Source organism: Eutrigla gurnardus (genome assembly GCF_963514095.1).
Source record: "Eutrigla gurnardus genome assembly, chromosome: 24".
In the NCBI taxonomy this organism is placed as follows: domain Eukaryota; kingdom Metazoa; phylum Chordata; class Actinopteri; order Perciformes; family Triglidae; genus Eutrigla; species Eutrigla gurnardus.
In genome coordinates, this window is record NC_139935.1 from 4337418 (window position 1) to 4457233 (window position 119816).

The window sequence follows — 119816 nt, forward strand, 5'->3', positions numbered from 1 at the left end:
ATTCAAGATTTCAAAAAAAAAATGTCCCATTTGTGTGAGTGAGATCACATTATTCTGAAGAGTGTGTGTGTGTGTGTGTGTGTGACATGTCGGGCCTTAATTGAAGCAGGGTGCTGTGCCAGACTCACCATTATGGGGCTGAATCTTGATCTAATCCGCAGAGTTAGTGGCCTTAAATAGATAATGCTCCTGTACTGGGGTCCAGTCACTAGGGGAGGCTGAACTAGTCCATGTGTGTGTGTGTGTGTGTGTGTGTGTGTGGACATGTACAGGAGCAGACAGCTGAAACCGAGCCAAAGGCAGAACGGCATGCCTGTAGCATGAGCAGCAAACTTTCCAGAGTAACTGGACCCCCAGCTGGTCTCGGCGGAGCGGTGTAACTTTAACGCCGCTCCGCTCCGCTAACATGAGCTGACACCCCGGATCCAAGCGCAGGAAGGCCTGGGTAGGACCTGAGGAAGATGAAAATAGAGATAGTGATGGGGAAAGGGTTGGGGGGGGGGGGGGATTGACAGCCGAACAGACTGAGAAAACACGGCGGCCGACAGATGAAAACAAAACAAGTGTGAGAAATGCCAAGTGCTCAGAAGGAAAAGAGAAAATCAAATGTAGGGGAAAATAGTACCTAGGCTTGTCAATCAGGAGCCCCCCCGACGCGCTCCGAGCACACACACACACACACACACACACACACACACACACACACAGACGAGTCAATTACAGGCCGGCGAGGCAGAATGTCACGGCCGCCCGGACACTAAACCGACGGCTTAACCTCCTCACACCGCATCAATATGCCTCACCGGAGAGGAAGGGGGGGGGGGGGGGGGGGGGGGGGCTGCAGACTGAGAGCACATCAACAGTCACATTATGCATGTGTGTACCTGTGTTCCTGTGTTCCTCTGTTCCTCTGTTCCTGTTTCTGTGGTTTTTGGCCTCAAAATAGAGGAAACTTGCATTCTGAGCGGTTTAATTTCAGCCCGGGTTTCATTACCTCGCCGTTTCCAACATGGCGATGCCTTCGGTGTCAAGATTTCATCACTTACTTCACTGCAAGACGCCGGGAATGCACACACACACACACACACACACACACACACACACACACACACACACACACACACACACACACACACACACAGACACACACACACACACACACACACACACACACACACACACACACACACACACACAGTGTTATCGCCGGGAACTTAATTAAAACTGGCCCTGGAGTCACCTGACTGATGCTCTGTTGGATGAGATCTCCAAATACTCTGTTTGCTGTTTCTTCTGCTTGTTTCAACTCGTGTGTGTGTGTGTGTGTGTGTGTGTGTGTGTGTGTGACCTTGTCGTTACTACACATTATTTACTCAACATCAGCAGTTCTCTCTATTGTGCCAACAACTGGAGAAAAACCGGACAGGCAGCCGAGTCCAAGCGAGGCGTGGCGGTTTGAAGCTCCTCGCTGGCGGCTTGCAGACAGACGTCATGTGACCAGTGGCTGTGGTGCGGTCACGCTACGTTACCCCACTCACTGGCAGCTCCACCATGCCGGATACCAGTAATATTCACACGGATACAATGGACGTCGGTGTGAAAGGTCATCACCATTCATATTCTGTCCAATGACACCGACGCTCCACCTCATCTGGGAGGTTTTTTGCAGAATCATCCAACATCAATGTTTTGTTTGGCGAGCGGCTCGTCTGGGACATTAGGAGTCCGGCGGCGAGCGGGGAGGAAGTGTGAGCTGTTTATCACGGTGACCCTGAACAGCTGCTTTGGAGAGCTCGCCGCGGGGGAAACCTGGGCCACACGGACGCCTCAAGCTTCAAACGTGGGCGAGGGATGTTCCTGTGGGCAGGGAAGTGCGAATGGCGCCCAATGCTATGCGCGGCGGGTTTCTCCGTCTGCAGAGTTGCTAACTTAAGAACAGTGTGAATAAAAAGGGCTCAGAGTCGACCGCAGAGCCCTCCGACACTTGCCAATTTCACAGCGGGGCTGAGCCCCGGCGGACTTAACGGGGGGCCGCGGCAAAGTCAGCGAGTCGCAGAAATACAGGTTTGTATCTCGTCCACACACACTGGGTGGTTGTCACGTGACTTCCCCTCGCGGACGCCGCCTGGCCTTCACCCCTCCAGGGTGTGTGTGTGTGTCACTTATCAGAAATGACTCACACACTGATGCAACAGCAGCTACTCATGAAAAATGGGTTGAGCCTGCATGCATGTGTGTGTAGGAATTAAGAAAACACACAGGGAATCCCCCACCCCGTCTCTCCCTCTGAAGTGGGGCGGGCCGAGATAAGGCGTGCTGTGAAAACAGTCTCTCTCTCTCGGAGGGTGGTCAGAGCGACGGGTCACGGATGTTTCCGGGGGGGGGGAATCCGTGATGCGAGCGGGTACGAGCATGCTGCAGTTAGTGAGCGGTTTACAGGGGAAAGGTTGTGGGTCAGTGAAGGCGGCGGTACACTGTGAGCAGGAGGCGGAGCCAGGGAATGTGCTTCTAAATAAGGGGAGAGGTCACACAAGTGCATCGGGGCAACAAGGACAAAGTCAGGACGGAGAGCAGCGGCACAAATAACACAAATGCTTTTAACCCCCCCCCCATAAAAATCCCTTTGCATGCTTTTATCTGGGGAGTTTTTAATCAAAGCGTGTGCATGCATGTCACTCTCATTTCCTCCCTATCACAGAGCTTATCTGTGGACTGCAAAGAATTGTGGGGGGGGGTGACAGAATGGAAAGAGGAGACGGAGGAGTGCGGCGGAGAGACAGACGGAGATGGAAAGTCAAGCCGTGGAGTGAGAAGGGCAGGCAGTTGTCGTGTTGTGTTTTGCGAGCGAGGGTGGAGCTGCTCCGCTGTTATGTCTAGAACGGCGTAATGAAGGGGAGGCGCAGCGAAATGACTCAGTGGAACTCAGTGAAAGCCATTAGGCCCTTTTCTTTGTGCGTCGCACAACAGCAGCCTGCAGCGGCAGCAGCTCAAATTGTCTCTGCAAACGGCAAAAACACTTATAATAAATAAACAATTACGTGCACACAAAAAAAAAAAAGAAGTGTCTTGTTGTTGCTCATGGGAAACTTTCCTTTGCATCTCAAAAGAAACGGGGAGAACTTCTCCCGGGGTTTTCAGCCTGCAGCTCCGTCGGCGAAAAAGAACTAAAAAAACTGGTCAAAATGCAGATTTTTTGTGGGGAGGCTGGAATAAGGGATGCAGCGAGCTTCTCAATTAGGCACTAATTGCCTCGCCTTAACGAGCAGGACATTTCTTAGCACTAATGAAGCCGGTGGCAGGCGCAGTGTGTGTGTGTGTGTTTGTGTTTTTTGAAAGACAGAAAGCCGAGAGATCTAATGGAGTCGGGTCGGCAGCTCATTTCCAGCGAGCTGTTTGGCATTCTCTGGAAAGAATGCGTGGATGGATTACACTGCTGGCCGCTACACAGACTTTCCAATGAGGCTCCACTTTGTCTTCAGCCTTATCTCCGCCGCGCTGCAGCGGCCGGCTCTGCAGAACCACAACCAGGCCCCAGAAACCAAACCAGGGGGGGGGACAGGTTCTGAATGATACAATACAAATATTGATGCATCATCAGCAGGCTTCCAGACCAGGATGTCCGCATCATCATGGAGGACGTTAAAGGGCCCGCCCACTTTCCCCCGGCCAAGACATAGTAATGTAATGTGTTAATACGTGAGCTTTAAAAAGGTGCTGCTCGGTAGATCTGGTCAGCTGTTTCCAGTCTGTGTGTTAAGCTTCATATTTATCACACAAACATGTCAGCGGTTGTGTAACGGTTGTGTAACGGTTGTGTAACACCGTCATCCAACTCTCTGCAGCAGCAGTGAATACTGTGAAAATGTGGAACTGTTCCTTTAAGATTAAATATAGAGCGGCCAAAGGGAACGTCACCTTCCTCGCTGGTGTTTGTCCGACGTGCTCGCGGACAAAACGGTGTCGGGTCAAAACACAGCCAGAAGTCTTCACCTTTGACCTTTTGGACACAGCAGAGCGAACAGCGCATGTTTGTTTAAAACCAGCAAGCCACGCCGTCACGATGTCGGACGTCTCTGTGTTTCTGTACGAGCTACGAGGAGACTTTATGTCACGCAGGGGTTTCAAGCAGGTAGGGAAACTAAAGCACCGGGACACACACCACACACACACCACACACACCACACACGGCGTCCTCTCCCTGCCGCTCACAGCAACCCAACACCCCCGACACCAGCTCGCCCCCAGCACCCCGACTGCCAAACAAAACACCTGGCATCTGTACGAGAAGGGCGCCAATTTCACAGCGACTGCCAGGCGGTCAGCTGAGCCTCCTCCACACACACACACACACACACACACACACACACACACAGTTAAAACACAACTAAGCGTGTGCATGACGGACAGCTCAGTCTGGACACAAACACACCCCACAGGAAGCGTTTAGTGCGACCACACGGCCGCGTGTGGACTCCATTTGTCCCGAGTGCACGTCGAGTGCCGGACAGAGTCTACGTTTATAAGGTTCCAGTGTCTCTCTGACATTGATGCGTTTGCCGGTTGCGTGCTCCCATTCCTTGGCGGCGGGTTTGTGCGTGTCAGAGGCCAGGGCTGGTGCTGAAAGCCTGATGGATGGGGTCCAGGGGTCACGGACTTCAGCTGTTGCTGGCTGCATCACAGCCCCGCTGAACCACACCGCTAGCCTTGCAGCAGAGGGTCCGGGAGATACGGTAAGAGAGGGTTTTGGAGGGTCTGGCGTGGGCGTAGGAGGGTCCAGAGAGGAATCCGCCTCAGCACAGGAAGTAAACACGGCGTTGGGGTTGGGCTCGTGTTGCATCCAGACTCCATGTTTTTGTAGCGTGTAGCTTAGTGAAAACTAACAGCAGCTTACCACACTGAGCTGAATGTAATGCAGATGGCATTCCAGCTACACCCCCCCCCCCCCCATCCATACAGCACGACGGAGAACAAAGGGACGTAGCTGCATTTAATGAAACAATGTGCAGAATATGAGGTTGACTCAGCGGCCGCGCCCAAACAGAAAAATATATCCTCCTTTTCATCATAAAGGGGAGATATTTTCATTGTGGCCCCGACGATGTCATCAGCTCTGAAAGGAGGCAGGATCCGGCCACGTTGCCATGGCGACATCGGTGTCAAAGTTGGTGGTTGGTGGCGTGCGGGCCAAAAAACACAGCGTTTGTTGTAAAAACGGTGGAAAGTGAACGGAAAAGCGTGACAGGAAAGAAGGCGGAGAAACAAAAAAGACATTAAGTCAAAAGAATGGATGTCTTAAATACAGCACAAGGTGAAACCGAGCACGAATATTGCGCTGGATATGAAATTATTTCCAATATCAGCCCGAGTGTGGAAATTCAATTTCACAGCTCGTGAACAATATCAAACAAACACGCCGGCTGAAAGAGCACACACTCCAGCCTGAGTGATACTGAATCAAAAAGGCTACACGGCGGACGGAAACCCCAACGAGGTGGGTGAAGGGCGGGGCTAACGGTTACCATAATCCATAACTCCGACAATCTCCATATTCAAGCCCCTTAAACTGCACATTAGCTACCAGCGAGTCCCATGGCCGCCTCAGACATGAAGCCCCCCCCTGCTTCTAATGAACTGTATAATTAAATAAGCAGCTCCGCTCAGACTACTCTGCCTTAACGAGGGCCGGATTGAAATGAATGGCAGCAGGTGAAGGACGGAAGGACAAGTGGGCTAATGCGGCGGAATGTGCCTTTAATGAAGAGGATGAGAGTAGGGATGGTGGGGGGAGGCTGGGGTCACCGGTACCCTTCCACTCTACGGTAGATCCTCTCTATCTGCGGTGTGTTTTTGGGGGCTGTCTGTGTGCGGAGAGATAACCGTTCCAGCTCCTCCACTTTGCCCTCGCCGAGAGCGCCGCGTTTGATTGACACATGCTAACAAGCCGAGGTGTCGGACGGGGGGGGGCGCCGGCAGAATGGCTAATGCTAAGAGACCCTAACGGGGGAATCTCTCCCACAACCCCGCGCTTCACGATAAGCGACCGGGGGGAACAGCCTGTGCTTTTTTTTTTTTGCTCCTCATTTTTACATTTCAGGAACTGCGACTGCTTATGAGGTGTCAAATTAATTCTCTCCAAAACCAGAAAGAAGAAAAGTGTTGGTGAAGGAGCCTTAACGAGGGATAGCTCGTTACAGAGTCGACATCAAGCAGCATGTGAGCTAAAGAACGTCTTCTATAAAGCAGGAGGCCTCAGCGTTGCGGCCGAGCTCTCTTCACGACGGTCAAAGCTTTTGTTTAATGGACATGAAATGCGATTAATGTAAAGACGTTGTTGTTTATGGCCTTTGGCAGCGGAGCGACCGCGAGCACTCGGAGGCCGTTTACGTTCCTCCTTTAAAGTGAATGGACGGTTTAAGTGCTGCGCGTCGAGTGAGCGACGCGTTTACATGAAAGCATGGAAATAAACCCCAAAGCGGAGTGTGAAGCCGAAGGACGGGCTGTCCATCATTTACGGTGTTGACCTTGAACCCTGAACTCAAGGTCAACTCGCCAGGATTGTGTTTTTTTTTACGTTTTCATCAGCTGACAGTCGGACGCTGGAATGCACATGAAAATCCACATTTTGAAGGGTTTCATCATCACAGGATGGTCAGCCGCTGTGCTTTTTTCCTCCCATTGTTGCTCCAGCTTGCATCCATTCTGGTACATTAAGGGAAATGTGTTATTATATGCATCGTGTATGCCACACAGCTGCATGCGCCGACTGGTTTGAAAGCGTTTTCCAGAGGAGACGGAGCAGACGAGGCCCGGTCCTCGTCGGCCGTGACGCTAATTAAACTCTAACTGATAGAAAAAGCCTCCTCCACACTCTAATTATTCCCCTTTTAACGTCTAATTTCACCAATCACTGCCATCTTCATTTCTGGGAGCAGATTGGGCAGTAATCGTTTTCTCGTGGCGATCTCCCCCCGCCTCTAATTGTTGAATATGATTTAGTCATTATCAGAACGCCGGCTACTCTTATCAGTCATCTCGCAGGGCCAATTCATCCCGAGATTGTGCTCCGAGAAACGAAGCTAAATGTTTTTAATGAATTTTTAAAGCGAGGGCTCACAGTGTTGTCTTAGTTTTAACTGGATGTTTTAAATATGCAGAGTCGGGATAATCGGTTAAACGGAACAGACATTTGGAGGAAATGATTTGGTGCGGCTCAGAAAAAGAGTGGTTCAAAAATATTTAATGCAAAATGTTTGTGTATAAAAAAAAGAACTCAATCCTGTTATTTGACATCATGTTTTAATCTAATCAGTGCGTTGAAGCGTTGATGTTAAAAGATACTTTACTTTCCTATCAGCGCGAGGTTCAACATTTAGACATTTTTATTAGAAACACCACACAAATGGCACAAGAAAACTGCAATGCATTTGCACTTTTTAACAAATGTACAGTAAAATGTCTCCAATTCAATTCATCAAAGGCAAAAACAAAAAAAAAGCACATATCAAAGTGTGAGAGCAGGATGTAAAGGAAGTCCAGGAGACAAAACATCAAGGACAAGAGGACCTTTCAGGCCCGCTACTTCCTCTTCCTGTTTGTCGACTTCAACTTCCTGTGTCTCCTCGTCCATCTGGCAGCAGCATCCCCGTTTATTTCCTTCAGTTTGATCAGCTTGTGCAAAACACTGGAATCTCTCCCTCTATCTATATATATATATATATATATATATATATATCTGTGTAATTAATGTAATCACCCTTAATTTACTTTCAAATCCACCTAATAAATCTGTCAGAATAACATCCTGTTGATATAAACACACACACACACACACACACACACACACGCTTGTTAAATCTGTCTTGGCCTGTGGAGAGAGTTATGACCAGATGCTTCTGGAAATGATCCTCATTTTAGCCTCCCAGCTTGTCACGTATTGCTTTCAGGGTTCCTGATCAGATACGTTAATATGGCAAAACCTCACATATCCACACCGGCAGCCCAGACGATGTTACACAGATCTGGAAAACCCGTGATTGTGGAGTTGTTTTTATGTTGTGTTGCTCCAGAGTACCTCGTCACACCGCTCCTATCATCGGGTTCTTCTGCCTCGGGTCGGCCTGCCTCTCGTCTGCGTAGCCGTAGCGCTCGGGGCTGGTGTAGCGCCCCCTGCTGTCGGCGTACCTCTCAGCGCTGGCCTGCCGGTATCCGTCCCCTCGCCCTCCGACGGCTTCGTAGTAGAGGCGCCCTCTGCGGCCTGCGGGGGGCGACGGGGGGACGTCCTGCCTGCCCGCGGCGCGCTGCTGCTGCTGCTGTCCGGCGCGGGGAGACGACGGGTAGTAGCGCGGGTTGCTGGCCGACGGGGGGAGCTGCACCCGGGTGGGCGCTGGGGGGTCGTGGTAGTTGCCCGGGTAGGGGGCTGGTTCTCTTGGTCTGGAGTGGGTGGGGTAATCATATGGATCCCTCCTGAAAGAGAATAATCAGAAGACGTGATCACACACACAAATATAGCCTGTATGTGCAGATATGTAGTACTGGTTTAAACTAGCTGGGAGGAGGATTCAGAGATCTGGACCCCCTCCCTCGCCGTAAGCCTCCTGCTGTTATTCAGTTTACGTGGCGAGGCTGTGGCCTTGGCAGGATCGAGTGGTGGTGGGGGGGGGGGGGGGGGGGGGACGTGGATGGAGAGATGCCAAGAGATAACGGCAAATGCCTTGGTAAGCATATATGAGGCCGTGTGTGTGTGTTTAGCTGGAGTGTGTAGGAATGTGTGTGTCCCAGGGGTCTGCAGTAACGAGGCAGCCAGCTGGAAGTCTCCGGTTCCCCTCCCACCAGCTCTGGGTGATTAGGGGCTAAACCCCCCTGGGTAAGGCGACCCGGGCCTCGGGGGACGGAGGGAGACGAGAACGAGAGATCTGGAAAGAAGGTAAGAGAGGGAGAGAGAGGGGGCTGCTCACCTTTCACAGGCCCATTCAAATGTTTTCCATCTTATGTGCTGTTTCCAGTGACACACACACGTCTCACCGAGCAAATCGGAAAGTCAGGTCTCCTATTTTTAGTGGTGATCTAGGATGAGCTGGGCCGTCGTATCGGAGTCAGGTACCATCATACAGGCTTACATTAAAATCACACTGTCACACTGCCATGTGCAGAGAACATCTATGCATGTATACTATTAAATAAAAATCCATATACTAAAGTGTATTGATGTTTCCTTACACTCCTATTGTGCAGCCTGGTTATCTATCTCTGCTCCCCGATCACCATTACAGATACCAGGCTTCTGGTAAAAATATCGCCCTGGTAATCTGAGCGCATGTAAACGCAGCTTTCCTGAGAGTCTATTGTCGGCCTGAACGGCTCAAATTATTACCCCCCATCAATCAGAGACGCAGCGCGGCCCGAGCCGATTTTCCACGTTTGCTTCCCACCGCTCGACAACGGTAGTCGTTATTACACAGAAGCCTCGAGCTTAGCCTCTCCCTTGTTCTGCGATCACATCCCCGTCTCCGCTGTCCGGTCCCCCGAGCCGGCTCAGCACCTGTTGACTGGCCAATTAGAATGACTCACTCAGCGCAGATTAGGGCGCACACAGCTTGTGTGTCTGCGCCTGTGCATGGGAGGACTTCCCTCGAGGATATTCATGGTCCGCAGTGACGTGGGCTTCTATATGTGTGTGTGTGTGTGTGTGTCCCGCATATCAGTGGGGTGTGTTTTCTGCCTGACCACCCAAACGGAGGACAGGATGCACAGGTGGTCCACAAGAATGAACAGCGCCGCCTTGTCAGTCAGCAAGACTGGAGCCGCACACACACACACACACACACACACACACACACACACACACACACACACACACACACACACACATGCACCGTCGAGGCTAGAGATAAGGCAAGGAAGCATAAAAAAAAGATCACAAAGAGGGAGAAAGGTTTCCATCTGAAGTCATGATGTGAGGAGACAGAAGCAGATGGGAGGGATTGTGGGTAAAAACAAGCCGGCGTGTGAAGCTCGGCGCTGAGTGGGAGAGAGGGAGACGAAGGTCAACCTCCTCATTAATCGGGATGAAATGGTGAAGGCCACCAGGGGAGGCAGAGAGGACAGGAAAGAACGCATGGAGGGGTATAGGGGTAGAGGAGGGGCAACACCTGGGTCCTCCACCCGACTCAGGGCCACCCAGACAGGAACCTCCGCCCGGCTTCCCCATTCTTCCCTCATCGCCGCTCGCCATATTTTCCCTCTGCGATCTTCAATTTCCACATCTACCCCCCCCTACTTATATATATTCATGTTCCTCTCCTCTCCATATCACCTCTGCGACCCCCCCCCCCTCCTTCACGCTGCTATTTTAAGCCTCTCCAAGGCAATAACGAGGGCAAGGCTGTGAAACGGAGCAACAGGAAATCCAACGTGGAATCCTGCCCACGAATGTGAGACGCAGGTTTCAGGGAGGGGAATAAACTCCATTCATTAGTTACATGAATGTAACTTTCAATCACTGGCAGACTCGTCTGCTTCAATTAATTCATTAATCAATGAATCACAGAGAAATTAATTGAACCGGAACGCACCAGATTATGTTTAAAAAGGTGTGAAACAAGCCTTAAATGTGTTCTTTGTCCAACGACTGTGAGGTAAATGAAGTGGGATACATTCCTGTAAGGACGTGGTAAACAGGGCTGCTTGACCTTTGACCCAGAGCTAGAGGCTGTGCATAGGTTGCCTCTTGTCTGCTCATATGGGAGTCATTTTGTTTCCGTGAGTACGTTTTTTTGTCTGACAGTGATTGAACCTCATTTCATCAGAACGTATAATATGTGATATTATTGTGAAACCACTGGATAAAAGCCAACATAGGGGAAGCAGCTGGGGGATTAGGGGGTCCACGGGCCCCAGTGACCCACGGAGAGGTCCTCATCCCCGGGTCACACAGCTGGCTTCAGCCGTTCTTATTGAGCTTCATGTAAAATATCTTCTCCCCGTCGGCCATCACTAACGCAGCTCAGGAGGTACGGTTTACAGAGCGTTTGATTTACAAAAGAAAACATGCCAAACATGGCAGATTCCTGCCCAAATAAAGGCTTGGTTGCCGTGGGTAACGCCAATGAAAGGAGCTCCGCTAATCGAGCTTGAAAGGAGATTATGACAACGAGAGAGAGACGTGCAGACTTTCGTTCAGCACTGCCACGCGACTTTGATGCCACACTTTTGAAATGTCAAAATAAAACTACAAAATGTGAAACTTCGGAAATGTCAAAATTCAAAACGACAAAAAATTAGATATTTTCCACGAGAAAGGATGAAAGAAACAAACGGGGTTGGAAAAGGACAACGGGTTGGTCGTGATGGAGCCAGAAAAGCCAGAAAAACGGAGACGGGGACCGATGTGAACTCGTCGGTCCTCTGAGGTCTACATGGAGCCGGGTGTGATGGGACCGCGGGGAGCGACTTGAGTGGAAAGCTGTAATGACACGCGTGTAAAACATCGAGTCACTTTGGGAACATCAGCCCTGTATCACGCCTGTACATGTGTGTGTGTGTGTGTGTGATTACGGCGTGTCAGTGTGCATCTGGGAGAGTGTGTGTTAGTATTGAGGAACAGCTTCCGCCCCGTGACGGGGAAGAATGTGTGTGTATGATGGCAGCATGGGGGAATGGACGGGGGGTTTACCTCGCACCTGCCCCTCGGAAACGGAAGGAGGAAATTACTATCGCCCCCCCCCCTGCTTATTAGACCCCCACTCTCCCCATCCTGGTCCCCCGCATACCGCCAGCCTTGAACAGCTGGAACACAACCATGTGTCTCTGCCCATCTGACCATTATATTTGACTTTTAAGGTCACGGATCCATTTGATTTAAAAAGTCTGTCTGATAAATCATCATTTACTCTTCTTGTGTGGAGTTTTGGTTGCGAGTGAGTGACATTTTTAATATCTTGAGGCTTGAGATGCCGTGGTTTGGATGCATGTATGTAAGTTCACACGCATGCATCAGAAATGTGTGCAAACGCTTAAACATCCAAAATGACATTTGCACACTGTATCCATTAACGTGAGGACATACAGACGCATGTGCGAGCACATCTGCCAGCGATGTGCTCACCTGTTAGCCGACTGACGAGCAACAGACACACGATGCGTGCAAAATGCATTAATTACTCTGCAGGAAAAAGAAAAAAAAACAGCTGCTGCACTTCACTGCCAAACCCTCCCACACACACACATTCATATGCATATCCACACACACTTTTCTGGGGGAAATGTGCCCAAATGTGCAGAGATTAAAAAAAAAAAAAAAATACAATAAAGTAGCTGGAACTCGTTTATTTAGATGAAAACCACGTTTCAAAACACGGCCATCAATTATTGTGAAAACTGTTTATTTAAAGGATGTAACACGGTATGTTTAGCAAGGTGACATATTATCATTAGTGTGTGATGCAGTCTCCAGATTCACACACACACACACACACACACACACACACAGAATCACAGCGCTAATGGCCGTGCTAGCTGAGTGCTACAGACACAGAGCAGGCCCGGCTGGCTCGGCAGCGGAGGAAACCATTAGCCACTCTGGCCGCGGCCCGCCGAGGCAGGTCCGCTAATCAAACCAGGCTATGTCAACAACAGCGGTGGAAATTGGCTCTCACCTCGACGCACGCGTGTTTACACTCGCCGCTACTTTAGACCCAGCAATGACAAGGAATGTGCAGCGTATCGCTGGCAGGTAGCGCCGGCGTCCGGCGGCGACGCGGGAAGCTCTCGGTTGGAAATGAGAAGGCGAGGAGAGACGGGAGGCGCCGTGGCAACCGGCCTGTATGTAAACCAAGAACGGCCATTTAATGACTCATTCATCGTGGTGGTGATGTCACGCCATCAATACTCTGTTTCATCCGAGGCTAACGAGTCCGGAGTGATTTTAAATGATTCAAGAGTGCAACAAAAAAAATAAAAAAGAGTGTACGTTCCCCGGACCACCAAAAAAAAGTACACGCTGCCATTACCGAGGAGGTCAAAGGTCAGGTTTTCTCCTTGGAAAGTACTCCAAGAGGGAGAGTAATCATGTAATAGAGACGTGCTGGGGAGCGCTAACGGTTAATGACAGAAACAGATGGGAAATGCAAAAAAGGAAAAAAAAACTTGCCACAACTCATATTCAATTTCTCAGATTCAACGCAGTTCAACCCAAGTTCACCGCGTTCCCTTTTCTGTTCTAAACGTTTAACATTCATGCATCTCCTCCACAGACCGTCCAGCGACGAGGCCTGGAAGTCTGTTTCTTTTGTTTGATTTAGAGAACTTCCCTGCACACACACACACACACACACACACAGACACACACACACACACACACACGGTTACTGTAAACAGGTAGAGCCTCCGTCCTGCATGAGGCTGAAGCTCCGACCGCTGATTCCATTACGTCGTCCTGCGTCTGAGCACAAACACCGTTAGCCGGACAAACGCGGGGCCCCTTCCTTCATAAAAAGGGGCCCCGCGAATAAGAAAAAAGGGGTCAGGGCGGCTCTCGGGAAATCACCGGCTTCAGATGCTCTCAGGTTCGCCGGTTTCACAATAAAAGAGGAGGCTTTTTAAAGCAATCACGCGGCAGACATCAGCAGCTGTTATCGGGCAAATGTGGAAAAACGACGGTGAAGGAAGGACTCGGAGAAATGAAGTGAGTTACGGACACAATAACTCTAACCGAGTTGGTGAGTTTTAAAGTGCGCGGCCCGACAGCTGGGCGGCGGCGGGGAAACACTTATCACTTATGAAACTGGTCGTGGTTTCTAATAAAGACGAGGCGAGTGCAGCGAAAACAGCATTTCTCTCCCCCCCCGACCTTGAAAAAACCCACCCAGATTGGCATTACTGCGCCAAAATAATAAAGGACATTTGCAATAAAAGCAACCGTCCAAGCGTGAGAGTTCTCTTCCCAAATAAATGAAAAGAATGAGAATATTGGGTTTTTCATTTTTAATATTCCACTTTCCTTATTTATTCTTCCTATTCACTCAGAGAGGAGCTGACTCATTTAATATCTCCTGCCTTGCTGTAGGTGTCCGGTCTGGGCTCGGCTCATTAGGGTCTTAGCAGACAAGGCCCAGGGTCAAAGGGCTCATGTGAGACCTGGTGGAGAACGCTGAGTAGCTGGGCAGCGCGTGGATGAGCGTGCGACATCAGGAAGGTCAGACGAGAGTCCTTAAAGGGACCGACACTCGACATGAGGACAATCAGCATGTGGCCCTCTGGGCTGTAAGCGGGGCCCGAGGGCGGCTGATGAGAGCCCCGAGTGCTCGGTCACTCCACAGACGACGACAGGCTCGAGAGGCTCAAAGATGCACTTGCTGGAGGTCTTGGGAGTCTGAAAGTGGTGGACTGACAGAGACCAGAGCCCAGGGATCAGGCCACTCAAAGGGAATTAATGAGCAGCCATGTTTCCACACCTCCACTTGGATATCACACGTACATCACTGGAGCTAATCTGGACCCGGCAGGACTCGGACCCCGTGTTGGGTCTCGGTTGCTAGGAACCAGACCTGTGTCCGTCCCGGTGGGCCCTCCATTGTCCACATGTGACAGGAGCCGCGTGAGGCCAGCGTGGCCCTCCGGTAGGAGCCCCACCATGATCCCCGACTCACAGCCCAGCGGCTCCACATCAATCAGCCAATTATCAGCCCCGGCCAGCGACGTCGCCGCGCCAACCCCCCGGCCCCGCTAATCCAATCACCTTGGGGGAGTGGATCAGCGGTTGCTCTGATTGGACGACCTGGGGCCGGGTCTCTGCGTCCGTGACCCGCTGCTTTGAATTGGTAATGACGTTAATATTCTCCATATGGCCGCGTGCGTCCCGCGAGCAGACGGCCTCTTGCCGCAGCCTGAGCTGCACCCCGGCGTTAATGGCCGACGGAGAGGCAGGCGAGAGCCAAAGTAGCACTATCACCCCCCCTGGGGCAAACCCACTTCCAGCCCTCTTTCCAAATCCTCTCTCCAGACTCCAGCTCCTCCAGTTGGCCGCCATGCAGCAGCTCTCAGCACTCAGTCCTGGCCGAGGTACTCTTCTGTCTTTACTTCATACTTCAGCATCTTCGGGTCCAAAGAAACTGATTTTGAGGGGGTGGGAAAGTTCCCGGTATAATAACATAAAAAGGCTGCAGGATTGGGATGAGAAATTAGCTTAAAAACACATTTAATAGAGCCCACTTGTTGCTGGATGAGCACGACAACACTTAGCACTGAAAGATACATATTTTAATAATATATAAATGTCTGTCTGCTTTGATTCCGCCTCAATTTCCTCCCCATCCCTCTGACTCGCCTCTCTCCGCTACTCTCTATTTGCTCCCATCTGTGAGGTGCTTTGCTACATCTCCTGTACTATCCACACACACACACACACACACACACACACACACACACACACACACACACACTCACCTCCTTCACTCCCACCCCTCCAGCTGCAGCCCCAGCCGGCTCCACACAAAGGCAGGCCAAATGTATGCTAATGAGAGCCAGGCCAATGGTGGAGCCGCACTCATTTTGAGAGGAAATGGCTTTCAATAATGGCGGCCCCCGGGGGGGTTTTGCACAAAGTTCAGCTCCACTTTGAAAAATGCATCCAATTCACCGCCGTGTCTGCTCTCTCGTTTTCTCCTGTTTTTTCTTCTCGATGAAAAAAATAATTCCCGGAATATATTTCGGTCTCCTCCTCTCGCCTCTGTGTTTATAAGAGGGGGAGTCGGCGGGAGGTTTCGGGGAGTCGGCGGGAGGTTTCGGGGACGGAGGAGTCGTGGTTTATCTTTACAGAAACATCAGAAACGGGAACACGAGTGGGAATAGTGGTGAGACTCCATCCGGAACGTTTCCTCTGCCTTTCTTTGCCTTCTGCTCCCAGAATGCATTTCAAACCAGCAGTTGTGCAACAGTTTAACAACAACCAGCAACTAGTGATTATTTTGTGTATTACAATGTAAAGATGTTCAGTTTAGAGTGACGTTAAGCACCCGTCTGATTGGCCGAGACAGAGAACGTCCTCGACTGAGGAATCATTCGAATGATTAATGTGATTGTCGACAAAATCAGTGCAGCAATAAAATGCGGGATGCACCTTTTTCATTTCTGCCAGTCTGAACGGCTCGGGAGGTTTTTCAATTTTCCGGACTGGCTTCCCAGATGATTATGGAGAAAGTTTGGATAAGTGGATGGCACGCCGCCTTCTCTTTTTACCGTACCCGAGTATGGTTTCAGCTCTGAAAGGTCGCAGGTCTCCCTAGGACTGTCTGTCTGCATTTAGGCTTTGTCTCCACGGTTACAGTTGGCCAGTCTCTCTGTCTCCCTGCTGCTTGGTCATGTCTCCCTCTCTCTCCCTCCCTCTCTCTCCCAGATCCTCCGTGAGTCCCGTCCCCCCAGAGCCGGTGCTGATGTCGGCGCTCCCTGGTGCCTGTCATATCAGGAGGGGCAATAACCCGTGAAATGACTGTTCTCTTTCTCTCACTCGCCTCCCTCCATCCCGGCTCCACGCTCCACTTAGCGGTCGGGCCCGCCGTTCCTCACAAAGATGGCGCTCGGGTGTGTTTTTGGACCGAGATGGGCATCGCAGGACCTTTAAACCTTTAAAGGAAGCCGCGCGGTTCCATTAAAGCCACACTAGCGGTAACACGTCCTTCATCATGGATGTGTGTGTGTGATCCTTTGCTCTCTGGAGAGCTGAACACTCCTATTCCTGGGATGAGTAGACACTCCCAAGGCAAACACTCCAGATTTAATTATAAGCTCCAAAGAGGATTAGTCTGTGTGTGTGTGTGTGTGTGTGTGTGTGTGTGTGTGTGTGTGTGTGTGTGTGAGATGGAGACACAAAGGGAGGGAGTGGCAAGAAGTTATCCATTCATTTCCTGCTCTGCTGACACACACACACACACACGGAGAGGGTCTCACCTGGCGTGGGCGGGGGGCTGCCGGTCCACCTCCTCGTAGCGGGGTGCGGGTCGAGACTCGGCTCCTCTGGGCGCCATCTGTGAGGAGACACGGGGCGAGGGAGCGTTAGGAAGCGGCGGCGTTGAACTCAGTCAGGTGGCAAACAAAACGAAGCGTGTTAAGCTGTGTGCTGACTCCAGGTCTGCTGGAGCGGAACACACACATCCGCAGGCTACATGTTTAACCTCGGTCATATTTCAAACTCGGCTCGGCCGACGTGCTTGAAGTGGTTTGTGGAGAAAATGCTCCACATGTGTTAGCGTAAACACGATCCGAGGAACGATGCAAATACGAAAGGTGGTGGGAGGAGAGTCGCGTTCAGGGAAGTGATCGAACGAAGCCACAAACTCACAGATGGAGTCTGGAAACGACACAATAACAAGTTTCAGGTCATCTCTCAGCTGAATCTCTTCTTCTCTTTCTGCTCGCAGGATTTTAATTTTTGTTGGCGTGAAAACGTGGATCGACGACTTCAGTGTAGAGGATGAAGACGTGGCGCCAAATTTAGTTGCGTAAGTGTTGAGTTACAGCATCGACACGGGTTTAAACCAGGAGAGGACAGAGAGAGAGCATGCAGTTTCAATTAGGTTGTGGGACGTGCAAACACAGGCTGTTTACATTACACCACACAAACACACACACACACACACACACACACACACACACACACACAAACAAGCGACGGCGGACACACGTGGGAATCAGAACAGATCAAAGCGACGCCCACGAACACAGAACGCAGCATCACAAGCGTACCGGCGGTCCAGCGGCGGGTTTCTGCATGTACGGATGAGCTCGAGCCCCCGTGTGCATGTCGACGCGGCCGCGGCGCATTACCAGACATCATTAGCATGGAGCTCTAATGTCTCTGAATGGGAGCCAGGAAGTGAAAGCACATCAGAGGCCGGGGCGAGCTCCCCCTCACTAAAGTGGCTTTGTGCCCACGTGTGTGCGTGTGTGTGTGTGTTTATGTTAATGTTGTGGCAGTCAGGGGGTTTAATATGATGTCGGGAAGCGAACGCTCCATCTTCGGATGGCGGTGTGTGTGCGTTAGGTCGGGGACATTATGCAAAGAGACGCATAATGTGAGGCAAAGGGGACATTAGAGGCTGGGACTCAGGTGGAAGACCTTCTGTGTGGAGAGGCTCCATGCATCTTCTGAGTCTGAGGCGAGGGTGTGTGTGTGTTTAGATAAATTCCTCATTGATTGTATTAACATAATAGCCTGCAGCCATAGGTCTGCTTGATCGGCTTATTAACTAACACATATTACGCGTGTCATACGGATGCTTTTCATGCGGAAGCCCATTTCCCCAAATGAGAGAGCCAGATGATGCACACACACACACACACACACACACACACACACACACACACACACACACACACACACACACACGCAAGTCAACAAACACACGAAACCAGCCTCACCATGGCAACTGGTAAACCAGCCAAATGAAATCCATCCAGGTGAGAGTGAGAGACTCGTGAGGAGTCACTCCTGCTGCTCCTCTCACGCCGCGATATGCACCTCCTCGCCCCGACCCGGGTGACATCATCACAGTGGAAGTGGTTATCAGCGGGGAAAGATAATGTCTTGTGCAGACGGTAGCCGAGAGGAGGCCAGACCACAACACACACACACACACACACACACACACACACACACACACACACACGAGAGGGATTTTCCTCTTTCTCATGTGGGAAATGTTAAAGCTGGAAGCGTTCGTTCACCTCGTATGTCATCTAAACCCGAGCCCGGCAATCAGGAGGATCTTCGGGCCGCTTTGAAGACCTCGACGTCGTCGGGGAACGCAAACGAGCTTAAAAAACATCGGGAGGAATCTTTTGGTACGAAGCGTGTAATTGTGTCGAGTCATTGCCGCAATTCAGCAGCTGACAAAACGCTCCACCAGTGTGTGTGTGTGTGTGTGAATGAGCACAAAGTCGCTTTTCCATTTTTCCAAATTAGAAAGCCACGCTTTGACAGTGCCAGATGATACGCACACACACACACACACACACACACACACGCAGCAATCAACTCCGGCAGCACAGCTGTCGCATTCATCATAAAGTATTGCCGGAGCTCAGGAAATGAATTTTCTCGGAGCACTTTTGGCTCCGCTGTAGATTTGCGATGCTCGTATATACAATAAACCTCAAATGAGCGTCCAAGTGCTTTGACACGTTGCCTGAGCGCCGCTTTCATCCTGTGACTGAGATGCTCACATTTTGGCTTTTTTTTCTCTCTCTACCGATTTCCACCGCTTCTCGCCAAACGGCGTAATTAGCCTCCTGTCCTGCCATCTTCTCCTCATCCATCCTTTTCTTCCTCCCTCCATCCATCTCCCATGCTAATTAAGCGCGGTGTCTCGGCGAAGGAGACAGAAGCAGAATTAGTGTAATGACGGTGAACATGTTGCCGCGGTTACTTCTTCTTTTTTCTTTATTAATTCAGTCTCATTGGACAAAAAAAATATGTTTTTTTATGGGTTTTTAATTTGTTTCTGTGGAGTTTGAATGTGTGATGTCGGTTAAATGTCGGTAGAGTGTATTTATTGATAATAAATTATGATAATTGTCCAAATGCTTGTTGATTTGACTATATTTTAGCTTAGCGTTTTTGTCCGGTGTGAAACGTCGAGCGTCTTTCTGAACCTGCGATGTTCCCGTAAAACAGATCGTCGGCACCGACTAATAACCGGCCGAATCTCGGGGTAAAAAAAAAAGGGTCAGAGCCTCTGTGGCGCTAAGCCGCTGGCACACCAGATTATGCTGCATTAGGAGGCTCTGTGTGCGCGGAGCTCAAACAGGAGGCTCGCTCGGCCCCCCAGTGTACACTAAACACTCCCACACCTGGACCCGGCTCACTCCGAGCTCGTTAGCAGCAGATGGCGCGCCACACACACCCACCCCACACACACACACACACACACGGTGACCAAAGGTTACACACACTCAGACTGGAATGCAGTCTATTTTGGTAATGGGCCAATCTTCTGGTAATTGCCTTCATTGTTAGTGTCTGTTTAGGCCCCAGCTCTTGACCTCAGAATGGCTTTCTGACATTTACATACACTTCGGACTTGGACCGTGTGTGTGTGTGTGTGTGTGTGTGTGTGTGCCCTTCACTCTCCCCATGCAACAGGTAACACTGCTGATGTCACCAAGTGGACAAACAGACCCACACGGATAAAAAAAACGATGTTTTGCAACCCAGAAGACTATCTGATTGGTTGTAAGAGGCTATTAGCCACAACTATGATGTAACCAGATGACTCATAGACCTCTGGAACGGCGTGACGCGGTCACGTCCCGCCGGTAAACAGAATATTAGGTTGCATGTTAATTAAACTACCAAACAAAATCAGAGACTTCTTTCTAAACTTCCTGCAAAGGTTAACCTGCATGTGTGGGCGTTGCGTCAGCGCATGAAGCTGCAATCAACATGCATGTTAAACCTGTTCCATGTGTGTGTGTGTGTGTGTGTGTGTGTGTGTGTGTGTGTGTGTGGGGCCTTGGCAGTGGCCATGGGGTGTTGTTTATTTACTGGAGCCGTGTCCCCCCCCCCCCCCCCCCACCTCTGTAGGGTTTGTTTGCCTCCCCACTGTTCACTGAAATAACATCCCGATGCCCCTGAGAGTGTGTGTGAGTGTGTGTGTGTGTGTGTGTGTGTGTGAAGGTTGGCTTCCTCCTCCCTCCCCAGGTTAGACGATGCCCTGAAAGCTTCGTCACAGAGGTTGTTTTTTTTTACCAAGCTGCGATACGACGGCCGTACAGATAATACGTTTATATTTGTCCTTGTTTTCACAGAAACACAAGGAAACACAAGATTTGAATTTGTCCATAAAACATGATTATCATAATCTAATTTAGATTATTATATGTTTTCAAGTAAGTCATTGGATTATTCAATTTGTGCCTTCGGTACATTGATCCCAATTAAGAGAATCAGAACCCTGAACGTCTTAGGAACTTCAGGACTTGTTTACTTTGCTGAGGTTTATTTAACAGTAGCTCACTCTGTTTGCACACAGGACACCTGCCTTTATATGGTGTTTAGGACGTGCTTCAAAGTGTAAACTAAGACGGGTTAGGAAAGTAAGTTACGCCCACATTTGTGTAATTATGCGTGTGGAATGACTCCCTTTAACTCCAACAGAAGACCGGTGACGGGCTTTGAAGTGAGCGGAGCAGAACGGGAGATTTCCATCAACGTGCAGACAGATGACACTCTGCAGTTTGCCTGTAGGCCAGAGACAAGCGGGGATAAAGACAGACACCGGTTCAGTCCCTGGAGGCCTCCGTCGGCCCAGATGGCGAGGAGGGGAGCGCGAGGCAGGGGAGAAATAAAAAGTTTAAAAAAAAGCCTCATTCGCTTGCTGTGCAGCATCGGAATGAAGTGACTTAAAACAAAAGAGCGAGGAGTGTGTTGAGCCTCGGGGATGAGAGAGGGGGGGAGGGCGTCCGTGGACGGAATCGCTCATTGTGACTTTGCAGAGAGGAAAGAGGGAGAAGGTGGCGGGCGAAGCTCTCGATAGCGGGTGGAAACATGACGGGGGTGAGACTCTTCCTCGTCTCCAGGGAGTGTGAGCCAGAGTTCAGCCGAAGGATCGGGGGCGACGTGGAAAACAATACCAGAGTTTCAAGCTATTTGACTTTGTTTGCATGATATTCATCAGATCCAGACAGTGTGTCGTGTTTTTGGGCGTGTGATGTGATGATACTGGGATGATGTAACACAGACTGTGTGTTTTATGCGGCGGGAGAGAAAAAATAGCCTTTTAAACGCTGCTTTGCTTGACAGCAGCCGGTCATGTGGTGATTTAGGACGCGCTTTGACTTTGTGTGCTCTGATAGATTCACAGGCTTGTGGAATAAAGTGATATATTTCAGCCGTATCGCCCTGAATGCAATGTTTAAAGGCATTAGTGCAGGAAACAATGAGAAACACGGATTAAACTCAACTCGCTGTGAAACGCTTAACCTGTAATTATCTCGCAAGACTGAGAATCAGACTTAATGGCACAGAAACTATTTCTGCTGCACTACTTTCATTTCATAATTATCACCTCAACAGCCTCCTGTAAGCTGCCGTATTCACCCTCTATCATTTCCCTCCTGTTTTTCCAGCAGCACGGTAGCGTGTTCGGGGGTTATTCTGGGGCCGCTGACTCGCGGTCGGGCCTGTTGTAATTATACGGGCCAGAATAGCAGCGAGTCCGTACCAGGGAGTCGGGCCTGCTTTGATCGTCACAAGCTTTAACTGCGGCGCAGGCCTGGAGGATCACGAGGAGACCCGGATCAGGAGGCTGCATTTCTTGTAATTACTGAATTACGAGATTTCCCTGAAAAAAGAGAAGCTGCCAGCGTGGATCTGACTGGAGAACTCTGAGAACAGCTTCAGTTGAGGTTTCCTTTTATGGTGGCGTGGAGTGTGTGTGTGTGTGTGCATGGTTGCTGGTGGATTGTGTATTTTTATGTGTTAGTGGTATGTTACCTCCTTAAAGCCTAACTTATAAAACGTGTGCTGAGCGGACGTCCATACTCCAGTGTGTTAGCTTGTGGTCGCGCTCGTTTCTACGCAGCGTGTTTGCATGATGACAAAAAGTGTCCTCACAAACATAGAAGTGACAGACAGACAGACAGACAGACAGAGAGACAGACAGAGGGATGTTGAGTGATGGTGTGTGTTATAGCCGAGCCATCCTTCTTTCTCTCCTCATTAAAATATGGCAGGTGCATGGGTAAAACCTCAAATCAACATGCACACACACACACACACACACACACACACACACACACACACACACACACACACACACACACACACACACACACACACACACACAGGGCATATGCTAACCTGATTAACACTAACATTAGGCTCACATTAGTGCAGCATCCTTCAGAGGAACGCCCCCGGACCAGCTGCTCTCCTCCCTCGCTTCCCTCCGTACGCGCGGCCCGCCGTCTCGGCCTCCCACTCTTCCTCCAACTCTCTACAAATCTACATTCTTAACACTTTCACTCGGAAAGCCACGTTTCTAATGAATTGGACGCTAATTAATATGCGGCGGTATCGTTTCCCCCTCTAGGCAGAGATTCAGCCTGCACGACCTTCCTCCCACCTGAAACGATCAGGTCGTTCTCCTCCTCCTCCACCCGTCTCTCCTCCGACCCGTCTCCCCCCTAAGGCGCCTCTTTAAGTCTTATTTGCTTCGACTCTGCTTTATTGCTTTGTCATGTTTTCTCCCCCCGTTTCTCATAAAACACACATCTCGTGTTCTTCTGCTCCGCCGCCGCCGCCGCCGACACTCCCCTTCCCTGGTTCCCCTTCCCCTCGTATCCTCGCCCCCGTTCCTCCCCCTTGGGTGCCCGACTCATCTTTATAAGCAGCGTTCTGCTGGGCTACAGTACGTGTGTGTGTGTGTGTGTGTGTGTGTGTGTGTGTGTGTACGCAGCAGGACTCGCCTGGATAGCAAAGAGGAAAAGCGGCGTTGGCGGCGGCGGCGAGTCACGCAGTGTGAGCCCACGCGTCTCATCAGTAAACAAACCTAAACATCAAAACGGGGACCAGAGAACGGGCCTCAGAGTGCGTTGCCATGACACCCGGGAAGTCCGCCGCCGATGACATCGTTCAGACTTTGTGTCTTTGAGATCACAGAAGGAACACGTGTGCATTCACGACGCTAAAACCTTCTGCCTACGGGCACGACGCGCCCCGCGCTGATCACCGTGTGTGTGTGTGTGTGTGTGTGTGTAGGCCATCTATCACGGTGACAGGCCGCTGCGTGTTTACTTAATGATGTGGGGGTTTATTTATGAAGTGATGGCCGACGTGAGGGAGGGGGGGGGAGTTTGAGACAGCCCGAGGATGTGACATTAAAATATCATCAAGGTGATGGATGTCCACACACACAACATTAGAGAGAAGCACAAAAAAAAACAGCTGCACATCGGATGACGAGTCCTATCTGGACTTTCTGTGCGTGTCTCTCCGTGTGTGTTTTATAATGACTCCGAGTGTGTGTGTGTGTGTGTGTGTGTGTGTGTGTGTGTGTGTGGGACTTCTGTGTCCATTAAGGTGCCACTGTTGTTTTACGATTCGCCGGGTAATGAGTTGGAGAGAAGATGCATGAGTTCATATCCACCCAGAGCGCCGCGCGTCTTTGTTGTTAAGACCGGCTGAAACAGGATGCCGGTTCGCCGTGGAGTCACGTGACACGCATCAAGTACACGGACATCATAATAACCGCGTCACGCAAACAAAGACGCATCATCCGACAATGACCACTAGGGGGGAAATGAAAAAAGACCCGATCTATAAGGGACCAGGACACTGAACCCAAATCTTTTCGACGTCACTCAAGAATCCCCGAACAACGTAACGGAGAATAATGGATTCTATATATAGTGGAGATCATTCCCCACTCATGGTATGGAAGAAAGAAGCCTGTTAAAAGAAAGTGCACTTTTGTGCCTTAATTGGCCATCAAAACATTACAGAGAGCCTATCATTAGCATATAGAGAAAAATAGACGGAGGGACGGGGACGGTGTGATTGTCATAATTACCAGTGTGACCTTTCCACAGACGGGGAACATGGGAGACGGGTCAAATTAGAGACTGAGAGATAGACAGGGACACGGCGAGGGGACACCGAGTCCTCTTTGAAGACCGGATTTAGCTGCACACACACTTTAAGGCGGCCTCGAGAAGAATAAACAGATACCGTAACCAGGCTTTTGTTTAGCTGAGCTTTGTTACCCAGAATCCTCCAGCTCAGGAGAGTAAAACGGAGACTGAATGGCGCTCCTGGCCTTGTGTGAAGAGCCTGAAAAAAAAAAGTGTTTTAACCATTCAAGGCTTCAGGAATGGCTGAGGATAAAAGAGCAGCGCTGCGCTGGTGGCGGCGTTAAAAGGCTGATCACACAAGGTCGAAGGCAGCGAGAGAGCGCCGAGCTCAAGTGGCCCGCATTCACGCTATTGTCGTCAACGTGAACGCGCTTCTATCAGGACGTGTTTCTTTATGACTCATCAGAGGAAACTCGGAGAAAATCTTATTTTTTTGGTGGATTTTTGGCTCACAGTCGAATAAAACAAAAATAAATCATATTGAAGCCATTTTTAACACAACAATCTATGTTGTTTTCTATCCAACATCACTTCCTGGGTGTTTGACTGTTTCTATTCTCGCCGTGTGTGTGTGTGTGTGTGTGTGTGTGTCTGAGTGGGGTGTTTCATTATCAGGCTCCTCGGGGAGGCCCCCCCCCCGCCTGCGTTCACCGTGGACACCGCTGGCTTTATTTTTAGAAGGAAAATAACAAATAAAATCAGAGGTGGCGCCTCGGGCTCGCTGCGCTTTAATTGCATCAGAGTTTCTGTAACAAAACAGAGTCACGACCAACCGGTGGCACGAACACGTGCTGCACGCCGCCGTATGACGAAGCGGCGAGGCCCCTTTGGGCCCGAAGAGGAAGCGGCGGCGGTGCGAGTCTGCGAGCGCCTAATGAAGACGGCTCCGCACAGCTTCACTGCTCAATAAACACGACAATCAGCGAGGAAACAAGCACAGCGGGGGCGCCAGGCGTGCCAGGTGATTGGGTATCGGCGACGCTGTCAGTAAATCCATCGCATATTTCCCAGATGCCTCTGCTCCTCTCTTCGCTCGGCTGTGTCATGAATGAAAGGAGGAATCGAGCTCTGGAGGGAAAAAAAAAACGCAAATTGCCGCGGCCGGATTCAGATCAAACTGTGATTTTCTGCATCCGCGGGCTCGCTATTAAAAAAAACCCCACTTTTTTAAAAATGGCTGATAAACGCCTATTGATTCGTGTGGCGAGTCCGCCGAGTCGGGGAGTGTACGGAGGTAAATGATACGATTCCTCAGGCCGGGTCGATACCGATTCAGGGACATTTAGAGCTGCAGCTCGGTCAGAGAGGACGACGAGGGAGAGAGAGAGAGAAGGTTGTGGTGCAGAGGGAAGAGAGCGAGGATGGAAATGTCACCGTCTAATAGATCGCTCCATAAAGTAAATGAGGGAGGAGAGCGGCGCCGCCTCGGTGGCACGCCGCACCTCCAAATGTTAACAAGAGCTGGAAATAACCTCCGAAAGGCAAAGAGACTGAAGGAGCAGATTCCTTCTTTCAACATCTCAATCTTTCAACCAGCCTGTGTGGCCGTCTCACCGTGGAGCACGCCATTCCGTGGCGTTCGGAAGGGGTGTTTTACGGCGAGGATCAAACAAACGTGTTTCCTGCCCGGAGGCGAGCACACTCACCCGGTGGGGGTCGTGATCCAGGACTCGGCGGCGTGCGGCATCCAGTTCGTCGTAGCCCGGAGCGGCTCGGGCCTGCTGGTACTCCCGGCGTAACCCCTGGAGACGCTGATCACTGCGGGGAGACGGAGAGAGGGAGGAGTTAAACATGGCGGGTAGCTTTTTACTTAAATCTCACAGCCTTCCAGCCAGTTGGTACATGAGGCTTTCTCCTTTTCACCTGTAGTTCTTATTTCATTTCTTTGCTCTGCAGTGACAACCCTCGACAGCAGGGAGACTGACAGGCAGACAGATATTACCCACAATGCACTGCTCTGGGAACTTTGTACAGTTGACAGGGAAAACAAAAACATGCAGCAAATAACAGTATGTTTCCCTGCACGTAAATGTTGCATGGGCCGACGCTCTCCTCACCTGACCTGCAGACAGACACGCAGACAGACACGCAGGCAGACACGCAGACAGACAGACACGCAGACAGACAGACACGCAGAGAAAGTGACCTCGGCTAAAAACAAGCGGATAAGAAAAAGAGCGAAGGCGATAAGAACTCGGGACAGAATGGGGACAAAACTTAAAGAGAAACATCATCATGCTCACTGGACCTTAATACTAGATAACACACACACACACACACACACACACACACACACACACACACACACACACACACACACACAGGTGTGCCTGAGTGAACACAATCCTGAATGTGCTACCGGAGTGCGATGCGGCGCGGCGTTTATCTGCGTTTACTCATATTTATTTCTCATATTTACACGGATGGTTCGTCCTCAGGAGACGCCGCCGACCTTCCTCTCCACCCTGAAGACTCAAAGATGCGACGGCGGCCTTTGGTCCGGTGTCAACACCCACGCAGCCGTCACCGATGTGCCGTACATGCTAATGGTGTGACCCCCGGGCGGATATCGACCGAACCGGAGCGGAGGAGAGAGAGCGGGGCGAGAGACACAGAGGTTCATTAGCGAGGTGCATCGCTTACATGTTTAAGTCTCTCTGGTGACCCGCCTTTAATTAGAAAAGTGAGTGTGTGTGTGGTTAACGTGGGGAACGCCGTGACAGTGTGTTTGATTAAATGCAGCCCGCCATGCGAGTCAGCCGGGGACGCCGCTGAGTCACGCACACGTCCAAAACAAACACATCCTTGACAAACTTCCCAAAAGTGTCCGTGAAGATGGATGTTCAGGCTCGGCTGATCAATACCGATCTGGGTTTTTTCACATATTCACACTTAGTCTCTGGGATTATTTATTTATTCACTCATTACTTGCGTTTTCATGCCTCTTCCTCGGCCCTCAGCCCACCAGGTCTCCCCCCTCACAAACAAGCAGACGGACCCTCGGAGATCCTCTCTTCCACCGAAGCCATTAGCCAATCCCTGGGCCCGTAATTAGTGCTGCCATTCTGATTGAGCGTGCGTGTCGCTCTCCCGGTGAAACAACACTGTAATTATCTCATTATGCCGCGGCCTCCATCACCGGCGACGCCGAATATTATCATATTAATAGCTGAAGACAGGCTGATGCTGGATGAAGCGTTCGTTGAGCAGTTTGACGGGTTGACACTCCAGGCAGGCTGCTCTCCAAACACGGGGAGGAGGAAGTGTGTGTGTGTGTGTGTGTGTGTGTGTGGAGGGAGACAGGTAGGTTCCCTGTAGTCAGCAGCAGCTAATAACCGGCTGATTGCCTGTCTGCGGTTCCCGAGGCCGGCTGCATGGATGCCAGCAGATCTGAGATTTAGCGGGAGTCGTTTTCCCGACAGGCGGCGCCACGCGAGGCCGTTGGTGACAACTTGAGAGTGAAAACCGAGGCCGAAGTAAAATATATCCTCCATGTGATGTAAATACACTAATCAATCCATCAATAAAGTCTTGTTTTTGCTCCACTTTTCCCTTCCAGTCACACGTCATCCATGTTTTAGATGATCCGACTACGCGGGATGATGTGAGGAGGGAAAACCGGAGGAGGAGGAGGGAAGGGAGGGAGATGATGAGACACCGGAGCAGGAAATGAAAGATGCATCGGGAGACAGAATGAGAGCAAAACAAAACGCTGGAAAACTTGGAGCGCGGTGAAACCGTCGGCTGTATTTCAGCGAGCGGGAGGAGAGCGCGATGCTGCGATCCCGCCGTGCTCGCCGGTGTGGGGGCAGACTAATTAGGAGGCGTGCACCGCCGCCGCCGGCTGGTTTGGCGACTTCTTCTCGCCGCGGCCAGCTGATTTCAACACAGCACACTGAGGGGGGCAGTTTATTCTCTGCTGCCCGTCTGCTGGAGGTAAGCTCACATCAAAGTGCACCGTCAGTGTTTGCCTTCCTGTTGTGGACAGCCGCTCCAAACTGGGAGCGATGGGAACGATTTTACCTGGAAACAGGAAGCGTTTTTGAAAATCAACCCATCAGAGGCCGAGATTTCTAAAACCCTTAAAAAAACTACATTTCCCACGGTGCAACGCACTCACACAACAGACGCATTACTCATGGTGTATCTGCGTTCCCGTTAAGTGCACGGCTATAAAAATAAAACTTGATTATCCAACAGTCTGACACTCGCTTCCCGTAACAGCGTGTTTCCCCCCCGTGTGACTGACCACGAACAGAAGAAACGCTCCAATAAAAAAACCCTCTGAAGGCCGAGAAGACGTCTACGCTGATGATGTGTTGAAGACGTTTCTGTTTTGTTCTTTCTGCACGCCTTTCCTCTCCATAGGGGGATAAAACCGTGGTGCCAAAAATGGCGTGGGTGGGGGGGAAGCAGAGACGAAAAACCAACAATATTGGAGACTTTTAAAGGGAGCCGACGGATCTACATCCAAAAAGACCTTGTAGCTTCTTTCAGAAATGTTCCCACAATTAGTGAAGCCTGTCTGGAGGGATTTGGGACTCGGTAAACTTAAAGGTGCATCTCCTCGTGCCGCATGAGTCTGGGTGATGTGTCATCCACTCGTCTTAGCTTACAAGCTCACCTTCATCTTGCTTTTCTTAGCACACACCTCTCCGTCTCCCCGCTCTCCTTACATCCCCCTCCACTCCTCTTTCATCTCATCTTCCCCGTGTCTTGCTCCAGCTACAAAGACTGCCTTCTGGCTAATAAAATTTGACAAGCAGAGCTAACCTTTTTTCTCCACAGGTCAGCCCGTAGCACGGCTCTAATCAAATGTGACGCCCATCACGGCACACACCTGCCATCGAAAGGCCTGATGAAAATGTCCGAGGGTAAATTAGGGAGACGGCGGCGGAGTCCACTGTTAACGGGGGTGTGGAGGGAGGGGGGGGAGGTAATGTGTCTCGGTTGGCAAAACTATGCAAACACAGTGGAGGCGGAGGCGTTGCACACTCACCTCCAAAACAACATTTGGATGAAGCTACATTAGCATCGCGGCGTCCCACGTGGACGATGAGCACTTTTCTCCTTCATTAAAACGGCGAAAGATGAAAGAAAGCGGATGCGTTGTTCCCTTGGAAACAATAAAAAATCTGCATGCTACAGCGATCAAGGCCTGCTTTGTGTAGGGCAAAGTAGACTTCAACGCATGACTATACCCCACACACACACACACACACACACACACACACACACACACACACACACGGTAAGCTTACACCTGTGGTTTTAGTGCAGCGGTTTTAAACGCTCCGGACCACACACAGCATGGTTGCTAGGTTACTCCGGGCTGCCTCGCCAGAACATTACAGGTGGGTGGCTGTGTGCGTCTACTCCTGACCGTGCATGTCGGTGTGTGTGAATTAAAGTGGGGAGTGAGGGAGGGAGTCCACCCTCTGTGTGTGTTTGAACAGACTTTTGTGAAAGCGCCGTGGGTGGCGGCGGGACGGGGGAGTGGAAATAGCTGGCGAGGACGCGGACGGAGGACGTCTGAGGTCAACCAACATGGCCGCCCACGTTATTTAAACATGGAATAAGTTAGTCGGGCAGTTTGACTCACATTTAGCTCTTCATCCATCACGCTGACGACGAGCTAATATACATTATGAGCACAACGGTGGGGGAGGAGAACGGACGAGTGACACGGGGAGAGAGTCGGAGAGACAGGCAGAGGGAGAAAACAGGCCGGTAATGAAGTACACACCACGAGTGGATGAGAGCTAAAGTGGTCTAACAGATCTGTCAGGCTGCTAGACTGCAGCTAATTATCCCTCCAACTCTTTTGTCTGCATCCTCTCCTCCACCACTTCTTCCCTCTCCAATTTACTTCGCCTTTTCTCCCCCTCTCTCTCTTACACCCTTTTCTCATCTCTGTCCGTCCCTCCATCTGTCACTTCTCTCCACATCCCATCTGTCTCCCTTCCATGTCCAATCCCTCTCTCACTGTATCTCCTCCTCTCCTTCCTGCATGAGATTCGGGTGGCGTCTGGGGCTTAGTTTCTGATTTGCAAGTCAATAATAATTTCTGTCAGAGAGTTTTACGTTGACGGAAGTTTTAATGCGGCCTGTATTATTTTCACACGGGAGATGACATTTGCATTCCTTCTTCTCACTCGTGCACACACACAAAAAAAACCGGCTGTGAGTCGAAGCAAAACTCCCGCGGTAATGACACATAATACTGGAGGAAGGACAATTCTGATAAGCAGCGTCTTTGTGCGAGCATTAACCCTTTCATACGCCCCAAAATTAGAATATACAACACGTTTCTGCACATTACATCGCCTGAAGCTGCCCTCCGCGATGTGGGGAGACTAAATTCCAGCACATCCGCATGAAAATTCAACGCCGGCTACTCCCCCTCCTGATCGTAAGGGCGCTCACGCCCACAGCAGGTCAACAGAGCAGGGTTATGCAGCAAGACAATGCTATCATGCATACAGACAAGGCGGCCGGGGAGCCTTTCACTGCCAAACATAATGTTCCTGTGTGGGCCAAGGTGGGCGCCTGACCTCGGTCCAACTGAGCATGTGCGGCAGCCCCCGGGTCTGGCAGAGTGTCGGACGTCTGCCTGCCGGAGGCTTCCAGACGCTTCCTACCAGCAAAGGATTCACACTCAATATAAACAGTGTCCTTCCTTACACCAAGCCTTCTACTAGAAATGATTCATCACACGCCGTCCTCCGACACCTCGGATCGTCTCGAGGAAGCATCGACATTCGTGTGGAGAGCCGGCCGCTGCTGATTTGCATCCGACCCAACACTGCCAAGTGGGAACAAACGGGGGGTTTAGCCGGTGGCCGAGAATTCAAACGGCGTCACGTTGCTGAGGGCAGCGCGGAGGCAACCTTGTGCTTTCAGGGACGGGTTCTGCTACATACAAATACATACATTTGTGTAGCAGAATGAGAGACAGCACGGAGGGGGGAGGAGATGCTATTTGTAGAGCACAGGGCTCCAGGAATATCCCACTGTTGGTGTGGGAATGCAGACGAGAGCAAAAGAAAAACACCATATTTCTTCATATTTTAAAGCTTGGCATTCAAACTGAGTCCAAACAAACTTTTCCTACAGACAACCAGGAGGATAATAGGACCCAGCTGTATCTGTGGTTGTTGTTTTTAGTGATTTTAAATGTTTACAGAGGTCAGAATGATCACAACACGGGGATAATAGTCATGCTACTACAATGCAAGCATGCATTCATGTTTTATGCATTTTATGCTTCGAAGCACACGGATGCAAATACGCCCTCGAAAACATCGGTGGAGCTTCGGCCCGTGACCTGCAGATCTGTGTGCATCGACGCCGAACGACAAGATGCTACACCCGTGCCTTTAGAAACCAACGCAGAGAGGAAATGTAAATGAAGCCCCTCCCTCACCTGTCTGCAGCCGGCGGTCTGGACTTGTTGACCTTGGCGTAGAGCCCGTCCAGCTCCTCGGAGGAGGCCCGGAGCGGGCTGGCCGGGGACGGCGTGCGGCTCACAAACGCCTGGGGCGACGGCGGCTGGCGGAAGTTGTTGATGCGGGCGTAGTTGGGGTCGCTGTCGTCGTCTTCCACGTCGGGGAAGGAGGCCGTGTCGGGGGTGGCGTTGCCCAAGCGGATCTCGGCGTAATGTGGGTCGTAGCTGTCGGGAGAAATGGACGGCTGTGCTGCACATTCAACTGGGGAGCAGCAGGGATGATTCACGGTGCCACTGTACTTCACATACCTGCCTCTTTGGTCCGGGTTCCGGTCCTGCTCCTCTTCACTCAAGGCCTCCAGCTTGCTTTTGGATGCTTTGGCAGCATCTTTGCTCTTGTCCTCCTTCTTCTTACCGAACCTGGACACACAGACAGATGTGGTGATAACGCTGCAGCATGTATGTGTGTGTGTGTGTGTGTGTTAGGGGGCTATAGTTCTCACGCAGCATGAATATTTTAACATTTTGTCCGATAAAATAGCAGTTACGCCACAAGTGTGCCGTGTTTCTCTTCTCGCCGTAACGACCGTCATCATCATTATCATTCTGGAGCAAAATGTACTTGTCACCTCGGCTCCAGTTATAATGAAGCTCTGCGTTCACACTTTCAAGAAATTAACCAGCCTTCTCCTCTAAATATTTCATGTTCTTCTGTCTCTCCTTCACGTCGTCTCTCATCTCTCTCTCTCTCTCTCTCTCTCTCACCCACCAACCTACTTCTTTTCATCCCTCTCTCTCCCTCTCGCCCGCTCCTTCTCTCCGAGCTCCTGCTGAGCCAATCTAATGTCTGTGTTTATCTCATTAACGGCGAGGGCACTTCTCATCGCTGCTGCAGGGGGATACGTGGCCTGAATGGCAACGCGCCGGTGCTGAGAGCGGCGCCGGAGCTGCAGCGAGACCCGGACGGTGGGTTGCCAGGTTGGCCTGCAACCGTCCTGCAAACCCATTAGCGTTGCTCTTAGCTAATACACTCACCTCACTTCCACCTGTTTGTTTTAACGTTGCCAACAACGGAGCAGAGCTGCACACACACACACACACACACACACACACACACACACACACACACACACACACACACACACACACACACACACACACACATCATGCAGCAGTCTACCAATGACTTCACTGATAAATAAAGAGCATGCATCAAAAATCCTGTAACTATATTACACATAAATATGTGATTATCTAAAGTCCTGGGTTTAGCAGGATTAGATGGCTGAAACATACACACACACACACACACACACACACACACACACACACACACACACACACACACACACACACACACACACACAACACACACACACACACACACACACACACACAGCACCTTAATCAACATGCAAAGGGGGCAGAGGTCCACAGTTGGACCCATCATTATAGCTGCATTAATTAGGAAAGCCTCCTCTTCTCGCTGCATTGTCTCGGAAGTACATGGAAGGAAGGAGAAGGGGGGGGGATGCAGAATGGGTGTGGGACTCCCAATTAGAGACGTGTACCTGCCATGAGGGTGGTGGTTATCCCCCCCCCCCCCCACTCTCCCATTATCTTATCCCTTCTTCGACGCCAAAACTCCCATCTTTTCCCGCCGCGGCGAGCCAGCGGTTTGTTAACGATGTCACACTGCTTTCCTTTCCTCTCTCTACTTTCTCTCTCCGTCCTTTGTTGCATTTATCAATTCTGTCTTGTGCAATTTCTGCTCTGTCACTCTTTCACCAATCTGACGGTTAATTTCCTGCCAAGTGTCCGACTGCTGCTGGATGAAAAAATAAATAAATGGCAGAATCATAAGCACGAGCAGGGGTAAGAACTCACACACACACACACACACACACACACACACACACACACACACACACACACACACACACACACACACACACACACACACACACACGCTCAAGCAGACAGCAACATAGATCAACACAGGCGACACACACACAGGAACTCCGTAGGGAAGTGCAAACAGTCCCATGGAATAGGACATCTCATTAACTTAGCATTATCTGCCTACACATCCACTCCATCAAACTCTCATTAGGGGGAAGTCGGGGGTCCGGGTGCGTCGGGCTGCTCCGGTGTCCCATTTAATACACTCCCCACTGTCACAGGAGCTACTGGGAACCATTATTAGTGTGTCGCTGTCATCATTAGCCCGCTGACTCCTGCCCTCGCCCCGCCGCCACCTCGGCGAGCCCGGCGTCCCCGGAATGTTTGCACTGAACTCTGGGAGTGACAGTCCCTGCAGGTGCGCTTGTGCAGGATTTAAAGCTAAAATACATAATGAAATGCTTAAAAAATGCTTCTTCCTCTTTCCACGGTGAAAGAAAAGCCAGCCATCATAGCCGATGACTGCTGCACTTAACAGAATCAACTGGAAACGCGCTGCAAAGCAAGCAGCTGGTAAAAAAGGACTGTAATTACTGCTGCTACTGTCATTCTCATTACTGCAGAAGGGAGTGAGAGAGGGGGGGGGGGGGGGGGGGGGAGCCGGGCTCTAATGAGCTTCTATCTGCAACATGGAGATCACAGCTAGCCGGTGTGTTGATGTCACCAACCTGACCTGACCAATTATCCGGTCAGACCGGGAGAGAGCTCACTCTATTAACCAAACTTATCAGCGAGGGAACATTCTCCGAACAAAGCCACAAACTGAACGCTTCATCTCTGCATTCCACGCCGCGTGTCGGCGGCCTTCCCCGCCTCGGATCTTTCAAGAAATCGTCCCTCTCCGCTTTGCTTTCTGTGACAACAACTGCGTGGAGCCTTAATAAGCTTCTCCTATGTGGTGCGGCGGGGAGTCGGTGGGCGGTCGGGTTTGGTTATCGGCGGGCGGAACGAGGGACGCCAGACTGCCGGAGTTTCAGGGTTTTAATTGACGTCCGAAAACCCAAACAATGACACAGCTGGTTTAGCATCTCCAGCTGCATGGAGCTGCAGCCTATGAAGGGCCTTAAAAGTGATGATTTGGATGCAGATCCAGTAAGAAGGCAAAAGCAGGTGCAACGTGGTTACCAATGACAACGGCAGGAAGTGATCTTAACATCAATATTTCTACGGGAGACGGAGGCGGCGATTAGCTCGGGGCTAGTGAGAAAACTGTCCGAATATCCCATTTGTCTTGGGGACTGAATGAAAGTAAGATGCAGAGGCAAAAAAAAAAAAAAAAAGAAGAAGCAGAGTGGATGAAAAGAAAAAAAGAAACCCAAAAAAAGAAGGACTTAGTCAGAAAAAAAAAGGGAATTTAATGAGCAAGTGCGAGCTGGCTAAACAGCCGATCTGCCTCGGAGAATAAGCGAGAGGAAGAAAGGGGAGTGAGGGAGGGAAAAAGGGAGAAAAGAAGAGAGATGGATGGGTGAGCCAAAGCTCCCGTGAAAGTGCAGCTCGGCTGGGGAGGAATAAGGAGCTTAGGAATATAGAGAAGCGATGCGGCGGCGGCGGCGTTCGGAGGCGCGGGGAGAACAGTTAATCAGCCAAGCAGAAATGTTATCGCAGTAATTAGATTGCTCTGTATTTATTTGGAGAGGAGCGCACAGATCTCAGAGGAGTTTGGCGGTAAAGAGAGGAAAAAGAGTAGACTAACGGACGGTGAGAGAAATGGGAGACGCAGAGAGAGAAGCGATTAACACTATAGAGCTGTGATGTAACCATTCCTGGGCTCAAAATAGACAGTCACACTAGAAAATCGGTGCGGTTTCCTGATAGAAGCATGGATTACAGGTGGACCGAGGTCAAGCCAGGTCGCTGAAGGCCCCTCCCTCCGCAGGAAGCCCCGCCTCCGTTCCACAATGAAAGCAGGTCGCAGGTTTCCCCCACCGGGCATAATTAAATCTATTTACCCGGATTCCTCTCCATATTGGGGCCAAACCATCGCCCATTAACGTCTGGAATTAGCAGCGATAGGACTCAGAGAAGGGGAGTGTGAGACGCTGATCGCACTTAAAACGGCTTCACTTAGAACGCATTAATAATGCAAGGAGGGAAGATGCGAGCCGAGGATTCTCATTTCATATCTAATTCTCAAAACCGGTTTAGCTCGAGTACTGATGCTTCGGTGGGATAAAAGGCAGGAGGAGGTGAAAGGGAATAGGGAAGGACATAAGGAAAGGAGGAAGTGTGGCTGCGTCACAGACCACAGGGAAGTGAGGAAAGGGAAGAAGGAAGCGAGGATGCAGAGGAATGGAGGAAGAGAAAGAAGGAAAGGACATTAATGGACCTCCTGGTGAAATATGGACCCTTTTAATCATCTGAATTCTGATTTGCATCATATTTGAGCAATTCCACGCAAAAAAAAAGAAAGAATAATAACCTGTCGCCACCGGCAACATGTCTTTCCTTCATCCATCCACTCTTCTGTCAGGGAGCGCATCAATAATTAATAACTGGGTGACGGTGACTCCTCCGGCCCTCTGGTCCCAAACACATTTAAAAGGTTGCTTTTTGTCGACGCAGCAACGCACATGAGCAAAGCCTGGCAGCCGTTGATACCCTGAACTGGGTTTTTTTTCTAAAGAATTCTTCACATTTTGCAGTCTGGAGGCGGAGGAAAAGGCCAGGTCACCTCGGCTCCAGATGAGAGCCATCGGCGGACTGGGAAAGGTTAGGCTCCTGGCTCCTCGGGGCCCCCGCCGCACATCCTCGGACAAGAAACACTTAACCTCCTCCGTCTGGAAAGCCGAGGTCGCACTCCCGACGACGGGAGCGTGTGTTCCCCGCATGTGTGTGTCATTAGACGTTAAATGACGGAGGAAGTCCATCCATCACCGGTGACACGGTGATGACTGGAAGAGACCGCCGAATGGAGGTGGAGTCGCTTCCTGGCGCCCCCCATGCTGTGTGTGTGTGTGAGTACGGGAGATCAAATGCTAATTGGTCGTGACTGTTTCCTGTGGCCACCTTTAATTGGCCGGTGAGCGATGGGGCAGCCGGCCGGCCCAGATCGCCACTGAGCCGGCTGGCCCGAGACCAGCTTCACCCCCCCCCCCCCCTCCCTCCCTCGGGGTCAATCCAAATGTCATAACTCGATAGGAATTGATGGATCGCCGAACTGATCAACACAAATGGAAGTCTCGGGGCTCGCCGTCTCATTTGGTAATTACCTCACGGGTAATAATTCACCGCACAAATGTGGGTATCATGTTCCCGCGGCCGGATGACTCACAGACGTTATCGGAGGGAATTAAAAAGAAGACGACGACGTTTGGAAATGAGATCTCTGCCGTTTGAAAAATGTGACGGCTGCTGGCAAAAACATTAGCGGAAGATTACCGCTTTGGAAGATTGCTCCTTTAAGGTACGGGAGGATTAAGCTGATATATGATGCATAACGTGTGATTAAACAGCATGGACCTTTCTGGGAAACTCTGGAGGAGGTGAACAAGTTGTTTGAAGCGTATGAATAAAGTCGGTGGAGGAGCGAGTCGGCGTCCGCGGCTGAAGGGAGGAAGGAGGCGGGCAAAGGGTTGAAAGACAAGACACATAAAAGCCGGGAGAGGGAGGGAGGAGGCCTGTTGTGGCTGCCCCTTTATCAGCTGATATGTATGCATGAGGATTTCCTCATCATCTCCGCTGTCAATTCCCCGTCCCTCTGATATTTGACTGACAGCTCGCATCAACACCAATAAACCTGCACATCATTTCAGGAGAAGCTCCCCATCGCGCCGGATGGAAGGGAGAAACGGGGGAGAGGAGGGGGAGAAAAAAAAAAAAGTTAATTTGCTTCCTGGCGGCTGTCGACGGCGATAGCGGCCGGCGTCTCGTTTGCCTCCGTGGCGAAGTCGTAAATTAGAATTAGGCGTCAACAAGGCGGAGCAGGAAGCTGCCGCTGCGACGCGGAAGCTCGGTGCTCGACAGCTGCTCGGATTCCAGTCTCGCTGGGAAGCAAATTGGAGCACAAATCTGAATTATGAAAGGAAAAAAAAATATCTGAGGACTACTTCCTGTCTGTGGAGGAGGACTCACTGCTCCAATGTTACGGCACATTTCGGTGGTTGATGGGAAAAACAGCCGACGAGCCAAAGGAAACTCACAGCTTGTGTTTCAGGTAAACGCTCGGCTCCTTTAATTGCAGGTCGAACAGAGCCGACATTAACCCTCCGTGGGATTTGCATGATTGCCGTCTCCGTTTCCAACCTCTGACCAACACAAGCAACACGCACACGGATACCAGCCCCCCCTCCCTTGGCGTCGCGTATTTAAGGCGGACTGATTAGCGAACCCCCGTTTATCCGTTACATGTCAAGTGTTGCTAAAGGAAGTGATTTGTGGTTCCGCATGTATTATTTATGGAAACGATAAAGAGACGGATGGAGATGAAGAGCGAGGGCGATAATGCTTATCCACAGGAGGAATGTATGGCCCTTATGCATATTTTACAAAAGAGGAGACCAATGTTAATAAATACTCCATATCGCCGCCGCTAACAGCCCTTAAACGCCAGATGAGACGGCGGATCAAAGGCTTCCACCTGCAGCGCTGGGATTAGGTTGAAAAATAAAACGACGCCCACGCACACACGTGACGGGGATTTGGGTTTTCCTACCAACACTTCTGACAACCGGCGTCTGCTCACATGGTCGTGGACATCCTTCCCCTCTCTATTCTAACACACTTAGTGGTATAGACACTAGAGGTGATGCTGGGACAGGAAGCAGTAATTAACGCTCCGCAGACGGAGAATGGCGAGGTCTCTGGGACCTCGCCGCTCGGTCACAGATAATCAAACTCCTGTGAACTCAAGTGGGACTTGAGAGCTGAGATTGTGTCATCGAGGCTTTGGCGCCGCAGAGTTACAGCCCACCAGTGAGCACCTTTCAACCCGGCGCATCCTGCCGCTCGGCGATAGGACGGGAGCGGAACGGACGCCGCTAATTGGCTTGCTTCCTTGTCGGATTCCTCCGCCGCCGCAAACCGGGGGGGGAGGAGGCGGATATATATCACGCCGTATGTGGATTTGTGAACAGCGGATCAAAAAAAGCGCCGGCTTTCATGTCCCCTCAAATTGGCGGCGGGCGCGCTGTCACGGCGGGAGGCGACAGCCAAACAATGATGGCGCCTGACGGGGGACAGCCGGGATGTGTCGGGGCTCAGCAGGGCTGGTGGGGCCGCCGAGCAAATGATGCATCATGGGAACGGTGACATGAGTACACAAAAACACACACGCGACCTCGCCGCTCGCCGGAGTGTCACTCGGGAGCGCCGCTCACTTGAGAGTTAGTCACAAGCGATATCCCTCAAACCCTGACCTCCTGATGAAGTCACGCCATAATACGTCTAATCCTCGCCGCTCTAAGCTCTGCACGCCAGAATTAACGCCGCCATCCACTTCCGAGGATCAAGGAGGAGAAACTTGTGAAGGATGTGTGGAACGCTGGCTGTTGTTGGCAAAGGTTCTATTGAAACGGGAAGAGTGATGTAAATGTACGACATCTGAAGCTCGGAGCAGGTTGTCGTGGCGACGATGGAGAAAGAGCAGCAGTGTAGGCTGAGTTCCAGTGTTGGTCTTCCTGCAGCCCCGAGGCTACGTTACAGGCGAAGGCCTCGCCGCCGTCGGCTGAATACAGACGCGACCGGCAGCCGACCTCGACGCTTTGACTCATCAGTTTCAAACCGCACCATCAGATACCCAGAACCTTTCAAAATAAAAGTGTATATTCCTCACGCCTCAACCAGGCTAATGATCATTTGTCCCGACTGCAGTAACTAGACTAAACAGTAATATGGGTGTACGACCTTTGACCTTTTCACACACATCACCCCCTCACTGTTTGTTGACCTTTAATTGAAGCTCTTAAATGACACCAGCATGTGGAACAACGTAAAACGATCACGTGTGGATTCATCGAAAAACCAACGTGATCACTGGAGGTCACCTCGCGCCCAGCTGTTTGAAGCACGCCGCCGCCGCCGCCGCCGCCGCCGCCGCCGCCACCAAACCAAATATTTACAGGCCGACTCCCAACATTTGCTACTTTCCCCCCGCAGAGGTAAACTGAGGTCACATGTTTATAATTTGCCCTTTTCCTAATGCTGCCATCGGAGTAAAATAACATTTGAGGACTGCAATTAGATTGAAGCGCGCAATACTCCAGCTAATTAAGTCATATTTCAAGTTCAATAACCATCAAGTGGGCCAGATAAAGGCCAGGGAGTGAAAGGCGAGCGTGTGGGGCAACAATCTGGAAGCTTTTTATACGAGACTCCATTGTTGAGACGGAAAAGCACTCAGCCTCTGAACACTGGGCTGGCTTTAAGTGTTTCAGACTATTGTTGCCAATTCAAAAGGACGAGTGTGTGTGTGTGTGTGTGTGTGTGTGAGGCTACATGTGAGACTAGCGGGATAAAGAGCAGTCGACTTCCTTATTTTATTTTGTAAGGTTGTTGGTGCTTTCGGCTGTCGAAGCAGGTTTTAAATCCTCCCTATATTTGGTGCATTTTCACCGACGCACCTCAGCTCGACTTATGAGAAACGCTGCACTATTCATATAAATAGGAAGAGGAAAACAACAACATATCCTGGAGTAAAGATGCAGGGATTAAATCACAAACACAAGCTGTCACACAGTCTGCTGCAGGGAACCAGCTTGATGGAAGGAATGGGAGTTACTGGATTTTGGGCAGGTCTACAACCTTCCTGACACGTGTGAAGCCCCGCCCCCCTCCCCCCGGACCACCTCTTCCATTACCGCCCTTGACACTGTGGCCGATTGGATTCTTATCTGCCATCGGTAGGCCGACGCTCAGCCTGCGCTATCTCCCCCGCCACGGCCTAATTGAATCGCTGGTGTTGGAAGTGCGGTGATACACTGACCACACCGTGCCACTGCCAATAGATAAGGCTTCCTGCTGGAGGATTGGACCGCCACAATCACGATGGCGACGCGTTGATAAAGCGGGTGACGAGCGGCTCGGGTCGGTGCCGTGTCGTTGGGACTTTACTCGGATTGAGAGATAATGGATACCCTCCATTACAGCGAAGGTTGTGTTCAAACCCAATAAGGCGATATCCCATAATCCCGCTGGGCTCAGTGTGTTGGATCTTAACCAGCGGGAAAGTAGGGCAGCGGTTTCCCATGGATTTCTACATAAAAGCTGCTTATTTACATCTGCAGCAACAATAGGAAAGTTAAATAAGCAGCAGTGGCCTCGCCGCGCCGCAGGAAGACCCAACTCATTACCTGCTCTGTTAAATCTCACATCTCTTCTTGTTAGGAAGGCCACCTTTCAAACTCTGTCTTTGGAGACACTTAATTCATCATCATGGACTTCCCAGAGTCACCTTGATGCTGGAAACTTTAAACCACATATATTCCTTAAATTTAAACGTATGACTTTAAAAGAGTATTAAAGGATATCCTACCTTAAGAGGGCAAATCCTTTCCTTTTGGTCTTCTTGTCCGGGTCGTCCACAGAATCCTCCGTTTTCTTCTTCCCTTTGCTCTTTTTCTCCTTCTTCTCTTTGGTTTTCCTCTTCTTCTTCCCGTCCTCGGCCTCCAGGCCCTGGCGAGACGAGCCGCTGACGGGCGTTTCCTGCCCGGAGCTCCGCTCCGACATGTCGTCGTCTGAGGAGGGCGAAGGGCAGAGTCATCATCACACATACAACAACATGTTTGTGGGTTTTGGGTTCGGTTGTGCCACGAAGACTTCTTACCGTCTTCAGAAGGCCCGTCGTACGACTTGTCGATGGCGATGCGGAAGCTCTGGTTGCAGCCGCGGCCCCGGACCACGTGGGGACGCGGCCGGTGGAAGGGCACCTGGGCTTGGCGGTGACTCTGCTGGGCCTCGGACACGGCGGTCTGGAGACTCTCCAGGGAGCTGGACTTCCAGAGACCCAGGGTCGGGCCCAGAGCTCCGCCGGCCGCCGGCTCTGAGACGGGAAGAGGGAGAAGAGGGCGGGAGGGAGTGAGCGATGAGGTGAGGAGGAGGGAGGAGGGCATGAGGCTGATGGAGGAGGAGGGGATGTTGCACTAAAAATAATATTTCCTTATTTAAATAGGACAGTTTATTGTGGGAGAGGAAGGAGACCTTTCAGATGAGTAGCTCTGGAGTCCAGACTGGGTCCAGATTAGGCTTCATCTTGTGTTCACAGCCACATTTACCACATTTACCACATTTAACACGTCTCCTGGTCGTCCTCCTCCCACCACATCTTCCCTTTTGTTTAGCGTTTGATTGCAGCTTTAACGTAATTCCTTTATCTCATCTTCACATGTGAGGGAAAACAGCAGGAATGCTGCTTATAAAAGTTGTGGGACTATAAAGGAACATATGAACAAACGTGAGGTCAAGCTATGTTTCCTAAAGTTGGATTAAAGATTAAAGAGAACTATTTAAGTTTTAAACCTCACGGACGGGGATTAAAGACTTTACAATGGTTACTTGGAATCAATTAATACATGTTTAAATATGCTAATCTTCATCAGCCTTTTGAAACAAAAACCTGATTTCCACCTGAGCAATCAGCACCGGCTCTTTCTCACTAATGGATGTGGCGTTTTGAAACGACACTCAAATAAAAAGGTTAAACGCCAGAAATATAAAAGCTGAAATGCAGAGAGAGAGAGAGAGAGAGAGAGAGATGTAGAGCGAAGGTGGAAAAACAGCTTTGACAGGAATGAGGAGGAAGTCAGACTCCTATAGGAGCGACATACAGAAACACTGAAGGAGGAGGAGTGGTACAAGGACAGGTGAGGAGCGGCAGTGTGGGAGGTGACAGGCTCATGCATAAGCAGGAGAGAGGGGGGGTAAATGAAGCGCCATCATACTGTACTCGGGTATGGCCTCCAACTGGAGAGAGGAGGAGAGGGCGGGCGGAGGAGCAGCAGGGCGATGAAGGCCACCGCTGACTCAGCAGAGAATCAGGGAAGAGGAGGAGGCGATGGGGGAAAGAGGGAGTATTGGAGGAAATGCAGAGCTGTAGGGGAAACAAGGGAGTACATGAGAGAAGCTGACGGAGAGGGCGAAGCTGGAAAAAGGCTGGGAAGCATCAACGTATCAAGGCGACAGGCAAAGGAGTGACAGACAGGTGGAAACTTTCCTCTATAGGGATGACTTTCTCGCATTGTGGCGCTCGCCGCTTAAGACGTCATTTCAGAGGCTTCAAAGCAAAGGGGGGGGGAGTGAAACTGAAGCGGGAGGAGGGAAGGGGAGGTGGGAGGGGGGGGCGTAAGCGGAGCGTTGCTGCCTTTTAAGTCCTAAATTGACTTTCTGAGAGGAAGTGGGATTTATGGGGAATAAGGGGTTATAAATAGAGAGGGGGGAGCGCTCAGGAATAAAACGCTCAATTTGAGAGGCAGGATTTGTGTCACAAATGTAATTACGGCTGTCCAGCTCGCAGCCTGATAGAATTAAGCTCCTCGCCAGTGAAACTGTTGCTCTGTACACAGAGACAGTGGGTGCCACGGAAACCTGAGAATTTGGATCCAAGGAATAAACTCACACTGCCCGTGTGAGATAGCTGGTGTGTCCTTGACCGCGGCGGATGGAAGGGAAGGACTACTTTTTCTGGTGTGTGTGCTGTTGGGGCTGGAGGTAAATGAGTAATGAGGGTTTAATAGGATGGAGGGAGGGAGAGGGAGGAGTGGCTATCATCGCCAGCTCCATCCAACGGAGGGTGAAATCGGCGTTTATCACATATCGCCGCCCGCTGCGCCGGCAGATGCTCCGGTGGATCCGTTCGGATTCAAGCTGGTGCACGCGCGCGACGGCCTCACAGCCCGGACCGCGGCTGCAACGCTCGCCATCCAACATCAAGCAACGACGTCACATCTATACTTGATCAGCATGCTTCAGAAGGGACGCTGGGTCTGCAGCGACTCTGTGGCGGTTCAAAGGCTCCGACGGACGTTTAACTCCCGGTTCAACCGTCGCTACAAAATATGATTAAATGTGTTGGGAAAGAAAATCTCTCCTTTGATAAAGAAGTCTTTTGAAAAGTGCATAGGAAGTTCAGGTCCGGCTCCCGGGGTGCATTTCAGGGAGAAACATGCAAAGGCACAAGCTAAATATCGCTCTTTGTAGGAATCTGTTCATAATATAAACGCCGAAGGGTAAAAATAACACATTCAGCATTCAAAAGAGCTCACTTCTGGATTATGGATGAATATTTGATGCATTTAGTAGGTATTGTTTGTTGGTGCAATATAACGTTAGAAAAAGAGGATAGATGGTGTTAAAGCAGGACAACTTCTAAATGATGACTTATGGTGGGAAAACACTTTTGACAGAGACTTCTGGGAAATGTGGTGTAAACAAAAGAACCTGCTTTCACAGCAAACACACACGAGAACCCAACAAAGATCAAGTCAGGAAGCCACGCCCACTCACGGCGTGGCTTCCTGCCACTGTGACTGCGTTGACGGCTGTCGTGTCGCCGTTGAGCACAAGAGTCTGAGCCTGAAACGCAGCCTTGGGGTCCTGCTGTGCTGACAGGCCCTTCAAGGGAAAACACCGCCGCCTGGCTTTGTAGCTTAAAGAGAGAGAGAGAGAGAGACACCTGCAACCTGGGACACACACTCCTTTTTCACGCCGGAAATATTCACAATATTATCCCTATATTCATCAGAATGTGCTTAAACTCTTAAAGTGGCAGTAAAATATACTGGAATGACTTTACATTTGGTTAAAATATAAATTGCATCACAGTTAAAAAACATCTTTTTAAATGAAAAACAATCCAATAGATCATAAATCATAAGGTTTACCTGCGTAAATGCATTAAAAATTCACTTATATTCACAATAATCCTGATAATGGAATTTTTCTTATTTTTTAAATCACAATTAAATGCTATATTGTCTCGTCCTTAATGCAGTCTCACTCTAAAATGTGTGTTTTTCCTGCCGCCGGCTGCACACGACTCCCTCATTATTTCACCCAATGAACTCCAGAATAAATGAACTCGGAAACGTCCAAATTACAGGTTTGGCCGAACACACTCTTCGCTCGCTGCAAAGTTAATGTATGCACACACACACACACACACACAAACACACACACAGACACACACACACGCTGCGAATCCCACTATCCAATCAAGTGGGAGGCTGACGCCCAGCCATTAAACGGGATATTTTCTTATTTCTATTAAATTTGACGTTGTTGTTCCAGACCAGACACACACACACACAGACACACACATCTCCCAGAATCCACCCTGGCACACTGCTGCACCCCCCACAGTGTCCCAGCAGGGTCTTAACACCTACCTATCAACTGGACTACAATGTGCTCCACGGCGAGCAGCTTTGCAGCACACTGGCTGAAAGGTTGCCACGGTTACAAGAAAGTGGCCCCTCCACCGAAACCGCTGGGGGTGGCACGGCGAAAGATGTGTGTGCGTGTGTGTGTGTGTGTGTGTGTGTGTGTGTGTGTGCAGGGTGACGGTGAGTTGCCAAGGAGACACTTTAGCCAACAGTGAAAAGGGGGCTTGTTGCTTCTGGCCATAGTAGACGGAGAATCACTGATGTGCTTCCAGAAACACACACATGTAAGATATACACACACACACACACACACACACACACACACACACACACACACACACACACACTACCATGTAGTATCCAATCACAGGACAGGCCAATAAAACCAGTAAAACAGGCTCTGACCTGCCCTCTTCTATAAAAAAACACCAGACATACACACCTGTAAAAGAAAGGCCGCCGTCAGCGTCACCCTGTTCAATAAAGGTTATTGAATTTAATCCAACAGAAGCTTTAAACGCACCGTTACCAGGAATAAACAGCACCAGCTGTGTAACACAGTTTCAATAAAAGCTGTCCAATTAAAGAAAAAAAAGTAGACTAACAATAGACGTTAACAAATCTCACCTCAATAAATGTTTACGGATGGATTTTAGTTCTTTAAACCACGCAAAGAAACCGCGCACCTTCGATTAAATCGCAAAGATTTATGGGAGCCACGCTGTGATGAGATGAAAGCATGACGTACATGTTATTCTATATTTCTTTACTGGACACAAAAATGATTCTTTGCCACGGCAGTCTCCTGGAGATTTTCATCACTTGAGACAACCGCAGAGCCAGTAAAAGCAAATCCAATTCATGTTATGGCCGATCAAAACTCCACTCCAATTAAAATCCTGTCCGATCATCAAGCCCCTCTCCGTCACTACCTGAATGCACCGGGCTCCGTCAGAAGAGATGACGGAGCGGGATGGAGCGCTGCGCTGGCAGTAATTGGGTTTAGCTGTTTAGATGTATGAGAGAATGGGGGACATATGGGCCGTACGGACCCAGCCTCCGACGAGATGAATGGCTTTAATAACTGGAGGGGACTTAAAAGGCCATTTCATAATTACTGCCTACCTCTGCTGGATTACAGCAGCGCGGGGGTTGGCAGGGTCCGGATGAGGGCTGTGTGGAGGCGTGCCATGTACACCGTGCACACACCTGCGTAACGCTATGCTTGTAAAGGGGGCTCCAGGTCTTTATGGACCCGGAACCCATCATGCATCATGTGACAGATGCAGGAGGATCCGACAGAACGGAGGATAACGAGATCCAGAGAGCAGTCCAGCTACTGAGGGAGACGCAGGCAGGTAATGAGCAGCCGCAGCAACACAGAGCAGCAGCTCAGGTCACTTCCTGACACGCCGCCGCCGCTCACACCTGAGGTCGCAGACGGCGGCCGCGTTGAAGGAGGAGAGTTCGGCCCGATGAGCACGGAAATCTCACAGATGTGGGGATGAGCATCGAGTTAAACCGGTGACTTTCAGCTTAAATCAGCGCCAACACGCCGGATGCAACGAATGGAGGGATGGAGGGAGGGAGGGATGGCACGGGCGGCGAAGCCACGGGGTCATCCACCGCTTCGGATCATCATCAGAAAACACACAAAAGAGGGAAATCGCTTGAACAAAGAGAAATCGCGGCGGCATCACAAGCCAGCACTGATTGGCAGTATTGTAGAAAGCTAGTATTGTGTGTGTGTGTGTGTGTATAATGTGTGTGTGTGCTGGATGAGCTCCCAGGTGTGTTGTAAGAGATGTTGGGGAGATGAATAAAGGGATACAGGTCCATTACTCCTCTGGCCGTCTGCATACATGCACACAAAACACACAGAGAGACGCTGCCGTTCTGGAAACTCAAAGGCTGGAGCGTGTTCAACATAATCACGGAAGGCTGGAGCAGATACAGCTGCAGAGGGAGAGAGAGAGAGGGGGGGGGGGCTGAAGATAACAGAGAGAGAGCAAATAAAAATGGCTCAGCCTGTTGAAAAGAAAGAGAATGAGAGTAATCACAAAGAGAGAATCGGAAGTGGGAGAGGAGGAGGAGGGAGAGAGGAGAAGAAAGAGAGATGCCGGCTTGGGATTAAGAGGATACTAAAAATGGGGATGAGCCTGGAGACAAAGAGGGAGAGAATAATCGGGAGGGAGAGAAACCAGAGAGCGACGTTGGAAGCGAGAAAAGGAAAGGAAAAGCTCTGCTGAAGACGGATACTCAGACTGGAGAACCGAGAGAGAGAGAGGGAGAGTGACGGAGAGGAAGATGGAGCGGGAGGAAAGTGAGCGGCGGCTCTCGCCAGAGAGGAAAAGGGTTTTAGCCAGATTAAAGAAGCCAGCAGGCCTCTTAAGACCATCCGGCTAATGAAATATGTCAAAGCCCATAAAGAAACACTGAGGCCATTTAGGATGGAGGGGTGGGGGGGGTGGGGGCGTGCAGCCAAGGGAAGTAGGCGAATACGCTGCGTCAGCAAAAATGAAAAACACGCAAAAGCCCCGTCGATACGCATTAGCTCAGACGTCAAGAGGAGAGGAGATGAAAAACGCTAGAAAGGAATGCTGCAGCAGAAAAATGGATCACTTTATATAAATCATATGGGCTGATCAGAAATGCCGGGAAAAATAGCATTAGGAGGAGCGAGGAGGAGGAGGAGCCACTTGTGTGAATGCTGAGTGCGGGGGATTTGAGGTCGCCGGGGGTCTGCGGTCATTTGTATTCCACCGACAACAGGCTTAGTTGTCTTGTTGCAGGTGGATTTAAGAGATCAGTGTGTGTGTGTGTGTGTGTGTGTGTGTGTGTGTGTGTGTGTAATCGAGACGCCGCCAACATCACGACGCTGGTCTAGATTCCTCTCTTACATAAGACTCTGTGTCGTTTTAGGATACGGTGGCTCTTCTGAATGAGACGCTCTGATTTATAAATGATTTCATTCTGCTTTTGAAGCCTTAATTTCAGATCTCTGTGGGCGATAATAAATCAATTTAATCAAATTCAGACTCCTGTTTGATTCCACCGAGAGGAAAAAAACTGACTTTATATTCTACATTTAACCAGACCAGGGTGAGGATGGGTGATGCCGGGTGAGGATGGGTGATGCTGGGTGAGGATGGGTGATGCTGGGTGAGGATGGGTGATGCTGTGTGAGGATTGGTGATGCTGGGTGAGGATGGGTGAGGATGGGTGAGGATGGGTGAGGATGGGTGATGCTTGGTGAGGATGGGTGAGGATGGGTGAGGATGGGTGAGGATGGGTGTGCTGGCTGAGGATGGGTGATGCTGGGTGAGGATGGGTGATGCTGGGTGATGCCGGGTGAGGATGGGTGATGCTGGGTGATGCCGGGTGAGGAAAGGGTGATGCTGGTTGAGGATGGGTGATGCTGGGTGAGGATGGGTGATGCTGGTTGAGGATGGGTGATGCTGGGTGAGGATGGGTGATGCTGGGTGAGGATGGGTGATGCTGGTTGAGGATGGGTGATGCTGGTTGAGGATGGGTGATGCTGGTTGAGGATGGGTGATGCTGGGTGAGGATGGGTGATGCTGGGTGAGGATGGGTGATGCTGGGTGAGGATGGGTGATGCTAGTTGAGGATGGGTGATGCTGGGTGAGGATGGGTGATGCTGGGTGAGGATGGGTGATGCTGGTTGAGGATGGGTGATGCTAGTTGAGGATGGGTGATGCTGGGTGAGGATGGGTGATGCTAGTTGAGGATGGGTGATGCTGGGTGAGGATAGGTGATGCTAGTTGAGGATGGGTGATGCTGGTTGAGGATGGGTGATGCTAGTTGAGGATGGGTGATGCTGGGTGAGGATGGGTGATGCTGGGTGAGGATGGGTGATGCTGGGTGAGGATGGGTGATGCTAGTTGAGGATGGGTGATGCTGGGTGATGCTGGGTGAGGATGGGTGATGCTGGTTGAGGATGGGTGATGCTAGTTGAGGATGGGTGATGCTGGGTGAGGATGGGTGATGCTAGTTGAGGATGGGTGATGCTGGGTGAGGATGGGTGATGCTAGTTGAGGATGGGTGATGCTGGGTGAGGATGGGTGATGCTGGGTGAGGATTGGTGATGCTGGGTGAGGATTGGTGATGCTGGGTGAGGATGGGTGATGCTGGGTGAGGATGGGTGATGCTGGTTGAGGATGGGTGATGCTGGGTGAGGATGGGTGATGCTGGGTGAGGATTGGTGATGCTGGGTGAGGATGGGTGATGCTGGGTGAGGATGGGTGATGCTGGTTGAGGATGGGTGATGCTGGTTGAGGATGGGTGATGCTGGGTGAGGATTGGTGATGCTGGGTGAGGATTGGTGATGCTGGGTGAGGATGGGTGATGCTGGGTGAGGATGGGTGATGCTGGTTGAGGATGGGTGATGCTGGTTGAGGATTGGTGATGCTGGGTGAGGATGGGTGATGCTGGTTGAGGATGGGTGATGCTAGTTGAGGATGGGTGATGCTGTGTGAGGATGGGTGATGCTGGGTGAGGATGGGTGATGCTAGTTGAGGATGGGTGATGCTGTGTGAGGATGGGTGATGCTGGGTGAGGATGGGTGATGCTGGGTGAGGATTGGTGATGCTGGGTGAGGATGGGTGATGCTGGTTGAGGATGGGTGATGCTGGGTGAGGATGGGTGATGCTGGGTGAGGATTGGTGATGCTGGGTGAGGATGGGTGATGCTGGTTGAGGATGGGTGATGCTAGTTGAGGATGGGTGATGCTGTGTGAGGATGGGTGATGCTGGGTGAGGATGGGTGATGCTGTGTGAGGATGGGTGATGCTGGGTGAGGATGGGTGATGCTGGTTGAGGATGGGTGATGCTGGGTGAGGATGGGTGATGCTGGGTGAGGATTGGTGATGCTGGTTGAGGATGGGTGATGCTGGGTGATGCTGTGTGATGCTGGGTGAGGATGGGTGATGCTGGGTGAGGATGGGTGATGCTGGGTGATGCTGGGTGAGGATGGGTGAGGATGGGTGATGCTGGGTGAGGATGGGTGATGCTTGGTGAGGATGGGTGATGCTGGGTGAGGATGGGTGAGGATGGGTGATGCTTGGTGAGGATGGGTGAGGATGGGTGATGCTGGGTGAGGATGGGTGATGCTGTGTGATGCTGGGTGAGGATGGGTGATGCTGGGTGAGGATTGGTGATGCTGGGTGAGGATGGGTGATGCTCGGTGAGGATGGAGTGCTGTGGGCCTGCTGACCTGCTCAGCTATAAATTCACAACTTAACTCTACTCTGTCAGCGGAGGGAGGCGGACTCAAGGTATATTTGAGAGAGAACACAAACTGGTCCATTTATTTCTAAGTGTTGCACCGCGTATCAAACACTTACCGCTCCTCTGCACCCCCAGAGATCCCACGTTGCTCTCATCGGCCACTGCAACACAGAAAACAACCACACGGTTAATAGTGGCACACACACTGGGACACGGAGACGGCGTGTAAATGGTTGGAATGGCATCTGGCGGGAGACGACTCCCTGCAGGAGTGAGACGGAGCGGCGAGGGAGGAAATGAAAAAAGAAGCCGAAATATAAGAAAAGCAGAAGGACGGCTGATACCGAGCTTGTGAGGGAAAATGAGAACAGATACAGATGAGACAATGAGAGAAATAATAAAGGGAGGAAAAGGAAAACAAGAAGAACCCCCACCCTCCTCCTCCTCCTCCATCATCTCATCTAACTGAACAGAACGCCGGTCAGCCGCTACGGCCGCTGCACCAGGAGACACAATAATAGGTTTTCATTACGCGGCCATTTCTCTTAAATAATCCTTTTCATTTTTTAGGAGGTCAATTTTTCCGCAGACTGAGAGAAAATGAGAGGAAGGGTGAATATGGTGGGGAGAGAGAGTGAGGGGGGGGGGGGCTGACGGGGTTCAAATAAACGGCAAGAACCGCCTGATAATAACCTGCATAGAAACATAAACCCAGACAAAGACACAGAAATACCTTTTCTTTGGGCACGGATGAAATAAAAAAAGACATAACACTTTTAAAGTTTGGGAATATTAAAAAAAATATATTGAGGGATGAAGAGGTGGCAGACAGACAGTTAATGAGACGGTCTATCTGCCCAGATTTCACCTCATGGCCTCTTGAGAGTACGACTGTGCTTTTAAGGCCGTTGGACGATCAGTCCTCGTCTGTCTCTGCTCTTTTATGGATTTTCCGTCCGTTGCACACAATGTCCTGTTGACACTGCCGCATTTTTCAGGCATAATCCTCCAGATTTTTACGAGATCGACCCCCATTTTTGATACTAATTATGGTTTTTTTCTACTGCAAAAGCCAGCCATTGTATTAACATCCAGGGAGCATCTCCCTGCATAGAACCGCCGTGGCGTCTGTGGATCCGGCTCGCCTCAATAAGCTTGAGGGGAAATGATGCACGCATGTAATCCCGTGCAATTCCACCTCGTTGATAACGGCCTCGCTCTCCTTACACCGTGTCAGACCTGTTGCACCGCCGATGCAGGCAGAACATTCCCGGGCATTAGATTGTGCTTTTATTGTGAAGGAGCCACAGAGAGCACGATGCATTTAAAGGGCCTTCTTTCAGGCTCGGCTGTTTGTTACCAAACTGAGCAAGAAGGTCAGTGCATGAATGACCGCTCCTTTATATCCAACCACTCTGACGTCTCCAGATTCTCCGTCCGCTCTGACGTTTCACTGCTCTTTCAACGTCTCAAAGACAGAATGACTTCTCCATTATTTCCCCCTCCGTCGTAAATGATGTTGTAGAATGTGAATGAGAGTGGAAACCATCGTTCTGCTGCTTTCAGGGCGCTTGTGGTTCAGCTGTGAGCGGAAGCCCCGAGTCAACAGGCTGTTTGCTGAGACGTCCGGGGGTCAATAAACGCTCACCCCGGTCTGTCAAGAGGAGTTTAATAAGCCGGGGCCGCTCGGTGGGTCGTGGCTCTTTAAATACGAAGACAGGGTCTCTCACACACACACACACACACACACACACACACAAGCTCTGCTAACTACCTTGTTTCAGCTCTGAGCACTTTGGAGAGGGAAGGGATGAATAGAACCAGAGATAACAAACACACACACACACACACACACACACACACACACACTCCCCAAAAAAACAGATTGGAATGGAGGACGGCCAGAGATGGAGATGGAAGCCAAAAAGGGGAGGCAGGTATTGGAGTGGGTCCTCGATGGGATAGAGCAGAGAGAGTGTGTGTGTGTGTGTGTGTGTGTGTGTGTGTGTGTGTGTGTGTGTGAGCAGACCACCCTCGTCCATAATGAAAGCCAATCAGCTTGGGTGGCAGAGGCGTGTGCTGCAGGAAGAAAGCCAATCCACTGAACCTAATGAAGCGCGATTGGAAATCAGAGCGAGCAAGAGAGGAGAGAGAGATGGATGGAGGGAGAGAGAGAGAGAGAGAGAGAGAGAGAGAGAGAGAGCAATGAACTTGTTGCCTTTCAGCAGAGAAAGAAAAGTGCGATAAAGAGACAAACAAAGATGGAGGGAAACAGGAAGAAAAGGAAAGAGAACTCTGTCCTCGTCCCAGCAGTCACATAGCCTGATGCATCAGCCGCTTACTTCATTACATTTCATATAGCGTCTGAACACGAGCCGTAGAGATTCGTTTGCTTCCGGGAGGCGGTTGCTTCCGTTTGCTTCGACTAATCGCTGCTGCTTGGCGGTGACGTATGCTATGCGCCGGAAGCCGGGTGGTTTAGCATTGTAGTCTTTTTGAGCATATTGAAAACATGTGTAGGCTATTGACATCCCACCGCCGTAAAACAACAACAAGAAGAAGAACATGTGTATTGACGAGTGTTGTCGTTTCTGTTCCTCAAATCTACGCATCAAAGGAACAATAACGCATTCAAAGATTATATTTGACAGTAAGACAGAAAGTCTGCTTTCAAAGTTCGGTTTGAATCTGATCAAAACACCGCTTCGCTCCAGTCGGATGTGCATGAAATGTTACCGAGTACTTGTCCGATTACAAAACGACACGGATATAATTAATACTTGGAAAGACAAGGAGACATCGGACACTGGAGCAAGTGCAAGTGTCGTTGAAAAAAGAGACAGAGAACCCACTCCGTCTAAAACTCCGAGGGATATAAAGAAATCTCGCCAGCTGGTAAATTAAACTTTTCCCAAACCCGGTAGGAAGAAGTCCAAAAACGTCTTTGCCCTCCAAAAAATTCGTCAAACATGCTTCTTGTTCTGGCTTTAAGTCTTTAATATCCTGAATAGTTTCAAGCACAGAGCGTATAGCTTCGCCGACATCCATCTCGTCAACTGTTTACCGCAGCTTGGGAACTACACCGGTATTTCAGTTTGGGCGCTTCAGTTCGACGTCATCGCCCGTCATCGCCCGTCATCGCCACATCTGCTCGCTGATTGGTCCGTCCGCTCTGGCGGACGGAGCAAACCGAAACGCATTGCTAGTTCCCTGACTATATGGTTGAGGCAAATTAAATTTGCCGGAACCAGTAGGCGGCGCTAGCCTGGCTAGCGGTCACAGGTAACACGAGAAGAAAAAGTATGAAGAAGCTAAATGAAGAAAAATGAGAAGAATGGAGGGAGGGACAGAAAGAAGAGGAGAGCAGGGACGAAGGTCGGACCAGGTTAATGCGAGGAAATAAGCCCCTTCGTTCCCGCCACACACACACACACACACACACACACACAGATTGGAAACCTCACGCCTTTCATTCACACACACACACACCAGACGGTGTGTGTTCATGCACATTGTTGGAAAGCCCCTGGGTTTATGAGTTCAGGAGGTCAAACCCCCTCAGGCCGGGGATAATACATATCACAACAAAGAAACGTAGTGATAAGAGGCATGTGATAGCTGTTGTGGTTGTGTGTGTGTGTGTGTGTGTGTAGTCCGGTGACATGGTTAGACTTGTATGTTGGCTGGCTTGTGATGGCTGAGACAAAAACATGTAGGGAGTTTTTTTTTTTTTTTTGGCTCCAGAAAATGGGTTCAATCTGCAGAGAACCAAAACAACAGCTTCTTTCATTGATGAAGTGTGTGTGTGTGTGTGTGTGTGTGTGTGTGTGTGTGTGTGTGTGTGTGTGTGTGTGTGTGTGTACATACCCAGGTCCATGCTTTTGGACGCTCTGTTGCGAGGGACGTTGTCCTTCTGAAAGTCACTGCAAAACAAGTGTCACAATCAATCCATCAACCGGCGGACGTTTACTCTTCAGCCGGAGTCCAAATCAGAGGAATAAAAGGTTTTCCAGTGACCGCGGTTGCATCGCCCGCACCAGAAATGACATTTAAAAAATCCACACAGACAACGGATCATTCAATTTGCTGCACTCCAGATGGCATGCTGGAGTTAAACAATAGCACACAGTGTCTTAAATAGACGTACAGGGAGAAACAGGAGTATTGATGCCAGATTCCGACTGTGACACAAGCACGTTTGTTTTCGGAGCCCTGAAACTCCGGCAGAGTTAACCATCACGGAATAGCTTATTCATAAAGCAAATAGGCGATTGCAATTAGGCCGTATGGCCTAAATAATGCATATCAGCTTTGTAATATTTAGTATAATGGCTCTTCTTTATCTCATAAGACAGCCCGTATTAAGACTGCCATTAGCCTATAATAACTCCGGCCCTGCGTGGCGTTAAATGGAGCGCTGATGGCGCGGCGTGCTGGCGGTCGGGTGTAGTGTGTTGGGTACCTCTGGCGAGGGGGAGTCGGTGTTAGGTGTCGATTCATTTCCTCCACGCCGCCGGGGGAGGGCGGCGGCGGGAAGCCTTCCTCGAAGTCCTCCTCGTCGGCGTTGCCGTAGTGACCGTAGCTGCCGTTGGCGGTCGCAGCGGGACGCGGAGCTGAGGAGAACAATACAAATTTTGTGTGAGTGGAATCAAAGAGAAACAAGAATAAGGTGGATTTTTAACACTAAACTGGATTGGCTTTCATGTCAGAGTTGCATCCTGATGCTCACGTTTTCAGTTTCACACGCAGCGATATGCAAATGTAGACATCAGACACAATGAGCATCCTTCCTTTGACGATCAATATCATCAATACAGACGTTTAGAAAGTGTGAGTGCTTCGTAAAATAATAAAAAAAAGAAACACATTCTAACAAAACTGAAACGCAAACAGTGTAAAGCCTTTGTGTACAAAATGAGTGTAACTGTTGTGAGTGTGACGGAGAGCTGACAGCGTCTCAGCGAGGGAGCATCCCAGGGGGCGAGGGAGACGGGGGAGAGAGATAAGAATTTAAAACAGTTTGTCCGACCTTCTTCTTTTTTTTTTTTTTTTTACACACACAACAGCACGCATGCTGCACAATCCCCCGTATGCAAATCCGTCCCACTTAGACGGCGTTTCATCAGCGGCGATGATACCAAGGTCAGATCTGTCTGCACATGAAAAGCAAACGCCTCGTTCAGGAAAAGAAAAAGGGAAAATAACACACACAGTTAATGACTTGCCATTCTCCGGGTAGAAAGACGGCGGGTCGAGAGTGAAAGGCGATATAAGAGGGATGTGTGGAGGATTAAGCTGGCGGTTACACACACTGTGTACACACTCTGAGTGTTGACTCCCGCAGCTCAAACGCTTTGCTGTGTGCTCACCACTTCCAAAGTTGCCGTGCGTGTAGTTGTTGGTCGTCATCGGAGGGTCTGTGTTTGGGGGTCGAGAGGGTCCCCGGTATCCGTCGTGGCCCCTGGGGTCCTGCCGACAGAGAGAGAGGAGGAGTGGTGGTTATTAACGGCCTCATATGCAAAAAAAATGTGCCAAAGTCGTCACTCGTGAAAAATTGATGATGAGATTTTCTTTTATCACCCAGAAGGATTCATGTCTTTTTATTCCCTTTTGAGACACAGAATAAATATTAGGTTTTTTGGCACAAATAACAGCAGAAGTCAACAAAAAGATAGTGAGTTTTTCCCCCCATCTCTCCAAAAACGTGTCTTGGTTTAAACTCCAATACAGAGTGGAATAAACCTTTGACACCGGCCTCAAAGAACCCAGCTGGCAAACACACACAGTTCAAGTGTGGAAGCAGCCTTTTCATTTCATTTTTACAGTAGAAGTCAAAAAACACACAGGAGGGTTTTACATGAACGCCGGCGCGCTCACATCTTGTAACCAATCAATTAGACGTGGGAACAAAAGCTTTACAACGATCCTCAGTCGATGCGGCGCCCGGGTGACGAAGAAAAAATGTCACAAAGTAGTGAAGTCGATGAGCAAGACGTTAAAAAAGTCTTTGCTTCAAGACGTTTAGCAGAAAAACGCTCTCTCGGCGGATGAGAAGTATCACAATTACAACAGAAGCATCCATAAATATATATATATATATATATATATACACACAGTATATAGGGATCGCCTTTGAAAAAAAAGGAAGTGTGGAAATGCGGTAATTAAGACGATCCTGAGAGTCCTGACAGGCACATTATCGAACGGCTCAGCACTACAAAAGGACCCCCCGCCCTGCGGAGAGGAGAGAGGGACTTGAAGTGCTGCTGGAGGATGAAAGAAGCATTCTGGTCAAAGAGAGCTATAGAACAGCTGTCACACACACACACCTCTATAGATTTATTTAAGTGTACAAAATAATGTTCCAGTATGTTTGTGGTACCAAAGCATGGGGGTGGGGGGTGTGTTCGCCGTGTCACGGAGTCCCTGGGGCATCATTAGTACCGAGCCTGCATTATTAATATGTCACAACGCCGTAGCTGTCAATCACCGGAGACGCTTAAACGCATCACAGCCATTCATCATACATCCATCCTTCCATCCTCCCATCCTTCATCCGTCCCGGTGAACTGACAAGTCGCCCCGAGGCCTTTGAAGCAGCCGGCAGGCCGCCAGTCCGATATCTTAATCCCACAACAATAAGTAAACAGGGAGGGGGTCCATCCTTCAGCCGGCCCCCACCTTCAGCAGCATGCGAGGGGCTTCTGGGGGGCTTAGCCTAGTGTGTCAGCCACATATCAGCGGGCTGCTTTTTGACTTTAACGCCGACGTCTCATATGGTTTTTTAGGTACTTTGAACTCACCTGAGTGAGAGGCGCTGTATAAATGACGTGGTGATGAAGTGGTAGATTTATTATTATGTCTAACGAGTGTGAGTGAGGAAGAGAAAGCTGTCATCGTCTCCTTCCTCGTAGTCTTTGGTGTTTGTTAGCGACGGTGGAGTTTTCTTCTGATGGAAACACACAAACACACAGCGACCGGGCCAGCTGACTGGACTAAATTTAATCATATCGCCATCGGCAACAAACTGTCAGGATCCCGCCTGATTGATAATTGAGACAAAAGAATAAATACGGTATTTATAAAAAGGTAAATGAGAGAATCTTATATATTTCATTGTAATGTTAGATCCTATCAGCCGTAGACGGAGCCGTCGCCGAGGGGAGCGTTCCTTTTTATCTGCCAGACTGGCGGGTTCGAGACTTTGAACTTTGAACTCCCATTTTATCTGCAGGCTTGGATAACTTAAACACACACACACACACTGTTTGGAGATGGAAACACCACAATGGGAAGGTCACAAGCAGTCAAGCCTCTAACCCGGTCTGAATTAATCAGTCATGGTTCAACGTGGAGCTCAATCGACTTAAATAAGAAAGTCCTCATCCGTCCGTTTGTGCTGCTTTTCTACATATAGTTTAATTCCACGTTGTTTCACTTTTATGAAACGTGTGAGTGACGAAAGGATAAAGAAAAGGTGTCAAGGAGAAGGAAGCAGGACGCCCAAACGGTGTTTAATAAACAAGCAGAGAAAAGAGAGAAACAAGCAGACAGACAGGCATGCAGGAGGCTGCAGATTCACTTTATTAGGCAGAGGTGAGACAGGCAGGCAGACAGAAAAGTAGGAGTTTATTCCCTTAAAACAATATGGAACTTAAAAAAAGGAACAGTTAAAAAAAAAACCTCGACACAAATAAAACAGAGAAAACAGGAGGGAGCAGATGAAGCCTTTATAGTCTGTTGAGAAACGGTGGAAAAGTTAGAGGATTAAGAGCAAAATGGCAGAAAGGAAGAATTAAGCACTGCTTGGACTTTATTGCTAATATAAATATATATAAAAAAGAGAGCTAAAAGTTGACAGTTAGTGTTGCTGGCGAAGGGAAAAAGCTTTCAGCCAGATTATTACGCCTCCACGCCTTCCTTCACTAGACTGTATTTACACGACATTTCATTCCTTCGTTGGAAATCTATCGTCATGGCAACGACTCATAACTAACTGAAGTTTTACCACACACGCGGTGTCAGAGACCCCCAGACAGCTGGAGGTGCTGGCGTGTGGCGAGGGCGCCGCTGTGTGCGTGGTAACGCGGGTGTGCGTCTCCGTGGTAACGCGGGTGTGCGTCTCCGTGGTAACGCGGGTCTGTGGGTGTGTGTGTGTTTCTGCTGAGACAGCGCGTGGGCGGCTCCCCGTACATCTGCCCCGCCATCGCCCTGATGTTCTCCGTGTAAGTGCCGCGCTGCGTGTGGGCGGCGTCCGGCGTCCGGCTGCGTGCGTGCCTGGACTTGAGGCCCTGATCGCCGCCGGTAACGAGACAATGGCAGCGTTCCCTGTGGGAGTCGGCGGGCGCGTTGAAGCTGCTCAGCGTCCGACTGTGAGGCACAAACTCGTACGCCGGCGCCGCTCTGCACGCGTCTTCCTGCCCGTACCCCCCTCCATCATCATCTCCATCGCCGTACTCGCCGTCCCGTTGCGTGAGGCCGAACGTGAAGCCGCTCCGCCTCTCCCTCTGTGTGTAACCATAGGTGTATCTGGTGTGCGTCTCCCCCGGCAACGGTGCGTAACGCTGCCTGTGGCTGTGAGGCAGCGGCTCGGACGCTCGCCTCCTCAGCGTGGGGAGGAAGGAGGAGGAGCGCGGCGGCGGGGGCGGCTGCTGGTGGCGGCGGGCGTCGCTCACTCGTACCTGATTGCTGGGGCCGGCGTGGTTGTGCTGCTGGTGGGCGGCGGCGGCGGTGAAGCCGTTGGCGGCGGGGTCCGGCGCCGGGCTGCCACTGCTCATCTGTAAGGGAAAAGAGGATGTTCACTGAACTACAGTTCCACGCCATCTTTACTGCGGTTATATAACACATCACTGGTCGCTGCTTGTGTCTTTGAACACATCGAGGGTTTTCATTATGCATACGCAGCCCTAAATGATGCATGTCACCAAACTCATCCCAGCAAACTCCGGGAGTCTGAGAAGTCGTCAACGTCAAGCGAAACCTTCAAAAAGGATCGCTGACAGGAAGTAGATGACAGGAAGTAGACGACGGGAATTCAGACTGTGATCCGGAGGAGGTGTAAAACATTTATGGGTTTGGATTTATCACTTAAAGACACTATGCTACGCTTTGAATATTGAGATTTAACACAGACTCTATGATAGTATTTTATTTTCTCAGCCTCAAAAATCAAGCTTGAGCACTTTGGCGACCTCAAAATGTCACTCTCTTCTATTCATGTTTCACCAAACAGCCAGAGATGTGATTTCTAATCCAGCGAGGTTAAAAGCGTCTGACGAAATGTAAAAACAGGAACACTAATTCATCCGTGAGCCTCTGTGGAGCACCGGAACTGAATTCCGTGATATTTACAGAAAACGCTTCCAGCAGGAGAGCGGGGTGATGATGTCATATCTACCTGTCGGGGGATTCGGAGCACCACCAGCTGGATGGTTCCCCTGGCGTTCCCCTCCGACGACATGGAGCGCCTCAGCGTCTCCATGGCGGCGTGGTTGGAGCGTCCGAGCAGCGACTCGCCGTTCACCGCCAACATCTGGTCGTTCACGCTCAAGCGGCCGTCCTGTCGGGGAGACGGGGAGCGTTATCAGCGTTTATTCCAGCTTAGGAAGCAAAACTTTGGGTTTTTATCGTGTCATGATGGTAAAAAAAACGAATCCGACATAGAATAAGACACACACGACTGGTCACCGATAAAGTGAGAGAGAGATAAATGTGAGAGAGTGGAGTGGAAAGTGGAAGAAGGGGGAGGCAGGAAAATTGTAGAGTTAGCAATCTAGTGAGAGCCGGAGAGCCATGATAAATACATGGAGGGGCTAATGGAATAGCCTCCGTGGGCACTAAATCACTTCTAAGTGTTTTAAATAGCAGCCTCTCATAGAGAGGCAACACAGAATGGTGCCCTAGGGGGAGGGGGGAGGGAGGGGGGAGTGGACGAGTGAGAGAGAGAGAGAGAGAGAGAGAGAGAGAGAGAGAGAGGAAAGCAATGTGGAGGGCAATATTTAAAAAAAAAGAACAATAAAGATGAGAACGGAGACACTAAAGACCTGTGTGTGTGTGTTTGTGTGTGTGTGTCTTTAGTGTGTGCGTGTGTGTGTGTGTGTCTTTAGTGTGTGTGTGTGTGTGTGTGTGTGTGTGTGTGTGTGTGTGTGTGTGTGTATGTGTCTTTAGTGTGTGTGTGTGTGGAGTCATGATCGGTCCATTATGGTCAGCGATGCCCTTTGACCCCGTCTCATTAACAAGGCACCGTCGGGGCTGACCTCCGATGCAGACTGGGACACACACACACACACGCGCACACACACACACACACACACACATCAAATCCAAGGCCGTCATTAAAAATGGATGCTTGTGCCAAATATCAGCGGGTCTGTGATATTCCCTATTAATATCTTCCCTCTCTAAGTAAGCGGCGGCAGCACGCTACATGTAATTTTAATTTGTTTTCTTGAGCACACTCTTTGATATGATCGTGTGACAGGATCGGGGATAAAGTACATTTTTATTTGGGGGGGGGGGGGGGGGGGATATAATTGAGGCCTCGGGCCCCGACAGCAGCCAAAACTATTTAATGGAAATAGGTTAGATCTCTCCGTGACGCCGCTCCGTCTCCTCCCTTCTTCTTCTTCTTCTTCTGTGTGATTTTGTCTGCGACTCCGGGGACGCCCGGGTTTCCTCCTCGGCGCCCGGCCCGCCGCTGCAAACTTGCGTCGGCCCCTTAGCTGCTTTTCATTAGCATGCATCAACACAAGCGAATGTATTGTGTTTCTCCTGAGTGTCTCCACTTCTCACTTAGCTTTTTCTCCTCTTATTCATCTGTTTCCATCTCTCTATTGTTCAATACTGCTCATTGATTCCCTCCCTTGTTCAACGGCTGTCTTCTATCAATGGGCTCCCTCCCTCCCTCCCTCCCTCCCTCCCTCGCTACTGTCCGCCTCCCTTCCTGCATGTCTTTCTTCCTCTTATGTGGTATCTTGTCCCAGAAACCTGCTTCTCAGTCAGCCGGAGATCTTACTCGGCCGTTCTGTCGGAGCGTTATCCGCGTCGGCAGCTGTCGGAAAAACTACTTCTGAGGGCACTTTGGGGAGACGCTGTCTGGCCGTCCTGATCCCAGACCAGCCGTTTATCTACGACGCCACGCTCGTCTCCGCGCCTGCTCGCCGTGCGGCGCTGATCTGGGAGCAGCGGCGAGGGCTGTGAGGAGTTGCGAGGGGGGCCAGATACGGAGGCCAAGTGGAGGATTCTTCAAAGTGCTGAAACGGGACGTTTCCTTTCCTGATGCACTCACAACTTGAAGTGAGCGCTGAGTGATGCAGATAAGACGGCCGCGGCGCTGATGTGACGAGGACACTCGGGGTCAAGAGGAGGCAAAGGTCGAGGGGAAGGCGGGGCCTCGGAGAAAGACAGGAAATGGGTTGGAGAGGCGAGAAACAAAACATCCCAAATAAATACGATAAAAAATACCCGGCTGACCAACACATGTATACTTTGGATTGTTGTGGTGCTCTTTTTACATGCTTTCTGATCCTTTTATGTCCGCTGTGACTCCGACAACGCCATGGCAACGCAACGCTGAATCAGTAAACGTGGTAGGGGTCGTGACGCGGTGACAAAGACGGCCGCTGAAGGCCCTGTGGGAGGAGCCTCTACCTTGTAGGCGGCGCCCCCGTGGATGATGGACTTGATGAAGATGCCCAGGTCCTCCCCGGTCTCTCTGGACTTGTTGCCCTTCAGGCTGACCCCGAGGCCGGCCGAGCCCGATTCGTTGAGGGGGATCTCGTACATCAGCTGCTCCCTGCCGTCCTCCAGCACCAGACTGCCGACCTCTTCCCCTTTCTGGAAGACAGATTTAAGACTCTTAGAACGTACTATTGCTATTCTAACCCCTACTTTACATAATAATTGTTGTATATGAACGCTGTAGATTGAGGTGGCTGCACCGAATCCAAGGCAAGCTGCTCCTGATTAGACTTCACACCGGGAAAAGAAAAGAAACAGATTACAGTCGGATGGAGGAAGGTGGCGGGGGAAGAGAAAGAGGAGCAGGTGTTGTGCACTGGAAAGAGAGATGACGGCGTGGTGAGAAAAAGAAGAAAGCGACTGTCGAGAGGTTATTCCATTTGGAGATGAAAGGCGCAGACGGAGAGCGAAGCCATTTCTAAAGGAAACATAATAACCTCTTCATACCTCCTCCCGGAGCACGGTGTGGGAGGAGAGGGGAGGGATGGAGCGAAGGTGAGGGTGGAGGCGCGGAGGAGCAGTTTAAAGTAATAACCCGTGCCTGAGGTACACCCGCTCCTCTCATTCACCCCCTCCTCACTCTGTACATTTCATCCTAATCTCTCAATCTCACTGTACACCTCCCCGCCTCCTCCCAGGGACTCCCCCCGCTCACAGCTTCCCTACCTTCCTCAGGTCTCTCTCTCTCTCTCTGCAGCAGAATATTACATTAGAAAGAGACAAAAAAACACAACAAAAGGAGAAAAAGGAAAATGTCTGTCATTAGAGGAAAAGCCAGGTTGAGGCGCCTCAACACCACTTCACTCCAAAGCCCTTCTTTAAAGAGGACGGACGGAAGGTTAAAGGTGTGTGTGTGTGTTTCTCCCGCTCTTCCTCCTCTGAATGACTAAATAAAGACAAAGTGTAGCTCGTAAAGCAGGACAATGCCAGCGAAAATATATATATATATATATATATATATATATATATACACGTTGCCAGCTCTCCCAGAGGATTGCAGCAGCCTTACATCATGGCGTCTCTCCCGTCACTGCGGCGCATGCGGCAAATATGAATATATTGCCGGGATCCAGATCACGCGAGATGACGAACCGGACTACGATGGGTAAAGCACTCCAGTATCATCCCTCTTAAGATTCCTGACGCTGTGCTGCTTCGTCTAGCTGCCTAATTAAAACAGCGGGCCGTTAAAGCCTTTAGGCCAGGAGGCAGGCTGGGAGGCAGAGCTCAACCTGCACCCGGGTAAATGAACGTACCCATGCAAGTCGCTGCTCCTACTCTGGATTCACGACAGATGACGGCTCAGTGCCTATTAGTTAGAGTAGCTTAAAGACAACCTTTACAAAAACGACTGCAATGGTTACCGTGATTGATCCCGTCTTTTTCAAAGTTCAGCTACCTGAGTACAAACTCCTTCAAGAGTCCTGGGATCTATTTTCCGTTTCACTACAATACAAGACTTTCAGCCGGGGCTTTTTTCTTTTTTTTTTATCAACAAGGCGCTTCGGAGTGCCGTTCCTCAAAACCAGAGGAATTACAGAGACAATCTGCTACTTCCTGCGTGAGAGACACTTGAGAAGACTCGGGTGGCAACCTGGGAGGTTTTAAGCGCCGCTGTGATCTCGCTGCAATAACACGCAAGGTGAACGCGGCCGAATCAGGAAACCGAGACACTGAACAAGTCGTGAAAGTCACACAAACGCAGCGTGTTTATTTATTGTAGCTGATTTAGATCTATTTACGAGTGGATCTCAGCGGTGGTCCGAATGCACTCCCAGATCCCCTCTAATGCCCTTACCTCGGGGGCAGATTGGGTCCCCAGGGTGGCTGAGACCCCTTGGCTCCACTCCACGACCCCCCCCCTCCCTCCCTCCACTCATCGCCCTGAGCAACAGCTCTTTAACAGGCTTTAAGCCAGGAGAGAGACCACCCTCTTCAACACCCAAATGAGGAGACAAAAAGGAGCTTTTTCTTACCCCGGGGTGGGGAGGGAGGGGTGATACACCACGATTACACACAGAGCCTTTTGTCGCTGAGGATTTCTAAATGGGGGGGGGTTCAAAGCGGTGGGATTAGCGGCGAGAGCGACATTCAATTAAGATGAGATCTCCCGGAGCTCGACGGCAACGATGGAGCTGCCAATTAATCGCCTTAATGTCTGCCTCTCCACCGCTTTACACCTTTACCTCACAATGAAGAGAAAGGGAAGCCAAATGACTGATGGAGGGATAATTCTGAGGAGTCGGACGGGGGAAGGGGAGGGAAAGAAGAGCTTCAGCCCTGAGACGGAGGACAAATAAAAAAAAAAAAAGACAAGCTGCCCGACGACCCCGTCTTCCTGTGATCTGGCCTAGGCTCGCCGGCAGCCGAGGGTCAGCCATGTGCAGAGCGACCCCTCCATCCTGTCCTCGGCTTCGGACGCACGCCTTTCACGCTCTGATCTCCGTCAGGGACAAAGCCATAAAGAGGCAGAAGCGCTGACAGAGCGAAACTATGACTTGAAGTTATCACGTTTTAATTACCGGGGAGGGTGTGAGATCATCAATACCATCTCTATTGAAACCAATCGATCGGCGGTTCCGCTACTTCCTGTAAAAGTCTCCGCTGCTTTTACAAGAGGGATAACAACGAACGTGAGAATAGCGGGGAATATAAATCTTGTAGTCTGGCAGCAGGATGGTGCAGTGAGAACAAAACGCAGCCTTTTTAACAGACAACCCGGACTGCTGGTTCAGCAAGCCGGTTCTTCCTCTGGCAAAACACTGACCCCTGACCCCTGAGTCGACCTCTAAGTAAGCAGTTATGTCGCCTACATTGTTAAGAATAAGCTCGTACATATTGGTTATTGAGATACGAAATGACACAAAGATGTGTGAGCCCTCCTCCGCATCCCACAATGCATTTCTACCATCAGTACTTTTAAACTAGAGGAGCATTTATAGAAAAGCTGGATTTTTCAAGTCAATTCCAACAGATAAACAAGTCCTCCTTACTATATGCTATAAATGCTCCCAGATATCCCGTCTGATATTGTTTGTGTGTTTGATTTTAATTAAAACATTGTGTGAGCGCTCTCAGCTGGAGAAAATGAAACCTTGATATATGCAATAAGCTGATATTGAAGATTCAGCCAATTAATCAGGGCAGCCACTGAATGTAAAACTGCAATAATGAACTCCTGATTTGCATCTGATTATTCTTTTTTTCTTTCTTTTCGGTATGAAATATGACCGAAGTAATGTGGATTCTTAAAGCCAGTTGGAAAAACACCCTAAATATTCATGAGCGGCCACAACTAAGTCAGACGCCGACGCACGAGTGTTTGTTTGTGACAGGCGAAGCAGATGGCATCTCCATCGCCATCGTCATGGCGTCTTCTGAATGGAGCGAGCCGCTCCTCGCTACATCCCCGCTATAGTTTCCTGCTCGAGAGCAGCAGGGGGAGAAGAGTCGCAATTAAAACCTGCAAACGGAGAAGAGGATTCGAGTTTCGGGTGTAGATTCTGGAAAGACGGAGACGTGTGTTTCGTTCATTTGGACGCTCTAAATGATGAACTTTTTCCTCCTCCGGATAGTTTCTGCATCTGTGTGTTTATGTAATCCTTTTTGAGGGTCTGCACAGAACCTCCTGAGTGTGTTGTGCTGTGTGTGTGTGTGTGTGTTAATATGCATGTGTGTGTGTGTGTGTGTTTGGGGACATCAAACTGTCTTTGAGGTGGAGGACTGTGCTGGAGATAAGGGCCAGATCTCACGGGGCAACAACAACTTCAACAGCCTCGACAGAGAGACAGGAGTGAAGGCTCTCTCTCATTCTACTCCCCCTCCCTCCCCCCTCCCTTTTTAAGTCTCTAATGCCCAAATATAAGCAAGTGTTAGATGAAGACTGTAGAGGCTCATCAAAGTGCACTTGTTATGCCAAGCCTGCTGGGCCATTAATGAGGGCAAACTATTTTCGGAAGCAGCAACTTGGCTGTTTAAAAGATTGTGTGATGTGTTCGCCTGTGCACGTGTGTGTGCATGTGTGTGTGTGGTGTGTGGGTTTTTTTTTTATCAAGGTGTTTAGGAGTTTGTGTGTGTGTGCGTCGCCGCTCTAGGTGTGAATATGCATCAGTCACTACAAAGCCCCGGTGCGTTTTCCTCAGAGCGCTTTGAAGTAGCGGAGAGGGAACGATCAGAATAAGTGTGTGTGTGTGTGTGTGTGTGTGTTTATTGATGAAATGTCCCCAGTGAGATGCGGTCAAACTGTGGCAGTTTTACAACGTGGACGCTGACCTCTGACCCCACCAGTCGCTGCAGGTAAGCGGACGCTCAACACCCGCGGCGCGCCGACATGATATGCCCCCGCGTTTCCTGTTGGGGCCGCTGTGGCTCGTGTGTGTGTGTGTGTGTGTGTGTGTGTGTGCCCGACTTCCTCTGGCATCGCTGTGTCAACAAGCCGGAGTGGGACAGGAAGGCCGGAGCGTGGCTTTCTGTGTTTACAGGCGAAAAGGGCATCGCGGCGAGGAGGGGACACGGGAAAAGGAAAAGATGACACAATGTGAAGGAAGTGTGATGAAGGCGGGGGGAAAGACCCAGGGCATGGTTGCTGCGGCGATGGCCGTCGCTCTCTTACCAGCTCCCGAGGCAGGAAGATGTCCTCCTGCCGCGCCACCACCACACACACACTCTCTCCCTGCCGGGTGCTGCGCAGCATCGCCACCAGCTCCTCCTGGTTACGGCCCGTCATGTCCATGCCGTTCACCTGCACGCACAAACAGAGAGGTCAACACATTATATTCTGGATGAGGTGGTCTTAAAACCCTCCCTGCAGAGATCGACAGGCTGATGGCCGTCTTACCTCCAGGATGCGGTCTCCCGGCTGCAGGCGGCCATCTTTGACTGCTGCGCCGCGCGGCAGGATGTTCTTCACCAGGATTGGCCCCGGCCCGTGGACCGAGGAGTCCCGGGTTACCACGGTGAAGCCCAGACCCTCGGAGCCTGCGGGGAGGAAGCAGCCTGCGTCACGGTGTGCATCAGGGACGTGAAATCCCCCCACAGGCCAGACCGGAATTTCTACATTTTATTACTTTTAATTATGTTTTAATTGAATTCTCGCTCTCGTCCCCCTGCTCTGTCACATTCATCCTCTCTCTCCCTCCCTCTCCACTCCTGTCCTGCTGAACCCAGTCTGCCGTTTGAGCATCTTCCTCCACATTAACTACTGTTTAAGTGCCTGTTTCCCTCCGGGGGGTTTGTTGCCTGGCTCAGGCTCTGAGCCGCCGGGAGACGGCTCTCTCCTTGCCGGATTAGACAGACTCTGCCTTTAATTTCACGTGTGAGCGGGCCGAACGGTGGCTGACGAAGGGAGGTGGAGGGAGAAGATGGAAGGAAGGTGGAGGCGGAGGGAGGAGAGAGAGAGAGAAGAAGCTGAGGGATATTATTCCCGTCTCTAGCTTCCCTCCCCGGGGACGCAACGTGATTTCCACAAAGATTTTCCTTGTGGGTGTGTGAGCCTGCGTTTATCTGTGTGTATACATTTACAAGTGTGTGTGTGTGTGTGTGTGTTTCTGAGGCCACACACACATACACATGCATGAGCCATCAACCCCCAGAGCCTCCACCCTCTCCCTTTTTTCACGGCCTCACAGGCCCCAAGCCATGAGTGAAATGTACCACGCTCCGTGTGTGTGTGTGTGTGTGTGTGTGTGTGTGTGTGTGTGTGTGCGTGCGCAGGGCAGAGCAAAGCCGGCGTGGCATACTAAAGGCGGTGAGCGATGCTATCTGGTCTCCGAGCTAAGCTTCTGCCTGCCCTACATTAGCGCACCTAAACCTCACCGCCTGTCAATCACGGGGAGAAAGAGCCTGTTGCCAAGGGAGAGGGTGTTAGAAACCCCATAATATCCTCTCCTCTGATCTTGCATCAGGTGAAAGGGATGGAGGGAGAGGACTAACAAAAGAAGGATGGAGGGGAAAGGAGAAGAAAATAGGAGGGATGAAAAGGTAGAGGGGAAAGAAAGGAGGTTCCAATACAAGGAGTGAAAAGGGCTTTGAGCCGGAGCTGCAGAGTGTGGAGACCAATTTCTTCTATTCTTTCATCTGGATATCTCCCTGCTTTTCTCTGGGTACCTGTAGCAAGTGTGTGCATGCGGCCCAATTACAGGTATCCTTTCAACACCCCCGTAACACTACAGGTGACAAGAACAGAGCCTATTCACGGTCCCACGATCTTATTCCAGTGCTATCAACACATCGGCGCTGCAGCACTGATGTGTTTCAGAGGGATAATGGAGAAGTCGGGACTGATCCGGGCCGGGCTCAAATCGAAAAGCACAACATTCAGGAGAAAAACATGAAAAAGATCTGCTTTCAATATGGACTAAAATTGACTTTATATGGGACTATTTCTTTGCCTGGAGTAAGCAAACCAAAACAAATCCAGGGGTTGCAAATCAGCTCTTCATTACATCAGAAAATCAAACCTGGATAAAAGCCGTAAATAAGCACGGATGTCAAAACGCCCAGAGAGGACGAGGAAGGGATAAGAGAAAGCTCCACGTGAAGCACCAAACCTTTTGTTGATGTGTAACTTAGAAACTCAGTTGACAGGGAAAAAACATGAGACATAAAACTATTTCAAGTTGTTACAGAATGGTGAAAGGAATATCAAGTTGTGATCAAAAAGAATTTCTAAGTGCATTTTCATAAATGTGGGTGATGAGCGGTCGAAGAAGAGGCTGAAACAGACTCAAAAAGATTTACCTTTCCTCAGGTCGATTTTTAGCTTCTTGCTGTTCTTCCTGCTTGTGAGGTTGGCCAGACCAGGACCAGGACTCCGACTGTCCAGGGGGCTCTGGCTCCGCGTCCTGGGTGTCGGGGAGGGGCTCGCCCTGCCCGGCGGTAAGGAGGGGACCCTCTCCAAGGATCGGAGCTGGAGCTCCGCTGGCGGCGTGTTCCCCCCGGTCGGCTCCGGGGTCTTGGCGCGCGCCACTTGCCGCCTCGCTTCTAGCTTGGAGTTGAGTTTGGGATCTGCTTGGGGGTCGGGTCTGGCGCGGACCGCCGTCGGACTCTTTGCTTTCGCGGAGGAGTCTTTGGCGTCGCCGGTGAACAGCTGACCGATCAGGCTCTTCTCGTAGCGCGGCTTGTTGGCCGGCGGGAGGACCTCCAGGTGCACGGAGGCGGAGGAGGACGCGGTCATCGCCTGGCGGAACACTTCCTGTGACCTGAGAGGGGCGAGGCGGAGGGTTCGGCTTCGTTGATGATTCATGGAGGAAAAACAATGTAAGCGTCGCACTTACTGGGCGAAGGTCTTGTCCTGGAGCGGCGTGCCGTTGATCTGGACGATGCATTCGTCCTGGTGGAAGATGTTCTCTCTGGCGGCGCGGCTCTTCTCCTCGATGCCTTTAATGTGCAGGCCCAGCGTCCTAGAGACACACGGTACAGTCAACACGGATGTGATGCACGCACACGTCTGCATTCCTATGATATGTGTGTGTGTGTGCTTACCGGCCGCTGAGAGAGGAGCAGTAGGGGATCACATGGATCCCTAAGGGCCCCCAGTCACACGGAAACTCCACGACTCTCGTCAGGGAGCTGTGGACACAAAAACACACTCTCGCCATCAAATAAAACATTATGTGTTGCATGAAAACGCTGATGGAGTGATACACGGCTGCACGCCGGCTCTTCAAATATAAATTCGCATTTTCCCCCCCGGGCTACACGGATAGGGATACAAATGAGCTCACATAGTGCTGGAAAGACGTGTGTGTGTGTGTGTGTGTGTGTGTGTGTGTGTGTGTGTGTGTGTGTGTGTGTGGGACGCAGGTGGCTACTCCAGCCTTTATCTACCTGCTTCTCAGCGGCCCGATGCAGCCGCTGGACAAAAGACGTGAGTGGGAGATAAAAGGAGAAAGACAGATAGAGATGAAACAGAACCAGCGTCTCTAATAATGTCGGCGGAGCCCCGAACTGTGGCTTTTTAACGGCAGATAAACAAGGACGCCGCCGCCGCCGCTGAAGATAAAGAGGCAGAGGGATGCTGTTGATAGCGGACGGCTGAGAGAGGCAGGACCACAACACACGACGTACTTTTACAGGTCAAGTTAGAGAGGTCGTGTTGCTGCTTTGTATGAAAGATTTTACGCACGGAGCTATTTAGCTTAAGAATAAAGATGCGGTGCCCCCTGTGGATAAAAGTGTTATGAAGTCGCAGCATCCAGACTCATTTTATTGCAGCAGTCTAATCTGCTTTCAAACAATAACGTGTCCTTGAGTAAGAGGAATATTGGAGGTCCTTTTGGGAAAAAAGCTACCAAATAAATATCGTATAACGTCCACATTATGAGCAATGAGAAATTGATGAAAAGATATGACTTCATGTCATTTCTTTGGATTGCGAAATAGAAATCTCTGCCTGAAAATCATTTCTACAAACTTCCAAATAAGAAGTGAAAGTGCCACTTTACCAGAGATCTCCCGAATAAGAGTGTTATAGAAGACAGAAATATGTGTCACTGTCACTACGCTGTGTGCTACATCACAACCAGCCAATCAGCCCGGGGCGAGAAAAATGTCCAAATCCTCCAAGTTTCAAGTTTCCCCGCACAGCGCTCACGTCTCAGTTCAAGGTTTGTGTGCTTCTCACGCACACACACACCAGCCCAAGGACTTCCTGGATCGCTATAACACACCGCTCTGTCACTGTCACTGGCTCTCGTTAACCTCTGCCACGGTCACACACGTACTGTACACACACACACACACACACACACACACACACACACACACACATCCAATTTGCATTGTTATTGCCACATCCATTGCGTGCTCACAAACACCATCAGTCACATTCCTGTAAATTGAATTCAGAGATACACACATGCATCAAATTTACATCTATTAGGAGAACGCAGTTACATCTAGATTACACACACACACACACACACACACACACACACACACACACACGCATGCATTGCACACACAAGCTGTTTGGATTTACTTGCAGTGATGGTAAACAATCAAACCAGGACAGGATGTGCACGCAGGTACAAAGCTGCTCCTGAATGATGTATTACACACACACACACAATTACACACGCACACACACACACACACACACACACACACACGCAGCCCATTTACATTCATATAAAAACAAACGGCGGCACAAACAAGCTCATCAGAGGCAGCCGTAGCTTGTTAGCGCCGCACTCCAATATGCAGAATAGCTCCGCTCAACCATTTTAGCATCCCGCTGACACAAACACAAACATAGTCGTTCCACTGGGGGAGGGAGGGGGAGGTAGGGGGGGGGAGAGGGGTGAGGGACGGATGAAAAGAGCAATGAGGAGTGAGACAGATGGAGCTCCCACTCTTGGTTGACTTCCTCTCCATCAACGGAGGCCCGGGTGCCTAACAAACTTGCGGCCGGGACTCGGTGAAAGTCAGCGCTCGCTCGCCGTGGCTTCTTCAGCCGCCAACCATCTGTTACCATGGCGAACTAACTGTGGGAGCAGTGCCTCCATTGTATCGCGGCGCTGTCAGGACACCGCTGTACTGTACAGGGAAAAAAAAAATCACCATCTGTCGCCGTTTTCCTGAGCACTTTTTTTCCCCCCTTTTTCTTAAAAAGCAAAGAACAATCTTCTAATCGGTGAAATCGCTCGGCTGCCGAGGAATCATCGCCGGGGGAGACGGGCTGCGGGAAGGGGTTAGCGTTGCCATAGTAACTGGCTTGACTGACAGCCTGAGAAATTAAGATAAAACTCCCATCGTGTCAGAGGTCTGCGGGTGACATGCCCAAAAACAAAAAAGGTGGTGGTTGCCATGGCGAGAGGTCTGTGCCCACCCACGTACACACACACACACACTGTGTGTACTATGAATCACACAGAAAGCAACACCTGAAATGCATGCAGAGCTGAGAGGAGGCCGCCTGAAATAGTCAGGAAGCTAATCGAGGATCGACAGCTACTTTGTTAAATGGCTGCACCGAGAACAGCCGTTTAAATTAATATCTCCTGACAGCTGCTTGCCACTAATCAATCTCACATCCTGAGGGTCAAAGGTCAACACCCGGGATGTCATTTAATTGCAACATATCATATAGAATATAATAGGAAATACTTTAAAACCTCTTCTTCTTCAGGAGAGTGGGATTAAACGTGAGTGTTGCTGGGATGGATTACTAGAACATGACAATACCACACACACACACACACACACACACACACACACACACACACACACACACACACACACACACACACACACACACACACACACACACACACACACACACACACACACACACACACACACACACACACACTGGGTTTAATCCAGTCCCAGTGTCAGGCTGTGAAACAAAGGCTGGAGCTGTAATCCCAGTATGCAGCGCGGCTCCGTCCCATGATGTCGCCTCCCATCGATTAACACTCTTACCTGAAGTTAACTCTGCTCATGTTGCCGGCGGCGACGTTGTCTGTGTGCAGTCGGTCCAGCGCTCCTTTCAGCACATGGTTGATTTCCTGTTTGAGACAAACACGCGGACAGTCAACGTGACATGTGACAAATTAAGAGGTCCTACATCGACACACAAACGCTCGCCGGGCTGCGAAACCCGACGAGGCCCGGCGCCAATTAGCAAACGCCATCTAACGCCGCCGTCAATCACCTTTGCAGACAGCGGAGAGAGAGAGCGACCGCCGGACGTCCAGCTCCCGACCTCGCCACGCTGTCCTGCCTTCACTATGTATGCTTCTATCTGTCAACCTCTCCATCCCCCTCCCTCCATCCCGAGTCAGGCAAGGCTCTATTTTTAAGTCGGCATAAAAAAAACCCAGAAAAACAACAACAACCCCCGGGGGCAAACGAATCAAAGAGGAAGAGAGAAACGCGGCGGAGGAGAGAAAGAAGACGATGGCGTCAAACTCACTAAACACACTGGGCGAGCGGGAGAGAGAGAGAGAGAGAGAGATTGCCCCAAATCGTTAAAGACAAGAGGGGTGCAATTAGAGTCCTTCTGCCTCGTCACTTTCATTGTGTCACCAGTACTAATGGCTGAACAGGTCCCGCCCACCAGCCCGCTCCTTAGCAACCCCCCTCCACCACACCCAACTCCCCGATGGACCCTCTGTCACACGCAGAGTAAATATATGCTTTATAACACACACACAGTCACACACACACACACACACACACACACACACACACACACACACACACACACACACACACACACACACTTCCTGCAAATATTACCTCGTCGTATCGCAGAGGTGCAAACATAGAAACGCTGTATTTACGAACGTATGCTGCCTGTACAAACGGTGACCCACTTATCCGGGCCGTGTGAGATTACCCCATAATAGAGTGTGTGTGTGTGTGTGTGTGTGTGTGTGTGTGTGTGTGTGTGTGTGCGGGGGCAGGAAGACGAGCTGCAGGCTCCATTGTTGCTGTGCATCGTCCCGCTACGCCATTATCGGCTGCCGACGGGCTTCTCCTCTCCTCCACCACGCATCCTCCATCCCAGAGACCTCAAGCAATGTGTAGACCCCAAACAGACCCCCAACAGACCCCTGACAGACTCCCGACAGACCCCCGACAGACCTGCACCTCCAGTTTTGCAGGTTTGCTGTCGACAGTGTAAATCTAATCCCAGATTGAAAGCATGAAAACAGCAGATTTGCTCTTTGGGCGCCCGGCTGGGGCTCGGCCAATCAGAGCGTCCTATCCCAACACACAAGGAAGCAACACCAGTGTCATCCCCCATCTCAACCTCAGAGCGAGTTATTACACTTGTATTTTGTTTATTAGCCACGACTCCCACGTTAAACGGCAGTGGGGGGGGGGTTGTGGCGTGCTCGGCACTCTGCCTGTCTGAGCCTCACCTGAGCTCAACTAACAGGTTGTCAGCTCTGTTATTGTGTTGCACACCGCCGTACTTGTTTCTGTGTCGAGGTGTGTGTGTGAGTGGGGGGGGGGGAGGTGACAGTGTGTTGTCATAGCGATGAGTAATGAGGTGTGTGTTGCTTTCGTGTGTTTTTTCCCTCCGGGAGCTGGAGTCGTCTGCTGCACGTCGAGTCTGAGAGCGTGTTTGTGTGTACCGACGCTGCAGGATCACAGCCGGCCGGCGCTCCCTGACCCTCCGAGCATCCATCACATCAGCATCGCAGCCGCGCTCGCATTCTTTCACGTACGAGCTTGCAATCCCCTGGGGACGGGGCGAGAACACCCACATCGGCGTGTCAGCTCTTTACACGACGGCAGGAGAGCGAACCAGCGGACGGGGAACATTGAAGTCGGACTTTCTGCTGCGTTAACACGCGTTGCATCACTGCACCCGGAGGTGTTGAAAAATCAGCCGAAAACGTGTGGGCGGCGGAGCGAGGGAGCAGGAGAGAGGGAGAGCGCGTGAAGGAACAGAAAGCTTTAAAAAAAGAAAAAAAAAGTAGTATATAGAGCAGGAGAGAAGTGTGCCAACCTTGGCCTTCGCCACACCGGATGGGAGAATCAATTAAAGGGGCAGGATGCATATTTATCAGCCTTAATGACACGCTATCTCTCTCTCAATACCTCCTCGGAGACAGGAAGGGACACGAGTGTGTGTGAGTGAGTGGAGATAAGGGATCGGTACAGTAGGTGAAGTGTATTGATCTACGGGAGTCCATCAGGCCCGGGACTCGATATGTGACGGAGGCAGCGCTTCTTCTTTGTTCTCCTTTTAATTACTTAACGCCATGAAAAATCTTCTCCACGTTAGACGGGAAAAAGGTGTCGTATGCATCTTAATTCACCGCATAATAAAGCAGAGATGACACACAAACATTTTAAAATCATCTCTCGTGAGCTTGTTGGCTTTAGTTTGAAAGGTACGAGGCCTGAAATACGTGCTCTGTCACCGCGTTTGTGCCCGAGTTCTGCTTAGTCACCGCCGTGACCTCACACAGCCTCCGTCCTGCCCACACACACACACACACACACACACACACACACACACACACACAGTCAGAGCAGAAAAGGCAGCACACAAAGTCCTCCTTAATGGCATTCTGCTTGCGGAGGGACGAGAGCACTTGAAAAGCTGAACCCTTCTCCGGAGTGCGGCGCCCCCGGGGGGGCCGCGACCACAAGAGGAATACTCACTGGCTTCCTTTGTCTCGCACGCCGCAGAAATAATGGGGAATGTGATGCGTTCATCTCGCCGTTATTTATTTACTTTCGGGTTACATATTTCATATCGGCTCCGTTGGCTCTTGCTTTGGTTAAAACACGAGTCTGAACAGCGGGAGTTTCGCCGCTGGAAACCCCAACGTTTTGTCCGATTTCTTGTTGAAACATGCCGTCTTTAAATAAGAAGAAGCTGGTAAATAAAGGAGGAAATCCAACAACCCAGACAGGAACACATTTATAGTGAATGATTACATGGCTTACCGGGTCAGGAGATGTGTCGCCATGGTGACCAGGTGGAGGCGTGGCTCTCTTGTCGTGGGGCGGGGCCAAGGCCGAATCACTGCTGCTCCTCACCAACAGAGGGGTGTCTGTGGGGGACAAGGACGCCGTTAGAGGGGATGCTGGACGTCTCATGTTATTTGTATTATTCACACACTGCAAGGAAGTCGGTTGCATTTAATTACTAAAAACTCCAAACAAACAGGCGGATCAGCGGAGGAGGAGGTGGAGAGAGAGAAGAGGGGGAAGTGTTTTCTTCTCTTGGTAACTTTGGCGCCGAGCAGCTGGCCTGCATCTTATTGAAATGAGCATCGGGGAGGCTCAGAGGTTTGGACAGACCCTCCCCGAGGCTCGCCCAGCTCCACCAACGCATTCGACACCAAAGCACTCAAGGAATGGAAATTCAGAGCTTCACCTAAACTAAACCAGAAAAGGGGGAAACTGACCCCTGAGTGAGCAACGCTAATGGAAATCCTGGAGAAAATGCACACAGGAAGTGATAGAAGAGAAGAATAATAGAGGGTGAACCCTTAGAGAGCACCAACCACCCAGTACGCTGGAACCCCACACCCGCTAACATCAGAACAGCTGTTTCAAAAACGCCCTCGCCACAATCATCCCCCCGCAGCCCGGAGGAGCCGGGACCAGGACCAGGGCCGGGACCAAGGATGGTCTGGATTCCACGAGGAAACCATTCAAAAGAATCTAATTTGGACCTTTGTGCTGCTTCTGCTTTAAAACATCCACCCTGAAGGGAGCAGACTGTTATTTGTGGATGTGAAACTCGTCGCAGTGCGTTCTCAAATTTAACTCGACAGAGGAGAAAATAAAGACGGAGGCGGAGGAGGGGGGAGATAAACAGAAAGGGAAAGGGGAGCGGAGGGAGAAAAACCTCGACAAGGCCAACAAAATTCTCTTCTTTCCTGTAATCAATCTCTCTTTGGAGGGTCGGTGACGGGGTCCTGGTCTGACGTGGTCCGAATAGAGAGAGCACAACGAGTCGGGAGGAAGGAGCAGGCGGAGGTCTCACAGTGAGTTTAGTTGCTAATTGTCTTTATTAATGAGCATAAATTAGCAGCCAGGCCCCGTGTGTCTCACTCTCTCCACCTCCGACTCACCATTACTTAACGTGCGGGAATTAAAAAAAAAAAAAAGCTTCGACAAGCTGGTTTCTCCTAATGAGTTCTGGTTTTCTTTCTTTTTGCTCTACTGAGGAAATCAACACAACGCTGTCTAATCTGAAAAACGTCAGAAGAAGCGATCGGCGGCGGGGAAACGTGCTTTGATTTAACACGGGAACATTTGGGGAAGTAAAGGTATCTCATCAAACAGACAACAGAGGAGCGCATCAAATGATGGCTGCGACGTATCAGCGGCTTCTGATTCCTCCATCTGATTATCTATTAATCTTCTGTGTATCTTAAATAGGTCAAACACTGCAGATGCTTCTCTGACGCGTTTTCTTCCGGCGACGACCCGCACGGCGTTAAATCAAAACGGCAAGGACGCCGTGAAGCACGCGGCCGGCTGCTTCCTGCAGATCTGCCTGAACGCTGAATGATGGACCGCACGGGAACTTCTTTCCAGAATGGATTTCCACAGTTCACCTCCAACGTGACAGGCCGCCCCATGGTCACAGTCAGGGTCCGTTACCCATAAATCCATGTGAAGGAACCTGCCGGCCACTGGCTTTGACCTCTGACCCGCTCTGACCTCCTGAGGGTCTCAGAGGGTCGGGTATTGATGAGAGTGACAGTTTTAAGTCTCGCAGGTCAACCACTGTTTAGTCGGTTATAAATAAGAGGCTCTGAGCTAATCAATGAGTTTACAAGCCTGAAATATAGGACCACAACCAGCGGCGAGGACGTGGAAGCATCTCAGGATGTATTTAAGGTTCACTAGTTTGACTGCACACGACCAGAAGGCACGCTGCGACTTTAAATCCACCTCGCTGACCGCTCCGCAGAAAACTAACATGTTGAACTAAGCAGGAGCGATGTCCCTCCCTTATCTCCCCGCTGAGACTCGTGTAATTGGAGAGAGAGCCCCGACGAGGCCTTGTGAACTTCCACTCCTGTGTTTATCCGCCTGCGACGCTCCATCTGCGACTCCCCGTCTAACGAGGCTGCTTATGCAATCCCGGGAACGCGAGGTTTATTTTAAGACTTTCCCTTTTGTTTTTTTTCCCCCACTTCTGTGAAAGTTCGCTCGGTTGCCGGGACGAAAACAAGGATGCATCATGTTTCTCTCCCACTGTGTGTGTGTGTGTGTGTGTGTGTCACATGGTTGTTTGTGTGTGTAATCAGCCTGTTTGCCTTTGGAGTTTGAATGTGCAAGCATGCATGTGTGTGTGTAATAATATATGCACATCACAACACCAACAGTGACTGTGACTTCTGGGTGTGTGTGTGTGTGTGTGTGTGTGTGTGTGTGTGTGTGTGTGTGTGTGTGTGTGTGTGTGTGTGTCGATGCCACAGACAAGGGTGGTCTTGTTTCTCTCCCAATCGATGGAGCAGCCCGGCTCAGGCTGCTCATGGGATGATGAGATAAGGACTCTCTCCAAGTGTGTGTGTGTGTGTGTGTGTGTGTGTGTGTGTGTGTGTGTGTGTGTGTGTGTGTGTGTGTGTGGCAGCGGATCAATGCCGGTCTAATCATCCCACTGGGGCAGTGTGAAGTCCAATCATGCTGTTCAAACAAGCGGCCCGGCCCGACACCTGAAACACCCCGATGCCCGACTGATGGTGGCGTCACGCCTCGTCCTGCCCGCCGCCACTCACTGACATCGCACGCCCGCCGTAACCAGATTATTGGGAGTGATCAGATTAAGGTGATAGTGTGATTAAAGCATTCACATGGTTTGCGGTGACCCAATTTTTCTCTCCCCCCCCTCCTCCAGTCGTTTACATGATTTGTTGATAAATGGGTTAATGTCTGGGAGGATGCTGCATTAATACAGCTGTCAGTTCTGTCGCCTTCCATTTAAAGTCGACCTGAATTTTTATCCTTCCTTCTGAATGTTTATAAATCATGCAAAATCTATTGAAATGATTTCACAGCAAATGTACAGACAGGCATCCTCGATGGAAACTGGAGAATCTGCCGCCGCTGGAAGACGTTTGGATACGACACGTCTAGAAAAGTCTCACTAGCTTCACCGCTTTGTCTCCATAACGGAGGTTTTTTAGAAACGGTCTGCACACTAGATGTGATGGAAGCGCCGTATTTAACAACTGATCTTGTTACAGCAGCAAACACATCCCCACCCACCGCAGGAGAGCTTCCCAGCACTGGATGGGTGAGCGGTTCGGAGTTGTTTAACTTGCAAGCTGGGCTTCTTTTGTCAAACTGTGCATGTGTGTGTGTGCGTGTGTGTGCGTGCATGTCTGAATGACAAAAGCCGCCTTATTGCATGAGTCTGGCTCTATATGAGGGGCGTCACAGGGTCACATCATAACTAAGTTAGTCAGGGTTCAGAGCAGGTTGGGGGCAGGAAGAGGTCCCACTGGTTTGAAGGCAGGATGGGGGGGGGGAGGAGTTAGTTCACGCTCTGCTGGACCCTGAGCATGCTAACAGGCTACAGCTCTAATCTAGTTAGAGCTGGAAGCCACGCAGAGATGGGGCGGGAGAGGGAAGGGGGTGGGGTGACGGGTCAGGGTGGAGAGGGCCGGCATGGCAGGTGGTTGAAGCTGAATAGTAGAGTAGGCGAGGAGTGATGATGGGGCAGCGGGATGGCAAAGGGCAGGTGTGTGTATAGGCAGACGGAGAGCCAAATGAAAGGGGTGGACCAGCTATTAGACAGGCCCCTTCAGGCTGATTTAATCCTTTATCTTGCCATTCAGACGGATCAACACAAGGCCGACATAGGAAGGGCTGTCGCATATTTACTGTATAACGTATCTGCAGCCCAGACAGCACATATTTCCCCCGAGGCTCCCGACGACTCGTCTTGTGATGATGTTTCCCACTGGGGACGCGCCGTGACCCACTAACTTGTAAAGCAAAACCGCCGTCGCGTCCTCATTTAACGTCAGCGCTTTGCAAACGCGGCGTTTGTCGAGCGTCAATATCACTTAGCGTTCATGGAATCCATCAGCTCGCTCAACCGTGGCGCTGACGTGGGTTTTTTTAGCCGACCCCGACTTGTGAATTCACAGGAAAACATTAAAAGTTACAATTCCCCTGCAGGATGAAGAAAGGAAGCATGATTTATCACCGCGGCACATGATGGACTCAAAACACGACGGTTTTAAGGAGAAGGGAAACATCTGTTCCATCTTTTCAGTCATTTACGGCTTTAAATCAGGCTGTGACATCGTTTAGAAACACACTGTCAGTGATGCTGTACAGACGGCATCCCGATCCCAACGTTCTGAATGTGAGTGAGCCGCCGTCTGTGACTGTCAAACTGTGAAACGATGAGCACGGCATTCATTTATCAAGATACTGGCTTTGTCAGGAGCAGGAGTATTCATCGCCCTAATGCTGTGGGAAGCTTTTGTCAGTAAAGTTAGAATAAAGGCAATAACACAATGATCTATACACACATATATATCTATATATACATATATAAAATACCCCGCAGCGCTTCACGTCTGCACAACGTGTGAACACGAGGAGAAACTAAGTGAAGAACAACGAGAACTGCATCTGTTTTCACACGCAATCAAGTTACAGGCAAAAACACAGCAGGTTCAGCTCACAGCTGTTCCACAAGCTACTTTCTGTCTCACCGCCGCCCGCACATACGCCTCTCACCACGCCGCATTTTCTCACATGCACGGGGGAAAAAGTGTTGATTGAGCAAGGCATCGGTTCCTCAGGTGTTTTTCTGCAGGAACGTCTCTCACAATTTAAAACCGACAACCCCCTGTTGTTCCTTTTAAAATTGTTGCATTTAAAAATGATTTATTTATATATTATTAGTATATATACATACTGGCTTTGAGGACGGCCTCGTTGACCTCAATCTCTCCTCTGATTGGCTCCTGGTACTGCAGGTGGCCAAAGTAGAGGAGGGGTTCGGGGCTGGGGTCTCCACTGGAGTAGCCGTTGGACATGGTCTCCCTGGGACTGTCGGTCCTCCCGCGCTGGACCTCGAACACCGCCACGAGCTGCAGGAGAGGAAAGATGAGCAGGCATTAAACATAATGTGTGCGTCTGATCTGCTGAGTGTGGCGACCAGAAGGACGTCTGGCAGGAGAACAAGCCGGAAACACGCAGCCAGGTTATAAAGCGTCTCCGCTGTGATCACAGAGAGGCTTTTATGGGATGCATCTCGCCAACAGTGGGGATGAAACCTGCATCGTTCTGCCAAGTGTGTTTGTGTGTGTGTGTGTGTGACAAAAACTTTCTTCTACGTGGAAATAAATGGGAGCGACGGAGGCCCGGGTTCATGGGGGTTCGCCCACGTGGCGAGGCGAGGTGAGCGCGTAAAGAATTAGCAGGCAAATGAGATCCGACACGAGAATGAGAAGCTGTCAAACGCGATGACACGGGCTGACACAATGAGACGGCACCAAATGAACGGGATGGAGGGCAGAGGGGCGACAAACAATCCTAATTGAGACAGGGACATGATGGCAGATAGAGCGAGATTGTGTGTGTGTGTCTGTCTGTGTGTGTGTGTGTGTGTGTGTGTGTGTGCGTGTTGATTGCAAGGCTGCGTCGTTTGATAAACGGGCGCGTGGCGGCGTGACGCTCTCATTAGACGGTGCCGGCGAAGGAAATGACCACTTAATGAAAAGCAATAACCGCAATGGAACGAGGGATGGAAATAAAACAACAGACGAGTGTCAATTAACAAACAAAAGGAGTGTGTGTGTGTGTGTGTGTGTGTGTGTGTGTGTGTGTGTGTGTGTGTGGTGTGTGTGTGTGTGTGTGTGTGTGTGTGTGTGTGTGTGTGTGTGTGTGTGTGTGTGTGTGTGTGTGTGTGTGTGTGTGCATTAACGAGGAAGAAAAGTTGAGGAATTGAGGGGCTGGCAGATTTGAAGGGAGAGAAAAGCACGAACGCCAGGAAAGCAATCTGATTGGCCGCTTGATGGATGCTTCCTGAGCTCTTTTTCCCTCCTTTATCTGCTCTCTCTCTCTGTCTCTCTCTGTCTCTCTCCCTCCAAACTCGCTGACGGCATCAATCAAAGAAGAGGAAGTCTCGGAGACGTTTCGAACAACAACTTCTTTTAATGTGTGGAGGGATGATGATGCTGATGATGATGATTTGCTTTCCAGGAGTTTGATTTTTGTATTTTTTTCATGGCCGACGGCGGTGCAGATGACGGCCGCCCTGCTGCTTCCTCTCATCACTCAGTCAAACACAAACCGTCAGCTTAATCAAGGGGAAGAAGATGTTATTTGAGGGAACTGGCCCTTTAAGAGTTTGTTCCAGAACAGCTTTGCTTAATGTCGTACTAAAGACGTCTCATTACGGATTATATTCCAGCTCTCTGCCGGAACAATCGAGGAAACACGGGGAAAGCTTATTTTCCAAAAGCACACGGCGGTTTGAAACCCAGCCCTTCATGCTGGCCGTGGAGGGCCCCGCGGCCCGGCGGCCCCCAGGGGTCGGAGGAAAAACACCGTGAATGACTCACAGCGTGTTTACTCGACACGCAGGTTTTCTCTCCATCCCTCCAGACCGCGATTAGCATTCAAGGAAACAAATCGCCGTATTTTTGCTTCGCCGTCTGTGGGGGGTGACATCGATATGGACCCGGGGAGCCGGCGTGTCGACTCCTGCTGAATAATGGGACCCTCTCGTGTCATTTCCATAACACACACACACAAACACACACACAGCCTTCATATTGTTATGTGACCATCTGTAAATCACGGTTGCTATGACGAGTCACAACGTCTGCCATCAAAAGGTCCACCGCTCACTAGAAACCTGATAATGCATCATTCCAAGATAAAGTAGTCCCCGGCTGAAACTTTAATGTTGTTCCAGATGTTGAAGTCGGCTTCAAGGGGACGATCGAGCCGACTAAACACAGCGTCGAGTCCTAGTCGCGACTGTGATTGGCTGTCAGTTACATGCATGGTGATGGTTTCCATTAGAAATATCCGTATTCTGAATCGATCCCGGCTGCTGTAAACGGCGGAAGGTGTTTACATGTTGCAGCTCACAGATGGAACAGTAGAGCACATTTAATAATTCATGCCCGGGCTGAGAATTAATTAGCCAAATGCAGCTTGTCCTGTATGGGGGGGGGGGCACTGGGGAGGAAATGGTATGTTCCACACACACACACACACACACACACACACACACACACACACACACAAACACACACAGTTATTTAAAGGATGCACACCACAAAGACACACACTTTTCACAGCTGGAGGATGAACAGTGCCACCTTGCTTTAGTCAAACGCCACTGCGAGCAGGTACAACTCCAGCCTCCAGTCTTTACACACACCCACACACACACACACACACACACACACACAAACAAACATACACACTTCCCTATTTCATCTGCTGCTACTAATCAACCCATTTTTCTTCTCCTCTCTCATCGCCGTCTAGCACTACTATATATGTGTGTGTGTGTGTGTGTGTGTGTGTGTGTGTGTGTGTGTGTGGTACCAGTCCATTGAGATGCTCTGCTTTTGTGCTGTTGTCATTTATCTTACGACTGCTCTCCTGCGTTTTTCTTCCCTCTCACGCTACTTCTTCATTCTGTCTTTGAACAAGCGATGCATAATTCAGGAGCGTGCGGCATCCTGACAGTAGCATGGCAACCCAATCATCTCTCACACACACACACACACACATACACAGTACACACACAGAGAGAGAGAGAGCTTCTAACACACTTTTTCTTGACTAAAGTGCAGGTTTACGAAGACTATTTTAGACATCAGCTTTTTCACGCGCTAAAACCGGAATCACAGAGAATAAACCTCCCAAAGCAGAGAATAAACCTCACACTCTGGCGGCAGGAAGTGAGAGCCTCATCACCTTCCCCCCGACAGAGACTGGAAGTCGGGGAACGGCAAGCAGATAAGAGGTGTAGAGAACGGGTTCCTCCGCGGCTGTAAAGCGTGATTGGATATCGACGATGCACTCGCTGAGCGGAAAACGTGGCTCTTAATATCCGTGGCGTCGTGCGAGAAAACGGCAATCAATGCGAAGAAAGGAGGAGAAGAAGAGGAAAAAGGTGCCAACGGTTATTTGCCTTTTTGAAATTGACGAGCGGTTAATTGCAATTTGTGATACTTGCAGCTGCTCGCCGGGGTTTTCAGATCTCTGAACCTGCAGTGCAGAAAGTTCGACTCACACACACTCAAGCATGTACCAACAACTAATCCATGTTCAAGGGCACACGCTGCAGAGCAAAACACACACACACACACACACACACACACACGCACACACACACACACACACACGGACCGTATGGGGCCACCAGAGGAATGTTTGGCCCCCTGTTATTTAAACAAGGAGAAAATTGGTTGCATTACCGGCGAGAGCCGGGCTAATCCTGCTTCTTTTCCAGCCTGCATCTATACTATATAGCACAACCAGATGTGGGGTAAGACACACACACACACACACACACACACACACACACACACAGTCACTCATGCAAGATTAGAGACGCACAATCCAAAGTCGTCAAGTGTGTGTGGTGAGGGAATCCTATCCCCTCTAAATGTTTCCATCTTTGATGAATCCGACAGACTCGTCCAAACAAACTGTCGCTGCAGCGGCCGAACATTTGCATTCATGCAAATTAAAAAAAAATCGTCGACCCGGACCTGGCACCACTTTGGCAAAAAAAAAAAGGCTGGAAAAAAATGCAGAAATGCTCTTTCAAAAGTCAGGGAGGAAGTGGACTCAATAAATCGTGGGTCAAAAGTTAAATATTAACTTATTTCACACACTAAGATTACCGCATTCCTTCCTGCCCTGACAACTGATTGCACTTTAGATAAAATACGTATCAAAATGCACAAATACTGCTTTAACTTTAAGTATTTGTTTTATTAAGTCGGAAAGAACAACCTTATCAGGGTTTTCATATCACATCAGAGGTTAGTGGGAATCTGGATTCTGGGACTTTCTGAAGCTGAATTTATTCTGTATTTAAAATAAAAGAATTATTGAACAAAAACAATCAAATAATCTGAAAGAAGACAAACAACAACATGTTTGGACGGAAAGAAACATTTGCAGACGGAGCAGCTTATTGTTCAGGAACACGGGCAAAAAGTTTCTATATGGCACAGTGTGTGTGTGTGTGTGTGTGTGTGTGTGTGTGTCCACAAACTCACATCTGTCACATCAGGCACGGTGATGGAGCATGTGTGCGCCAACGGAGAGCACACACCCACACACCCACACACAACACACACAACACACACAACACACACACACACACACACACACACACACACACACACACACACACACACACACACACACACACACACACACACACACACACACACACACACACACACACACCAGCCACCAGCTGAGGAACTGCGGTGCCGGCTATGCGCGGTGAAAGGCCACATTATTATTTATGCACACTCATAAAGGGAGAGGGTAAACTCTTCATAAATCACACATACCCGAGAGGCAGAGAGAAAGAGAGAGAGAGACGGAGGGGTGAGGAGGAGGAGGGGGAGAAGAGAGGGGAAATGGGAGTGAGGGATTGTGGGTGACAAGGGGCTCCAGGCTTGTATTTCCCGGGCCGGCAACACAAATATCAAACCGGCTCGTTCGTCATCCCCGAAGAGCAAACACATCAGCGGTGGTTACACCAGTCCTGAACCCCTTTCTCATAAATGTGCATACACACACACACACACACACACACACACACACACACACGGAGTGAAGCCGCACACATGTTCCAGCTCTCTTCCCCGAAAGTCATAGCCTGAGCCTAATAATCAGCTTTCTCCTCCCTGTGGCCGCCGCAAGGCCAGCTGCTCCCTCCAACCTCCCTCCCTCCCTCCTCCCCTCCCTCCCTCCCTCCTCCTCCCGGGATCTGACAGAGAAATAGAAGGAGTGATTAACTCTGAGCTGCGAGGCTTTTGCCCTCTCACCTGTGGCTCTCTCCTCCACAGGCTTCCTCCTCCTCCTCCTCCCTCCTCCTCCCTCCTTTTCTCTCCATCTGCCTCCCTTGACATTACACTTTCATACTGATGTCACCTCTCTTCTTTCTTCACGTCGTCTTCCTCTTTGTGCAGACGCAACTCTTAAGGATGGTTAAATGGGAAACTCTGTATTTTTCATTATCGTTGTAAATCCAATTTTTACTTTAATGCCTTTTTTTCTTCTTTAGGGGAAAACATTCTGCTCTCCTCTACAGCTACATATATAAATATATATATAAATATATATATATGCGTGAACTATAGGTTGCCATGGAGTGCCAGCACCGCTCACAGCCTGGAGGAGGGAAACATAACAAAGGAAGCGTCACCTGTAGATGTCCCCTGCACCCATCAACATGCGTGTTCCTTCCAAGCAGCCTTATTAGATAGGTATTGACTCGACATGAAAGCCCGGAGCAGGAAAGTAGGATTCGTGCAGCGTTACACGTCTGAACGCTGCAAAAGCACAAAGCGCCACCTGACAGCACCATCCATCAGTTTATATGACGGGGCGCAGCCCGCCTAATGCATGTGTTAGTGTGATAGTGATGTCACCGACGACACAGAACACTAACGAAGCCCTGAAACAAGCAAACATTTGCTTTTTATTTCCTCCATAAGTGTTAATTTGCTTGCGTAACCCCCCTTTAACGGCTCCTCTTCCATACGTCCCTCCCACACGCAGACCGGCCGATCATTCAAGGGGCCTATTAAGACACATTACCGTCCGCCGAGCGCCATTCATTAGGCCAATCAGCTGGCTGATGAGGATGAGAGGCAAAAAAATGAATAACAACAATAGTGTGTGTGTGTGGACACAGATGTGGTTTCAGCTCTGTAATTGCAGCAGAAATCATTAAATACTTAACCTAAATGAGTTGGATTCGGTATTACGAGCATTTATCTACACACACACACACACACACACACACACACACACACACACACACACACACACACACACACACACACACACACACACACACACACACACACACACACACACACACACACACACACACACACACGTGTCGGGGAGTGTGACTTTCGGCTGATTTGAGTTATTAGCGGTGGGGAGCGAGCGGAGGGAAAACAACCCACGCTTTCACACACATGCACACTCGTTGGGGGCAAAGTCATGGAGGGAAACAGATGGCTGTTCAGGTCAGAGACTAGATTTGCTGTAAACAAGTGGATCTATAAAGGATCATTAGCTGGATGTGATTAGCTGCTCTGCCAGCTGATGAAGCTAATACTGACGACAAACAGCCGCTCCGACGTGGACGTGTTGGATTACACATCATTTCAAACAGAGGGCCGCATCCTCTCACCTCTGACCCCCGCCGGACCGCGGTCAGGTTACAGCACGACCGTCTCACTCCATTAGCAGCTAATGGGCGGTGTGACGGCGGCGTGACGGGGTGGCGTGATGGCGGCGCGGAGTCAGCCGTGATTTACAGGAGGAGCAACAGCGAAAGGGACGAGATCCGAGAGGGGGTGCGATGACCTGGAAGTCACACGCGCCCACGCAACCAAAACAGAAAAGGGGGCCCTTATCCGGACCGGATCCCGGTCTGCTTCGGTGAACTGACAAATGACTTTGGAGAGGTGCCATCATTCAAAGTCGAAAAGGTAGAGCGACGGATCGTCGGGAAGGAATTAAAATTCCAGCTCTCGACTTCATGAGAAAACTTCTTTCACCTTAAGCCTTCCTCCACTCCCTGCATCGTAATTACAATCAAACGCGTGTGTGTGGGTATTGTTAATTGAATATAATCAGATGAAGAGCCGCCGTGATGCTGAGAGGGAGGGAGGGGGTGAATCAAGGTCGAGGCTGATGAGATATGATGATGAAATCAGCTCAAGTGACCGAATCCCGCCGGGCAGAAACGTTCAAGCGCTCCGGTCTGATCCGATCTGATCCGCAGGCGGCAGATATAATCTGCCTTTATTCAATATACTGTAGGTTTGCTGGGGATTAGAATATATTAATGTGTAATTGACGTGCAAGAGAGTGCATCATAAACACAAGGTAAGGACGAAGCAACAGGCGCTATGAAGGTTATATGAACAATATAAACAACAAACATCAGAAACAAGACGCCGCCGCACCGTTTAATAGAAAGCAACTGTCAATACTAGACGGCATATTTAGGAATATGATGTCACGTAATGAGAAGACCGGAGCGGAGGCTGGAAAACATTTAAAAATACCTATTTTCCATTATGCAGCTTCCCTTCAGACAATCAAATCTCTGCATGTCTGGAGCCTCAGGCTTCCACGGCGACGGCAACCTTTACAAGAAATAAATAGATAAACGTTCTTTTTCGCCCAGAATAAAATCAATTAAACGGAAGGGACATAATGAACGATAGCCGATTCATTTTATATGCAAGAATCCATGACTAAATCAGACCACCTTAAACCTTTTGAGTTGTTATTTTCCTTTCCTTTCGTCTTCTTATTACCAGAAGGTGCTGTATGGATGAACGTGCCTCGCCGAGACGTCTTCCTAATCAGCGCGTTTGAACCTCACGCTCCCCCGCTCATCACCGGCCATTCAGACGGGGCGCCGAGTCAGACGACTCAGACAATCAAACGCGGCGGCGAGCGGAGGTGAAGGGGCGAGGTGTCGCCGAGCTCATCAGCACGCAATCACATCGCCATTCACGGAAACGTTTTTTTTCCCTTTAAGTAACGCCTCATTACGGCCTGTCAGGAGATGCTCCCGTCTGTCAAGGGATAAATCTTATTATGAGGCCGTATGTTCACATTTATCCGTGTTCTTCTCAACAAATGACCCCCGAGTCTGAGAAACATCAACTAAATGAGGTCATTCTTCAAAAGGGTGTCATTTTCTCTGCGAAGGAAGTGAAAGATGCTCGTGACCACAGACCCACTTTAAATACCATAACATGCTTCCCCGATTCATCTCGTCTATCCGGCACTGTGACGTGCAGGCGGAAGAGATGGATGATGGGAGATGAGCTTGTGATCAAGTGGGGTGACATTTTCAGCCTTAGCATTTACAGCAACCAGAGGCTGCACAGGAGGTGATTAAAAAGGGCTAATTAAAGTGAGATGGAGGAAATCATTCCACCTTTTTTTCGTTTTCCCCTCCCCGTCATTAAATTTCCCATGAAATTAGATTTCTCGTTTGGCTGCATGGGACGGGAGGCTGACTTTTCCCTCCCGACAACAAGGTCTGCGTGGAGCAATGTGCATGTGGAATGAGGAGTGACGGTCCACTTACGAGGGGACGTTACGCTCCCCGAGTTTAATTCGGAGGAGATCGGCGTGACAAGAGAGGACACTCGGATTCACATTCAGATTCCTGCTGCGGCGAGGAACGGCCTTCTAATCGCCATCTATGTGGGCTTTCGTGTCTCAATGAACACAGGAAACAGCAGCCATACATATATATATAAATATCTTGTATGTTAATGGCGTGATGCTGTAGGACAGCCTGCCTGACAGCTCCTGTGCACCGCGGAGACGTAAGGAGATCCCAGAGGAACAGGAATGGGAAAGAATGACAGCTCCGGTTGTGTTAAATGTGTCGAGATAAAGCAGCACATCTGTCAATATCTGAAGAGAGCAGGAGGAGGAGGAGGAGGAGCGAGGGGGGAAGGAAAGGCAAAACAACAGACTTTGTAGAATTAATACCTGACAAATGATCACGTCCTGTATATCCACACACACACACACACTGGAGTCCATGATGGAGGACGGAGCGGGTTAAATAGTCTCTAAACTACTGTGATTTGACCACGGCGGCGTGACAAGAGGAAAGAGATCGAAATAGCTGTTATGTCTCCCTACTTCTCCAAAACCATTAACAAAGTGGTGGGGTGTCTGACAGGTCAATGACTCCAACTGTCTTGAGAGCTGCAGGGCACACACACACACACACACACACACACACACACACACACACACACACACACACAGTGAAGGGTCAAAGCCGAGGCGAGTATAATTGAGTGCACCGTGACCTGCTCTCTTTATACTCGGCTCTTTTGTGCCTGCGAGTGTTCGCCGCTTCCATGTGGTCACACCTTCCTCGCATTCATCAGATCCATATTAATATTCATGAGGAGGCTGGTGGCCGGCGTCTCGGGACGCTAATGAACGGAGCGCGAGTGTGTGTGTGTGTGTGTGTGTGTGTGTGTGTGTGTGTGTGTGAGACGACGTGCAGGGGGGCAGAGCTGTAATCAAATCACAGCCGCCCCCTCATCTCTGCTCATCAACCACCAGTGGCGCTCCTTCCGTGGCCGCTAATGCTAACACGCTACGCTACACGCCTTCCTGGGGTTCGGAGTGTGTGTGTGTGTGTGTGTGTGTGTGTGTGTGTGTGTGTGCGTGTGTGTGTGTGTGTGTTGAGTAATGGTCGGGGGCTGGCCCAGATAAAGAGGTCTGGACTCGCGGCTAGGCTAACCACTAGGCGTACAAATAGCTTTCCATTATCGCTCATTAGCATCCGCGGCTAACACAGGGCCCATGCTGTGCGGTGAAGGGCCCTCACAATGGGGCCACTCCTGGATGATTGATGGGGAAACAGCGTCGGCCACAATAACAGCAAACCAAAAACAGGGAGAGAGAAGCACTAAAGATAGAATCTGTCGGCGGCGGCGGCGGCGAGGGTTATAAAAACGTAGACAAACAAAAGGAAGTCAGACTAATCACGGCTTGCCAGGCTCGGCTCATTAATCTACGAGAGCTCGGAAGCCCGCAGATAAGTGGGATGACTGCTCGTCCTATTCTGTCTGCTATCTTTTCATCAGCGGCGAAGAAAAACAAAAGGATAAAAATGAGAAGTGAGATGAAAGCAGGTGGGGGGGTCACAAAACGCAACGCAGCCACGGAAACGGGGAGTCGAACTCGGGGTAAGTCGTTAGCGAGGGAATTTGATGAAAATGCGGGAGCGGGACTTGATCTGTGACGCTCCGTCATCGCTGGAGAAAATGAGTCATTAAAAATCTGACAAATAAGACGCAGATCTTGTAATTATAATCCCATCACCCTGGAAAATGAGGCTTCGGCTCTCTGAGATTTTTTTTTTTTAACGAAGATTCCCACTGAGTTTACACATCTATTATTTAGCCGCGTCCCCTTTTTCACAAAGACTATTTTGCCATTATTGCGCGGGACAGGGTCGGCTGAATATTCCATTTTCGTCTCATTTGGCCGTCTTGCTGACTCAGTGTTGATAATTCATCTGGCGTCGGGGCCCGCAGCTTATGAATATGGATTCCGGGCGGTTCATTAGCACATCTTAGGAATGCATTATGGGGGAAATTAGCAAGAGGGAATAAAATTGTCTCTTTATAGAAATCGGGCCACCGTCTTTGAGCGCGAGCGAAAAAAGCGGCGAACCTCAAACTCCCGACGTGAGCGTGTGAAGTTACATCACTGCTGATTCGGAGAACCCCTCCCTTGATTTGCTTTAAAAGTCCTTTCAAAACGAACATGACAGCTAAATCACACGACGCCGCTCCTACTCACGCTTTCTGGAGAGGAACGTACGACGCATCACATGGCGAGGACGAGGACTCACCCTGTCTCGGTCTTCCACCAGATCATGCAGCAGGTCGTCCATGTCCAGGATGCCTCCCTCCATGTACATCAGGTGCTGGGTCTTCACCTCGCTCTCCTCCTGCTGGACACACGTTCATCGTCATTCAACTTAATTGTGCAATTAAATTCAACAGCTTGCGGTTCATAAAAACACACAAATATACAAAACAGTAATATTTCCCAGAAACATAATCCTCCACACACGTGTTTTACAGACCGAATGTTTGAATACGTGGTTAAAAATAGCTCCACTGCCATCGCACCCCACCATATTTACAACAAATGTGACACACTGACAGCCAGTCAACATAATAACCAAACATATATGCAGCTCCCCACTCCTTCCCTGCAGCTTGGCAGGTACAGTAACATGACCTACATTACACTCTACATGAGGAACTTTTCCAGTCCGGGCACATTCCAGGCCACACGTCAGGGTGAAGACCCCTTCGGAAGCAGGAAGTACCCCGAGCCCGCTCCGTCCGTTGTCAAAGAGAACAACGGCGAGCTGCAATCTGTGATCTGCGGCGCCGGTTGACAGAAATCAACAGAGAAGTAACAGCAACAGCAGCATCTTCCCCCTTTTTTAATGCGAGGCTGCTGTGGCGAGGCTGCTGGGAGCTCAGGGAGAGAATTCATGGGCAATTTAGAGATAAATTGCATAAAATATAAACAGTAAGTCAAATCTCCTGAATGGGTCAAATAGCCCGGGTTGATAAATACTCCCCCCATACACACACACACACACAATTTCTATTAAAGCAATGTCTGGACTAAGAAATCTCTGACAAGCCTTTATCTTTTTTAACAACGTGCAGTAGAAAATAGCCCATTAGGAGCCGCCCATACCAATAAGCAATCTGTCCCCAGCAACACACGACTACATTACCGGCTAAAGTACCAGCCGTATCGGCAATAAGCCGCCGAGGCTGGAATGAGTTTGGCTGAGAACCCAGCGAGCAGCTTCAGCTGTATCACCGAGACCCTCCGCGCTCCGCTGAACCCCAATGTGAATTACGGGGCCACAAAAAAAAAGGAGTGTGAATGCCTTGAATGGGCCTTTTCTCTTTAAAAACAAATGGGCATCCCGGGAGAACCCTCCCTTACTTCAGAGGAGCCCATCGGAGATTAGAGAGCTTCATCGTGGTTCTGTTTTCATTTCATGTGACAGTTCTCGGGGAATCTCAGGTTCAGTTCCTCGATTCTTCCCAAGGAGGCGACTGTTGATCATCGTGAATGGAGGCAGAGCACCAGAAAAACTGGTCCGACCGGAACCACCGCCGGCATTCTTCTGCCTCTCACACTGTTTGTGGGAACAAATGCATGTGTGTGTGTGATTCTTTGGTAGAGACAGTGATCCACATTAGGACACACACCTTTGTGAAATGCGTCATCGGGAAGGGTTCATTCACATCCGAGGTGAAGTGTTAATTAGACGAAACTCGCCGAGGCCGCTGAGAACGCTCTCTTCCTACTTAGGGATGAAAAGGGATGAATGTGTGAAAGTAATCTAGGGAGGAACGGAGGGGGAGGAAAACTCTCTTGAAGTAACAACCGTTGGAGGATTACCGTGACGGGGGAGCAAATTACGCCATTAAAGCGACTTGATGCACGTTTCAATCCTCGGAAGGATGCTTTTACAGTTGGACAATGGAGACAACTTGACCTTCGACCCTCATCGAGGGCCAAACACATAACATAAATGATTTAGAATTATCTTGTGGAGGGATTACTTTTAATACTTTCCGTCTCTGTCTGGCATGCAGAGTATTCTCCTCCAGTTAATCAGGTAATACTCCAGACGCTTTGATGAATGCAGACTATTTGCGCCCGCCGGTTGTGACAGTTACAAATATGCCTTTTGCATTGTCGAGTTCTGACGCACACACACACACACCTCGCCCTCCCACACACACACACACATGAGAAGGAGGGCAAAGTGCTCTCAGCTTGTTGTGGCCGCTGTCAGAGTTGATATAGGGGCTGTAATCTGAACTGAACCTGCACAGACGGACGGAGCATCAGATGGCGAGACGCGGCCGCGGCGCCCTCGCCGTTTCCCCTGAGAACTCACAACGCTCGCAGTCTACATGCCCCGGGCTGGAGGCCCGTCGGGGGCCGCCGGAAAACACGTTTTAAAAAACCGGCAACCAATTCCTGCACTTTTCCCCACATATTAAATAACAAACGTGATAAGAGAAATCTTACAGCGATTGGAAACTATAACACATCCACGCTGTATAACGAGCCGTAACCGCCGTCTCTCCTGCAGATGTACATACAGACTCACAGCTGAGATCAACCTGCTAATTAAGGATGCGAGGCTGTAAACCAACACACACACCCTGCGTGATTAAACCCGGAGGTTTCTGGCGGCGGCCCTGCTGTCAGCGGCGAGGCCCCGGGTGGAGAAATGTGCATCTAATGTGGCCGCTGAGTGGATTCTGCTGGCAGCGAGCAGCCGGTCACATCCATCCGCTGCTCTCTGACGAAGCTGCGCTCGTCCTCGTGACGCTCCGCCTCGATTAAGAGATGGCAAGCAGACTGCTGAGTCAGCGTCTAGCAACAGCTCCCAATTGACTTGCCTGGCGAGGAGCGGTGGAGAGCCTCGGTGCATACTAATCGCTCGCACTCACTTTTAGCCCACTTGAGGTTTTGCACGCCAGCGGGTCTGGATGAAGGGCCGCTGGGCCGGATGGGCTCGGCCGAGGCGCTGTGACAGCTCAGGGGACGGCAAGGAAGATGAGCTTCCTTGTGTGTGTGTGTTGCTTTCTAGGGGTTTGTGTATGGAAGCAATCGATCCTTCCATCCCTTCTTCCCGAGGCCTCTCGCATCTCGCCAAGGGGGAGGGTGCGTGGGCGGGCTGAGGGGGGGACCAGCCAACCGATAACACCCCAGACCTGTCACCAATCCTAATCCCCAATCACTCACGGGACAAAGCCTCCTGTCCGCGGCTCACATCCCCGACCGCGGCCACATTGAGGACATTAAAACGGCAAACTTCCACCTGCCCGCTGAGATACGGCGGCTTCAACAGGAAGCTATTGTACAGGTGGACAGCCGCTGCCGCCACCGCCACTCTCATCATCACGGAGACGAGGCTCACATTGGCGCCGTATCACACCGGGACAGCACGCACATACACGGAGGCTGATTAATAAAAGGTCAGTTCGGCAGGATGATTAATGTTCGAGTGATTGCAGCATCGGAGGGGGGGGGGGGACGGGCTGCTCCTACATTTCCCAGAGTGCCTTTCAACTCCCACCAGAACAGCTACGAGTGAAGGTCACGTGTGGAAGCGAACCAGAGTATTGACAGTCACACCCCTCGATTCAAAGTGCCCTACGGCTGCAATGCATTCTGGGCAAGTTGGTCATCATATGACGTTCACAGGAGCTTACAGAAGAATGTAACTGTACAGTTAACTGATTAATTAACCACTTGTGTTTATAAATGATACTAATGAGAGTAATAATGTCATAACTGTCATTACAGGACCGGTATTCACTGCAGAGTGCACCGCCAAAATAAAAGTTGGATAAATCTTTCAATATAAAGGAGGTTTCGGCTAAAAATGACCAGAACAATTAATTTGTTTACATTTCACAGGAGATGCATTGACATATTTGTTATGGTTGAGTCCAATTTTTTTAGCAAGAATGCATCATTATAGTGACAATTGGTCACGTGACACAGACCACAGTATGGGAGTTAATTAAACATGACGAATATAAGTGGAACGGGACGGTTTCTGTGTGGCACAATGACGTGAAAGCGGATCAAAGAGGCGGTTTTTAGGCGGGTTTACCTGGTCCAGGATCCTGCGGTACCTCCGCGTAGCTTGCTCGACCAGGTCCCGCACGGTCCAGGCAGCTTTGCAGGGGACCACCACCGCGGTGTCCCCGAAAGTTACCGTAACTTTCATAGTGGCGGCGACTTCCACCGGGTTTCCTGGGAGAAAAAAAAAAGACGTCCGTCTGTCGGCGCCGCTCCGGGTTTCGGGACCAGGAAAAAGAGGCACCTGTCCGTCGAAAGTGGAGCAACAGGTGTCTCGAGTCGGGCTGGAAATCACGACGGAGTCACTATTCCGCCTTTTACCGAGTTAAACACGCGTGTTTACGTGGGAAAACATGACACAAGTCGATAGAAAGGAGACTTTCCGTCACGTTTGATCCGTGCGCCGAAACTCCCAAACAAAACAAACTGCGCGAGGAACCCGGAAGAAAATCACGGTGACGCTGGTAATCCAGGAAACGGCAGCGGGCGCCTCTGGAGCGCTTCACCCATGGGTGTCCTCATCCCCAGGTTTCTAATGTGTCCAAGCTTCAACATGGTTGATGCCAAAAGACACAATAAAACATGTTTTAATTCAAGTTTATTAAAAAGTTTATTTTTAATTTAAAACATTATGATGAAGCAACTGTTATATTTAATCTAGATGTCTGATAAACGTTTTTTTTTCTTTATGAATGTCTTTATTTCCTGTGTGTAGAGCCCTTATATTTTTAACAGAGTGAAAATCCAGCACAACAGCTGCTATAAGCCTCATTCACCCCGTTCTGAAGATGCTGAAGTGCCTTATGCTTGCATTATTCCCACTGACCATCAGGGGGCGACTCCTCTAGTTGCAAAAAGACTGCATGGAAGTCTATGAGAAAATGACCCTACCTCTCATTTGATTTATTATCACAGTATTCTCTCACTTTTGTCTGTGTATAAGGAACATTATAAATGCATTTTTTATATTGCCGTATTAAATTATTTCCTAAATGCCACCATATTACTTCATCAGACACACAGAAGGAAAAGTTGAGAATAATATTAGCCTAACTGCTTCTAATCCCCCCCACTATAACCAATGTTATGTGTTGTGAAATTGCCTTTATATATATACAACATGATGAAATCCCGTTGAGCCGGGGAAATAAGAAATAAAGCTGCGTGGTGTTTGTTCTTCTCTATCTGTCTTCATCCACGGTGTTAGCACGCGTTTGGTGGTTTTGGAGGACTTCATTACCCAGAAATCATGAGAAGTGGCTCCAGATGACAATTAGCTTGACAACTTTCCCATCTCATCGCATCTCGTGCACAAATAAACATCCTGCCAGTGACCATAATGCATTTCTTCCTCATTATATCTTTCCTTATTTGAACACGTTATTTTCCAAGATGTGAGGCGGCGGCGTGACATATAACCAAATAGGAAAGAAAGAAACAACACAAGCATGGAAAGATGATAAAAAGGGTGATTTGAAAATAAAGTTTATTATTATATTATTGAAGTCCAGTAGAAAACAATATGCAAACATTTTAAAAGATAAGCGACCGTTAGAACAATATTCATAACTCTAAATAAAGGTTCTTCTTTCTGTTTTTACCCCAAAAAAATCAGAAGCCTCTCTGTTTATGATGACAGTCTATGACATCACTTCCTCTTATCAATAGCAGTGCTCTCTGCCCTACATCATCTTCACATATGACATAAAAGCAGGACTTTGTTCCTCAGGATTTTAAAAGGTTTACAGCCATCTATTGAGCTTAAAGAGAAGTTATAAAGTTGCACGCTGAGGTCTAACAAGCCTCTTTTTTCTTTTTCTTTTTTTTTCTGAGTCTTTGCAATCTCACCCTCGTCTGGAAGTAAGGCGTGCTCGCCAAACTGTTGGCCGTCAATAAAATCCCAGTGATGGTTTTTGTTGTTTTGTTCAGCTCCCTGAGTGCAATTTACAGGGTTGGGTTGTCTGGGTCGATCGCCGCGTTGATTTGCTTTCAGTCTCCGAGCACTGCCCCTTTTCCAAAGAGCAAAATTGACATGTTCTCAGCGGCGGTGCCAGCACCCCTGTGTTTCAGCTCAGTGTGAGACTGAAGCTTGTCAATAACTGGGACTTGCTTCACTTCCTGCTGCGCTGCCTACAATTACAGGCCCCCGAATAAGTAGCACGAAAACCTGTGTGTGTGTGTAGAAGTCGGGGAGGGGGGAGAAAGGGATCGCAGTCACAAAATATGACTTTCAGTCCGCGTGAGGATTTAATTTCAGACCTGAGGTATAATATTCACGGGGCAAAATTGCATTTCTTTTGTGTGCGCCTGCTGAAAAGCTCCAATTGAATTGGCCAAAAAAAAGGCGCTCGCCTGTGAATAACGAGTGTTGCCGAAGTCTAATCACAGTTATCCAAATAAAAAAAAACAGCCATCATCGGGAGCCATGGTGTACGGATGCAGAGAGGTGCATGTTGTTGGTGTTTTCCACTTTGGCGGTTTAGGGGGATTATTGTCAAGCACTGCTGGCACTTCCTTTTTTTTTTTTAAAGGTACAGGTAAGGAGAAGTGTGCATGAAAGAGGAACGGATGGTGAATATGGAAGTATACGGCTCTGCCGGCTCCAGTAGCCCCACTTCTGTCCTCCCTGTCAGCCTGCTGTAAGTGATCTCTTCCATAGCCAACAAGTGACCCACAAAAACAGCCAGCTTTAAGTGTTAACCCCAGCTGGCAGAACTCAGGGCTCAGCATGGGGTCAAGCTCGGCTCGCCTGAGTGTTTAAGTCGCCCGCTGCGCCCCGCTGCACACCGCTGTACACCGCGTTTAACACTGGATATGACCATGAAGGCGTCACGCTTTTTTAACATGCTTTTCAGCTGCTATGTGTCGGATATCTATATCTGTACGCATGTTTTTGATTTTCCACTTTTCAATTCTGGGATCCTCACTCAAACTTAGGAAAAGAATATCTTATATAAATAAAACTATAAATAAAACTAACAAAACGTGCATCATAGGTCATATTTAGCTGTTTTTGTTTGTTTTCTATGGAGTCTTTGGAATGTTGTTAAACCAGGACGTGCTGTTCTACCGTGCAGCAATCCCTCCAAAATAAGAGCGGTTGACATTTTTTCTCGCCTGCGTTCATTTGAAGACATCCTTCCTCTTTTGACACTCCTGGGAAAGCATGTCGTCGCAGCGCCAGAGGCGGACTCGAGTGCCGTTATGCAAGCGGATGAGTGAGCTTCTGTGTTAATCATCTACTTTTGTGGCAGCTCCATTGGCAGGAAACCAGGAATGAGCTATTATGTCACCAGCAGCATAGAGGATCAGAGAGCAGGTTACGGAGGGGGAAATCACAGCCGGAGGCGGGATGCGGATCTGCAAACGAGTCGGCACATATTTTCACACTCTTTGCGATGTTTCCTCAGTTTTCTTGTCATAAAGGACGTGCCGTCCGTCTTCGACTGTTGCACACGCCTAATTACACTAATTAGATATTTCTCAGCTAAGCTTTAACGAGACCCGACTCTCGCCCTATGCACGATGCTCCTTGATGGGTGAGACTTTATACTCACCAGACAGGTAGCACATCACACACTCTCTCACACGCACACACACATGGCTTAATGGATCAAATTAGCACTCTGGCACATAAACCCTGTTTTTCCACCCGTTATCCCCCCCCCCCCCCCCCTCCCTTGTTCCTCTCCCTCGCTCCTTCTGTTCGGAGACAGTCGCCGGGTAATTAAAATCTACATTGAGACAAAAAGTTGCTTTAATTTAAGTTCATTACACCGCGCCAGTCTGTGGCTTCGCGGGAGATCTTTTTTAGTCATCCTCCCGCCTTGAAACCATGGCAACTGCAGCATAACCTCGTTTTTTCGCCCTAATCACAGCGAGCGAGACTGCTAAACGTCGCTTTGGACAATTATGGGGCTACATCTGCAACAAAGGCAAAGAAGGCAAGAGGCGATGGTTGTGGAAAGGTGAAGTGAGGGGGGGGAGTTAAGTGCTTGGAGAGGAAATGAAAGAGAGGCTACACATCTACATGGTTTAATGGCTCAAAAATGGCACCTTGAACATCTGACTGACATCCTGTCGCCTCGTGAACTTCTCTTCTGTGCTCATTCTGTGGTGATTGGACCAAGATTTCTACTCTCAGCCGACACCTTCTGCATAAGCAGGATTATCTGTGTGGATAGTTTCCCTTATGTTGTTGTTGTTTATGGTGTATATAGTCTAGTCAGTGAATGGCAATGAATTTGGGTGAACTAGCCCTTTAAACTTGCTTGTTCTTTGCACTCTCAACAAAGGCCACGGTGAGCAAACAACCTGGATTTTATTACAAGCGGGAGGGGCCGTCGGATTGGTCGTGGCCCCAGAGGTCAAAGGTCAGAGGGGGGAAAAGTTGAGAGGGGCTTTACTGTAATAACACCACCTCATTATGGGGTATCATTACCTCTCCAGCGGGGTCAGACATTTGTTTTGGTTGACCCGGCTTCAAAGGGGACACGTCGCGGTTTCCGTGACCCCGGTCAAACCGAAGGGATTCTGGGTAATTATGACGGGGCTGGTGCCGAGAAGAACACAGTGAGGTTAAGTCAGCAGGGGAGAGAGAGAAAGACAAATAAAACGTCCACCTATGTGCAACTATTCCCCCCCCCCCCCGCATGTGGAGACCCATCCACCAAACACTCAATTAAGTTATGCAAATGCACTAATTGCAAATGCCTGGCGGTCCCGTCTCATCACTTAACCCTCAGTAACCTGTTTAAAGGTTTCCAGAGCAGCTTATAGTCGGACCGGCGAGCTGGATTTGTCCGTGGCGTTGGATGGCGGATGAATAGAGGGTCTTGTGTGCGGGGGGGGTGGGGGGGGGGGAAGAAGAAAAGAGAGATCAAAATTGTCCCCTCTGTCAATCAAAAAACCCAATTATCATTCACAATCAGCGCTGGAAAGACACAAAGGGAGGCTCTCATGCGACGGATCAGTGGTCTAGACCAGAACAATTACCACGTAATTAGTTCATCAGACAGTCCCTGATTGATCCGGCTTTGATTTGCATGCAGAACTGGGTCGGAGGAAAGCCCGGCTTTGTTCCCGAGCAGATCCTCATGCTGGAGGTTCCTGATGGGAGACGGAGGAATCGCTCCTGGAAACCTTCGACGAACGCAGCGTGGAGCTCCTTCCAACCTAACTGCCCTCAATTTGAATCTTCGGCGATGAAGGTGCCTCTCCCGTCATAACGGAGCAGCCCGGATTGCAGTGCATGATTGCGAGACGGAGGTTGTTATTCACTTGACCAGCCTGGACCTGATTCTGTCGCGGGGGGTTGAGGAGGGGGATCAATGATGAAGAGGAGGTGGGCGGAGGAGAAAGTAGACCTCACGCTGCGTTCCTTTCAGCGTCCAGGCTGGATGACTTTCTGGGGGAGAGAGTGTGAATGGGCCGTGATTGCCCGTGATACAAATGGACGCGCTTTTTGAGACGCCACCCAGCAGCAGCAGCTCCATGGCTCGCTTTGATTTGAGGGAACCGTTGTTATGGCGACTGGCACCCTGCTTATGATGGAGCTGAAGTGACTCCAAATGAACACGTTGAATCAATTAATAAACGGGATTGTTCGGCATCTCGAGATGATTTTTTGATTTGGTTTTTGCAAAAATCTCATCATGAAACTTTGAGCCAGTGTGTGTGTGTGTAGGGAGTTTCTGTAGTGAACAAACCTGCTTAACTTTATAAAAGGGTCTTATTTCCACATGAGAGACTAGAGGAGGTGATGAGTCACCAAGTAGATTGATTTAAATGTGAATAGATGCTGGATATCATCTCTTTTGACAGAATGGGGGAGGAAAGCTGCTTCTAGGGGGGCTTCCTCAAGTCTTAAGTCCAGCCCGGCCTCTTCTCCTGAAGTCAAGGCCACACGTTACCCTGAGACGATCAATCCCCTCTCATCCCAGGCTCACGCATCCCCATTAACTCAACAATACGCCGTCTTGTATCGTCTTCTTCCTCATCTCGCTAAATCCCAAGCCGAGGAAGTAGCATAAATATGGATGGACCGGAGCACGGAAATAAACTCTGGTCTCTCCCTCTCGGTTCGCGGGTCGATGGCGGAGGTTAAGTCCGGGCTTACAGCTGCTTCATCGGGACTCCACCGAGGTCGAGGATGAAAAGGGAGAGCTATTTCTGTCCAGCCCTCCTTTGTAATTAGAGCGGAATCCATACGACGCAGTTTCTCAACCAAGTCTACAATTCCGCCCGAGCCATAATTTACTTAATTACCCAGAGACGCCTCTTTGATTCAGTCAATATCAAAAAGAGCTTTTCTGGAGGAGAGGTAGGGAATGATAGTAATTTTCAGGCTGTTTGGCTCCCATTCGCTGCTTGTGAGCAATAAACTGATTATAGATGAGAGGCCGTCAGATACGTCTGTTGTGCCTTTTTTCCCTCGGTGACAGAGCCATTTAAAAGTGAGGGCTTCAGTGAAAGTACACTTCAAATCCCATAATAGCAGAAGGAGCTAATATTGATCCCATTTTCCTGTCTGCTTAGCATCCTCCAGCTATTGTGCAGAACCTGAGACGGGCTGCGATTCACTTTTTTAATCTGTTGGATTCGAAAAAACACTGCAAGTTCGCACGCAGCGGAGGAAGAGAAAGTGAAGTGCTCCTTCGGGAGGCGACGGAAGACAGGGTGCCACTTACCTGCTGCAAGCCCAGCGAGGATTTTCCCTCCAAGCAGCGAGGGAAAACGCCAGGCCTTATTCTGTAAGCCTCTCTCTGCAGGGCTGCGATTAGAGGACATTCCTCGTGCGGGCGGCCCGTCGGTGGTCACCGCCGCCGCCGCCATGTAACGCACGGTCTCCGGCGTCTTTGAAGTGGCGGGATAAGCCGGGGCCTTGGACGCGGGACGAGTTCAAAAGGGCCCCACGGAGGGATTTTTGAAACCCAGGGAAGGAATCCAGCTCTTCCTCAGATCATTTCCAGCCTGGTTTCCCACCGTGTCAGCGAACAGCCAGAGAGGAGGAAACAGAAAGAGAAAAAAAAAAAGCCTGGAAGGCTTGTAGGCGAATGAGTGACTGAGACATTTTGATTGCTTTATTTTGGGAGGGCTTTGATTCAGAGACTTACAATTAGCGAGCAGCTGGAGTCGAGGTTCAAAGGCAGAAACATGACATTTCCCCCTCATCGTCCTGTCAGCTTTACATGCATGTTTCTTTACAACCAAACAACTGAAAGGACCGAAATCGTGATGAGAAAACAAGTCTGAAGGCTGAACTCGCTGCATGTAATACAGCATGCTAACATCACAAAGACAAAGGATTTCAAACTGAAGGCTAAAAGACCTTTTCCTGTCCTTCTCCCTCCCCGTCCCACAATGCCCCTCTTCCTAATAAGCCCCTTCATGCTGCTGTCATCATTTAGCTCCCTCGATCGTGCCGGCAGCCAAAGATCCGGCGGAACCAAAGCGCTGTAATCGGAGGACGGAGTCGGGGCAGAATCTGACTCTGCGTGACCTCGGAGGAGACGGGAAGCCACCGGGACGCGTTCCCAATGCCAAACAGTCCCGCCAAGGCCTGGACCAGCTTAACAGGCTTTTACTCCGGACTGGAAATAGTCTTTGTATATGCTCTCCAGCGTGTGCTGCATAGTTAGTGAAACCCACGAGGGCCGCACGGCTTGCCAAGACGGGAAAAGTCTGCAGTGTCCACACATGACCCTGAACGCCACACCCTCGGACCCCCAGGTGCTTCTGTGTGGGCTGGGACGTTACAGTAATGTTGTGTTTTGGCCGAAGCTGCGGCCCCGAAACCGCAGACAGGAAGCCGATTGTATCTGTGATGAAGAATGGGCTCATGCTCCACAGTTATGCTATAGCATCAACTCCACTTTTATTCAAAGATAAAGATCGAGGGACAGCGTTTCCGTGGATGAATCTCCTGGTTGCCATTCATCAGATAAAAAAATGTGCATCCTGTTAATAAAGCACTTCAATGAAAGGCTGCAGCTCCTGCCACACATAACGACTACAAGCCAATCAACCACTAGACTGCATGGATCTTTCAAAATAAAAGCATGTCAAGCCTTCATATGTCAGCGAGGGAAAAGTCTGGATGAACACTTCAATCTCTGAAGGTCTTTTTGTTGCATGTTATCTAAAGGGCTGGAGAGCAGTGAAATGAGGCTGAGAGAAGCAGAACGGAGTGACATCCTGTCGCTGCTCTCCTCATTGCCGTGGCCATCAAGTTTGCACGGAGCTGTCTGATCCCCGAAGTAAGAAAAAAAAAACCAACCCTGCTCCCGGTGAGGTCTGATCCCTCAGCGTTGCTCTACTGGTCCCCACTGCACACTGACCAGCTGCACCAGTGGAGCTTGCACCGGGCTTTTATTCATTTGATCCAGCATACATTTCCTCCTGCCTCTCTTCACTGACCCGTCAAATTGCCTGTTGGAGGGAAAGATGGTGGAGCTTCTTTTTTTTTTTTTTTTTTCAGACAACAAAAAAACAACCCACAGGTTGTCTGTCCGTGTCTAAATGACAGGTGTGTGTGTGTGTGTGTGTGTGTGTGTGTCTCCGGTCAGACGACCGATCCTGCTAATCCCGTCCATCCCGGAGGACCGGCAGTGTGACTGGGTAATTGGCCACTGACTGAGCAAGACCGCTCTGGTGGCACTGCTTATTGAACCACTGTCAGAGAGAGAGAGAGAGGTAGAGAGAGGTAGAGAGAGAGAGAGAGAGAGGTAGAGAGAGGTAGAGAGAGGTGGAGGCATAACGAGGCGGGAGAGGAATTGGAAGAGAAGGTAGAAAGAACGAGGGGACAAAATCAAGAGACAGATGAGGAGTAACAAGAGCAGAGAGGAGTGATCCAGATGGAATAAATAGGGGAGGGGGGAGAGTGTGGGTGGGTGGACGGGGGAGGAAAAAGTGAAAGTGAAGAGAAGAGAATTTTGAGAGTGACCCCGAAGCCACCGCTCCCTCTTCTCTCAGCTCAAATGTGACACTTTCATGATTACACTGGACCCCCTTTTTTTGGTGGTGGTGGTGGTGGTGGTGGTGGTGGGGGGGCACAGCTTAATCTTAAAAGGATGAGCAGGCGGGAGGGGGGGAGCAGTGGGGACGGGTGAGGAGGGAGGCATGGTAATGGAAGTCTGGGTTAATACTTTCCTCCTCCAGCTGGCCGGCGAACAAATTGCCTTGTAAAAGCAGAAGCGATGGATAAATAAAGGATGGAATAAAGAAAAAGTATATCCCTCCAGCAAATTGGCTGTCATTGGATTATCCCCTATAAAGCAGGATTTGTGTGTGTGTGTGTGTGGAGGGTGGATTTTGGGGTATATGTGTGAGCATTTTCTTGCATCACATAGATGTCAAGTGTGTGTGTGTGTGTGTGTGTGTGTGTGTGTGTGTGTGTGTGTGTGTGTGTGTGTAAAAGATGTCTGGTATCAGGCACCAGGCAGAAAGGGTTAAAGGCGAGAAAGGATTGGATGAGCGATCATCGCCTCATCGGCTCCATTAAACACACGCCTGTAAATCAGAGAGAAACACTCATCCTGCACACACACACACACACACACACACACACACACACACACACACACGGACAGGTAACGTCATGATATAAGTGAGTTGCAAAGCTTCAAATGTAGGTAAGTAGAATAACAACGGGGCATGTTTCAGACGTCTTTTTGTCACAATCAGATAAGATTGACGTCAGCGTGAGGTCATCCCAGGTGACGATGTAACAACAGGAACGAACACGCAATACGCATTTACCATGCGGGACCAGCCGCCCCCCCTCGGGCTGATCCCGGATCAGCATGCTGTCGGTGCCGAGGACTGAGTCAGCGGCTTTCCTGATATCTGATATATCCTCCTCCCTAACTCTCACGCCCGGGGAGAGAAGAACTCTGAAAGTTTGGACATGAACGAAGCAGAGAAAGGAAAAAAAGGTCGGGGACATTTATTTACCTTAAAGATAAGAGCGGGATTAAGGAAGGTGATGAAGGTGGAAGGTCATCGGCTGAGTGTGTGACCTTCCTTCCACGGGACGTCCCACGGATCCACCCAGTAGGGCAGATATAAGAACCGTCCCTTCCTTACAGTCGTTTAAAATTGAATTATAATGACTGATGCTGCACAATCAATGGTGGCCATTTCAACAAACTGTAGTGAAGTATTGATTCGGCCGCGGCCTGCAGTGAAGCCGTTTATCTCCCATTAAAACAATCCCTCCTAATCACCTTAAGGTGCTCTTTAGAATCATGGCAGGAGGAATTAGCAACAAAACTGCGCGTCGTTAGAATCAAATCTATTAATGTATGCGTCGTCTCGGCCTCCGGGAGGTTTTTTTTGTAAATAAAGTGCCATAATGTGTGCGCTCATTTTGAATTCCCCCGAGGTTCCCCTCCATCGCAGCGATCATCCAGCGTTTACGGGCTGCAGCAAATATTATCAGAATATCAGAATATTCAGAGAGACATCAGCAAAATATAGATGTTTTGGGGCATTAAAGCATGTAAACTAATAACAAGTGTTTTTAAATATCAAAGAAGTGTTATTGCTGTAATGAGTGAGAATCAACCTTTAAAGTGGCAGCCATCTTTTCAAAGAGCACCCAACCATCGATCCAGCCGTCTCACATCCTCCGACCAACATGTGAATTACGCTTTCTGCCGGATTCTGCCTTTGATAAGGAAATCACAGCCGCTCTGATGACCACCGAGGACGCCGCCGGCCGGTTTGAGATCTCCTGACAAGGTTAACAGATGATCAGTAAAGAGGGGCTCCCCACGGCCGCCGCCGCCGCTCCTTCCTCCCTCCCTCCCCCTCGATATCAATCAATACCTGCTAACAAAACCTCTGCGGGGCTCCTCTCTCTCTCTGCACTCTTATTCATATTTCAGGATGTTATTAGAGCGTGCGGCGAAATGTCAAGCTCCTCACAAAGTAAATATCTCTCCGAGTGGCACCGGGCGAGTGGAGGTGGGGGGAGGAACTACTTTTCTTCTCTGTCAGACATTAGGGTAAGAATGATTTCCCCGCCGGCGGCGCCAAGTCGTTTGTTCCTGCCGTGTTTCCAACGATCATATTGGCGTGGGTGTTTGCATTTTAATGGATGCCGCTCCTCCTTAATGCTGAAGGCACCTTTAAGATGAATAGAGGGATATGAGTATGTGTGAAATAGGGTTTTTGTGCAGACGGCAGCCGAAATCGCTTTGTTGAGATCAGCTGCCGTCCCCACCGGGCGAGTCGTGTCCGGGAGAAGAGAGGTGGATCAAAAGGAGCGTGAGGTGGTTGGTGACGGGCCTCCATCTTTTCTCCATGTTACGCATCAGCAATGACAACCGAGGACAGGAAGTGTGTGTGTTTGTTGTCCTGACTGAACATCTGTGCGAGAGAGGCAAATAGTGCCGTGATGACAGCATCATAGTCAGCCTCTGGGATTGTGGGTAATGAAGCTCTCATGGGATCACCAGCTTGGTGATGTCACAGTGCCACGGCGAACAAGCACAATCAAAGCCCCGCTTGACAGGAAGCGAGGAGGCGCCGCTTCCTGTCGGCGGTGACGGCGCGCGTGGCGACAGCTCACGGCCGACCTCATTCGTCGTCGCCGCTGTGAGGAAGATGTCTGCGCGTCACAGGGGCCTTCTGGGTAATTAGGAGGTAAAAACGACGCCCTCCCATTTTATTCACCACAAGACGAGTGACTTTCCTGGCGAGTCGAAGGATGCAACTGGCGAAAAAATCTCCCAAATTCTTCTGTCTGTGTCACGTCTTACCTCAGACGCCGTGTCCATCCGTCTGCCGACTTGGAGGCGTTTCTTCTGCAGGCCGGGAATTGAACCGCGTCGCTGCGTCTCTCCGGCTCTGTGCTGAGGAGCACTGAGCAGGGATCAGGAAGAGCTTCGAGGAGCAGAACACCTCATTTGTGGCCGGTTCGTCTCCGAGCTGCTGGGAACTTTTGGTCCCACAGTGCCACCTGTTGACCGAAAATATATCCTCACAGATCATTTTAGACGGCCTTTTTTTCTTCTCGAGCTTTTAGTGGCCGAATGATTTTATACGTCTGCAACACAAAGTTAATCCTTTTGCACTGTTTCCTGTCTGGAGGTAAGATTCAAGTACAAAACAAGACATTCAATTTCCCTTCTAGAGGCCGAATTAAGTTATTCAACCCATATTACCCAGAAAACCAGCTGATTCGTCTGCGATGAAATTGTTGTCGAGGTCACCAGAGGGTGGACTCCAAGTCACAGCAAAGCAGAACCAAACTATTAAATCTTCCATCATTTCCCACTCCTCCTATAACCTCGTTGTGGCGGTGGAGCTCAGGTCTAGACGTTGTGAGGAGGCAATCGCCATCCATCACGTCCGATTATGCCGTTTAGATGTAATTGCAAACCCTTGAGGATCGCCGAGCCGTCCTCGTCCCCGGCACACGAAGAAAGGGCTGGAATATCATGGGTCGAGAGAGATAGGGAGAGAGGGAGAGGGAGCAGGCACCTCCAAACACATTTCACAGACAATCAAATTAGAGCCGGCGTTCGATACATCACTGACAAATTGTTTATTAAACACACGGTTTGAATTGCAGCATAACCCAGAAGGATCCGAGTGAGGAGAGAGTGAGACGGGGAGCCGTCGTACTCATGCACATCCATGTAAGGAAGACAGGTTTCCACGGTACTCACCCCCTCATTCACGCCAACACGCCATTTATGTCCTTTTCTCCAGAAAATGCCCCTAGCGTGGACGTAAACAACGTTGGCCGAGGTCGCGCTGGCGCCGTTGGTGTTTGATTCCCGGCGGGGGCCCACCCACGTTCAAACGGCACGGCCGGAGCACTTTGGTTAAAAGCGTCCCCCCATATGGTATGCTAATGCGCCGGGATCATTTGTTTCCTGTCGTCTCAGAGCGAGGAGCCTGCGGGTCACGCGGAGGCATAACTCACCTCTCGTATTGTGTAGCCGGCAGTTTGAAACTCGCCTCCCAAGTGGCGGGACGACTACGGAGAGCCGTGCGGTCATTATGCAACATTTATCATTTTATAGATCCCCCCTCTGAAAAGGCATTACAGTGGAATGGATCTCAGGCTGTAATGAAGTATCGTCAACTTCACAGCGGCGGCGATAAATCCCAACGGCTCCGGAGCTCCGCCCGAAGCTCTGATTTATCGGCCAGACGAGTGGTTTGGGAAGATTTTAATGTTTCAACCTTTATATTTAAATCGGGCAAACTCGGTCGGAAAAAGTGAAGCCGACGCCCATCAAGGGGCGCCTCTTGGTTGCAAAAATCACCTTTGCAAAGGTGTGTTTTTCATGCCAGCCAATCAGAGCAGACTGGGCTCTTAAAGAGACAGGAGCGTTCCAGACAGAAGGATAATGAAAGCATGTTAAAATATACTCAAATAACCTGGGGTCAAGGGTCAGATTGGTGTTAGGAGATCATCTCACAGCTTGAGGCAAAATAAATGAAGTTTCATGGAAAAAAAAAAGAAAAGAAGATGAACAAAAGGTCAAACTTTTTTTCTGATGCTTTGGTTGTTATTCCCACGATGTAGTATTTATTGAATTCTGCTCATGTGATAATAAGATTCATGCATCTTTAAGTTGGCATGAGAGGTTAAATGATCTCTTATGGCCGAGAGCCTGAACCTGAGCGTTTACAGACGCAACAAACTGTAACGCACGCAGCTAAATGTCATCAGATCAGCTCCTCCGTAGCACACCAATCAGATAAGGTGGAAAAAAAAGTTGCTCAAGAGAGAGAAACTTTGGGCGGGGGACGAGGGGCTAAAGGTCAGCTCCTGATCCTCCCGCCGCTGCATTGTACCTCGGCGCGGGGCGATGACACCTGTCAATCAAGCGGCGGCGAAGACCTTTACGCCGTGACAAAAGCCCGCTCGCAGCCTTTTGAGGGAGAAATGAGAAATGTCACGGGTGTAGAGAGAGCTGATGTCAAAGCTCTCGGCCAGAGCCACTTTCCCTCGGAATGATACATCAGCTGTTAGAGCGGAGCGGGGAGATCATTATCCCTTTGTGTGTGGTCGCTGGGTGCAGCGGTGTGATGCATGTCTTTAATAACAGTCCATTAGCTCTCTGCCTGTGTGTGTGTGTGTGTGTGTGTGTGTGTGTGTGTGTGCGTGTTCCCACGTGGAGACGTGTTGGAAAATGGCCGCTGCTGTTATTTCATGTTGCTCCCGCCGGGCCGAGCAGCAGCCGGGCTGCTGTCTGTCTCCCTCCGCCCGAGGTTCACTGACCCCGAGCATGTTTTTCTTCTCTCCCGCCGCTGTTTTCACCCTCCCTTTTTTCTCTTCTCACTCTCACACTTGTTCCTGCTGCCTCTCTCCCGTTTCATCTCTGACTCCCGTCAGATTCACGTATTTGCTCCCCGTTTTAACAACCGCGCGTCGTGACTGCCGTGTACCGACGCGTGCCAGCGAGAAGAGAACGTCTCCCAGTCCCACGCCGACGCATAGAAATGCGAACGCCGCTCGCCCACCTCCACCACAACAGCAGGCTTTAACTAATCCATCTCCCACTACATGTTTTTAATGAGCCTCCATAACCGCTATCCGTATGGCGCAGCGCGGCGGCGGCGGCCAAATGGAAGCCGTTGCCGTGACTTTGTTGCTGTCAGCGGAAACGTGACGGGGGGACACGTGTGTGCATTTGGTTGTGTTGCCGTTGCCTCTGAGCATCTGTGTCGGCCATGTTGCCATCCTGGTGGACGATTTCCCATCTGGTAGATCTGCATGTGTGTGTGTGTGTGTGTGTGTGTGTGTGTGTGTGTGTGTGTGTGTGTGTGTGTGTGTGTGTGTGTGTGTGTGTGTACGGGCCTATTTACCTGCATCATCCTGTCCATGTCTGAAAATGCACCAGGATTATTGGAAACAGAAGCTGATGGGAGGGGCGGCGGTCTGTGTGTGTGTGTGTGTGTGTGTGTGTGTGTGTGTGTGTGTGTGTGTGTGTGTGTGTGTGTGTGTGTGTGTGGAGGTAGAAGCTGCCAGGCCCCTTTCAGAAGCCCCCAAGGGGGCCACATTAGGGCCCTCCGGGGGCCAAATTAGAGGCAGCTAACCAAGTTAGAGATCGGCAGCAGAGGGGGCCTGACTGGCAGGGATGGACTGATTTCACTCACTGAACTCTATCACACACACACACACACACACACACACACACACAGACACACACACACACACACACACACACACACACTCTTTGTTTTGCCGCCGATCAGCAAAAGATAAAAGCCGGTTCCTGACAACAGCAGCCTCTCTGTTGGGGAGTCTGCAGGGAGATCCTGGGAGGAATGGACGTAATGTATTCCTGTCGGCCAGATTAGTGCATCTGTGTCGAGAGGAAGTCGTGATTTCAACCAAATTAGCTCCGTAGGAACAAAGAGTTTCTGTGAATGAAATCGAATCATGTGTGTTTTTTTATCGATATGTTTTTACAGGAAATATTTCCATAAGTACGGCTTCGGATGCTGAGAAATGTTGATTTTTAGAGTCATAAATGCCATGTTTTCCATTAGTTGTAGGAAAGCAGAGGTTTTACTTGCTTATATTGTAAAGGGAATGATGGTAATCTATCAAACTTAAAAATAATAGTGGAAAAACAAATGTTTTCTGCTCAAATATTTACATTTTGACTCAATAGAATCATTAACTGTAAGCATGAATATATCACGTATGTTAAATGAGTTTAAAGAAAGTACAAATAGAGAGTTTATATATGTTGATTGACATGCCCTGCTGGAACAGGTTCAAGGCCCCGCCCCCCTGCTTCCTGTCACATGTCACGCACACGCGCACGCATTTGGTGGCGGTGACATTTGCGAGGTCCCACGGAGGATGGCCGTAAATCTCCGTTTTATGAGCGCCTGCTGAACTGGGACTATGTGGACCGCGTGGCCTTGACACTGAAGAGCAGGCGGCATGAAAACCCAGAGACTCCCTGGAAGTGCTGATTGATTTGTCTCATGAGGGCAGTGAACGCCACTCAGTGTGGGGGGGGGTCAGGCTTGTTCCTGTTTATAAAAGTCTCTGTTCATTAACGTCACGACAAGTGGCAGGAGGTGTTTGCCTTTAATGCTTTTGCTTTTTCCACGTTTAAATATATAAAAAAGTACAAAATAGTTCAATGAAATAGTTATTTCTATGAAATGAGTGACTTAAGAGGCTGTAAATTAAATTGCGGGAGTGCACAGCCAAGCAGCCGTCGTTTAATCTGCAGCTCTATTTAGTGAGTCCTCCAGGCTGGAGGCCAATCAAGTCATTAGGAGTGGGAGGAGCCGGCCCGAGCTACAACTCACTGCTGGTCCAAAGACAGAAGCAGCTCTCTGGAGGGAGAAAACACCAAAACCTCTGGTTTTTGTGTGATACGTTGTGATGGGGTTCAGAGAGGCGGCTTTGTTCAGGTTTGTGCTTCTCCTCTTAGGTGGAACTCTGCGTGCTGCCACGCAAAACTGGTCAAACCTGAGCACCAATGAGACTCGGATCCCACAAGAACAAGCGTTGACAAGCTTCCAGTCGGCAGGTCTCCAGGAGACCCAGATGGAGAGCCAAGTAGAGACCCGCGGCCCGGCCCGCTCCCCTCTCACCTACCGGCTCAAGACCTACCAGCTCGGCAGGGAGAAACCACTCCGATCGGAGGCCAGCAGGCAGACCTCGGAGAAGCTGGAGCCCGGGGTCACGGTGCAAGCTCAAGAGCTGGTCAGACTTGTCCAAGGGCCGGATCTGAACCCGCCTGTCCAGCAGGAACCAAAGGTAGGACTCCCTCCACCTGCCTTTTATTCATCTGCTGCACCGTCTCAGCCTCCATTGAACGAGAGTGATGTTTCCAGGTGCTGACGCTGGTGTTTGACCAGCGGGTGCCCGAGCCGGCCGCCAGCGTGGCAGCGCGCTGCGGAGAGGGAGAGGTCACCGTAGAGGTCAAACAGAACTTCCTCGGTAATGGCTGCCGGTTAGTTGTCTGAAACGGGGGGGGGGTTCAGGTTAGGAAATGTTAATGCAACGGTGAAGATGGCCCACTCAGTGCCGATTACTGCAAATGGCACAGACTATGGACGCGGGGGATCAATATCATGCTTCCGTTTTTTTATTTCTTCACTCGGAGAAGGAGCATTCTGCTCAAACGCTGACTTCCAGCGATGCATTAAGAAGCCTTTTTCTTTGTCCTGTGGCTGAACCTCCTCTCTGCTGTGAGTGTTATTGACTGGACCGGCCTCGGGGTAATGGTCGTTTTTTTTTAAGCTGCACCTTTTTTTTTTTCCCCCCCTCCTGTTCCCAGGGAACGGTCAGCTGATCCGACCGACTGATCTGACCTTAGGAGGCTGCGCCGCGCTCGATGCCGCCCCCCGCGTCCTGCAGTTCCAGACTCGGCTCCACGGCTGCGGCGGCACAGCGAGGGTGCGTGGCTCGCCCCCTCCCCCTCCCTCGGCACCCATCGACTCATATCCTTTGAAGTAACTGTGTTTTTTCCCCTCAGATGACTGAAGAAACGCTCATCTATTCCTTTTCTCTCATGTACTCTCCGACACCCATCGGCAACACGTACATTTTAAAGACCAGCCCCGCTGAGGTGGTAATTGAATGCCACTATCGAAGGTAAAGCCCCCCCTCCCCCCTTAATTCTATCCCTGCTGTTATCAGACTATCTGTTTAAATTCCATTCCACGAGGCTGTAAAAGGCTCTTTAAGGATTTGAACGTCCTCATTAAAGATGATTATATTTACCTGCCTGTTTTATATTCCGCTCTCTCTCATCCGTCTGTCTTGTGAGCGAGGCCTTCGTTCTTAGTGAAGTGGCCGTCCTTCCTGTGATTGTCCCCGCAGGAGGCATTACGTGAGCGCCGTCGGCGGCGCCAGGCCTACCTGGAACCCGTTCGCCGCCAAGGTGTCGGCAGAGCAGCAGCTGAGCCTCTCCCTGCGTCTCATGACAGGTTGGGAACGCGCATTAAGAGAGAGAACAAACTAAAGTTTAAACTTTCTGATCTGCGTCGGGCGGTTTTGTGTAATTTCCCCCAGCGACGGGCGTAATCGCAATCACAAGGACGACGCTGCCGACTGCTGGAAAATGCTAAACAGTGACTCGATGCTAAACAGTGACTTGATGCATGAGCTGAGATTACACGCCTCCGCTGACCTCTGCTGACCTCACCCACAATGCAATGCACACTTAACAGGCTGATTACGCTCCTGTGATGCACTTACTGTAAAACTAGCATTCACTGTTTGAGTTCTGAAAGTTTTTAAACTAGTTTCTGCCGGCACAGACGCCCATCTGTGTTCCCTCAGGTTAATAACGCAGCATCCGTAATCCATTTAGTGCTTTTTCTCTTATTCTTCCGGAACCTCCATCCTCAATCATTTAGCATCTAATCACATTGATGGCTCCAGCATGACTTTCTCCCTTTTCTCCCAGAGGACTGGCGGTCGCCGAGGCCCTCCGGCGTTTACTTCCTGGGCGACGTGCTGCACATGGAGGCGGCGGTCCTCCGGGGCGCCCACGTCCCTCTGAGGGTCTACGTGGACGGCTGCGTGGCCAGCGCGGGCCCGGACCCTGAAACCCAGCCCAGATACGCCTTCATCAGCAACCACGGGTGACTGGTCTGAAAGGAGACACGTCGTCATAATGGAGCTCCCAGTTCACCTCTGGTTTTGTGTGTTTTTTCCATATAAGGTGTTTAAGTGATGCTAAGCTGACGGGAGCCAAGTCCTACTTCATGCAGAGGAGCCAGGAGGATAAACTTCACTTCCAGCTGAAAGCCTTCAAGTTCCACCAACATCGCAGCAATTCAGTAGGAGACGGGTTTTAAAAATGTCTTTTTATTTAAGCAGTTTGACTGTTGTGACGTGACCAGCGTAGCTTTAATCCCAGCTGTGCTGTTGGTCTCCTACGTGCTAAGTTGGCACATAAAGTACACATTAGTGAGCGTTGTTTGAGGGCCTTAATACCCTCATGTGCTGTCGCTGCTTGGTATACATACATAAATCTTTCTTTTGGTGCAAAACCAAAAATAACTTAAATAATAAATAATGCTGAATGTGAATTCTTCACAGCTCTACATCACATGTCGCCTGAAGGCAACGAGAACCTCCGTTCCCGTCACCACGCAGCACAAAGTGTGTTCCTTCTTGACTGAAGCCAACAGGTGGCTGTGCTTTTACTTCATTTTCATATGAATATTAATATATTCTAATGCTGTGACTAGCTCAGCAGTAACACTCTACTTCCGGCTGTGGACAGATGGGTGGCGTCGGGCGGAGACAACGAGGTGTGTAGCTGCTGTGACACCAGCTGCGGCGGGCAGAGAAAGGGGAGGAGCCTCGCCGATGATGCCGGTACAGTTTACATGACGGAAGTGAGCTCGTCCCTTTTTTTTAATTGTCCAGGCAGTCGTATGAAATGTTGCACTTGCTCCAGATGTGCAGTGGGAGGAGACGCTGGCTCTGGGACCCCTACTGGTGGAGGAGCTGCCCCAGCTCCTGGTGGTGGAGGAGGTCCCGGTGGAGGAGCAGCCCCAGCTCCAGACGCATGAAGTGACCCAAGCAGGTAACCTCCAGCATCACCAGGCACATGCATTAATTCTTCCTGCCCTGCTCCTGATCCTCAATGCTGCGACTGATAGAGATGTTTGTCTCCGTCCTCAGCATCCCGTCCGTCCTCGGCGTCCACGGTCCTGCTGTGTGGAGCGGCTGCGGCGCCGGCTCTGCTGCTGCTGCTTCTCATCGCTGCCGTCGTTCACAGCAGACAACACAAACCCGCTGGCCACTTTGTCTGCACCTGATTTAAGAAAATAAAAAGACTTCTAACCAAGCTTCACCTTTCTTGACCTGTAAAAAATGAAAGCGGCTCCTCTGCTTCTTGTCTGGGGCCTGAAGGTAACGGAGGGCTTTCTGTGTTTCCAGTCAAACTTCATGTGGTTGGATCCGAGCGTTCGATGCTCTGCCGGGGTCCAGAGCGGTTAAGCTGAAGTGTCCCGGCCTTGCAGAAAGCGACCCCAGCCATAAAAATGTATGCTGTGTACACAACGAGCCACTGTATATTGCTCCATCAATCAGAGCGCTGTGATCCGGCCTTGAGGCGCGGCGCAATAAATGAACATGGTTTTCATAATGCGGAGGGGCGTTTAGAGACGAGCGACCTGTATACACACATTCAAGTGAATATACAAGAAGAATAGGAGGAAGGAAGTCACCCAAAGTGCAGCCTTTATGCTTAATTCATGCACGGATGATTTGTACGGGTAATTTTTCGGGGGGCATGTGGCTAAGCCCGCCATTGCCCGGATCTCCAGGAGCTAATTTAATACACGCCATTACTAGTGAGCTGCCATGTAATTCACTTGAGCTGCATGAGGTTTCCCCATCTCTATACTAATCCACATCAAGGAAACCGTGGCAAAGAAATGAAAAGAGGAGCGCCGTGGGCGCCGCGCTGCACGCTGGAACACAGAACGCCATCCCGGCTAACAATAGTCATATTTTAGCTCGGGGCCATTTCCTGGTTTTCCCCTTTAATTCCCCCCCCCTCCAGCTTTCTGCCAGTGGCAGAGTATCCCAGAGACGGGGCTCATCATGAACTGTTGCTCACGAGCCCGGGAAGACGAATAGACATAATTAAAAAGGCCATAAAGGCGAGAGCAGGGGCTTTTATTACAGTAATATGTGAAGGCCTCGGTTTAATGGGGTGTTTGTTGCCGCGCTGCTTTACTGCTGCAGCCATGCTGACCCCCCCCTCTCTCCAACACACCAGAGGCTAATAAAAAGCCAGAGCTAACGACGCACCAGCAGGAAGCATGACAGCGAGAAGCATGCCCACGCCGAGGCTCGCTGATGGACCCCCAAAACGGGTCGTTGACGACGAGGGGACGGGATTAGAGGAGGAAGAACACAACAACAAACCAGATCAGAACCAGGACTGGTTTTGGGAGTCATGTATCAGCTCCCCTCCTGCTGCTGATGGTAAATGTAGTCCACTGAAGAAAAACATTCCCACTGCTTTTTTCCATCACGTCCTGACTTGTTTTTATACAGTCTGCAGCTTTAAGAGGAGTGTACAAGGTGTTAATGACTTGTTATGGCTGCAGAGCATCATCATCATCATCACCATCACCATCACCATCATCATACCGGGGGTAGTTGCCCGGCTACAGATGTCTAACTGTTATGGCGGCATGGACCCACGCTGACAAGCAGAATGGCGGAGAGTCCTGAATCAGCCGTTTTACCCCGACAGGATGTGCGACCCTGAGGGCGCTTTCACTCTCACACACACACACACACACACACACACACACACACACTCTGCCCATCAAAAGTAATGGTGTGTGTCCAGCGGCAGGAAGGGAGAGTCCTCTCATGTCTGGCGGCCATAGCGATATCATGGCTGCAGACGGAGCGTGCTGGGGAATATCGTTCCACGCCATTGGTATGCTGCCGGCGTCCACGCGGCGTCGACGCCAGACTTGTTGGCCGAGGAGAACCCACAACACGTGGACTCCAATCCAGACAATCCTTTGTTTGATTTGAAAATCAACAGTCATAGGCTGTTTAATAACTGAAGGTGTGCTGTTTTACGCCCCTGCCACAGATGGCACTATCACATCTGACCTCTGACTGGGCCCACCATCAACCCCTTAATTAAGAGGGGGAAAGTTGCTAACGCAGGAAATGGATTTAATTAGCCTGGTCTTAGCACACACACACACACACACACACACACACACACACAAAACAATTAAGCCTCTTTTATCCCGGCTAATGGCTTCAGTGACTCAGAGCCTTTCTCATTAAGACTATCAATAATATGCTGATTACATGCATCCAGCTCGCCGTTATCGGGGCACAAAGGGACGGGTGTGTGTCCCCGAGGTTCCGGGGGCGGGGCTCCCTGTCTGCACGACCTTATCTGCTCAAGTAGACGTTTTGAATTGTTTGGCTGGAGAAGCTGAGAGGGGCTCCGCGTTGCCGTGTCTTTATTTATCTTATCGGGGAGGGCACGTGTGTCTATGAAGATGTACAGCTGAGGGCTTTATGGGGGCCACATAATAGACTAGAGAGGGCCAGGAGACTATATCTGTGTGTATGAGGGCCGAGGCTTTCAATCAAATGCGTCTCCTCCCGCCTGGGGACCTTAATCATATTCAAGCACTTCTTTGCAGATATATATCGCTGATATAACAAGCAGTCGTGTGGCGTTTCCTGTGTTGTAGATGCAGATAGACAGGCGTCTGTCACGCAGGCAGGAAGACAACGGGTCTGGGCTTTGACCTCCAGTCTCTTCCTGTTGGAACAGACACTGGCATCCCTCCCAGAGGAGGCCAGAGGGAAGCGGGTGGCTTGACCTGCGGGGACACACCTTCACCCCCCCCCCCCCCCCCCCCCCCCCCAACCTCCACCTCCACGCTCCATCACTAAACATCCCCGATGGGGGCCGCTGCCACGCCGCCTCTGATCTCCACTGTTTTCCAGCCCATGCTATTGTGAGCTTTGTTTTTCCACCAGAGTTCTGAGGGCCCCGCGGGGCCACCTGCGGAGCTGACGGACAGACCTTTGTTTCGGCTCCCTGCCTCCTTTTTGAAAAATCTTCTCAATAGTTGAGTTTTACCAAATTACAACAGAGAGATAGTTAAAAAAAAACTGGATAAATGCATGCTGGGAATTATTGTATATTGTTTTTCACTTCAATTCTGACTTTTTAGACATTAGTTTGGATCCTTCTCCATCCTACATTTCCCATAATGCAACCAAAAGCATGAGCACGGACGTCCAGTCAAAAAACTGAAGGTCAATTTGCAAGATTATTGCAAACTTTGAGAGCTGCCAGATAGACAATCCATGTGATCCAGAACAACTGAAACCAGATATGTAAATGTACCACATGAGCCGAATGCTCCCCCCCAAAAAAATGAAAAATAAGTTGTTTCTCGGGCCGGTGTTCCCACGGCAGCTGTGCCAACAGCACCACACACAACCTCTCAGCCCAAACAGCCAGCAGATAAATAAATCATCCGCACCAGGGAAGTTAACGCGGATGTGACTTACTGCGGAGCAGATGTCTGTTCTGAAATAACATGAGATCCATCCCATAGCGAAGCCAACACCTTCCTTCTAACCACCATGAGGATAACCACAACAAAGGGCCCCTCTTCCGTTTATTCCAGCTTTAGATGTGAGGGGGGTTTCGGCCACACAATGGATGAAAATATTCTGGCCTTGATGTTTTTAAGGGGGAATGTGCAGAACGATGTTTGATGCGGGCTCTCAGGTGCACGACAACAAGGAGATAAGAAAAAATGAAGAAACTCACACCGCTCCTCTTTTATGAATCCTAATAAACACATATTTGTCCTATAGACCGCGACCTTTAATCCTGATAGGCACGCTGAAAAGGGGATGAACCCACGGCACACAAAACGCACTCCTTTATCATTTTGCCAGAGCCATCAACCTGAATAAATAAATCCCCCCCCTCCCGTTATCTCGCAACGCAAAACTGGATAAGCGCTCCCCACTGGGTCTGGATGGAGGAAGCTGTCAGCGCCTCTATTTTGGTTTGCTCACACAGAGACAGAATCCTGTTTTCCTCTCCAATCCATCCTCCTGGTTTTTCAATCCCCGGAGAGTCGTTTTCCCCTCCGTGTGTGTGTGTGAGACGTATGAGCAGCATCCATACATGATCCCTCTTTCCTGCTTATCTCACACGGGGGCCTATATCTTTCAGCAGACGATAAAGCCCACGACGCTGCAGAATTTTCCAGGTTGGGAGGAAAGAAAACAGGATTTTCCGAGTTGTCAGGTTTTAAACCCGTTTGATATATTTGCCCGGCTTCCTATATCACACACTGTTTTGACACCTGTAGCCGCAGCAGCTTTTCTCTGGGGCTCAATTTCAAGTCTCTCATACAAATAGTGAAACAAAAATCTGAGTAGTTATATGTAAGCATGTAGTTCCCCGTGTCACATTCCTCACGTCTACTCCACTGACATGATTTAGAATCTGCTCAAGAGCAATCTGTCGAGAATAATCTGTATAAAAGTCTCTATTCTACAGGTTTTTCATTCATCACAAGAACAAAAGAAGCCAAAAGGAGAAGAGAAGCTGACAGAAGGGAGGCGGTGTGTTGTTGAGCGTTCTCACAGAGCAACATTGCCACCTGCAGCCAATAGAAGTCAATGTTTGGAGGCTTATCAGGCTCAATCAAACCGAGATCAAGCCTTTGGAAGGATGTGAGGAGAATCTGTTCTTTAGGAAGATTGTCTCCATCTTTGTGTTTGCACAGAACACATCTATATACAACTATTGAATCCATTGCTGTGGGACTAATAGTGAAGGTGCAGGAGAATGACGTGGTTCACTGTGAGGGTGGGGGCCATTCTTGTCACTCTGCTGCCCTCCTGTGCTGATCTGGAGTAGGACACATGTAGATACCTATGTTGTGGTATTGAGGTCTTGAGTCTGATGACTGTTTGTGGTGACTTACCTTCCAGTGCGCGCCGTGTCCACTAGATGGAGCCATTTATCCATTATTAGAGTTGAAGGACTTCAGTGGATGACAGCTTCTGAACACAATATAAACAGACACATTAGCACA

The 119816-nt window shown here is 50.0% G+C and overlaps 2 protein-coding genes across 4 annotated transcripts; one reads left to right on the forward strand and one right to left on the reverse strand.

The window, feature by feature from the left end:
* Positions 1 to 7277: 7277 nt before the first annotated feature.
* Positions 7278 to 95670, reverse strand: pard3ba (par-3 family cell polarity regulator beta a). 3 transcript variants are annotated; one of them, XM_084004802.1, is made up of 24 exons: positions 95263 to 95670; positions 91435 to 91533; positions 80701 to 80875; positions 75747 to 75853; positions 72756 to 72841; positions 69813 to 69899; positions 69605 to 69730; positions 69069 to 69529; positions 67168 to 67307; positions 66943 to 67071; positions 62241 to 62426; positions 59989 to 60150; positions 59273 to 59368; positions 55961 to 56060; positions 55054 to 55204; positions 54459 to 54514; positions 50708 to 50752; positions 41793 to 42008; positions 41502 to 41703; positions 32381 to 32491; positions 32051 to 32296; positions 26271 to 26382; positions 16942 to 17018; positions 7278 to 8463 (listed from the first exon to the last, which is right to left on the reverse strand). In XM_084004802.1, the coding sequence occupies exons 1-24, from the start codon at positions 95377 to 95379 to the stop codon at positions 8076 to 8078; spliced, it is 3675 nt and encodes a 1224-aa protein (XP_083860928.1). In that variant the 5' UTR covers positions 95380 to 95670; the 3' UTR covers positions 7278 to 8075. The 3 variants fall into 3 exon arrangements, with proteins under 3 accessions (XP_083860928.1, XP_083860927.1, XP_083860929.1); XM_084004801.1 differs by having other exon boundaries at positions 91435 to 91536; XM_084004803.1 differs by lacking the exons at positions 75747 to 75853; positions 80701 to 80875; positions 91435 to 91533; positions 95263 to 95670 and adding an exon at positions 72988 to 73092.
* A 15936-nt stretch (positions 95671 to 111606) lies between these two features.
* LOC311010044 (zona pellucida sperm-binding protein 3-like) lies at positions 111607 to 115007 on the forward strand (the record flags this gene model as incomplete). Its single annotated transcript, XM_084004523.1, has 11 exons — positions 111607 to 111984; positions 112062 to 112167; positions 112508 to 112626; positions 112706 to 112824; positions 113053 to 113159; positions 113642 to 113819; positions 113900 to 114017; positions 114280 to 114371; positions 114467 to 114561; positions 114644 to 114772; positions 114871 to 115007. The coding sequence occupies 11 exons, from the start codon at positions 111607 to 111609 to the stop codon at positions 115005 to 115007; spliced, it is 1578 nt and encodes a 525-aa protein (XP_083860649.1).
* Between the last annotated feature and the right edge of the window lie 4809 nt (positions 115008 to 119816).

Excerpts from the sequence above, each read along its gene's own strand:
- pard3ba (XM_084004801.1), bottom strand. The coding sequence starts at position 95,379 with ATGAAAGTTACGGTAACTTTCGGGGACACCGCGGTGGTGGTCCCCTGC. Across the intron at positions 69,731-69,812 it reads TGCTCCTCTCTCAGCGGCCG|GACGCTGGGCCTGCACATTA; the intron begins GTAAGCACACAC and ends GTGTGTCTCTAG. Across the intron at positions 26,383-32,050 it reads AGACCGCCGGCTGCAGACAG|TGATCAGCGTCTCCAGGGGT; the intron begins GTGAGGGAGGGG and ends GTCTCCCCGCAG.